General features: G+C 46.9%; 3 protein-coding genes and 1 pseudogene across 3 annotated transcripts; 3 read left to right on the top strand and 1 right to left on the bottom strand.

The window, feature by feature from the left end:
- Positions 1-29,100: 29,100 nt before the first annotated feature.
- On the bottom strand, positions 29,101-30,601 carry LOC109741253 (probable carboxylesterase 18). Its single transcript, XM_020300330.4, has one exon. The coding sequence runs from the start codon at positions 30,316-30,318 to the stop codon at positions 29,293-29,295; it is 1,026 nt and encodes a 341-aa protein (XP_020155919.1). The 5' UTR covers positions 30,319-30,601; the 3' UTR covers positions 29,101-29,292.
- Positions 30,602-75,897: 45,296 nt separating this feature from the next.
- LOC109741252 (uncharacterized) lies at positions 75,898-96,360 on the top strand. Its single transcript, XM_020300328.4, has 12 exons — positions 75,898-76,223; positions 84,015-84,119; positions 85,283-85,369; positions 86,053-86,106; positions 86,224-86,366; positions 86,486-86,612; positions 86,699-86,836; positions 93,196-93,267; positions 93,340-93,413; positions 93,512-93,653; positions 94,102-94,180; positions 95,842-96,360. Exons 1-12 carry the CDS (start codon positions 75,987-75,989, stop codon positions 95,937-95,939), a joined length of 1,356 nt encoding a protein of 451 aa, XP_020155917.1. The 5' UTR covers positions 75,898-75,986; the 3' UTR covers positions 95,940-96,360.
- Positions 96,361-117,040: 20,680 nt separating this feature from the next.
- On the top strand, positions 117,041-120,357 carry LOC109741249 (chaperone protein ClpB1-like; annotated as a pseudogene).
- Positions 120,358-121,023: 666 nt separating this feature from the next.
- Positions 121,024-127,053, top strand: LOC109741254 (serine carboxypeptidase-like 19). The gene is made up of 13 exons (XM_020300331.4): positions 121,024-121,357; positions 121,444-121,589; positions 121,765-121,964; positions 122,973-123,075; positions 123,160-123,197; positions 123,447-123,551; positions 123,672-123,755; positions 123,946-124,098; positions 124,767-124,838; positions 124,935-125,056; positions 125,336-125,449; positions 125,578-125,623; positions 126,808-127,053. The coding sequence occupies exons 1-13, from the start codon at positions 121,185-121,187 to the stop codon at positions 126,889-126,891; spliced, it is 1,440 nt and encodes a 479-aa protein (XP_020155920.1). The 5' UTR covers positions 121,024-121,184; the 3' UTR covers positions 126,892-127,053.
- The last annotated feature ends 17,126 nt before the right edge of the window (positions 127,054-144,179 follow it).

The raw sequence follows: 144,179 nt of genomic DNA, 5'->3' as shown, positions 1-144,179 counted from the left end.
CGTTATTGTGTCCCACATAGCATCATCACCGATAATGACTCCAACTTCAGAGCCGACGAGGTGAAAAATTGGTGCGCCAATCTGGGCATTAAGCTCGATTAGGCCTCCGTCTATCACCCACAAACAAATGGCCAAGTCGAACGGGCCAATGGTCTTATTATGAGCGGAATCAAACCCAGGCTAGTGCGATCTTTGAAGGAATCAGACAAGCACTGGGTTGAGGAGCTCGACTCCGTACTCTGGGGGCTGCGGACCATGCCCAATCGTACTACCAGATACACACCTTTCTTTATGGTGTACGACGCAGAAGCGGTACTACCCTGCGACATTATTCATGACTCACCTCGATTGCGCATGTACGAAGAGAGAGAGGCCGAGGTCGATCGGCAGGACATCCTAGACGCCCTGGAGGAGGAGCGCGACGTTGCAAAAGCCCGTTCGGCATTTTATCAACAACAGGCCCGCAGATATCAAAGCAGGGAAGTACGGGCCAAGACTTACAACGTTGGTGAACTCGTTCTACGCTTGCCGGAGAAGAAAAAGGACAAACTCAAGCCCAAATGGGAGGGTCCCTTCATCATCGACGAAGTTCTCACCGGAGGAGCGTACCGCTTGCGTGATGCGTCAGACAATCGCCTAGAGTCGAACCCCTGGAACGCGGCCAGACTCCGAAGATTCTATGCCTAGCGCCGAACTCTTGTGTTCGTCTCCTTCCCCTTTGTTGTTTCCTTCGTTTGTTCTCTCTTTTCGCCTTTTCTCTTTAGCTTTAAAGCTTTCGTGCGGTTAGACCGCGCACCCCTGATGCACATCTTCACACATGCACGTCCATCATACCTGGGGGCTTCTTGAACAGAAGCTTGCTATTATTATTTTTTGAGCATCAAGCTCATCACATATGTGTTTTCCTATATGCCCCTTTTCTTCGCTATTATATGCATCGATATGACTTAAGTTTTGGCCAAGCTGGGTTGCCTGGCTCCTGCTCTTATGCCCTACGTTCCCGTTAGTTTGGTTAGGGCATAAAGGGAGCACCTCTGCGATTGTTACTGCCGGGTCATCCGGATGTGTACCTCAGACTGGGTGAAGCCGAAAGCTAGCGTTCTTAAGGGAATATTCGGTCGGTGGATTAAAGATGTTTTTTGCATTTACTACATTGTGAACCCCCAGAAGTTAAAACATACTGCGATTTTTCAATCACAACTCGGACATGCGCATTAACGCATGCACACCCTGGGAAAGGAACCCTTAACGGAACTATTCTCTCTTGAAGATGTTTCTTACAATCTTAATGTAATATAACATAACTAGCCGGATACAACTTGTCTGTTCAAGAAACTATGACCCATACGCCTGGTTTCCAAGCATACACCGGTCTATTTTGCCGCACTGGTATTCGGAAACACTCTGCACCTTCGAGTCCAGAGGTCGAAGCGAAAAGGTCTGCCATGACAATCGTTTTACAATTCAGCTAGAAGGAAAATACATAGTCACTTGGACTCAAACATTTCCTCCTCTATACCGTCCAGCAGGCTATCTAACTTACAATCCTGCTGGGAATACTTGGCGGCTAATTTTACTTGGTCATATACCAAACTAACAGGAACTTCTTTCCCATCTGACCAAAGAGGTTCGACCCGAGCCATATGATTCGGATCAAGCTTGGTGTATCGTGTTTTCACCATGGCCCAGGCCTCTCGCGCACCTTCCCGGCAGGCCGATATCTTCCACAATCAAAAGCGCCGCCGCGCTCCCTTGAATAGCTCTAGGAGCTCCTCCATCTTTCCTGGAGGAGAGGCAGATGGCCACAAGGCCTTGGCAACGCTTCGCATCGCCTGCCGAGCTTGCTCATGCATGCGCGACAGCTCTTGTAGCAGATCGCCCGAGAATCTGGACATCTCCTCCTCAGAACGACCGGTCAGGATACCTGCAGACATAACTCTGTCAGTCCCTGTTATGTCCGAATTACTATAAGGTATAGTTCGGTCACATACTGAATATGCCGCCTCGCAGCCTTTTGTTCTCCTTTACGGAGTTGGCCAACTAGGCCCGCACATCTTTTAGTTCTTCGCCCAGCTGGGTGTTTGAGTCTTGGAGTTTGTTTTTCTCCTGTCTGACTCGGGCCAGCACCCGCTCGCCTGCAGCGTGTAGTCTTTTCGACTCTTTCTCTTCCAGTTGATCTGACGATCCTGTTATGCGATAAACCGCAGTGTTAACACAGCTGCTATACACTTACTATTTCTCGATGGAGGGAAATATTACCCGCAGACGCCTTCTTGGATTTTTCCAGTTCGGCGCTAACTGCAGTTAACTGTGTCTGGCACTTGTCTAGCTCTTGGGCTAGCAGGTCGTTCTTCTCAGCAAGAACCTGATCATACATTGATCCTCAAATCAGTTGTACCAACTAATTTAAGTCTCGGGGGCTACTGGCATATGATTATCATATCCGGACACAATAAATTTACCTGCGCATCTTTTAAATGCTGCTTTGTGGCTCTGCTAAGCCCATCTCGAGCAGCTCGGATGTAGGCATCAGCCGAGCTGAAGGCATTAAAAGCCTCTTCCGAGAAGCGGGGGTCTCGCAAAATGGCCTTCCAGCACCGGTGATTCATGACACTCTCCACTTCCGAGTTGGTGACGGACATATCTTCCGTGCCCTCAGCGGAAGGACAGTCCGGCGTCACTCCCATATCGGCCCCGGCTCCTCCGCTGGGGCCGGATCCCGGCTATCGGGAGTATAACGGGCCGGATCCCCGGACACAGTCCGGCGAACTCTTTTCCTGATACAGGACAGACATGAAAGTCACAGTTGGATGAAACTATTAAACAAAAACATACTTGCGAACCCGTACCTCTTTGATGAGGGCCCGATCGTGTCTTCATTTGCCTTCCTCTTCGAAGGCTTGCCCGGTACGGGAGCTGCTCTCTGCGGAATCGCTCTTGGAGTAGCATGGCGCGTCGAGCGCCTCCCCTTTGAAGCACGAGACAGTGCGGTGGGTGAGGTAGAACAGGGGAACCTTTTCGGGTGAGATGTCTCCTGGTTACTTACGTGGGAGACAGGAAGAAGACCAGGGTAGTCGGCGGTGATGGCCACCTCTGTGCCGTCATAGCTCGCCTGGTAAAACATCCCGTCCTCAAGCACCACGAATATGTCTGGATCCTCTTCGAATCCAGGGTCAAGGTCCTGGTTATGGCCCTCGGGCTGCGGGGCGGGGTTGTGAAGCCCTTCGGAAATCTTGCGCCAGTGCTATTATAAACGGACGAGTTAATGTTCGTTATAAGTGGTTCAGGGAGTGGAATGAGTAGAGTAGAGGAGTTGGGGCTTACCCGGCTCGGAGGACTATACATGGAATATCCATCTCTGCGCTTGATATGCAAGGAATCCTCTTCGTCCCCTTTGAACAGTTCGGCCAATATTCTGGCCAAAGCGGCGGGGGTGTCCGGACCCTTCGTGCCGCGGCAAGAGGCGTCGTCCTCACCATTATAATGCCACATGGGAAGCCCTCTGTACTGGAGTGACTGAACCCCCCGAACTATGGAGGTCGCCATCACTTCTACTATTGATAATCCGCACTGAGCGAGCATTCTTATCTTGCTCATAAGCTGATGAACATCCGCACTATCTTCCTCCTCGAGGCTCCGAGGGCGCCAGCTATGGCGTTTATTCAAAGGAACGCTTGTGAACTCGGGGAGACCCCTCCGAACTGGGTCCGGGAGTGTGACGTCCTCAATATAGAACCATTCGGAAGGCCACTCTTCGGATGCCTTCTTCGGGGTGCCGGATAGGTATCCGGTCTCGGCGATGCGCCATATTTCGGCTTCGCCCACTTCAAATATTGATCCCTCATGGTTGCGCGGGACGAGACAGAATAACTTCCTCCACAATTTAAAATGGGCCTCGCAACCCAAGAATAGCTCGCAAAGGGCGATGTAACCCGGGATATGCAGGATGGAGGCCGGAGTGAAGTTGTGCAGTTGGAGGCCATAGTACTCCAGGAGCCCTCTGAGGAACGGATGAATTGGAAGCCCGACGCCTCTTAACAGATAGGGGACGAAACACACTCGTTCTCCCTTGGATGGATTGGGAAAATTCTCCACCTGGGCCTCGCTGTTGAAGGAGGTCAACCCTGCCCGAACAGGGACCAAATCCGTAGGAGGAAGGAATCCTTGCATTTGTAACTTCTCCTGCTGACTATGGGGAACAGAGCACCTCTCCCACTCTCCTTTTTCTGGGCCGCAGGAATGGGAGGAGGAGCTGGGAGCGCTAGCCATGTTGGGGTGGTCTCTCCTAGCAAATCTCTGAGAATTTTTTCCGCGTGGTGCCAAATGAATCTGAGATCCAATCTCTCTAAATAGACATTCTTCCTCGCCCAGCCGGTGTGTTATTTGTAAAAATACACTGACCTCTCGCATTCGATCGACACGTGGAGGCTGGAGTTGTTTATACACAGAAGCCGAGGGGTATGACCTTAAATGCGAGGCCGAATACACCACTTTGAAGTCATCGGAGGAGGAACCCGCCTTGCAATGCCGAAGATAATCTGCGCGCCGGACACCTCGTCATTGAAGTCTGGTTCGGGGGCTACTGAGGGAGTCCTGGATTAAGGGGTCCTCGGACGTCCGGCCTGTTAGTCGTGGGCCGGACTGATGGGCCGTGAAGATACAAAGACCGAAGACTCTACCCGTGTCCGGATGGGACTCTCCTTGGCGTGGAAGGCAAGCTTGACGATCAAATATGTAGATTCCTTTCTCTGTAACCGACCTTGTGTAACCCTAGATCCTCCCGGTGTCTATATAAACCGGAGGACTTAGTCCGGAGGAGATATACTCATTACCATAGTCATACAGGTTAGACTTCTAGGGTTTAGCCATTACGATCTCGTGGTAGATCAACTCTTGTAATACTCATATTCATCAAGATCAATCAAGCAGGAAGTAGGGTATTACCTCCATAGAGAGGGCCCGAACCTGGGTAAACATTGTGTCCCCCGTCTCCTGTTACCATCATCCTTAGACGCATAGTTCAGGACCCCCTACCCGAGATCTGCCAGTTTTAACACCAACATTGGTGCTTTCATTGAGAGTTCCACTGTGACGTCGAAGACAAGATCGATGGCTCGCCTTGTTCTCAAGGACAATATCACCTCCGGAGGAGCACTGGCCCCAGGCCAAACCCTCCGGCTGGGCGGCTTTACCATGACCGCCCGTTCGGCCGTTGAGCCGACGGTGACCTCGGACACTCCAAGCAGATGGATCCAGCGGAGCTCTCGTATTTAAATGAACTCCTCGACCACATCGCCGCCCTGGGGGTCGCTACAGACTACGATCGAATTGGGCTTAAACCCGATCAGAGAGAAATCAAATCTCCGCCGATCACCCACCAGATAGCGGTAGTCGAGGAGCGAGATGACAACTCTTCCTCCATACTAAGGACGGACTATGTCCGGATCTCCGATCTCAAAGAACCGGACACCCACCTGCGAGGAGATGCATCCTGCCCTCCGAACGTAGAATCGGACGGCGGGCCCAAGAAATCAGTGGATATCCCGGAGCCCGATCTGTTAAATTCGGACGACCTTCAGATTCCGGATCCAAAATTGGGTCAGGGTTCAGATTTAAAACCACCCACCCACCCAAATACAAGCACTCTCATGAGCATACAACATCAGTCTCAGGAAACAGTCCATCACTTCTGGGCCAGATTCGTTCCTGTCAAAAGCAAGATTGAAGATTGACGCGACGAAGAAGCAATCTCAGCGTTCCGAAACAATTGCATGGACGAAGGAATCCTCAACGCCATCAACCGCCCTCGCATATTACAATTTGCTGACCTGGCAACTATCGTACAGAAGTACAGCACAATGGAAAGCGCCTGGAAAACTTAGGCAGCCGTTGGGAACCATCGGTCCACACTCAACCCCTCGTTCAGGCGAAAAGGGTGCACCCTCGTGGCACGCCCGACCCAATAGTAAAGAAATACAAATCCACTACGGGGCGCGGAGCCGTTCTGGAAGGATGGCTCGATGGGCCATGCAAAATACACGCAACACCGGATAACATACCAACCCACAGCCTTAGAGCATGTTGGATACTCCGGCAAGTGGCCAAGAGCGGCAAAGATATCCTCACCAAGAATACACCAGAACAACACCCCCTAGAAGACGACGACCTCAAAGTACTGACGGTCTTCAAGACATTCGCTTCAAACAATAGGTGCAAAAGGGCACTCCGCGAACTCGCCGAAGTCTGCCAAATCGCAGGAATAAACCCTTGGAACGACACGGCTATAACTTTTAATGCCAGCGACGAACCAAAATACAGGACAGTCCGAGCACCAGCCGCCTTGGTCCTCAGTCCAATCGTGGACGGCTTTCGGACTGAACCTCATTTATGAGGACACACTCCATAAAATGGAAATAGACAGGAGCCGCATTGAGCAAAGCAGCACGACCTTCCGAGGAATCATTCCTAGTCGGGAGGCACGGTGTGCGGGAAAAATCACACTTGACGTGGTATTCGGTACGCCAGAGAATTATCGGTCCGAAGAGATAACCTTCCAAGTGGCCCCTTTCAACAACGGATATCACGCCCTCTTGGGGCGAGATGCATTTACACGCTTCCAAGCTATACCTCATTACAGATACATGAAGCTTAAGATGCCCGGGCCCAACAGCACAATCACTCTCACCAGTGATCCGGACATAGCACTCCGCGCCGAGAATAAAACCGCATCCCTCGCCCTTGAGGCATTATCTGAAGCCCTCGCGGCCGAAGAGTTAACCACACTGCGCTCCACGATGGACAGAGACGATGTGATCCTAGACAAACGACCCAAATCCACATCCTTCAAGCCGACAGAGGAAATAGTCAAATTCCAGGTCCATCCAACAGACCCCAACAAGATAGCATCTATCGGGGCACAACTCGATCCAACGGTCGATGCCGCGCTACGAGAGATCCTGCGTGAAAACTGGGACATATTCGCCTGGCACCCTTCTTACATGCCAGGAATCCCACGCAGGCTAGCCGAACACAGCCTCAATATCTTAAAGGGAAATAAACCGGTCAAACAAACACCGCGGCATTTTTCCGAACCCAAACGACAAGCTATGGGAGAAGAGCTAGCCAAGTTACTCGAAGCCGGATTCATCAGAGAAATAAAACATCCGGACTAGCTAGCAAACCTGGTGATGGTACCAAAGAAGGATAAATCCTGGCGCCTATGTGTCGATTTCAAAGACCTCAACAAGGCTTGCCCCAAGGATCCCTTCCCCTCCCCCGGATCGATCAGATCATCGACGCTACCGCAGGACACGACTCGCTGTGTTTTCTCGACGCCTACTCCGGATACCATCAGATTAATATGAAGGAGTCCGATCAAGCCGCAACGGCATTCATTACCCCATATGGGCCTTTCTGCTTCAACACTATGCCTTTCGGGCTAAAAAATGCTGGCGCCACTTACCAACGCATGATTCAAACATGCCTGGAAAAGCAGATCGGCAAGACAGTAGAAGCATATGTAGACGACGTCATCATTAAGACCAGGCACGTCGAGTCGCTAATAGACAATTTACGTCTCACATTCAACAACCTCCGTGCATACGACATTAAGCTCAATCCAGAAAAGTGTGTTTTCGGCGTCCCCGCCGGAAAACTACTGGGCTTCATTGTTTCCAGCAGAGGAATCGAAGCAAATCCAGCCAAAATCCGAGCTTTGTCGCAATTGGCTACACCAACAGACCTTAAACAGGTCCAAAAACTGGCCGGATGTGTGGCAGCGTTAAGCCGCTTTATCTCCAGATTGGGAGAAAAGGCATTGCCACTGTACCGCCTACTCTGGCGCACCGATCACTTCGAGTGGACGGATGCGGCAACGGCTGGATTGGAAGAAATAAAAGCCCTCCTAGCGAGCAACCCAATCTTGGCCGTGCCAAACGTCGGCGAACCCATGCTATTATACATATCGGCCACACACCAGGTGGTGAGCGCCGTGCTTGTTGTTGAGCGAGAGCAGGTCGGACACAAGTTCCCGCTTCAGAAGCCAGTATATTACGTATCCACTGTTCTCACACCATGCAAATCCCGGTACCCACATTATCAAAAGATAGCATACGCGGTGTTTATGGCATCTCGGAAGCTGCGACATTATTTTCGAGAGTGTTCGATCACGGTGGGTTCCGAAGTACCACTCAATGATATAATAAACAACCGCGATGCTACGGGCCAGATTGCCAAATGGGCCATTGAGCTCCTTCCATTAGACATAACATACAAACCACGTCAAGCCATTAAATCCCAAGTATTGGCGGACTTCATCGCCGAATGGACAAAGGCCGAACTCCCTAAGGAGTGCGGCACATATTCCAACTGGGTCATGTACATCGATGGCTCCAAAATGCTGGCAGGATTAGGAGCGGGTGTCGTTTTAACGTCCCCCACTGGAGATGTAGTCCAGTACGTACTACAAATATTATATCCAGACTCCAACAACGCAGTCGAATATGAGGCCTTATTGCATGGTCTTCGGATGGCCGTCTCCATGGGCATACAACGCCTAGAAGTGCGCGGGGACTCAAACCTCGCAATATCTCAAATAAATGGAGATTTTGACGCCAAAGATCCAAAAATGGCGGCTTATCGCAATGTCGTCCTGAAAATGTCGGCTCGGTTCGAGGGGCTCGAGTTTCATCACGTGGCTCGAGAAAGTAATCAAGCGGTGGACGTCCTCGCTCGCATCGGCGCCAAGCGCGACCCCGTACCACCTAACATCTTTCTGGAAAGGCTTTTTAGGCCATCTGTGGTGTGGCAGGGGAAAGCGGCGACGCTAGTCCGAATCCGAACACAATCCCAGATTCCGAACACACCGATATCATCGGGGGCTCACCCACCGAAATAACACCGTCGGCCCATCTCATTATGGCAGTCATTGCCCCATGGACCGAACCCTTATTGGCCTACCTTAATAGGAAAGAACTCCCTGAGAATCAGAATGAGGCCCGCCGCATTGTCAGGAGTTCGAAGGCCTACAAGGTTCACGATGGAGAGCTCTACAAGAAAAGCGCTACCGGAGTCCTTCAAAGATGTATCTCCGAGGAAGAGGGGCGGCAGCTCTTGGCAGAAATTCATGCCGGCCTCGGCGGTCACCACGTCGCTGCTCGGGCCCTTGTTAGCAAGGCCTTCCATACAGGTTTTTATTGGCCGACGGCCCGAGCAGACGCACAGGACCTTGTCCAACGTTGCGTCGGATGCCAGCTTTTCGCCAACCACAGCCATATGCCACCCACCACTCTGCAAACAGTCCCCATCACCTGGCCTTTCGCGGTCTGGGGGCTTGATATGGTCGGACCCCTTAAAGGAGGAAGCCATAAGAAAAAATATCTGCTGGTCATGGTGGATAAATTCACTAAATGGATAGAGGTCAAACCAGTTAAAACAGCCGAGGCCGGACCTGTGATAGACTTCATATCCGGCGTCGTACACCGTTATGGTGTCCCACATAGCATCATCACCGATAACGGCTCCAACTTCACAGCCGACGAGGTGAAAAATTGGTGCGCCAATCTGGGCATTAAGCTCGATTACGCCTCCGTCTATCACCCACAAACAAATGGCCAAGTCGAACGGGCCAATGGTCTTATTATGAGCGGAATCAAACCCAGGCTGGTGCGATCTTTGAAGGAATCAGACAAGCACTGGGTTGAGGAGCTCGACTCCGTACTCTGGGGGCTGCGGACCATGCCCAATCGTACTACCGGATACACACCTTTCTTTATGGTGTACGACGCAGAAGCGATACTACCCTGCGACATTATTCATGACTCACCTCGAGTGCGCATGTACGAAGAGAGAGAGGCCGAGCTCGATCGGCAGGACATCCTAGATGCCCTGGAGGAGGAGCGCGACGTTACAAAAGCCCGTTTGGCATTTTATCAACAACAGGTGAAAGATCGTGGATGTCGCCTAGAGGGGGGTGAATAGGCGCTTTAAAATAATTATGGTTGAGGCTTGAACAAATGCGGAATAAACCTAGCGGTTAATTTGTCAAGCACAAAACCTACAACAACTAGGCTCACCTATGTGCACCAACAACTTATGCTAAGCAAGAAAAACTACTTAGGTGATAGCAAGATATATGACAAGAAACAATATGGCTATCACAAAGTAAAGTGCATAAGTAAAGGGCTCGGGTAAGAGATAACCGAGCCACGCGGAGACGACGATGTATCCCGAAGTTCACACCCTTGCGGATGCTAATCTCCGTTTGGAGCGGTCTATAGGCACAATGCTCCCCAAGAAGCCACTAGGGCCACCGTAATCTCCTCACGCCCTCGCACAATGCAAGATGCCGTGATTCCACTAAGGGGCCCTTGAGGGCGGTCACCGAACCCGTACAAATGGCAACCCTTGGGGGCAGTCACCGAACCCGTACACTTTGGCAACCCTTGGGGGCAGTCACCAGAACCCGTCAAATTGCTCTGGGCGATCTCCACAACCTAATTGGAGACCCCGACGCTTGCCCGGAGCTTTACACCACAATGATTGAGCTCCGAACACCACCAACCGTCTAGGGCGCCCAAGCACCCAAGAGGAACAAGCTCAAGGGTACCAAGCACCCAAGAGTAATAAGCTTCTCAACTAACTTCCACGTATCATCGTGGAGAACTCAAACCGATGCACCAAATGCAATGGCAAGGGCACACGGAGTGCCCAAGTCCTTCTCTCTCAAATCCCACCGAAGCAAATAATGCTAGGGAGGAAAATGAGAGGAAGAACAAGAAGGAGAACACCAAGAACTCCAAGATCTAGATCCAAGGGGTTCCCGTCACATAGAGGAGAAAGTGATTGGTGGAAATGTGGATCTAGATCTCCTCTCTCTTTTCCCTCAAAAACTAGCAAGAATCCATGGAGGGATTGAGAGTTAGCAAGCTCGAAGAAGGTCAACAATGGGGGAAGAACACGAGCTCAAAGGATAAGGTTCATTGGGGAAGAAGACCCCCTTTTATAGGAGGGGGAAAATCCAACCGTTATGCTCACAGCCCGCACCGAGCGGTACTACCGCTCCTACGAGCAGTACTACCGCTCCTACGAGCGGTACTACCGCTAGGGCGGCAGAAGCCCAATGAAACAACACTGCAAACGGGCAACAGGGCGGTACTACTGCAGGAGCGGTACTACCGCCTGCCCTTGCGGAACTACCGCGCGACCACGGAAGTAAAAATAACTGCCGCGCCTACAATCGCTGGAGCAAGCTACGAGAAAAAGGCGGCACGGTACTACCGCTCACAGGGAGCGGTACTACCGCGCAAGGGCGGATGTAAAAAATTACATCCGCGCCTACTACCACACGCAATCAGCGAGAGCATGCGAGGCAGCGGTACTACCGCTCACCAGGAGCGGTACTACCGCGTAGGACGCGGAAGTAAAAAATTACTTCCGTGCGCGCTAGCGTTCTGGGCTAGAGGCAGCGGTACTACCGCTCACAGGAGCGGTACTACCGCTCCCTTGAGCAGTACTACCGCACGCCATAGAGGCTTTAGCACTTGGATGCCTTCAAAACGCAGCTAAAGACAACAGATGGATCCAATAAAACCAGAACTGCCATAACTTCTGCAAATGAGCTCCGAATTGAGCAAACTCAAGCTTGTTGGATACAATACAACGAGTGGCATCAAAACAGCGAGGAGTGAAACCTCCAACAGAGAAGAACCGACATAACCTCCAACATCGAAAACATCATAGAAGATGCAAGTGAACTCCGTTTTCGATGAACTCGAGCTTGTCAACAAGATGACCAAAAGCTCCAAAACTCACAAAGAGAAGCAAAGAAGAACCAAGAAAGATGATGCAAGGATGCAATGGTTTGAGCTCTCTACGAATGATACGATCAAGCTACTCATCGAGAGCCCCCCTTGAAAGTACGGCAATCGATCCTATAACCCGGTCTCCCAACTACCATCATGAGACCGGTAAAATAGAAAACCTATCAAGGGCAAACCTTTTCCTTGCACATGGTCCACTTGAGCTAGATGAAGACGATCTTGACTCCCTCAAGTTGGACCACCTTTCTTGATTGCGTTGGCTCGATGAAGACTAGTTGATTGCTCCCCCATACTCCACTATGGGTGAGCCACTCTTCCGCACATCTTCACAAGTCCATTGTCACCACAATGGACGACAAGCTTCAAGCATTTGATCTCTTCGTGATGCTTCCTTGAACTTGCACACCGCAACCTAACCCCACAAAGAACTCTCACGAAGATCATGGGTTAGTACACAAAGCGTAATTGACAATGCTTACCATACCATGGGATCGCTTGATCCCTCTCGGTACATCTTCTACGCTTTGTGTGTTGATCAACTTGATTCACTCTTTTACTTAGTCTTGATCAACCTCTCACAAGACCAATCTTTAGGTAATTCCTTGAATAGCACCTTGGTCATCACAAACTCTCCTTGAAACCAACAAATGTACTCCAAGAAAAGCCTATGGACAAAACCTTCAAATATAACTCAAGGCAACCATTAGTCCATAGAGATTGTCATCAATTACGAAAACCAAACATGGGGGCACCGCATGTTCTTTCAACAGGCCCAGAGATATCAAAGCAGGGAAGTACGGGCCAAGACTTACAACGTTGGCGAACTCGTTCTACGCTTGCCGGAGAAGAAAAAGGACAAACTCAAGCCCAAATGGGAGGATCCCTTCATCATCGACGAAGTTCTCACCGGAGGAGCGTACCGCTTGCGTGATGCGTCAGACAATCGCCTAGAGCCGAACCCCTGGAACGCGGCCAGACTCTGAAGATTCTATGCTTAGCGCCGAACTCTTGTGTTCGTCTCCTTCCCCTTTGTTGTTTCCTTCATTTGTTCTCTCTTTTCGCCTTTTCTCTTTAGCTTTAAAGCTTTCGTGCGGTTAGACTACGCACCCCTGATGCACATCTTCACACATGCACGTCCATCATACCTGGGGGCTTCTTGAACAGAAGCTTGCTATTATTATTTTCCGAGCATTAAGCTCATCACATATGCGTTTTCCCATATGCCCCTTTTCTTCGCCATTATATGCATCGATATGACTTTAGTTTTGGCCAAGCTGGGTTGCCTGGCTCATGTGCTTATGCCCTACGTTCCCATTAGTTCGGCTAGGGCATAAAGGGAGCACCTCTGCGATTGTTACTGCCGGGTCATCCGGATGTGTACCTCAGACTGGGTGAAGCCAAAAGCTAGCGTTCTTAAGGGAATATTCGGTCGGTGGATTAAAGATGTTTTTTGCATTTACTACATTGTGAACCCCCAGAAGTTAAAACATACTGCGATTTTTCAATCACAGTTCGGACATGCGCATTAACGCATGCACACCCTGGGAAAGGAACCCTTAACGGAACTATTCTCTCTTGAAGATGTTTCTTACAATCTTAATGTAATATAACATAACTAGCCGGATACAACTTGTTTGTTCAAGCAACTATGACCCCTACGCCTGGTTTCCAAGCATACACCGGTCTATTTGGCCGCACTGGTATTCGGAAACACTTTGCATCTTCGAGTCCAGAGGTCGAAGCAAAAAGGTCTGCCATGACAATCGTTTTACAATTCAGCTAGAAGGAAAATACATAGTCACTTGGACTCAAATATTTCCTCCTCTATACCGTCCAGCAGACTGTCTAACTTACAATCCTGCTGGGAATACCTGGCGGCTAATTTTACTTGGTCATATACCAAACTAACGGGAACTTCTTTCCCATCTGACCCTAGAGGTCCGACCCGAGCCATATGATTCGAATCAAGCTTGGTGTACCGTGTTTTCACCATGGCCCAGGCCTCTCGCGCACCTTCCCGGCAGGCCGATATATTCCACAATCGAAAGCGCCACCGCGCTCCCTTGAATAGCTCTAGGAGCTCCTCCATCTTTCCTGGAGGAGAGGCAGATGGACACAAGGCCTTGGCAACGCTTCGCATCGCCTGCCGAGCTTTCTCATGCATGTGCGACAGCTCTTGTAGCAGATCGCCCGAGAATCCGGACATCTCCTCCTCGGGACGACCGGTCAGCATACCTGCAGACATAACTCTGCGAGTCCCTGTTATGTCTGAATTACTATAAGGTATAGTTCGGTCACATACTGCATATGCCGCCTCGCAGCCTTTTGTTCTCCTTTATGGAGTCGGCCAACTAGGCCCGCACATCTTTCAGTTCTTCGCCCAGCTGGGTGTTTGAGTCTTGGAGTTTGTTTTTCTCCTGTCTGACTCGGGCCAGCACCCGCTCGCCTGCAGCGTGTAGTCTTTTCGACTCTTTCTCTTCCACTTGATCTGACAATCATGTTATGCGATAAACCGCAGTGTTAACACAACTGCTATACACTTACTATTTCTCGATGGAGGGAAATATTACCCGCAGACGCCTTCTTGGATTTTTCCAGTTCGGCGGTAACTGCAGTTAACTATGTCCGGCACTTGTCTAGCTCTTGGGCTAGCAGGTCATTCTTCTCAGCAAGAACCTGATCATACAGCGATCCTCAAATCAGTTGTACCAACTACTTTAAGTCTCGGGGGCTACTGGCATATGATTATCATATTCGGACACAATAAATTTACATGCGCATCTTTTAAATGCTGCTTTGTGGCTCTGCTAAGCCCATCTCAAGCAGCTCGAATGTAGGCATCAGCCGAGCTGAAGGCATTAAAAGCCTCTTCTGAGAAGCGGGGGTCTCGCAAAATGGCCCTCGGGCGCCGGTGATTCATGGCGCTCTCCACTTCCGAGTTGGTGACGGACATATCTTCCAAGCCCTCAGTGGAAGGACAGTCCGGCGTCACTCCCATATCGGCCCCCGGCTCCTCCGCTGGGGCCGGATCCCGGCTGTCGGGAGTATAACAGGCCTAAGGATGGCAATGGGTAGGGTATGGGCAGGGTAGAGCAATACCATACCCATACCCGTATAGCCGGTGGGTACAAAATTCTACCCGTACCCGTACCCATGGGTATGAAACTTTACCCATACCCATACCCGACGAGTACCCGTACCCATTGAGTACCCAGCGGGTAGAACAAATAGTACATGAGTTGTTCACATTTTTACGCTCATTGGTAGCACATTTGACAAAAAACAATTATCTCAACTCAATAACTGATAGATGAGTACAACATACTCATAAGTCAATAGGAGTAGACAAGCCACATGACAAATTAATGATTAATTGATGACAACTTAACATTAGTTTACAAGCGGGCAGGGTATGGGTATACCTGCGGGTACAAGGTTATACCCGTACCCTACCCATGACTTAACGGGCAGGGTATGGGTATTACCCATGGGTATAAAATTGTGCCCATACCCTGCCCACGCGGGTACGGTACCCGCGGGTACCCGTACACGTGGGTAAAACTGCCATCCTTAAACAGGCCGGATCCCAGGACACAGTCCGGCGAACTCTTTTCCGGATACAGGACAGACATGAAAGTCACAGTTGGAAGAGACTATTAAACAAAAACATACTTGCGAACTCGTACCTCTTTGATGAGGGCCCGACCGTGTCTTCGTTTGCCTTCCTCTTCGAATGCTTGCCCAGTACGGGAGCCGCTCTCTGCGGAATCGCTCTTGGAGTAGCATGGCGCGTCGAGCGCCTCCCCTTTGAAGCACGAGACAGTGCGGTGGGTGAGGTAGAATGGGGGAACCTTTTCGGGTGAGATGTCTCCTGGTTACTTACGTGGGAGGCAGGAAGAAGACCAGGGTAGTCGGCGGTGATGACCACCTCTGTGCCGTCATAGCTCGCCTGGTAAAACACCCCGTCCTCAAGCACCACGAATATGTCTGGATCCTCTTCGAATCCAGGGTCAAGGTCCCGGATATGGCCCTCGGGCTGCGGGGCGGGTTGTGAAGCCCTTCGGAAATCTTGCGCCAGTGTTGTTATAAATGGACGAGTTAATGTTCGTTATAAGTGGTTCAGGGAGTGGAATGAGTAGAGCAGAGGAGTTTGGGGTTACCTAGCTAGGAGGACTATACATGGAATATCCATCTCTGCGCTTGATATGCAAGAACTCCTCTTCCTCCCCTTTGAACAGTTCGGCCAATATTTTGGCCAAAGCGGCGAGGGTGTCCGGACCCTTCGTGCCGCAGCAAGAGGCGTCGTCCTCACCATTATAGTGCCACATGGGAAGCCCTCTGTACTGAAGTGGCTGAACCCCCCGAACTATGGAGGTCACCATCACTTCTACTATTGATAATCCGGACTGAGCGAGCGTTCTTATCTTGCTCATAAGCTGATGAACATCGGCACTATCTTCTTCCTCGAGGCTCCGAGGGCGCCAGCTGTGGCGTTTCTTCAAAGGAACGCTTGTGAACTCGGGGAGATCCCTCCGGACTGGGTCCGGGAGTGCGACATCCTCAATATAGAACCATTCGGAAGGCCACTCTTCGGATGCCTTCTTCGGGGTGCCGGATAGGTATCCGGTCTCGGCGATGCGCCATATTTCGTCTCCGCCCACTTCAAATATGGATCCCTCGTGGTTGCGCGGTGATGGGTCGTCGCTACCTCTTGAGCACTGCGTTGGTTTTCCCTTGAAGAGGAAAGGGTGATGCAGTAAAGTAGCTTAAGTATTTCCCTCAGTTTTTTAGAACCAAGGTATCAATCCAGTAGGAGACCACGCTCAAGTCCCTCGCGCCTACACAAACAAATAAAAACCTCGCAACCAACGCAATAAAGGGGTTGTCAATCCCTTCACGGTCACTTACGAAAGTGAGATCTGATAGATACGATAAGATAATATTTTTGGTATTTTTATGATAAAGATTAAAAGTAAAGATTGCAAAATAAACGGTGCCATAAATAGCTTGTTGTCGGGAGATTAATATGATGGAAAATAGACCCGGGGGCCATAGGTTTCACTAGTGGCTTCTCTCAAGAGCATAAGTATTACGGTGGGTGAACAAATTACTGTTGAGAAATTGATAGAATTGAGCATAGTTATGAGAATATCTAGGTATGATCATGTATATAGGCATCACATCCGCGACAAGTAGACCGACTCCTGCCTGCATCTACTACTATTACTCCACACATCGACCGCTATCCAGCATGCATCTAGAGTATTAAGTTCAAAAGAATAGAGTAACGCTTTAAGTAAGATGACATGATGTAGAGGGATAAACTCATGCAATATGATATAAACCCCATCTTGTTATCCTTGATGGCAACAATACAATACATGCCTTGCTGCCCCTACTGTCACTGGGAAAGGACACCGCAAGATTGAACCCAAAGCTAAGCACTTCTCCCATTGCAAGAAAGATCAATCTAGTAGGCCAAACCAAACTGATAATTCGAAGCGACTTGCAAAGATAACCAATCATACATAAAAGAATTCAGAGGAGATTCAAATATTGTTCATAGATAAACTTGATCATAAACCCACAATTCACCGGTCTCAACAAACACACCACAAAAGAAGATTACATCGAATAGATCTCCACGAGAATCATGGAGAACTTTGTATTGAGATCCAAAAAGAGAGAAGAAGCCATCTAGCTAATAACTATGGACCCGAAGGTCTGAGGTAAACTACTCACACATCATCGGAGAGGCTATGGTGTTGATGTAGAAGCCCTCCGTGATCAATGCCCCCTCCGGCAGGACGCCGGAAAAGGCCCCAAGATGGGATCTCATGGGTACAGAAGGTTGCGGTGGTGGAATTAGGTTTTCGTGGATGCTTCTGTTGGTTTGGGGGTACATAGGTATATATAGGAGGAAGAAGTACGTCGGTGGAGCAACGTGGGCCCCACGAGGGTGGAGGGCGCGCTCAGGGGGTAGGCGCGCCCCCTACCTCGTGCCTTCCTGGTAGCTTTCTTGACGTAGGGTCCAAGTCCTCTGGATAACGTTCGTTCCAAAAATCACGTTCCTGAAGGTTTCATTCCGTTTGGACTCCGTTTGATATTCTTTTTCTGCGAAACACTGAAATAGGCAAAAAAAACAGCAATTGGGTTGGGCCTTCGGTTAATAGGTTAGTCCCAAAAATAATATAAAGTGTATAACAAAGCCCAATAATCATCCAAAACAGAATATAATATAGCATGAAGCAATCAAAAATTATAGATACGTTGGAGACGTATCAAGCATCCCCAAGCTTAATTCCTGCTCGTCCTCGAGTAGGTAAATGATAAAAACTGAATTTTTGATGCGGAATGCTACTTGGCATAACTTTTTATGTAACCCTCTTAATTGTGGTATGAATATTCAGATCCGAAAGATTCAAGATAAAAGTTTAATGTTGACATAAAAGCAATAATACTTCAAGCATACTAACTAAGCAATTATGTCTTCTCAAAATAACATGACCAAAGAAAGTTCATCCCTACAAAATCATATAGTTTAGTCATGCTCCATTTTCGTCACACAAGAATGCTCTCATCATGCACAACCCCGATGACAAGCCAAGCAATTGTTTCATACTTTAGTAATCTCAAACTTTTTCAACCTTCACGCAATACATGAGCGTGAGCCATGGATATAGCACTATGGGTGGAATAGAATATAATGATGGGGGTTATGTGGAGAAGACAAAAAAGGAGAAAGTCTCACATCAACGCGACTAATCAACGGGCTATGGAGATGCCCATCGATTGATGTTAATGCAAGGAGTATGGATTGCCATGCAACGGATGCACTAGAGCTATAAATGCATGAAAGCTCAACAAAAGAAACTAAGTGGGTGTGCATCCAACTTGCTTGCTCACGAAGACCTAGGGCATTTGAGGAAGCCCATTGTTGGAATATACAAGCCAAGTTCTATAATGAAAAATTCCCACTAGTATATGAAAGTGACGAAACAACAGACTCTCTATCATGAAAATCATGGTGCTACTTTGAAGCACAAGTGCGGAAAAAAGGATAGTAGCATTGTCCCTTTTTTTGGCCTTCTTTTTTTCTCTTTTTTTATTTGGCCTTTCTCTTTTTTTTGGGACAATGCTCTATGAATGATGATCATCACACTTCTATTTATTTACAACTCAATGATTACAACTCGATACTAGAACAAAGTATGACTCTATATGAATGCCTCCGGCGGTATACCGAGATAACAATGAATCAAGAGTGACATGTATGAAAAATTATGAACGGTGGCTTTGCCACAAATACGATGTCAACTACATGATCATGCAAAGCAATATGACAATGATGAACGTGTCATGATAAACGGAACGGTGGAAAGTTGCATGGCAATATATCTCGGAATGGCTATGGAAATGCCATAATAGGTAGGTATGGTGGCTGTTTTGAGGAAGATATAAGGAGGTTTATGTGTGAAAGAGCGTATCATATCACGGGGTTTGGATGCACCGACAAAGTTTGCACCAACTCTCAATGTGAGAAAGGGCAATGCACGGTGCCGAAGAGGCTAGCAATGATGGAAGGGTAAGAGTGCGTATAATCCATGGACTCAACATTAGTCATAAAGAACTCACATACTTATTGCAGAAATCTACAAGTCATCAAAAACCAAACACTACGCGCATGCTCCTAGGGGGATAGATTGGTAGGAAAAGACCATCGCTCGTCCCCGACCGCCACTCATAAGGAAGACAATCAAAGAACACCTCATGTTTCAAATTTGTTACATAACGTTTACCATACGTGCATGCTACGGGACTTGCAAACTTTAACACAAGTATTTCTCAATTTCACAACTACTCAACTAGCACAACTTTAATATCACTACCTCCATATCTCAAAACAATCATCAATCATCAAACTTCTCTTATTATTCAGCACACTCATAAGAAAGTTTTTACTAGTCTTGAATACTTAGCATATTAGGATTAATTTCCCACTTAAGAAAATTACCATGCTGTTTAAGACTCTCAAAATAATATAAGTGAAGCATGAGAGAATAATAGTTTCTATAAAAACAAAACCACCGCCGTGCTCTAAAAGATATAAGTGAAGCACTAGAGCAAAAACTATATAGCTCAAAAGATATAAGTGAAGCGCATAGAGTATTCTAATAAATTCCGAATCATGTGTGTTTCTCTCAAAAGGTGTGTACAGAAAAGATGATTGTGGTAAACTAAAAAGCAAAGACTCAAATCATACAAGACGCTCCAAGCAAAACACTTATCATGTGGTGAATAAAAATATAGCTCCAAGTAAAGTTACCGATGGAAGTAGACGAAAGAGGGGATGCCTTCCGGGGCATCCCCAAGCTTTGGCTTTTTGGTGTCCTTAGATTATCTTGGGGTGCCATGGGCATCCCCAAGCTTAGGCTCTTGCCACTCCTTGTTCCATAATCCATCAAATCTTTTACTCAAAACTTGAAAACTTCACAACACAAAACTTAACAGAAAATCTCGTGAGCTCCGTTAGCGAAAGAAAAGAAAACACCACTTCAAGGTACTGTAGTGAACTCATTATTTATTTATATTGGTTTTAAACCTACTGTATTCCCACTTCTCTATGGTTTATAAACTATTTTACTAGCCATAGATTCATCAAAATAAGCAAACAACACACGAAAAACAGAATCGTCAAAAACAGAACAGTCTGTAGTAATCTGTAACTAATGAAAACTTCTGGAACTCAAAAAATTCTGCCAAAATAGGACGACCTAGACAATTTGTTTATTGATCAGCAGAAATTGGAATCAATATTTTATCACGTTCTGGTGATTTTTTTTAAAAAAAATCGTGAACAGAAAGTTTCTGGAATTTTCAGCAAGATCAAATAACTATCATCCAAGAAGATCCTATAGATTTAACTTAGCACAAACAACATAAAAACAAATCTAACCAGAGGCTAGATCAAAGATTTATTCCTAAACAGAAGCAAAAACTAAAAAACTAAAAAATAAAATTGGGTTGCCTCCCAACAAGCGCTATCGTTTAACGCCCCTAGCTAGGCATAAAAACAAGGATAGATCTAGGTATTGCCATCTTTGGTAGGAAATCCTTCAATAAGACACCTATCACCCTTATTTTTAGGAACATAAACAAGCTTGGCAATTTTAGTTGGAGGACTCGGTGTATTCTTTACGGAAGAAAAGGCGGTCCCCAAGTTGGTAATGATACCCTCAAGTTTATCGATTCTAGTGGAATCCTGATTTATTCTTTCATCAACTATGGGTTCCTTCTCCTTAATATTTTTTAAAGTGACTCCTACTTTAGATCCATATTTAGCAACTTTATTTTCAAATGACTTGCGATGCCTGTTCCCACAAGAAATCTCGAAGCCACCCATTAATCGTAATGGAACTCTGTGCAAAGTTTCCCCTTGTAATATGAGTTATTTATCTAAAGATAAAGAAGGTATAAATAAAAAAGAAACGAAATAAAAAGAGAAAAAAAGCATTAAGGAGGGTGGAGTCAGGCTAGATCTATACTATAATATCCTTAATATCTATAAGTGGAGTCCTCTTTTATGCAGGTTTCCACTTTAAGCAATGATTTTAGAATCCGATTCAATAGAAAATGAGAAAATATTTATCATCAAGAACAAGAGAAAGAACTAATATCCTGTTTTGGGATTTCGATTGAAATCCCCCTTATGGGTGTTTTAATTTCAAGTCTTTGCATTACATGCTCCAAAGTTAACATAGTTCCATTAACCAAAAGGGGTGGTGAGCCAAACAAATCTATCATAGCATTATAAGAATCAGAAGTATGGCTACCCAAGAAATTCCCTCCGGTAATGGTATCAAGAATATATCTATACCAAGGAGTAGCGCCTACATAAAAATTGCGGAGGAGAACGGAAGTAGATTGCTTCCTGGTAGATCTATTTTGAGCATTGCAAATTCTATACCAAGCGTCTTTTAGATTTTCTCCCTCCCTTTGTTTAAAATTAAGAACTTCATTCTCGGGAGACAACGGAGAAGATAGAGGACTAGCCATAATGACAAGCAAGCGAAGAAGAGGCGAACGGGAAAAGCGAGGGCGAATAAAACGGTAAGGGTGAAGTGGGGGAGAGGAAAACGAGAGGCAAATGGCAAATAATGTAATGCGGGAGATAAGAGTTTGTGATGGGTACTTGGTATGTTGACTTTTGCGTAGACTCCCCGGCAACGGCACCAGAAATCCTTCTTGCTACCTCTTGAGCACTGCGTTGGTTTTCCCTTGAAGAGGAAAGGGTGATGCAGTAAAGTAGCTTAAGTATTTCCCTCAGTTTTTTAGAACCAAGGTATCAATCCAGTAGGAGACCACGCTCAAGTCCCTCGCACCTACACAAACAAATAAAAACCTCGCAACCAACACAATAAAGGGGTTGTCAATCCCTTCATGGTCACTTACGAAAGTGAGATCTGATAGATACGATAAGATAATATTTTTGGTATTTTTATGATAAAGATTAAAAGTGAAGATTGCAAAATAAACGATGCCAGAAATAGCTTGTTGTCGGGAGATTAATATGATGGAAAATAGACCCGGGGGCCATAGGTTTCACTAGTGGCTACTCTCAAGAGCATAAGTATTACGGTGGGTGAACAAATTACTGTTGAGCAATTGATAGAATTGAGCATAGTTATGAGAATATCTAGGTATGATCATGTATGTAGGCATCACGTTCGCGACAAGTAGACCGACTCCTGCCTGCATCTACTACTATTACTCCACACATCGACCGCTATCCAGCATGCATCTAGAGTATTAAATTCAAAGGAACAGAGTAACGCTTTAAGTAAGATGACACGATGTAGAGGGATAAAATCATGCAATATGATATAAACCCCATCTTGTTATCCTCGATGGCAACAATACAATACGTGCCTTGCTGCCCCTACTGTCACTGGGAAAGGACACCGCAAGATTGAACTCAAAGCTAAGCACTTCTCCCATTGCAAGAAAGATCAATCTAGTAGGCTAAACCAAACTGATAATTCGAAGAGACTTGCAAAGATAACCAATCATACATAAAAGAATTCAGAGGAGATTCAAATATTGTTCATAGATAAACTTAATCATAAACCCACAATTCATCGGTCTCAACAAACACACCGCAAAAGAAGATTACATCGAATAGATCTCCACGAGAATCGTGGAGAACTTTGTATTGAGATCCAAAAAGAGAGAAGAAGCCATCTAGCTAATAACTATGGACCCGAAGGTCTGAGGTAAACTACTCACACATCATCGGAGAGGCTATGGTGTTGATGTAGAAGCCCTCCGTGATCAATGCCCCCTCCGGCAGGACGCCGGAAAAGGCCCCAAGATGGGATCTCACGGGTACAGAAGGTTGCGTCGGTGGAATTAGGTTTTCGTGGATGCTTCTGTTGGTTTGGGGGTACGTAGGTATATATAGGAGGAAGAAGTACGTCGGTGGAGCAACGTGGGCCCCACGAGGGTGGAGGGCACGCCCAGTGGGGTAGGCGCGCCCCCCTACCTCGTGCCTTCCTGGTAGCTTTCTTGACATAGGGTCCAAGTCCTCTGGATCACATTCGTTCCGAAAATCACGTTCCCAAAGGTTTATTCCGTTTGGACTCCGTTTGATATTCTTTTTTTGCGAAACACTGAAATAGGCAAAAAAAATAACAATTTGGGCTGGGCCTCCGGTTAATAGGTTAGTCCCAAGAATAATATAAAAGTGTATAACAAAGCCCAATAATCATCCAAAACAGAATATAATATAGCATGAAGCAATCAAAAATTATAGATACGTTGGAGACGTATCAGCCGTGAAGATACAAAGAACGAAGACTCTACCCGTGTCCGGATGGGACTCTCCTTGGCGTGGAAGGCAAGCTTGACGATCAAATATGTAGATTCCTTTCTCTGTAACCGACCTTGTGTAACCCTAGATCCTCCCGGTGTCTATATAAACTGGAGGAATTAGTCCGGAGGAGATATACTCATTACCATAGTCATACAGGTTAGACTTCTAGGGTTTAGCCATTACGATCTCGTGGTAGATCAACTCTTGTAATACTCATATTCATCAAGATCAATCAAACAGGAAGTAGGGTATTACCTCCATAGAGAGGGCCCGAACCTGGGTAAACATTGTGTCCCCCGTCTCCTGTTACCATCATCCTTAGACGCACAGTTCGGGACCCCCTACCCGAGATCCGCCGGTTTTGACACCGACACCCTTGTCTGACTTTTTTCCCTTGGGATTCCTTCCGTCGCGGCGGTGAGCCCGCCCGGAGCGCGTCCTCCGGAGGCCTCTGGTTTGACCGCGACCCCAGAGCTCCCGAGCCGGGCACCGACGCGCGAGGTGGTGCCGGCTCACGAGTCAGGGCCGCTGCTGGAGGACCGCAGGCCTGCACTCCCAGCGTTCTTCTTCCAAAGCGACCGTTGGGGCACGGAGGCTGTGCCGAGGGCTCCTTCACTGGTTCTCGCCAAAGGCTGGGCGACCTGTGCGACGGCTCCATCTTCAAGCGGCGGGACTGGACCGCACCATGCCCCGCCCGAACCCCGGGGAGCTGTTGAAGGGCCCCCGGCCACAAGCCCCCTGCCGGAGACAGGCGAGTCGCCTCGCAGCCCTCCGACAAACCAGGGCGCGGAGGAAGGGCGCGGCCGAGCATTGGAACTCGCACGCGGGCGCAGTGTCGTCCGCCACGACCTCCTCCAGGAAGCGACGAGCGCGCTGGGCCGCCTCGGGCAGAGCTTGCCGATGTCGACACGTGCCTCGAGGCAGAGGGCCTCCGCCTGGCGCGTGAATTACACCGTATGAAAGTCACCATCGACCTCGGGCGCTTTCTGCGTGACCGCACCCGCGCGCAGGCCGAGGAGTCCCTTGCCGCTTCTCGGGAGGCCTGTGCCCGCGCCCTGGAGGCCCGGGCCGCGGATCTTCGTCGCGAGGCGACCGACGAGCGCGAGAGGGAGCTTCGAGCTTCGAACGCCGCCCTTGAGCGGCACAACCCGGCGCGCAGAGCCGCCCTTGCGGTGCCGCCAGGCGGGACCCCCTCAGACGAGGCAGGAGTCCGGGCGCGCGAGGAAGCGCTGGCGCTCGAGGCATTGGAGCACTGCCTGGAACGCGAGCGACTGGAGGTGATGGAGCGCCAAGTAGCCATAGCTGAGGATGCCCTCGCCTCTCGGGAGTGGAGGTCGACCAGAAACTGGCGGGGATCTGCAAGACCCTTGTAGAGGAATACTGTCGAAAGCTGGGGCTCCAGGAGACTCGCTTCAAGCAGCGTAAAGTCGAGCTGTGGGGCAAGGCCGATGCCCTCAAGGTGAAGCTGGACGTGGCAGAGCGGCGTGAGAAGGCCGCCGAGGAGGCCCGGGCCTCTGCTGAGGCCGAGCTGTCTTCACTTCATCAGCAAGTCGCGGGTGTCACGTCCGTCGTGGAGAGAGCCTCGGACGAGGCGGGCCATCGTCGGATGTTGTAGCATGAGCACTCCTGGCTAACCAGGCCCTAGACACCATTTGCGAGGAGAGCATCGCCCGCCCGTACGAAGCTGATGATGCCGGCTACCTCCGCTTCTTCACCCAGGTCGTGACCTGACTTGAAGGCAAGGCCACGAGGCCGCGCCAGCTCGTCGAAGAGAAGAGTCGGGACCTTCTTGGGCACGCGTTCTCGCGTGTCTTTAGCTACCTTCTTAGCCTTGATTCCGACTTCGAATTCGCCGCCGCGATAGCCCCCGTGCCCGGAGTAACTCAGGGCGACCTGGTGAGCTAGGTGGACGACCATGTGGACGACCTGATCAAGGAATTCTCCCTTGCTGACGACGTGGCTGCGCTCGCGGCCGAAGAGGGTGAAGCTGATGGCGATGACGATGACAGCGACGCCGGCGGTAGCGCGTCCCGCTAGGCTTGTATTTTCCTATTTTCCTGCCAAAATTTCGGGTATGCCCTGCGGGGCGTGAAAGCATTTTTTGGAAGCCCCCTTGTAATGTATGAAACAATGATATGCCCTCTAGATTATCGAAAGCGTGCTGTCGTGGGCCGGAGGGCTCCTGGCTAGAGTAGTTGGCGTGGCTTATCTTTGTGTTTGTGGCTTTGGGCGGGTTCTTGTATCGCAGAGGCGTTCTTCTCCCGAGACGAGTCCTCGAGGACCCCCAATCTGCGAAATCTCAGGAGGGGCCCTCGAGGGCTTAAGGCCTCCTGGTGTGCCTTCGCCTGGCGTCGAGCTTCGAGGGAGTGTGGGGTGGTGCCCGGAACTGAGTGCCGCTGAGGCCCAAAGCCAGATGCTCGGCATGGTGCGTGCTTGCTGGCTTGCCCGAGAGCGCCGCACGAGGAGCCAAATGCCAAAGCTTTGGAAAGGTGTGCGCACAGGCGGACCTACGACGGCTATGTCCTTGAACCCGAGGGGGCCCTGAGGCTACTTAGGCTAGCTCACATGCGCACGCCACACCCAGCCCCCGCTCGCGGGCGCTTGGGGGGAGAGCAGCAGGCAGAAGCCGTGCCTCCCAAACACAAATCGGAGAACAAGGAAACACCGCGAATCAAAAAAATCCCCCCTTCTTTTTTCTTTTAAATAAGTGCACGAAACTCCGAATTTCATTCCAAAGGCAGCAAATCAGATTACCAAAGAGAGCAAAAAAGACGGCCGCTTCCGGCGTCTACACTAGTCTTCACACCAGCGCGGAGCTTCAGAGCCACTCTGTAGGTCCTTGATATTGGCGACTAGGTGGGTGCTGAGTGGGCCGAAAAATCTGACCTTTCCGGGGACACCTAGATCCGATAATAAACGAAGGGCTGGCCATCTGATACCACAAGTCTCTGAATCTGATCTAACATCTCGTTTAAAACGGATTTGTTGCAATCCTCCCAAGTCTTGTGACATCAGTGCCAAGGGTAGTTCCTATGGGATCCGATCTGACATCGATCTAGGATGTTCTTGTGGAGCCAAGTCTATAGCCTGGCGCTCGAGCTATGTTGCCGGGCCTGGTCTGACATAAGGTTCCCATCCTAGCCCTGGGCCTGATCTGACATTGGCATTTGAATGGGGCATGACTTATTGTTCCTTGATCTGGTTTGACACCCAGCTCAAGAAGTTTAGTTCCCCATGGAAATCCGTGATGTACTCCAAGTTGCCAAATCGCATGATCTAGCCGAGTGCAAGGTTCTCCATTTGGCCCACATGGCCGGTCGAGTCAAGGAAAAGTATAATCCTGCCAAAAATGAAGATCTGGCCCAACACAAAGGTCATGTCGAAACCGATCTGCTCACTTATGTTGATGCCCATGGGATGCTGGCGACTATCAGCGGGGACCTGCAAGGGCCACCAATGTCATAGTCGATTTCGGTAAAACTCGGGTAGGGGGTCCCGAGCTGATAGTCTTGACATGATGGTAATAGTAGACGCGAGGTTTTACCAAGGTTCAGGCTCGCTCGAAGAGATAATACCAACCATCCTGCTTTGTTTGTATTGACTGTGGATGGAGTACATGGTGCAGGTGTTTCTACCACGAGATTATCTGTGATCTTCTACGTGACCTACCCCCTGGTTTGTATAGGAAACGAGGGGTCTAGGGTTACAGATATGTCGGCTACGCATATGGTAAATCCTGGTGTAGCCGACATCTAAGTCTTGGAGTATGCGCCAAGTCTTCGGGAACCTTCCTTTTACACATCGTGGTTCTTCTGGATGTGGCCCACCAATGAACCGCCATGGGGTCCTTGGACCGGCCCACCTGGCCGGGATACGACGTGGTGAGTACCCTTTAGTCCAAGACACCATCAACGAACATGTAGTTCGCTGGCACCACAACAACTTTGAAGAAGATGGTACTTGCAGAACACCCCACAAGGTTGCGCGTGTACGCTGATTTCCATCTCATCGTGGTGTTCGGCATCACCGTAGCCATGAAGAAGCATCCGGTCAACGGCAAAGGCTGGTATATGTTGCATGTGGCAAGTTTGTACCCATATAGGTACGAACACACCGTGTACCATGCAGACCGCGTCTTCGCGGTAACAAACGACGGGGATTGCTTCATCTGGGATACGTCATACGGTATGCTAGACAACAAATAAAATTCAGTTCACATATGCATTTGTATGACAACACAATTGTAGGGTATGACAAGACCTATGTTTTGCAGGAATGAGCCATCCCCCTATCAGAATCGAACCGCCAGAACTTGGCGTTCGACCCGGTATTATATGGAACTTTATAACTGACAGTAAGCACTTGGGACATACTATCTTATTAGTCCTTATCCACGGTCCCCTCGTCGGACATGGTGTTAGCAGACTACCTCAATAACCCTGACGATGCACCCCGTATTCCTTTACATTCGAACCATGAAAACTTATAATGCATTCAACCTCACCTTCACCATGTAAGTGGCCATATGTGTTCAGGTTTGCCATGCGAGGTATACCAGACAAACGACAGTGCGATAGACCTCTATGATGCTATCTGGCTACCAACAAATAATCTTGGAGACCACTATGAAAGATGCCACCTTCTGTCCATGACGTTGAAAGCATGTCGTTCATGAAGCATGGGTGCGTATTCTCTATGCATCGCCAGATAGAAACCTGGGATGGCCCTTGCCTGATTTATGTTGCTTCAGTTTGGATGGTTCTCCTCAGTGCGCCGTGATACTAAAAAGTTGTCAAGATTCTTCCATTTGCCCACCACTTTGTACCTTGCCATCTATGAGGAACACCTTGGAGTGGAACAATGAGGTCCACGATATCATGTAAGAGTGAAAGTGAAAGTGGAGTTGTCAGCCTAAAGTTATATTCTTGTTGCCTTCTTGCCTAGTTATTCGCGCCTACTTATAAGGCGTATGTTTCTCTATCCTGAGAGCATTCGATTAACCTTTCACGCCCAATCACTAGGCGGCTAACCTTTCACGTCCAATCACTAGGCGTCGTACATGTCCTATGCTTGGAGCTCAACGTATCGTGGACACTCCGGCTAATAGTGACAAACGAACGGGTAAAGTACGTGATTAAATCGCCTTATGATCAAGCCTCTATCCTCCAAGTGAAAATTCACCGACTCAGTATCCGCGGTTTAACTGTAAATAACACGTCGTAGTAATAGGCTTATACCTGTGCAGAACAAACATTGAACAATCTGAGGTCGGCCGCGGTCAAAAGCGACTCCTTTTATGGTGCCTTTCACGTGCAAGTTATGCGTCTGGCGGTACACGACCCGAGGAAGGACAAGGCGACGAAATAAGTTTTTTTTTGGGGGGGGGGGGGGGGGGGGGGGGGGTCTGTGTGCGAAATAAGATTCTCGAGGGTCATTTAGTAAGAATAACACTTCTTACACGTCGTCATCCGTACTTCCCTACTACAGTAGTTCACTACGAGTACTCTCGTCCAGATACGTCATGCCAGCACACCCAATCCTCTTCTCCTAATTCCGACCACACACGCAAACACTGACACTGAAGATACTGGCGCGAGCTGCTCACTTGCTGCCGTCGCTCCCGGCGACGAACTCCTTGATCCTCAGCATGAGGTCCTTGGACTCGGCGAACTCCGGGAAGACATAAAAGGCGTGGATGGCTTCGGGGTACTCCAGCACCCGCACCTCCTTTCCCTTGGAGGTCAGCATCTCGCAGTACCGCCGCTGCCAATCCTGGAGCGGGTCGTACCCGCCGACAACCACCACCGCCGGCGGGAACGCCGGGGAGTCGATGCCGGCCGCGGCCGCAGGGGACGCCGCGTGCGCGGCCTCGTGCGTCCGGTCGGCACCGGGCGGGAGGAAGGCGCGCCACATCCAGTCGCAGCGGGAGATGGACACGATGGGCGCGCCCTCCAGCTGGAGCTCGGAGGGGGTCCGCTCCTCGCCGCCGAAGAAGGGCTGGATGGCGATGAGGCCGGAGATCCGGACGTTGGCGAAGGACGGGGAGGACATGGCGTAGCGGCGGGCGACGTGGTGGGCGATGTTGGCGCCTGCGCTGTCCCCGGCGACGAAGCAGCGGGAGACGTCGAGGGGCGCGACGTCGGCGGGGTGCTTGTTGGGGTCGTCGAGGAAGCGGAGCGCGGAGAACCCGTCGTCGTACGCCGCCGGGAACCGGTGCTCCGGAGAGCGGCGGTAGTCGACCGACAGCACGGCCGCGCCGCAGTACCTGGCGATGCGGCGGCACGCGGCATCGTAGGCGAGGGAGGCCGCGGAGAGGTAGGCGAACCCGCCGCCGTGGAAGAACAGGACAACCGGGAGCGGGCCGGGCAGGCCCACGGGGTGGAAGAGGCGGGCCCGGAGCGGGATCGCGGCGTCGACGTCGATGTCGCGGGAGGAGACGCCGTTGCGCGGGGCGGCGGAGGGCGGGACGCCGGGGTCGAGGTAGGTGAGCAGGCGGCGGTTGATTGTGCCGTCAGCGCGGCAGGTGGCGTCGGTGAGGTAACCGGCGGCGAAGATTGACAGGCGCGTCCGCCACGACATGGGCGGTGCCAGCCTCCTCGCCTTGGCCGGAGCCTTCAAATCCGCCATGGCTGCGTTCGCGTGCGTTGTTTCGAGTTGGACCGAGAGGGGGCGGCGAGATGCCGATGCGTGAGCTCTGGTGGTATTTATGGTGGTTGGTTATTAGAGAGAATTTTAGTCACCAACCAGTCGGAGCATGCGTAAGAGGGTCGGCCTGTCAATGGACCGGGGTTTCAGCTTCCAGCGGAGTAATTTATGATGACCATGTTCCTTTGTCGAGGTACCCGTGGTTCGCCGGCGACGTTGGCAACCGCTGCGATGCGATCTGCCGGAGCCTTTAACTTCGCCGGCGGGTTTGGCAGTGGCTTAACCTCTTTCTAATTGGATGGCAGGCAGCTTAGCCAGCCGCAATTGCGTGCTTCACCATTAATCACGTTCTTGCTGTGAGACGAAAGAAGAACAGTTTTGCTACTCGTACTATAGTAGTAGTACTATCGTAGTGGCAGTAATGGAGTCGTGGCCTCATGGGATTGGGCGAAGAACGGTGCAACAGAGTCCTGCACCGAGAAGTTATGGTCTTCAACAACTCGTGCCGGGTACTGCCTCTCGAACGCACACGAATGTGGTGTCCTGCCTTGGGCGGCTGCCCCGCTGCAAGGGAAACGATAATGGTGCGCGATACGGTTACTGACATCGGTCCAACTCACGCGCTGTCTCCATTTAAACTATAGCCTACTTTTTTAATTAGAGGACGGGGCTTCGATCCGTTGATTAAGCAGCTGGGTTTTTCTATAAAAAAAATGCCAACGAGGGTTAACCCACATGGCCAAACCTTCTGTTCATTAAGGAAATTCTCACCATCTTCGGAGTGGCATCCGGGCTTAAAGTGAATTTTACCAAATCTGCGGCAATCATGATACGTGCGGAGGACGAGGATGAGAAGCTTGTTAAGTCGGCGCTACCTTGGAAGATTATCTCTTTCCCGTGCAAATATCTAGGGCTCCAGCTAAGCATAAGACAGCTCAAAAGATCCGAGTGGCAGCCGGTGGTGGATGCGGCCTTGCACATCCTGCCCGGATGGCAAAGGGGCTTGGTGACTAGACCGGGAAGGCTTATCCTTGTCAACCAAGTCATGAGAGCGCGGGCCACTCATCATCTCATGATTGCGGAGGCGCCTAAATGGGCTCTAGAAAGAGTGGACGAAGGATGTAGGGCCTTCTTCTGGGCCGGGACGGACGAAGTGCATGGCGGCAAATGCGTGGTATCTTGGGCAAGAGTATGTAGGCCAAAGCACATGGGAGGATTGGGCGTCATTGACCTCTTTAAGCATGGCATTGCCCTAAGATTAAGATGGGAATGGCTTCGACGTACGGATGCATCCAGGCCTTGGCAGGGTCTCAACTTAACTGCAGACAAAATGGTAGATCAAACTTTCGGGAGCCTGGTTAAATGGAAGGTGGGAGCGGGAGACAAAATTCTGTTTTGGAAAGATCGGTGGCTCCACGGCGCAACCATCACGGATATTGCCCCTCTGGTCGCGGCGACTGTCCGTACCCAAGTGGTCAACAAGAGGTTGGTGCGTGATGCTATGTTCATGCATGCATGGATGAACGATGTGGTGGGTAACTTATGCACGGAGGGCCTAACCCAGTTCATCGGGCTTTGGGAGATCATTTCGGAGGTGCAACTTGACGCTCAAACTGAGGATAGCCCCATTTGGGCGTGGAATGTGGCCGGAGTATATTCTGCATCTTTAGCCTATAAGATGCTTTGTGAGGGAGGAGTTCGTTTCCATTCCTTCGGTGCCATCTGGAAATGCTGGGCACCTCTTGCGTGTAAGATCTTCATGTGGCTGGTAGTGCAATATCGATTATGGACGTCGGATAGAAGGACTAGACATGGGTTACAAGACCAAACATCTCAATGCTACCTATGTGACCAGGAGGAAGACACGGTCGACCATATTTTGCAGCAGTGTGTGTTCTCGCGGCAAGTGTGGTCTAGTTGCATTGCTAGGATGGGATTGAGGATGGAGCTTTGCCCAGCGAACGACTCTAGGTTGGTGCAATGGTGGTCAGATGCCAGAAAGCGAATACACAAGCAAACTCGGAAAGGATTCGACATGTTCGCAATGCTTATCTGCTGGACATTATGGAAGCAGAGGAACGCGAGAGTGTTCGGATCGGGCCACATCAGGAACGTGTGGGCTACGGTGGACACGATCTTCGATGACTTGAGGACTTGGGCCACGGCAGGAGCGTTTGGAGCACAACATGTACCTGCGTAGTAGAGTAGCGTGAGGAGTGGAGTGGAGGCTTGGTTAGGGTCGGCTTGTGGCTCTTAGCCAGCGCTTTGTAACCTCTTATACATATTTTTCTCTCTTCTATAAAGCTAAGGTACGCCTTTGGCGTACCCTCGAAAAAAAGACAGATCAGGAGTTATGTATTATGGGCAACCAGAATATGTTTGAAATGATTGCCATATCAACCTGGTACTTATGGTGGGACGCACATAAACTGGTTCACAACAAGACAACTCAAAACACATAACAGATTTCCATGAGATACGTGCTCTTATGGCCAATGTTGTTACCACTTCCTCGTCAAAGGATTTCGTGAAAAGAAGAGGATGGTCTTGCCCCCCGTGGGTTTGTTAAGTTAAGTTGATGCTTCTTTTGACCATGACTTACTCAGGGATACGATGGAGGTTGTCTAAAGAGACAACAAAGGTAGATTCATCGTTGGGGAAAATGGTAAGATTGACTGGTGCGTGGATGTACTGATGGTTGAAGCTCTGGCCCTAGAATTCGGTCTATAGGTGGTGCAAAGGATAGGATGCAACTGCATTATTATTAATTCGGATAATACGGAGGTGATCGACACCATGAAGGAAGGAGGACGATTGTCGGTGGCAGCGGCGGCAATTTTTATGATTATTTTTTTAGCTTGTGATTTTCCTATTTATAGATTTAAGCACTCTGGTAAAGAAGCAAAAAAAGTTGCTCATGAACTTGCCAAATTGGCTAGATTTTCGTTCATTGATGAACGGTTTGAGGAGCCAAATAGTGAAACTATACCAATTCTCGTAAACGATGTAATGGTTACTTCTAATGAATAAAGCTCGGGTTTCTTTCAAAATAAAACTATAGCCTACTTTTTTTGGAGAGCATGTTTTTATAAAAGGCAGAGAATAATTTACAAGAAGTGCCATGAATCCAACAAATAAGGTTGCTAGCTACCATCCGCACACCCACCCTCAAATACATGCTACTCATAAAGATTTGAAAACACATAGGTCCGGTCGATCTCCAAGTTTGTGTCTCATCGACAATGAGGTTAACAAATTGGGGGATGCTACGTTGCTATGCCACATTCCCGAACACCCTCGCATTTCTTTGCTTCCACGAGCTCCAAGTAATGAGAATGAGTAGCGAATCAAAACTCTTTCTGATTGTCTTCGACACATCTTTGCATGATCTTACCCACCACTCCTCCAGGCTGTCCTCTATGGAAGGGATGGCGATATGCACAAAGCAAAGTGAAACATGTGTGTCATCACTACTAGGGAAAAGCCTAGCAGTAGCGCGGGTTTTTGGCCTATCAGTAGTGCGGGGTGCCGCGCTACTGATACGGCGCTACAGCTAAAGGTTATCAGTAGCGCGGGCTAACACACGCTACTGTTATACCTACTTAGTAGCAGGGCGTTTTGTAGAGAGCGCTGTTGGTAGTTTCTAGCAGCGCGCCTTTGTGCCCACGCTACTACTATTATTGCGTATTCTATTTCCTTTTTCTTTTTATGTCGTATTCATACATCATTATATAAGTTTGCATACAGTAGCAATTTAGAGATTGTTTTTACATCATAATCATCATATCATCATCATCATCATCTCATTAACAACTTATCATCATAATACATCATTGTCATATAACAACTCCTCATGATCATCATTGTCATATAACAACTCCTCATTGTTATATAACAACTCCTCATGATCATCATCATCAACTCTAGCTAATGTTGGAAATATGCCCTAGAGGCAATAATAAATAGGTTATTATTATATTTCCTTGTTCATGATAATCGTTTATTATCCATGCTAGAATTGTATTGATAGGAAACTCAGATACATGTGTGGATACATAGACAACACCATGTCCCTAGTAAGCCTCTAGTTGACTAGCTCGTTGATCAATAGATGGTTACGGTTTCCTGACCATGGACATTGGATGTCGTTGATAACGGGATCACATCATTAGGAGAATGATGTGATGGACAAGACCCAATCCTAAGCCTAGCACAAGATCGTGTAGTTCGTTTGCTCAGAGCTTTTCTAATGTCAAGTATCACTTCCTTAGACCATGAGATTGTGCAACTCCCGGATACCGTAGGAATGCTTTGGGTGCACCAAACGTCACAACGTAACTGGGTGACTATAAAGGTGCACTACAGGTATCTCCGAAAGTGTCTGTTGGGTTGGCACGAATCGAGACTGGGATTTGTCACTCCGTGTAAACGGAGAGGTATCTCTGGGCCCACTCGGTAGGACATCATCATAATGTGCACAATGTGACCAAGGAGTTGATCACGGGATGATGTGAGTTACGGAACGAGTAAAGAGACTTGCCGGTAACGAGATTGAACAAGGTATCGGGATACCGATGATCGAATCTCGGGCAAGTAACATACCGATAGACAAAGGGAATTGCATACGGGATTGATTGAATCCCCGACATCGTTGTTCATCCGATGAGATCATCGTGGAACATGTGGGAGCCAACATGGGTATCCAGATCCCGCTGTTGGTTATTGACCGGAGAACGTCTCGGTCATGTCTGCATGGTTCCCGAACCCGTAGGGTCTACACGCTTAAGGTTCGATGACGCTAGGGTTATAGGGAAAGTATGTACGTGGTTACCGAATGTTGTTCGGAGTCCCGGATGAGATCCCGGACGTCACGAGGAGTTCCGGAATGGTCCGGAGGTAAAGATTTATATATGGGAAGTCCTGTTTTGGTCACCGGAAAAGTTTCGGGTGAAATCGGTAATGTACCGGGACCACCGGGAGGGTCCCGGGGGTCCACCAAATGGGGCCACCAGCCCCAGAAGGCTGCGTGGGCCAAGTGTGGGAGGGGACCAGCCCCAGGTGGGCTGGTGTGCCCCCCACCAAGGCCCAAGGCGCATGGGAGAGTGGGAGGGGCAAACCCTAGGTCCAGATGGGCCTTAGGGCCCATCTAGTGGGGCGCCCCCCCCTCTCCTCCCCTTGGCCGCCCCCCCTTGATGGGATCTAGGGCTGGCCGCCTCCTCTTGGGGGTGGAAACCCTAAGGGGGGCGCAGCCCCCTCCCCCCCTATATATAGTTGAGGTTTGGGCTGCCATACAGACACGAGAAAGTCTCCTTTTGGCGCAGCCCTTCCCCTCTCCCTCCTCCTCCTCTCCCGCGGTGCTTGGTGAAGCCCTGCGGGATTGCCACGCTCCTCCACCACCACCACGCCGTCGTGCTGCTGCTGGATGGAGTCTTCCCCAACCTCTCCCTCTCTCCTTGCTGGATCAAGGCGTGGGAGACGTCACCGGGCTGCACGTGTGTTGAACGCGGAGGCACCGTTCTTTCGGTGCTTAGATCGGAATCAACCGCGATCTGAATCGCTACGAGTATGACTCCCTCATCCGCGTTCTTGCAAGGCTTCCGCATCGCGATCTAAAAGGGTATGTAGATGCACTCCCCTTCCCCTCGTTGCTAGATTACTCCATAGATTGATCTTGGTGATGCGTAGAAAATTTTGAATTTCTGCTACGTTCCCCAACAGTGGCATCATGAGCTAGGTCTATGCGTATTTTCTATGCACGAGTAGAACACAAAGTAGTTGTGGGCGTCGATGTTGTCAATTCTTCTTGCCGCTACTAGTCTTATCTTGTTTCGGCGGCATTGTGGGATGAAGCGGCCCGGACCGACCTTACACGTACACTTACGTGAGACAGGTTCCACCGACTGACATGCACTAGTTGCATAAGGTGGCTAGCGGGTGTCTGTCTCTCCCACTTTAGTCGGAACGGATTCGATGAAAAGGGTCCTTATGAAGGGTAAATAGAGATTGGCATATCACGTTGTGGTTTTACGTAGGTAAGAAACGTTCTTGCTAGAAACCTATACAAGCCACGTAAAAACTTGCAACAACAATTAGAGGACGTCTAACTTGTTTTTGCAGCATGTGCTATGTGATGTGATATGGCCAGAAGATATGATGAATGATATATGTGATGTATGAGATTGATCATATTCTTGTAATAGGAATCACGACTTGCATGTCGATGAGTATAACAACCGGCAGGAGCCATAGGAGTTGTCTTGATTTATTGTATGACCTGCGTGTCAATGAAAACGCCATGTAATTACTTTACTTTATTGCTAAACGTTAGCCATAGTAGTAGAAGTAATAGTTGGCGAGACAACTTCATGAAGACACGATGATGGAGATCATGATGATGGAGATCATGGTGTCATGCCGGTGACGAAGGTGATCATGCCGCGCCTCGAAGATGGAGATCAAAAGGCGCAAGATGATATTGGCCATATCACGTCACTTTATGATTTGCATGTGATGTTTATCATGTTTACATCTTATTTGCTTAGTACGACGGTAGCATAAATAAGATGATCCCTCACTAAAATTTCAAGAGACGTGTTCCCCCTAACTGTGCACCGTTGCGAAGGTTCGTTGTTTCGAAGCACCACGTGATGATCGGGTGTGATAGATTCTAACGTTCGAATACAATGGGTGTTGACGAGCCTAGCATGTACAGACATGGCCTCGGAACACATGCAAAACACTTAGGTTGACTTGACGAGCCTAGCATGTACAGACATGGCCTCGGAACACAAGAGATCCAAAGATCGAACATGAGTCGTATAGTAGATACGATCAACATGGAGATGTTCACCGATGATGACTAGTCCGTCTCACGTGATGATCGGAAACGGCCTAGTTTGACTTGGATCATGTATCACTTAGATGACTAGAGGGATGTCTATCTGAGTGGGAGTTCATAATCAGATGAACTTCATTATCATGAACATAGTCAAAAGATCTTTACAAATTATGTCATACGCTTTAGTTCTACTGTTTTAGATATGTTCCTAGAGAAAATTAGTTGAAAGTTGGTAGTAGCAATTATGCGGACTGGGTCCGTAAACTGAGGATTGTCCTCATTGCTGCACAGAAGGCTTATGTCCTTAATGCACCGCTCGGTGTGCTGAACCTCAGCGTCGTCTGTAGATGTTGCGAAACATCTGACATACACGTTTTGATGACTACGTGATAGTTCAGTGTGTAATGCTAACGGTTTAGAATTGTGGCACCAAAGACGTTTTTTGAAACGTCGCAGAACATGTGAGATGTTCCCAAGACTGAAATTGGGATTTCGGACTGGTGCCCACATCAAGTGGTATGAGACCTCTGATAAGTTTCTTAAGCCTGCAAACTAAGGGAGAAAAGCTCAATCGTTGAGCATGTGCTCAGATTGTCTGAGTACTACAATCACTTGAATCGAGTGGGAGTTAATCTCCCAGATGAGATAGTGATGGTTCTCCATAGTCACTGCCACCAAGCTAGTAGAGCTTCGTGATGAACTATAACATATCAGGGATAGTTATGATGATCCTTGAGCTATTCGCGATGTTTGACACCGCGAAAGTAGAAATCAAGAAGGAGCATCAATTGTTGATGGTTAGTAAAACCACTAGTTTCTAGAAGGGCAAGGGCAAAAGGGATACTTCATGAAACAGCAAATCATTTGCTGCTCTAGTGAATAAACCCAAGGTTGAACCCAAACCCGAGACTAAGTGCTTCTGTAATGAGGGGAACGGTCACTGAAGCAGTACTACCCTAGATACTTGGTAGATGAGAAGGCAGGCAAGGTCGACAGAAGTATATTGGATATACGTTATATGAATGTGTACTTTACTAGTACTCCCAGCAGCACCAGGGTATTAGATACCGGTTCGGTTGCTAAGTGTTAGTAACTCGAAATAAAAGCTGCGGAATAAACGGAGACTAGCTAAAGGTGAGATGACGATATGTGTTGGAAGTGTTTCCAAGGTTGATGTGATCAAGCATCGCATGCTCCCTCTACTATCGAGATTTGGTGTTTGCGTTGAGCATGATTGGATTATGTTTATCGCAATACGGTTATTCATTTAAGGAGAATAATGGTTACTCTGTTTATTTGAATAATACCTTCAATGGTCTTGCACCTAAAATGAATCTCGATCGTAGTGATACACATGTTCATGCCAAAAGATATAAAATAGTAATGATAGTTCCACATACTCGTGGCACTGCTATTTGAGTCATATTGGGATAAAACGCATGAAGAAGCTCCATGTAGATGGATCTTTGGACTCACTCGTTTTTGAAAAGATTGAGACATGCGAACCATGTCTATTGGTATATATGCATGAAGAAACTCCATGCAGATGGATTGTTTAGACTCACTTGATTTCGAATCACTTGAGACATGCAAATTGTACCACATGGGCAAGATGACTGAAAGTCCTCGTTTTCAGTAAGATGGAACAAGAGAGCAACTTGTTGGAAGTAATACATTTTGATGTATGCAGTCCAATGAGTGCTGAGGCATGCAGTGGATATCATTATGATCTTACTTCACAGATGATTTGAGTAGATGCTAAGTGTATTTACTTGATGAAACACAAGTCTGAATTATTGAAAGGTTCAAGTAATTTCAGAGTGAAGTTGAAGATCGTCGTGACAAGAGGATAAAATGTCTGTGATATGATCATAGAGATGAGTATCTGAGTTACGAGTTTGGCACACAATTAAGACATTGTGGAAAGTGTTTCACAATTAATACCGCCTGGAACACCATAGTGTGATGGTGTGTCCGAACATCATAGCTGCACCCTATTGGATATGGTGCATACCATGATGTTTCTTATCGAATTTCCACTATCATTTATGGGTTAGGCATTAGAGACAACCACATTCACTTTAAAAGGGGCACCACGCAATTCCGTTGAGACGACACCGTTTAGAGAAACCTAAGTTGTCGTTTCTTAAAAGTTGGGGCTGCGATGCTTATGTGAAAAAGTTTCAGGCTGATAAGCTCGAACCCAAAGCGGATAAATGCATCTTCATAGAATACCCAAAAACAGTTGGGTATACCTCCTATTTCAGATCTGGAAGCAAAGGTAATTGCTTCTAGAAACAGTTCCTTTCTCGAGGAAAAGTTTCTCTCGAAAGAATTGAGTGGGAGGATGGTGGAGACTTGATAAGGTTATTGAATCGTCACTTCAACTAGTGTGTAGCAGGGCACAGGAAGTTGTTCCTATGGCACCTACACTAATTGAAGTGGAAGCTTATGATAGTGATCATGAAACTTCGGATCAAGTCACTACCAAACCTCGTAGGATGACGAGGATGCGTAATACTTCAGAGTAGTGCGTGATCCTGTCTTGGAAGTCATGTTGTTGGACAACGATGAACCTATGAGCTATGGAGAAGCGATGGTGGGCCCATATTCCGACAAATGGTTAGAAGCCATGAAATCCGAGATAAATGGATCTTTAAGAAGAAGACGGACATGGACGGTAATGTTACCGTCTATGAAGCTCGACTTGTGGAAAAGAGTATTTTCACAAGTTCAAGGAGTTGACTACTATGAGATTTTCTCATCCGTAGCGATGCTTAAGTCCGTCGGAATCATGTTGGCATTAGCTGCATTTATGAAATCTGGCAGATGGATGTCAAAACAAGTTTCCTTGCCAGTTTTCGTAAGGAAAGGTTGTATGTGATACAATCAGAAAGGTTTTGTCGATCCTAAGGATGCTAAAAGGTATGCTAGCTCCAGCGATCCTTCTAAGGACTGGAGTAAGCATCTTGGAGTTGGAATGTACGCTTTGATGAGATGATCAAAGATTTTGGATTTATACAAAGTTTATTAGAAACTTGTATTTACAATAAAGTGAGTGGGAGCGCTACAACATTTCTAATAAGTATATGTGAATGACATATTGTTGATCCGAAATGATGTAAAATTTCTGGAAAGCATAAAGGGTTGTTTGAAAGGAGTTTTTCAAAGGAAGACCTGGATAAAGCTGCTTACACATTGGGCATCAAGATCTATAGAGATAGATCAAGACGCCTGATGATACTTTCAAAGAACGCACACCTTGACATGATTTTGAAAGAGTTCAAATAGATCAGCAAAGAAGGAGTTCTTGGCTGTGTTACAAGGTGTGAGTATTGAGTAAGACTCAAGACCTGACCACAGCAGAAGAAAGAGAAAGGACGAAGGTCGTCCCCTATGCTTCAGACGTAGGCTCTACAGTATGCTATGCTGTGTACCGCACATGAAGTGTGCCTTGCCATGAGTTGGTCAAGGGGTACAATAGTGATCCGGGAATGGATCACATGACAGCGGTCGAACTTATCCTTAGTATCTAGTGGACTAAGGAATTTTCTCGATTATGGAGGTGAAAAGGAGTTCGTCGTAAAGGGTTACGTCGATGCGAACTTTGACACTAATCCGGATGGCTCTGAGTAGTAAACCGGATTCGTATAGTAGAACAATTATTTGAAATGGCTCCAAATAGCGCGTGGTAGCATCCACAAGATGACATAGATATTCATAAAGCACACACGGATCTGAAAGGTTCAGACCCGTTGACTAATAACCTCTCTCACAAGCATAACATGATCAAACCAGAACTCATTGAGTGTTAATCACATACAGATGTGAACTAGATTGTTGACTCTAGTAAACTCTTGGGTGTTTGGTCACATGGTGATGTGACCTGTCAGTGTTAATCACATGGTGATGTGAACTAGATTATTGACTCTAGTGCAAGTGGGAGACTGTTGGAAATATGCCCTAGAGGCAATAATAAATAGGTTATTATTATATTTCCTTGTTCATGATAATCGTTTATTATCCATGCTAGAATTGTATTTATAGGAAACTCAGATACATGTGTGGATACATAGACAACACCATGTCCCTAGTAAGCCTCTAGTTGACTAGCTCGTTGATCAATAGATGGTTACGGTTTCCTGACCATGGACATTGGATGTCGTTGATAACGGGATCACATCATTAGGAGAATGATGTGATGGACAAGACCCAATCCTAAGCCTAGCACAAGATCGTGTAGTTCGTTTGCTCAGAGCTTTTCTAATGTCAAGTATCACTTCCTTAGACCATGAGATTGTGCAACTCCCGGATACCGTAGGAATGCTTTGGGTGCACCAAACGTCACAACGTAACTGGGTGACTATAAAGGTGCACTACAGGTATCTCCGAAAGTGTCTGTTGGGTTGGCACGAATCGAGACTGGGATTTGTCACTCCGTGTAAACGGAGAGGTATCTCTGGGCCCACTCGGTAGGACATCATCATAATGTGCACAATGTGACCAAGGAGTTGATCACGGGATGATGTGAGTTACGGAACGAGTAAAGAGACTTGCCGGTAACGAGATTGAACAAGGTATCGGGATACCGACGATCGAATCTCGGGCAAGTAACATACCGATAGACAAAGGGAATTGCATACGGGATTGATTGAATCCCCGACATCGTGGTTCATCCGATGAGATCATCGTGGAACATGTGGGAGCCAACATGGGTATCCAGATCCCGCTGTTGGTTATTGACCGGAGAACGTCTCGGTCATGTCTGCATGGTTCCCGAACCCGTAGGGTCTACACGCTTAAGGTTCGATGACGCTAGGGTTATAGGGAAAGTATGTACGTGGTTACCGAATGTTGTTCGGAGTCCCGGATGAGATCCCGGACGTCACGAGGAGTTCCGGAATGGTCCGGAGGTAAAGATTTATATATGGGAAGTCCTGTTTTGGTCTTCGGAAAAGTTTCGGGTGAAATCGGTAATGTACCGGGACCACCGGGAGGGTCCCGGGGGTCCACCAAATGGGGCCACCAGCCCCAGAAGGCTGCGTGGGCCAAGTGTGGGAGGGGACCAGCCCCAGGTGGGCTGGTGCGCCCCCCACCAAGGCCCAAGGCGCATGGGAGAGTGGGAGGGGCAAACCCTAGGTCCAGATGGGCCTTAGGGCCCATCTAGTGGGGCGCCCCCCCTCTCCTCCCCTTGGCCGCCCCCCCTTGATGGGATCTAGGGCTGGCCGCCTCCTCTTGGGGGTGGAAACCCTAAGGGGGGCGCAGCCCCCTCCCCCCCTATATATAGTTGAGGTTTGGGCTGCCATACAGACACGAGAAAGTCTCCTTTTGGCGCAGCCCTTCCCCTCTCCCTCCTCCTCCTCTCCCGCGGTGCTTGGTGAAGCCCTGCGGGATTGCCACGCTCCTCCACCACCACCACGCCGTCGTGCTGCTGCTGGATGGAGTCTTCCCCAACCTCTCCCTCTCTCCTTGCTGGATCAAGGCGTGGGAGACGTCACCGGGCTGCACGTGTGTTGAACGCGGAGGCACCGTTCTTTCGGTGCTTAGATCGGAATCAACCGCGATCTGAATCGCTACGAGTACGACTCCCTCATCCGCGTTCTTGCAACGCTTCCGCATCGCGATCTACAAGGGTATGTAGATGCACTCCCCTTCCCCTCGTTGCTAGATTACTCCATAGATTGATCTTGGTGATGCGTAGAAAATTTTGAATTTCTGCTACGTTCCCCAACAGCTAACACATTGTAGCACATAATAACAGATTGTACCTAAGACCTACTCCTCTTTTATAGGACCTACTACCTTCTCTTAGGTAAAATAACATAAAACAAAATGGGCCCCGACTCTTCATTATGGAGAATGGGGATTATCCTGTCTTCAATTCTTGCGCTTCGCACAATGTTGCTTCCAAGTAGCTCCCTGCAATTGACCATACATTTTTTTCCAATCTTTGATTGTCATGTGTTCATCGATTTTAGAAATCCGGTATGAACACAGTGATTCGTCGGATGACATGGCCGTAAGTTCAAAACATCAAGGCGACCATTCGGAAACATCAGATGAGGCACACAATCCTTCGGGATTTTCTGTTGAAAAACATAGTAATAACTTCGTAGTTAGCAATGTAGTTGAGTTTTAAAAGAATTTATGCAGAAGATGCATGGATGTCGTAATAGTAAAAAAATCTTACCATGACATCTCCATGGATGTCACCGTAGTTCAACACGTGCACTATTGGCACGTATTGACCATAATGTGGAGGCGTTTGATAATAGATATTGTAATTCTCAAGATCAGTAATAAATGAGATCAGATGATTTTTCTCCTAATAAGTTAATTCTGAGCCATCGGTGTAGTAGGTTCTGACTACCATCTTCCGCACATTCTTTGAAGAATGAAAATAAGCTATCAATGGAAATAAGTTCTCAACTATTTTTAAATAAACAATATAAATTACTTAATAACTATGTTTGAGAAACTCACATAGCGGTAGAATTGGAAGCGTATCAACAAGGACCCAAATGTCCATATTGTCTTGGGCGATGTCAGGATCGCCAAGATCCATGGTGACAAGCATACCCTCATGAAAATCATACATCTTGCAAAGTGCTTCCCAATTAGGGAAACCAAAATGGGTAACGCTCTAAGAATTGTATAGATTTACATCAAGATCCATACAATGATGGGTCCTTAGGTGAATTATCTTTGTTTCCATACTTTCATGATCTTCAAAATCCATCCTCTCCAAGACATAGCGTCTTGCATGGCATGGGATAAGCTAGTCGAAATGTAAAAGACGAAAATTACGCGTTGAAGTAGCAGAAGTCGTGCTTAATTACGAAAAAAACACTTGTCGTGGTTGCGTACCGTTTCAACATCGAAGGTCTCCTGGAGCTTAATGCTCAAGCGCCAACCTTCGTCCAGGTGAGGCCTGTCGCATAGACCCCGGTCGTCGCCGCACCAATCGCACTCCTCCGGGAGACTTTCGTCGTCCGACGACGACATTTCCTAGGTTCATAATTCAAAGATTAAACTTGTACAATTAAATATATGGACTACAAAAACTAAATTAGATCATTATTATTCATCACAGGTTGACTATTGGTCTGTCGAATCTTTTCTTGAAAACTCTCAACTCACGTGGTGTATACATTCGACCGTTGGTGATGGTCGCTCCTCCTGTTGTCCCCGAGTGCATTACACCAAAATATCTAGCACACGGGAACGAAAGAGAAGCGACCCCCACGACAACAGTCGGGATTTTTCGTCCTCTCATATATGGTGGAGACTCTCCCTCACTGATTCCTCTGTGACATTTGCGACCGTCGGTGATGGTCGTTACTCCTCCTTCCCGTAGTGCATAACAAAGGTCTAGCAGAAGGAGAAGAAGGAGAAATGACCCCCACAACAACAGTCGTGATTCTTCATCCTCTCTCATATATGGTGGACACACTCCCTCACTGATTCCTCTCTGACATTTGCGACCGTCGGTGATGGTCATTCCTCCCTTCCTCCCCGTGCATTACCAAAAGGTCTATCACGAGAAAGAAGAGGAGGAACGACCCCCACGACAACAGTCGACATTCTTCTTCTCTCATGTATGGTGGAGTCTCGACAGACTTAAAGTCAACCCGAAATGTCATTCAATTATCTCCAATTTGAGCATTCAATTATCTCCAATTTTAGTATTCAAATTAGCATGCATTCAATAAGCAAAACTAAATCATCTCTTGCATCCGTACATCATCGAACATTATCACTAATACATCTCGAATAGTATCATACATATAACATCACTAATACAGCTAGAACCCTAGCGAACGACGGGTATCGGCGCGGGCGGTGGACACCCAAAGAGAAGGAACCATCACAGGATCATAGCTCCAGTGAGATCCCTGAAGAACCTGCTAGGTATTGGAGAACCTGCCCTCCAACGCAACCATGAGCGACGGACGTGCTCGTCCTCCTCTCTGACACGGTAACGTACCACCTCTGCGGTGGACGAAAGCCTCTGCACTGTCACTGATGTCTACTACACAACCTTCTTCTTGTAGACATTGTTGGGCCTCCAAGTGCAGAGGTTTGTAGGACAGTAGCAAATTTCCCTCAAGTGGATGACCTAAGGTTTATCAATCCGTGGGAGGTGTAGGTTGAAGATGGTCTCTCTCAAACAACCCTGCAACCAAATAACAAAGAGTCTCTTGTGTCCCCAACACACCCAATACAATGGTAAATTGTATAGGTGCACTAGTTCGGCGAAGATATGGTGATACAAGCGCAATATGGATGGTAGATATAGGTTTTTGTAATCAAAAAATATAAAAACAGCAAGGTAGCAAGTGATAAAAGTGAGCGTAAACGGTATTGCAATGCTAGGAAACAAGGCCTAGGGTTCATACTTTCACTAGTGCAAGTTCTCTCAACAATAATAACATAATTGGATCATATAACTATCCCTCAACATGCAACAAAGAGTCACTCCAAAGTCACTAATAGCGGAAAACAAACGAAGAGATTATTATAGGGTACGAAACCACCTCAAAGTTATCCTTTCTGATCGATCTATTCAAGAGTCCGTAGTAAAATAGCACGAAGCTATTCTTTCCGTTCGATCTATCATAGAGTTCGTACTAGATTAACACCTTAAGACACAAATCAACCAAAACCCTAATGTCACCTAGATACTCCAATGTCACCTCAAGTATCCGTGGGTATGATTATACGATATGCATCACACAATCTCAGATTCATCTAGTCAACCAACACAAATAACTTCAAAGAGTGCCCCAAAGTTTCTACCGGAGAGTCAAGACGAAAACGTGTGCCAACCCCTATGCATAAGTTCACAAGGTCACTGAACCCGCAAGTTGATCACCAAAATATACATCAAGTAGATCACGTGAATATCCCATTGTCACCACAGATAAGCACATGCAAGACATACATCAAGTGTTCTCAAATCCTTAAAGACTCAATCTGATAAGATAACTTCAATGGAAAAACTCAATCCATTACAAGAGAGTAGAGGGGGAGAAACATCATAATATCCAACTATAATAGCAAAGCTCGCGATACATCAAGATCGTGCCAAATCAAGAACACGAGAGAGAGAGAGATCAAACACATAGCTACTGGTACATACCCTCAGCCCCGAGGGTGAACTACTCCCTCCTCGTCATGGAGAGCGCCGGGATGATGAAGATGGCCACCGGTGAGGGATCCCCCCCTCCGGCAGGGTGCCGGAATAGGGTCCCGATTGGTTTTTGGTGGCTACAGAGGCTTGCGGCGGCGGAACTCCCGATCTACGTTATTTTCTGGAGGTTTCTGTATTTATAGGAATTTTTGGCGTAGGTCTCACGTCAGGGGAGGTCTCCAAGTCGTCCACGAGATAGGGCGGCGTGCCCAGGGGGTAGGGCGTGCCCCCACCCTCGTGGACGGCCCGGGACTCTTCTGGCCCAACTCTTTCACTCCGGGGGCTTCTTTTGGTCCATAAAAAATCATCAAAAATTGGCACGTCAATTGGACTCCGTTTGGTATTCCTTTTCTGTAAAACTCAAAAACAAGGAAAAAACAGAAACTGGCACTGGGCTCTAGGTTAATAGGTTAGTCCGAAAAAAATCATATAAAATAGCATATAAATGCATATAAAACATCCTAGATGGATAATATAATAGCATGGAACAATAAAAAATTATAGATACGTTGGAGACGTATCAGAAACTGGCCCACGCGACCGCCACCAAAGAAGGTCTGGGTCGATGACGGGCTGCCTCCTCACGAAGCTGTGATACGTCCGTTTTGCATCATGCTTTTATATCGATATTTATTGCATTATGGGCTGTTATTACACATTATGTCACAATACTTATGCCTATTCTCTCTTATTTTACAAGGTTTACACGAAGAGGGAGAATGCCGACAGCTGGAATTCTGGGCTAGAAAAGGAGCAAATATTAGAGACCTATTCTGCACAACTCCAAAAATCCTGAAACTCCACGAAAGTCAGTTTTGGAATATATTAAAAATATTGGGCGAAGAAAGCACCAGAGGTGGGCCACACCCTATCCACCCCCTGGGCGCGCCCCCTGCCTCGTGGGCCCCCTGGCAGGCCTCCGGTGCCCATCTTTTGCTATATGAAGTCTTTCGCCCTGGAAAAAATCAGAAGGAAGCTTTCGGGACGAAGCGCCGCCGTCTCGAGGCGGAACCTGGCGAAACCAATCTAGGGCTCCGGCGGAGCTGTTCTGCCGGGGAAACATCCCTCCGGGAGGGGGAAATCATCACCATCGTCATCACCATCGATCCTCTCATCGGGAGGGGGTCAATCTCCATCAACATCTTCACCAGCACCATCTCCTCTCAAACCCTAGTTCATCTCTTGTATCCAATCTTTGTCCCAAAACCTCAGATTGGTACCTGTGGGTTGCTAGTAGTGTTGATTACTCCTTGTAGTTGATGCTAGTTGGTTTATTTGGTGGAAGCTCATATGTTCAGATCCTTTATGCATATTAATACCCCTCTCGATTATGAACATGAATATGATTTGTGAGTAGTTACGTTTGTTCCTGAGGACATGGGAGAAGTCTTGCTATAAGTAGTCATGTGAATTTGGTATTCGTTTGATATTTTGATGAGATGTATGTTGTCTTTCCTCTAGTGGTGTTATGTGAACGTCGACTACATGACACTTCACCATTATTTGGGCCTAGGGGAAGGCATTGGGAAGTAATAAGTAGATGATGGGTTGCTAGAGTGACAGAAGCTTAAACCCTAGTTTATGCGTTGCTTCGTAAGGGGCTGATTTGGATCCATATGTTTCATGCTATGGTTAGGTTTACCTTAATACTTCTTTTGTAGTTACGGATGCTTGCAATAGGGGTTAATCATAAGTGGGATGCTTGTCCAAGGAAGGGCAGTACCCAAGCACCGGTCCACCCACATATCAAATTATCAAAGTAACGAACGCGAATCATATGAGCGTGATGAAAACTAGCTTGACGATAATTCCCATGTGTCCTCGGGAGCATTTTCCATTATATAAGAGTTTGTCCCGGCTTGTCCTTTGATACAAAAGGATTGGGCCACCTTGCTACACCTTGTGTACTTTTATTACTTGTTACCCGTTACAAATTACCTTATCACAAAACTATCTGTTACCGATAATTTCAGTGCTTGCAGAGAATACTTTACTGAAAACCGCTTGTCATTTCCTTCTGCTCCTCGTTGGGTTCGACACTCTTACTTATCAAAAGGAGTACGATAGATCCCCTATACTTGTGGATCATCAAGTTGCGCGCCCCGGGAGGTAGCACCTCCCAGTACCAGCCCGGCGGAGCCCAGTCCCGGACATGGCCCCTCTGATCAAGCAGGCCTCCTCCGCCGAGTCGACGACGAGGATGCGGGATAGGCATCGTCGACATCGAGAACAAATGCTTAATTATGAAAACAAAATTCATAAACACTTTGCGATATATCGAGCAATGACATAGAAAAGTGCCCTATGTTTTGCCGGACTATCATGGAATTCCCGTTCCGGCAAATCACAAGCACTCGATATGATCTACATTGTAGCACAAGTCATGCTAAAATTCATGAAAAAAATTCGGCATGACCTTTGCTAAAAACAGGACATATCGAGCACCTGAAATATGCCGGAATGAAAACGAATCAATATTCCAGCAAAAAATAGGCCACTCGGAGGTACATTGCAATCAACAACACCAAGACATCCTCTATATTCAGAATGCATCATCATTGACATTAATGACATGGCGACTAGCACTAACATTTTCATCATCGACATTTACAACACGTTATCATCTATATCAACAACATGGGGATTTGGCTATTCTCACCCAGAGGTCTTAGGGGGTCGGCGATGGGGACGACTGCGGGGATGAGGCAGACAAATACTTGATTTCTGCATAAACAAAATGTATGACATGTTCATTCTAGTAAATGAGTAAATAGTTTCAGTATCACTAGAAACTATCAACTATGTCTAAAAATAATATACTAAAACCCTAGTAATAATTCAGTTAAGTAGAAACTATCAACTAAACCCTAGAAACTATCCTAAATCAAAGTGGTATGTATGACTAGAGGCTTATATCAACTAAAAACTATCAACTATGTCTACATTTTTACTAATCAGTTAATCATATCAACTAAAAACTATCAACTATCATATCTCTCTCTCTCTCCGTGTCTCTCTCTAAATGTTGCATATCAACTAGCCTACTAAATCGACTAAATCAAAATGTTCTAAATCAACTAGCCTACTAAATCGACTAAATCAAAATGTTCTAAATCAACTAGCCTACTAAATTAACTAGCCCACTAAATCAACTAAATCATATCAACTAAATCAAAATGTTGCATATGAAGTAGCCTACTAAATCAAAATGTAGCAGGGAGGAGGGGTTGTGGATGGAGGAGGGAGGAGGGAGAAGGAGGGGCGACTGGAGGAGGGAGGAGGGAGGAAGGAGGACGGAGGAGGAAGGCGGATGATAACCCACAAGTATAGGGGATGATTTGTAGCCTTTTTCGATAAATAAGAGTGTCTAACCCAATGAGGAGCTAAAGGTAGAACAAAGATTCCCTCAAGTTCTATCGACCACCGATACAACTCTACGCACACTTGATGTTCGCTTTACCAAAAACAAGTATGAAACTAGAAGTACTTTGTAGGTGTGATAGGATAGGCTTGCAAGATAATAAAGAGCACGCAAATAAAATCTAGGGGTTGTTTAGATAAAGACACAACTAAGTTAGTTTTAGTAGAGAGCTTTCGTCAACAAGAAAGTCATTTGTCCCTAGGCAATCGATAACAAGTACCGGTAATCATTCTTGTAATTTTATATGAGGGAGAGGCATGAGCTAACATACTTCTCTACTTGGATCATATGCACTTATGATTGGGCCCCTAGCAAGCATCCGCAACTACTAAAGATCATTAAGGGCGTGAAACCCAACCATAGCATTAAGTATCAAGTCCTCTTTACTCTCATACATCATACCCCACTTACTCGGGTTTAAGCTTCTGTCACTCTCGCAACCCACCATAAGCGAACCATGAACATGTTGCAACACCCTACAGTGGGGGGCCCTCATGTTTGCGCGAGAACGGAGGGCACCGTAGGACAGCACCATAAATAAAATATACAATCATACCAACCAAGATCACGATTAACCCACAGGACAAAACGGATCTACTCAAACATCATAGGATAACCATAGATCATTGGGAAATAATATATGGAGTTGAGCACCATGTTTAAGTAGAGATTGTTGGGGATCGTTGCAGAAATTTAAAATTTTCTACGCATCACCAAGATCCATCTATGGAGTTTACTAGCAACGAGAGGGAAGGAGTGCATCTACATACCCTTGTAGATCGCGAGCGGAAGCGTTCAAGTGAACGGGGTTGATGGAGTCGTACTCGTCGTGATCCAAATCACCGATGACCGAGCGCCGAACGGGCGGCACCTCCGCGTTCAACACACGTACGGAGCAGCGACGTTTCCTCCTTCTTGATCCAGCAAGGGGGAAGGAGAGGTTGATGGAGATCCAGCAGCACGACGGCGTGGTGGTGGAAGTAGCGGGATTCCGACAGGGCTTCGCCAAGCGCTACGGGAGGAGGGAGATGTGTCACGGGAGGGAGAGGGAGGCGCCAGGGGCCGTGGTGCGGCTACCCTCCCTCCCCCTCCTATATATAGGCCTCCTGGGGGGCGCCGGCCCTAGGAGATCTGATCTCCAAGGGGGGCGGCGACCAAGGGGGTGGCTTCCCCCCCCCCCCAAGCCAAGTGGGGGGCGCCCCCACCCCTAGGGTTTCCAACCCTAGGCGCAGGGGAGGCCCAAGGGGGGCGCACCAGCCCACCAGGGGCTGGTTCCCCTCCCACTTCAGCCCATGGGGCCCTCCGGGATAGGTGGCCCCACCCGGTGGACCCCCGGGACCCTTCCGGTGGTCCCGGTACAATACCGGTGACCCCCGAAACTCTCCCGGTGGCCGAAACTGGACTTCCTATATACAATTCTTTACCTCCGGACCATTCCGGAACTCCTCGTGACGTCCGGGATCTCATCCGGGACTCTGAACAACTTTCGGGTTACCGCATACTAATATCTCTACAACCCTAGCGTCACCGAACCTTAAGTGTGTAGACCCTACGGGTTCGGGAGACATGCAGACATGACCGAGACGACTCTCCGGTCAATAACCAACAGTGGGATCTGGATACCCATGTTGGCTCCCACATGTTCCACGATGATCTCATCGGATGAACCACGATGTCGAGGATTCAATGAATCCCGTATACAATTCCCTTTGTCAATCGGTACGTTACTTGCCCGAGATTCGATCGTCGGTATCCCAATACCTTGTTCTATCTCGTCACCGGCAAGTCACTTTACTCGTACCGTAATGCATGATCCCGTGATCAAACACTTGGTCACATTGAGATCATTATGATGATGCATTACCGAGTGGGCCCAGAGATACCTCTCCGTCATACGGAGTGACAAATCCCAGTCTCGATCCGTGTCAACCCAACAGACACTTTCAGAGATACCTGTAGTGTACCTTTATAGTGACCCAGTTACGTTGTGACGTTTGGTACACCCAAAGCACTCCTACGGCATCCGGGAGTTACACGATCTCATGGTCTAAGGAAATGATACTTGACATTGGAAAAGCTCTAGCAAACGAACTACACGATCTTTGTGCTATGCTTAGGATTGGGTCTTGTCCATCACATCATTCTCCTAATGATGTGATCCCGTTATCAATGACATCCAATGTCCATAGTCAGGAAACCATGACTATCTGTTGATCAACGAGCTAGTCAACTAGAGGCTCACTAGGGACATGTTGTGGTCTATGTATTCACACATGTATTACGATTTCCGGATAACACAATTATAGCATGAACAGTAGACAATTATCATGAACAAGGAAATATAATAATAACCATTTTATTATTGCCTCTAGGGCATATTTCCAACAGAGATTACCACGAGGAGAAGGGGTGTTACACCGCTGCATAGAGGGGGGAGAGAGTTGGTGTTGACGGTAGCAAGATTGTTGATGTAGATCGCCGTCCCGATCATTGCCCCGGTGGCACTCCGACGCCACCGGAAGCGAGGGAGAGAGAGCCCCCCTCCTTCTTCTTCTTCCTTGGCCTCCCCCCTAGATGGGAGGAGAGTTCCCCCTCTGGTCCTTGGTCTCCATGGCGGCGGAGGGGCGGGAGCCCCTCCGAGATTGGATCTCCCTCTCTGTTCTCTTTTGTTTCGCGTTCCCCAGATCTGGTCGAAAACCGTTTCTTATATTCCCGGAGATCCGTAACTCCGATTGCGCTGAGATTTTAACACGATTTTTTCCGGATATAAGCTTCCTTGCACCCGAAGTAGAGCTCCAACCGACGTACGAGGTAAGCACAACCCACCACCATGCGCCAGGGGCCTCTGGCGCGCCCTGGTGTCTTGTGGGCTGTGTGGACCTCCGTTCGTGGTGATTCCAACTCCCAAAAATCACATATATTCCAAAATAATTCTCCGTGAAATTTTATGCATAAGGACTTCGTTTGATATGGATTTTCCGCGATACAAAAAACATGCAAAAAACAGGAACTCGCACTGGGCACTGGATCAATAGGTTAGTCCAATAAATCATATAAAAAGGTGCTAAAAATATGTGAAAGTTGAATAATATTGGCATGAAACAACCAAAAAATATAGATACGACGGAGACGTATCAACATCCCCAAGCTTAATTCCTGCTCGTCCTCGACCAGGTAAATGATGAAAATATAATTTTTGATGTGGAATGCTACCTAGCATAAACTTGATCATATATCTAATCATGGCATGAATATTAGGACATAAGTGATTCAAAGCAATAGTCTATAATTTGACATAAAGACATCAATACTCAAGCATCCCAACAAACAATCATGTCCTTCAAAATATCAACGCTAGAGAAAGCTATCCCTACAAAATCATATAGTCTTGTCATGCTCTATCTTCTTAACACAAAGTATTTATCATGCACAACCCCGATGACAAGCCGAGCAATTGGTTCATACTTTTTAACGCGCTTCAGCTTTTTCAACCCGTAATACATGAGCGCAAGCCATGGATATAGCACTACGGGTGGAATAGAGTATGATGATAGGGGTAAATATAAAGAAGACAAAAAAGTAAGAAAGTCTCACACCGACGCGGCTAACCAACGAGCTATGGAGATGCCCATCAATTGATATCAACGTGAGGAGTAGGGATTGCCATGCAACGAATGCACTAAGAGCTATAAGTGTATGAAAGCTCAATATGAAAACTAAGTGGGTGTGCATCTAATCCTATAATGAAAAATTCCCACTAGTATATGAAAGTGACAACATAGGAGACTCTCAATATGAAAAACATGGTGCTACTTTGAAGCACAAGTGTGGTAAAGGATACTAACAATGCCCCTTCTCTCTTTGTTTTTTTTTCTTTTTTTTCTTTTTCTCTCATTGTCCGGAGTCTCATCCCGACTTGTGGGGGAATCATAGTCTCCATCATCCTTTCCTCACTGGGGCACTGCTCTAAAAATGAATAATGATGATCGTCACACTTCTATTTACTTATAACTCAAAAGAAATAAAAATTACAACTCGATACCTATGACAAAATATGACTCTATATGAATGCCTCTAGCAATGTACCAGGATGTGCAATGATCTAGCGTAACATGTATGAAAAATGATGAACGGTGGCTGAGCCACAACTACTATGTCAGCTATATGATCATGTAAAGCAATATGACAATGAATGCTCAAGTCATCAAACAAAAGCGGTGGAAGTTGCATGGCGATATATCTTGGAATGGCCATGGAAAAGCCATAATAGGTAGGTGTGGTGGTTGTTTTGAGGAAGATATAATAAGGCTTATGTGTGATAGAGCGTATCATATCACGGGGTTTGGATGCACCTGCGAAGTTTGCACCGACTCTCGAGGTGAGAAAGGGCAATGCACGGTACCGTAGAGGCTAGCAAATTGCGAAAAGGTAAGAGTGCGTATAATCCATGGACTCACATTAGTCATAAATAACACATATACTTATTGCAAAAGTTTATTAGCCCTCGAAGCAAAGTACTACTATGCATGCCCCTAGGGGGATAGATTGGTAGGACCATCGCTCGTCCCCGACCTCCACTCATAAGGAAGGCAATCAATTATAAATCATGCCCCAACTTCATAGCATAACGAGAGACTATACGTGCATGCTTCGGGAATCACAAACCTTAACACCAATATTCTTACTAACCACAACCGTTTACTATTACCTCCCACATATTCCAGCTCTATATCGCAAAACTATTGCAAGGAATCAAACATATCATATTCAGTGATCCATAAGTTTTATGTAGGATTTTTATGGCTAACCATGCAATTGACCAATTCCTTTTGACTCTCTAAATAGATATAAGTGAAGCATGAGAGTTTAATTCTTTCTACAAAAGACCATACTCTAATAAATATAAGTGAAGCAAGAGAGCATTCTACAAACAATGGTTTTCTATGTGAAGAGAAACAGGCAATCCAAACTTCATATGATATAAGTGAAGCACATGAAGCATTCTACAAGGCCATACTCAAAAGATATAAGTGAAGTGCAATGAGCATTCTACAAATAAACCATGGACTATCTCATACCAGCATGGTGCATAAAAGAAAAATCAAAACTAAATGCAAAAGACGCTCCAAGATTTGCACATATCACGCGAATGAAACGAAACCGAAAACATATCGATACTTGTTGAAGAAAGATGGGATGCCTTCCGGGGCATCCCCAAGCTTAGACGCTCGAGTCTCCTTGAATATTTACTTGGGGTGCCTTGGGCATCCCCAATCTTGAGCTCTTGCCTCTCCTCCTTCTCCTCACATCGAGACGTCCTCGATCTTCGAACACTTCATCCACACAAAACTTAACCGAACTTTTAGTGGCCGGGTTAGTGAATATGGCAATGAAATTCCATCATGTACTGCTGTAACATTATTGTATAATTATAAACAAACATTACCCACTGTATGCTATCACAATTCTATGGCCCCAAGTCAAGGAGGCTTCAACAAGGATTCAAACATACGCAAATAATGAAGCTATAACAGCAATCTGTGAAAACAGGACAGTCTGTAAAGATTCGAACATCCACCATACTTCTGTAACTCTAAAACTTCTGAAAAAATAGGAAAAATAAAAATTTTGTATAGAAAGACAGTGCAAAAAGTTTCAGAACCGTTTGACGTTCCAGCAAAAAATGTAAAATCACGCACTACAACCAAAGTTTCTGTTTTGCACCGCACAAACCAACAAGCAATTTAAACATCCTAAAGGCAAATCTTGGCACATTATTTTTATAATACAATGGAATTGTACAAGGGGATAATTATTTTTGTTGAAAATTTTCTGCAATTAAGATTCACAAAGTTTCCATGAGCATGAACAAAGTTCAAGGACGTCCCCCACTTTCACAATGCTCGTCTCTCTCACTTTCGCTTTTCTTTTTGTGAAGTTTTAAGGTTCCCCCCTATATTTTTTTGTTTTAAAACTATATAAAAGCACTCAACAGAAATAAATGACTCTCTAAAACTTCCGAGTTGTCTCCCTGGCAGCGCTTTCTTTAAAGCCATTAAGCTAGGCATAAAGTGCTCAAGTAATGGATCCACCCGGATCCCAAGGTATATCAAAGCCAATTTGAATCAACAATGATTTAGAATTTAGTAGTGAGCACAAAGCAACATATATCAAGCAATGACAAAGTCTAACTCTCTTCCTATGCATCGGCATGTCATACAAGAACAATTCATGCACATCAAGTAAAGGCCAATACATAGCATAAGCAGTTTCTTGCAATTTTATCGTGTTGGAAACATAGAGAGGTGGAGATATAGTTCCCCTCTCATAATAATTTCAAGTAGGAGCAGCAAGCACATGCATATTGTATTCATGAAAATCATCATGTGCAACGGTAAAAGGCAACCCATCAATATAATCCTTAACAAGAGCAAACTTCTCCGATATAGTGTAGTTGGGAGAATTCAAAAAGATAATAGGATTATCATGTGTGGGTGCAATAGCAACAATGTCATTCTTAACATAAGGAACTATAGCAAGTTCATCTCCATAAGCATAATTTAAATTGGCATCATGGCCACAAGCATAACAATCATCAAGTTCATCAAAAAGGGATATTTCAAATGAATCAACAAGATCATAGCAATTATCATAGCATTCATCCTTCGGTAAGAATGAAGGGGCATTAAATAATGTATGAGTTGAAGAGTTACTCTCATTAGAAGGTGGGAACGAGTAGCTAATCCGCTCTTCCTTCGTTTGTTCTTCGCTCTCCTCATCATCTTTTTCATCCAATGAGCTCACAGTTTCATCAATTTCTTCTTCCATAGACTCCTGCAAAATATTAGTCTCTTCTCGGACAGCGGAGATTTTCTCAATAAATTCATCAATATTGGAATTATATTTATAATTATCATAGCAATATTTAAGGATGGAAAATTTTTCAGGTCTATAAACATCATCATCAAAAGCTTCATACTTTAAAATAAAGATTCAATTTCATAAGCACCCTTAAAAGCAACAAATTCTTCTATTCGTTCCACATCATAGTAATCATATATACCATTAACATAAGAAGCTAAGGTTTCATTATCATTAAATTTGCATGAAAAGGGAAGGTGTGGAGCATTCATCCTAGAGCAACAAGTAAAATCATATCTCAAGCATAAATCCCAAGCATACCAATGCAACATATAAATTTGATCCCATAAAAGTTTCCCTTTTTTGTGTCAAGCGATAATCCCTAAAGTATTCACATTGATCCAACGTTACTCCCATTATCATGTTGAATGGGGTTTTCTCAAGATTATCAAAGTAGTGCATAATATTTTTCACATAACAAGCATCGAGGGTTTTAGGAGGTTCCCTATCTCCATGAGTACCAATTAACACTAATTGTTTTGGTGTTTCGTGTTCCATATCCATAACTAAAGATAGAGAACAACTTAGAACAGAAGATAAAAAATACTTAGTGATAAAGCAAACAAGCACACATGAGAATATTCACCCCACGCTATTGCTCCCCGGCAACGGCGCCAGAAAAAGGTCTTGATAACCCACAAGCATAGGGGATCGTTTGTAGCCTTTTTCGATAAATAAGAGTGTCGAACCCAACGAAGAGCTAAAGGTAGAACAAATATTCCCTCAAGTTCTATCGACCACCGATACAACTCTACGCACACTTGACGTTCGCTTTACCGGAAACAAGTATGAAACTAGAAGTACTTTGTAGGTGTGATAGGATAGGCTTGCAAGATAATAAAGAGCACGTAAATAAAATCTAGGGGTTGTTTAGATAAAGACATAACTAAGTTAGTTTTAGTAGAGAGCTTTCGTCAACAAGAAAGTCATTTGTCCCTAGGCAATCGATAACAAGTACCGGTAATCATTCTTGTAATTTTATATGAGGGAGAGGCATGAGCTAACATACTTCTCTACTTGGATCATATGCACTTATGATTGGACCCCTAGCAAGCATCCACAACTACTAAAGATCATTAAGGTTGTGAAACCCAACCATAGCATTAAGTATCAAGTCCTCTTTACTCCCATACATCATACCCCACTTACTCGGGTTTAAGCTTCTGTTACTCTCGCAACCCACCATAAGCGAACCATTAACATATTGCAACACCCTATAGTGGGGACCCCTCACATTTGCGCGAGAACGGAGGGCACCGTAGGACAGCACCATAAATAAAATATACAATCATACCAACCAAGATCACGATTAACCCACAGGACAAAACGGATCTACTCAAACATCATAGGATAACCATAGATCATTGGGAAATAATATATGGAGTTGAGCACCATGTTTAAGTAGAGATTACAGCGGGGAGAAGGGGTGTTACACCACTGCATCGAGGGGGAGAGAGTTGGTGTTGACGGTAGCAAGATTGTTGATGTAGATCGCCGTCCCGATCGTTGCCCCAGTGGCACTCCGACGCCACCGGAAGCAAGGGGGAGAGAGCCCCCCTCCTTATTCTTCTTCCTTGGCCTCCCCCTAGATGGGAGGAGAGTTCCCCCTCTGGTCCTTGGTCTCCGTGGCGGCGGAGGGGCGAGATCCCCTTCTAGATTTGATCTCCCTCTCTGTTCTCTTATGTTTTGCGTTCCCCAGATCTGGCCGAAAACCGTTTCTTATATTCCCGCAGATCCGTAACTCCGATTGCGCTGAGATATTAACATGATTTTTTCTGGATATAAGCTTCCTTGCGCCCGAAGTAGAGCTCCAACCGACGTACGAGGTGAGAACAACCCACCACCACGCGCCAGGGGCCTCTGGCGCCCTGGTGTCTTGTGGGCTGTGTGGGCCTCCGTTCGCGGTGATTCCAACTCCCCAAAATAATTATTCATGAAATTTTATTGCATTTGGACTTCGTTTGATATGGATTTTCCGCGATACAAAAAATGCAAAAAAACAGGAACTGGCAATAGGCACTGGATCAATAGGTTATTCCAATAAATCATATAAGAAGGTGCTAAAAATATGTGAAAGTTGTATAATATTGGCATGAAAGAATCAAAAATTATAGATACGACGGAGACGTATCAGCGGAGTGAGGAGGGGCCGGCCAGCGGCGAATGGAGTAGTGGAGGGAGGACGGAGGAGGAGGGGCGGGCAGGAGGGGCGGGGAGGAGGGAGGAGGGGGAGGATTACCGAGTCCAGGGAGGAGGGGGAGGTGACGGCGGCGCAGAGGGAGGAGGGATAGGCGAGGGCGGCCGGCGCGGGCGAGGGCGGCCGGCGGGGGAGGAACGGCGTGGGGGGATTGAGGGAGGAGAGTGAGTGAGTGTGAGTGGAGAGAGGAGAGTGAGGGGCGGCCAGTTGGGAAAGATAGGATGGCTTAGCAGTAGCGCGCTTTAGGGAAACGCGCTGCTGCTAAAGGCCCTAGCAGTAGCGCCTTTCGGACAAGAAGCACTAATGCTACACCCTTCACAGTAGCGCCTTCCGATAAAACACGCTACCGCTAAGCCTAAGCATGTAAAAATAAACATCAAAAATACATTGATCATCAATGATCTTTTTGTGTACAATCTGAATTGTCAATATGAGTGTTCTCCGGTTTAGAAACCGGAGAAGACTCATATTGCGGCCACAAATTCTACACATAGAGTTCAATGAAGACCAAGTGGTTGTGATAGTTTGAGAAGTAACATATTTAAGGTGGTAAAAACTCTGTTCGCGGAGCGAGGTGGGACTAAATTTAGGTGCAAAGAGTGGAGTAAACTTAGCAGCAGTGAGCTTTGTCAAAAGACGCTACTGCTAAGATCAATAGCAGTAACGCGGTTTGGAATAAAGCGTTATTGCTATAACTAGCTTGGCTGCGAGGTCGTGGCAATTATAGCAGTAGCGCGGCTCAGTACAGGCGCGCTACTGCTAATTATATTGCAGCAACGCGTTTTGTCGACACGCGCTACTGCTAGATAGCGGCAGCGCTTTATTTTAAAGCGCGCTGCTGGTAAGATTCTGTGTATAAGGTTTTCCTTAGTAGTGCATTCCTGTCTAGCATAAACACACTGCATCAGGAGATGGTCAAGAGTATCCTCTTCCTTGCAGCAAGTGAAGCACAGGGTAGTGGTGTCTTGTAGTGCATGTCGAAATCGTCTGTCAGAGGTTCAAAGCTACTGCCAATGAAAGTAGAAAGATCCCCGCCCAAAGCTAGTGCCTCCCTTCACGCATAAACTTCCTGGATTGTAGGGTATGTTACTCCCTCAAACACCACAACTGCAGCTCCCAAGTAAACACCATGATCATCTCGGCAGAACAACACCCACCGCCCCCTTGTTCATTGGCTTTGCTACTGCTCAATCCGTGGTCAGTTTTATAACTCCCTAGGGTGGCGGGATCCACCCGCCAGAGCGTTGCACTATATGACTCCCGACAACCGCACTCTGTGCACACACATTGATCTCGTTCAAATAACGTTGAATAAAGAGTTGTGTGGAAAGACTGTTTGGAACTCCTGTTCATGTATTGCTTTTGGTGAGCCCACCAAATCTCCCAAAGGGCGACGAGGACTAGAATGACCTTCTCCTTCTCCATCGTGTTACAGATGCCAATGAGCCAAAACTAGGCATCCATAGTTTCATCGTTCACCAGAGGTGCAGCAACATCATCATCTTTCAAAGCCCACACGCTTCTAGCCATGTTGCACTCAATCACTGCATGCCTCCACGAGTACGTGGCCGAGTTGCATATTGGGCACACAACCAAGGTATGCATGTGCCGAAGGACTCTTTCTTCACTAGTTGGGGGACAAGATCGAGCCAAACGCCATGCAAAGACCCGTAGCTTCGCAGGCACCTTGATTCTCTAATGTTTTTCTAGTTAGCTTGTTGTTGTTATCTTAATTGGATGTCTTTGAGGCACCTAACAACCAACCAAGCCTTCTACTCTTGGTGTCAACCAACATCATGTATGCAAACTGAATTGTGAATGCCCCGGTCTACTCATAGTTCCATGCCCATAAATCACTTTTGTGGTGAATAGCTGACTGGTATCGGGCAGAATACCTCCACGTTGTAAGTGCATCAAGTGCCCCCTTAGTGGTTTTAGAGTATTGAAGATAAATAGGTTAAGGGACTAATGTGTTTGTGAGTACACATAGGTTTTATAGTCCCTGAAGATTTTGTTTAACCGAAGAAAGATGACCCCTAAAAATGTATTTCTTTAAGTGAAGAATTCGGTGCGACCTTTGAAGAAATTGGTGTGAAGACTTGACGGCTTGAAGACTTTTGCTTTCCAAGTTTATTTCTTCTCATTCGAGTCATAGGAAAAACCGTACTGTTAAAGGGGGTCTAGCTGATACATATATCATATTTCCAATGTGATGCTCAAACCTATACATACTCTTGCCGCTTTGAGTGAAGCCTTTGGAAACCTCCGGTACAGCTGACAAATTTGCTAGCGGCAGTGGCACAATTCATCTGGTCGCTGATGAATTAGTCAGATTGAGGAGTTAGGATTTCACCAGTGTGATCTGCCTATCATGAGGAAATTGAGGGCCCCAACTAAATTGAGAGTCCAATTTTCGGACCGTTACTGCGCCGCATGCCAGCTATCGAGTGGACCCTTAGCCTGGCAACGGTCATGTCCGAAGGGGCATTTGACATTTCATGTCGGGTTGCCCCTGGCTATAAATAGCCGCCGCCTACAACCACTTGTTGGTTGGCTGCTCTAGAGAGAACTTAACACTTGTCATTTGAGAGCAAACCTTCCTCTGATGACTTTGAGATAAACCTAAGTGAGAAAAAACCCAACCACAGCCAACACTGAAGAGTTTGATCTGTGTGATCCGACGCCTATTTCCTTTGAAGACTGTTATCCTTCCAAACGGTTAGGCATCATGTTTTGAGCACCCAAGAGTAATTGTGGCGTGACGGTGAACAAGTCTGTGAAGGTTTTGGAGGTCTACCTTGAAGGCTACGGGGCTCTCATTCCCATCTACTCCCTAGACCTACACTCTCAATAGCAACTTATCTACTTCATTGTAATCCCTCGCAAGGGGTACATCTACCATGAATAACAATACAAAGCAGGACTTAGGGTATTACTCCTCACCAGAGGCCCGAACCTGGGTAAAACCCCCCACGTGACATCTGATCTGGTACTTCCGGCCACATTAGCAACCCTACCGATGGTACTGGCCGTATTATGCAACATCAAGGGTTAAAAACTTGGACAGGGGAGCCAGACACCATTGGCATATGCATTCGTGAGGGTTATTAGCCTTGTCTTTATAGAACTTGTTAAAGTACCAATCCAAAATTACCTTCGTTCTAATGTTACAAATATGCTAACGGACGCATGTATGCCTTTTTTAGTACGCCCGTAGGCATACTCTACTTGTATTTATAAGAGTGTGACGCCCCCGATTTGACCGTACACTAATCATGCACGCAAATGTGTACGATCAAGATCAGGGACTCACGGGAAGATATCACAACACAACTCTACAACATAAATAAGTCATACAAGCATCATAATACAAGCCAGGGGCCTCGAGGGCTCGAATACAAGTGCTCGATCATAGACGAGTCAGCGGAAGCAACAATATCTGAGTACAGACATAAGTTAAACAAGTTTGCCTTAAGAAGGCTAGCACAAACTGGGATACAGATCGAAAGAGGCGCAGGCCTCCTGCCTGGGATCCTCCTAAGTTACTCCTGGTCATCGTCAGCGGCCTGGACGTAGTAGTAGGCACCTCCAGTGTAGTAGGAGTCGTCGTCGACGGTGGCGTCTGGCTCCTGGGCTCCGGCATCTCGTTGCGACAACCAAGTAGAAGGGAAAGGGGGAAAAGAGGGAGAAAAGCAACCGTGAGTACTCATCCAAAGTACTCGCAAGCAAGGAGCTACACTACATATGCATGGGTATATGTGTAAAGGGCCATATCGGTGGACTGAACTGCAGAATGCCAGAATAAGGGGGGGATAGCTAATCCTGTCGAAGACTACGCTTCTGGCCACCTCCATCTTGCAGCATGTAGAAGAGAGTAGATGGTAAGTTCACCAAGTAGCATCGCATAACATAATCCTACCCGGCGATCCCCTCCTCGTCGCCCTGTTAGAGAGCGATCACCGGGTTGTATCTGGCACTTGGAAGGGTGTGTTTTATTAAGTATCCGGTTCTAGTTGTCATAAGGTCAAGGTACAACTCCAGGTCGTCCTTTTACCGAGGGACACGGCTATTCGAATAGATAAACTTCCCTGCAGGGGTGCACCACATAACCCAACACGCTCGATCCCATTTGGCCGGACACACTTTCCTGGGTCATGCCCGGCCTCGGAAGATCAACACGTCGCAGCCCCACCTAGGCTCAACAGAGAGGTCAGCACGCCGGTCTAAATCCTATGCGCGCAGGGGTCTGGGCCCATCGCTCATTGCACACCTGCACGTTGCGAGGGCGGCCGGAAGCAGACCTAGCCTAGCAGGCGTTCCAGTCCAATCCGGCGCGTGCCGCTCCATCGCTGACGTCAAAAAGAGCTTCGGCTGATACCACGACGCCGAGTGCCCATAACTGTTCCCGCGTAGTTGGTTAGTGCGTATAGACCAAATGGCCAGACTCAAATCAAATACCAAGATCTCGTTAAGCGTGTTAAGTATCCGCGAACGCCGACCAGGGCCAGGCCCACCTCTCTCCTAGGTGGTCTCAACCTGCCCTGTCGCTCCGCCACAAAGTAACAGTCGGGGGCCGTCAGGAACCGAGGCCCACCTCTACCGGGATGGAGCCACCTGTCCTTTCAGCCCCCTCATCAGAATCACTTGCGGGTACTCAACGAGCCGACCCGACTTTAGTCACCACATGTGTCATGTATATAAAGTATATAGTATATACCCGTGATCACTTCCCTAGTGATCACGGCCTAGTAGTATAGCATGGCAGACGGACAAGAGTGTAGGGCCACTGATGGAACACTAGCATCCTATACTAAGCAGTAGGATAGCAGGTAAGGGTAACAACTGTAGCAACAATGACAGGCTATGCAGCAGAATAGGATTAATCGAAAGCAGTAACATGCTACACTACTCTAATGCAAGCAGTATAGAGAAGAATAGGCGATATCTGGTGATCAAGGTGTTGGGAATCGTAGCATAATTTAAAATTTTCCTACGCTCACCAAGATGCATCTATGGAGTGTACTAGCAACGAAGGGAAGGGAGTGCATCTACATACCCTTGTAGATCGCGAGCGGAAGCGTTCCAATGAACGTGGATGACGGAGTCGTACTCGCCGTGATCCAAATCACCGATGACCGAGTGCCGAACGGACGGCACCTCCGCGTTCAACACACGTACGGTGCAGCGACGTCTCCTCCTTCTTGATCCAGCAAGGGGGAAGGAGAGGTTGATGGAGATCCAGCAGCACGACGGCGTGGTGGTGGATGTAGCGGGTCTCCGGCAGGGCTTCGCCGAGCTTCTGCGAGAGAGAGAGAGAGGTGTTGCAGGGGAGGAGGGAGGCGCACAAGCCTGTAGGTTGCTGCCCTCCGTCCCCCCCTTTATATAGGCCCCTGGGGGGTGCGCCAGCCCTGGGAGATGGGATCTCCAAGGGGGGGGGCGGCGGCCAAGGGGGGAAGGGGTTGCCTTGCCCCCCAAGGCAAGGGGGAAGCTCCCCCCTAGGGTTCCCAACCCTAGGCGCATGGGGGGAGGCCCAAGGGGGGCGCCCCAGCCCACTAAGGGCTGGTTCCCTTCCACTTTCAGCCCACGGGGCCCTCCGGGATGGGTGGCCCCACCCGGTGGACCCCCGGGACCCTTCCGGTGGTCCCGGTACAATACCGGTAACCCCCGAAACTTTCCCGGTGGCCGAAACTTGACTTCCTATACATAATTCTTCACCTCCGGACCATTCCGGAACCTCTCGTGACGTCCGGGATCTCATCCGGGACTCCGAACAACTTTCGGGTTTCCGCATACATATATCTCTACAACCCTAGCGTCACCGGACCTTAAGTGTGTAGACCCTACGGGTTCGGGAGACATGCAGACATGACCGAGATGCCTCTCCGGTCAATAACCAACAGCGGGATATGGATACCCATGTTGGCTCCCACATGTTCCACGATGATCTCATCGGATGAACCACGGTGTCGAGGATTCAATCAATCCGTATGCAATTCCCTTTGTCAATCGGTATGTTACTTGCCCGAGATTCGATCGTCGGTATCCCAATACCTTGTTCAATCTCGTTACCGGCAAGTCTCTTTACTCGTACCGCAATGCATGATCCCGTGACTAACGCCTTAGTCACATTGAGCTCATTATGATGATGCATTACCGAGTGGGCCCAGAGATACCTCTCCGTCACACGGAGTGACAAATCCCAGTCTCAATCCGTGCCAACCCAACAGACACTTTCGGAGATACCTGTAGTGCACCTTTATAGTCACCCAGTTACGTTGTGACATTTGGCACACCCAAAGCACTCCTACGGTATCCGGGAGTTGCACGATCTCATGGTCTAAGGAAAAGATACTTGACATTGGAAAAGCTCTAGCAAACGAAACTACACGATCTTTTATGCTATGCTTAGGATTGGGTTTTGTCCATCACATCATTCTCCTAATGATGTGATCCCGTTATCAATGACATCCAATGTCCATAGTCAGGAAACCATGACTATCTGTTGATCAACGAGCTAGTCAACTAGAGGCTTACTAGGGACACGTTGTGGTCTATGTATTCACACATGTATTACGATTTTCGGACAATACAATTATAGCATGAATAATAGACAATTACCATGAACAAAGAAATATAATAATAACCATTTATTATTGCCTCTAGGGCATATTTCCAACAGTCTCCCACTTGCACTAGAGTCAATAATCTAGTTACATTGTGATGAATCGAACACCCATTGCGTCTTGGTGTTGATCATGTTTTGCTCTAGGGAGAGGTTTAGTCAACGGATCTGCTACATTCAGGTCCGTGTGTACTTTACAAATATCTATGTCTCCATTTTGAACACTTTCACGAATGGAGTTGAAGCGACGCTTGATATGCCTGGTCTTCCTGTGAAACCTGGGCTCCTTCGCAAGGGCAATAGCTCCAGTGTTGTCACAGAAGAGAGTCATCGGGCCCGACGCATTGGGAATCACCCCTAGGTCGGTAATGAACTCCTTCATCCAGACTGCTTCCTGTGCTGCCTCCGAGGCTGCCATGTACTCCGCTTCACATGTAGATCCCGCCACGACGCTTTGCTTGCAACTGCACCAGCTTACTGCTCCTCCATTCAAAATATACACGTATCCAGTCTGTGACTTCGAGTCATCCAGATCTGTGTCGAAGCTAGCGTCGACGTAACCCTTTACGACGAGCTCTTCGTCACCTCCATAAACGAGAAACATATCCTTAGTCCTTTTCAGGTACTTCAGGATATTCATGACCGCTGTCCAGTGTTCCTTGCCGGGATTACTTTGGTACCTTCCTACCAAACTTACGGCAAGGTTTACATCAGGTCTGGTACATAGCATGGCATACATAATAGACCCTATGGCCGAGGCATAGGGGATGACACTCATCTCTTCTATATCTTCTGCCGTGGTCGGGCATTGAGCCGTGCTCAATTGCACACCTTGCAATACAGGCAAGAACCCCTTCTTGGACTGATCCATACTGAACTTCTTCAATATCTTGTCAAGGTATGTACTCTGTGAAAGACCAATGAGGTGTCTTGATCTATCTCTATAGATCTTGATGCCTAATATATAAGCAGCTTCTCCAAGGTCCTTCATTGAAAAACACTTATTCAAATAGGACTTTATACTTTCCAAGAATTCTATATCATTTCCCATCAATAGTATGTCATCCACATATAATATGAGAAATGCTACGGAGCTCCCACTCACTTTCTTGTAAACACAGGCTTCTCCATAAGTCTGTGTAAACCCAAACGCTTTGATCATCTCATCAAAGCGAATGTTCCAACTCCGAGATGCTTGCACCAGCCCATAGATTGAGCGCTGGAGCTTGCACACTTTGTTAGCATTCTTAGGATCGACAAAACCTTCCGGCTGCATCATATACAACTCTTCCTTAAGGAAGCCGTTAAGGAATGCCGTTTTGACGTCCATCTGCCATATCTCATAATCATAGTATGCGGCATTTGCTAACATGATTCGGACGGACTTCAGCTTCGCTACGGGTGAGAAAGTCTCATCGTAGTCAACCCCTTGAACTTGTCGATAACCCTTAGCGACAAGTCGAGCTTTGTAGATGGTCACATTACCATCCGCGTCCGTCTTCTTCTTAAAGATCCATTTGTTTTCTATGGCTCGCCGCTCATCGGGCAAGTCAGTCAAAGTCCATACTTTGTTTTCATACATGGATTCTATCTCGGATTTCATGGCTTCTAGCCATTTGTCGGAATCCGGGCCCGCCATCGCTTCTTCATAGTTCGAAGGTTCACCGTTGTCTAACAACATGATTTCCAGGACAGGGTTGCCGTACCACTCTGGTGCGGAACATGTCCTTGTGGACCTACGAAGTTCAGTGACTTGATCTGTAGCTTCATGATCATCATCATTAACTTCCTCCCCAGTCGGTGTAGGCACCACAGGAACATCTTCCCGCGCTGCGCTACTTTCCGGTTTGGAAGGGGTGACTATCACCTCATCAAGTTCCACTTTCCTCCCACTCAATTCTTTCGAGAGAAACTCCTTCTCTAGAAAGGACCCGTTCTTGGCAACGAAGATCTTGCCTTCGGATCTGAGGTAGAAGGTATACCCAATAGTTTCCTTAGGGTATCCTATGAAGACGCATTTTTCCGACTTGGGTTCGAGCTTTTCAGGTTGAAGTTTCTTGACATAAGCATCGCATCCCCAAACTTTTAGAAACAACAGCTTAGGTTTCTTCCCAAACCATAATTCATACGGTGTCGTCTCAACGGATTTCGACGGAGCCCTATTTAAAGTGAATGCGGCAGTCTCTAAAGCATAACCCCAAAATGAGAGCGGTAAATCGGTAAGAGACATCATAGATCGCACCATATCCAATAGAGTGCGATTACGACGTTCGGACACACCATTTCTCTGAGGTGTTCCAGGCGGCGTGAGTTGTGAAACTATTCCACATTTCCTTAAGTGTGCACCAAACTCGTGACTTAAATATTCTCCACCACGATCTGATCGTAAGAATTTTATTTTCCTGTCACGTTGATTCTCAACTTCACTCTGAAATTCCTTGAACTTTTCAAAGGTTTCAGACTTGTGTTTCATTAGGTAGACATACCCATATCTACTTAAATCATCAGTGAGAGTGAGAACATAACGATATCCTCCGCGAGCCTCAACACTCATTGGACCGCACACATCGGTATGTATGATTTCCAATAAGTTGGTTGCTCGCTCCATTGTTCCGGAGAACGGAGTCTTGGTCATCTTACCCATGAGGCATGGTTCGCACGTGTCAAATGATTCGTAATCAAGAGACTCCAAAAGTCCATCTGCATGGAGCTTCTTCATGCGCTTGACACCAATGTGACCAAGGCGGCAGTGCCACAAGTATGTGGGACTATCGTTATCAACTTTACATCTTTTGGTATTCACACTATGAACATGTGTAACATCACGTTCGAGATTCATCAAAAATAAACCATTGACCAGCGGGGCATGACCATAAAACATATCTATCAAATAAATAGAACAACCATTGTTCTCGGATTTAAATGAGTAGCCATCTCGAATTAAACGAGATCCAGACACAATGTTCATGCTCAAAGCTGGCACTAAATAACAATTATTGAGGTTTAAAACTAATCCCGTGGGTAGATGCAGAGGTAGCGTGCCGACGGCGATCACATCGACCTTGGAACCATTCCCGACGCGCATCGTCACCTCGTCCTTCGCCAGTCTCCGTTTATTCCGTAGTTCCTGTTTTGAGTTACAAATATGAGCAACCGCACCGGTATCAAATACCCAGGAGCTACTACGAGTACTGGTAAGGTACACATCAATTACTTGTATATCACATATACCTTGGGTGTTGCCGGCCTTCTTCTTGTCCGCTAAATATTTGGGGCAGTTCCGCTTCCAGTGACCACTTCCCTTGCAATAAAAGCACTCAGTCCCGGGCTTGGGTCCATTCTTTGACTTCTTCCCAGTAACTGGTTTACCGGGCGCGGCAACTCCCTTGCCGTCCTTCTTGAAGTTCTTCTTACCCTTGCCCTTCTTGAACTTGGTGGTTTTATTCACCATCAACACTTGATGTTCTTTTCTGATCTCCCCTTCCGCTGATTTCAGCATTGAATATACCTCGGGAATGGTCTTTTCCATCCCCTGCATATTGTAGTTCATCACAAAGCTCTTGTAGCTTGGTGGAAGCGACTGGAGGATTCTGTCAATGACCGCGTCATCCGGGAGATTAACTCCCAGCTGAGACAAGCGGTTGTGCAACCCAGACATTCTGAGTATGTGCTCACTAACAGAACTGTTCTCCTCCATTTTACAGCTGAAGAACTTGTCGGAGACTTCATATCTCTCGACCCGGGCATGAGCTTGAAAAACCAGTTTCAGCTCCTCGAACATCTCATATGCTCCATGTTTCTCAAAACGCTTTTGGAGACCCGGTTCTAAGCTGTAAAGCATGCCGCACTGAACGAGGGAGTAATCATCAGCACGTGATTGCCAAGCGTTCATAACGTCTTGGTTCTGTGGGATTGGTGCATCACCTAGCGGTGCTTCTAAGACATAATCTTTCTTGGCTACTATGAGGATGAGCCTCAGGTTCCGGACCCAGTCCGTATAGTTGCTGCCATCATTTTTCAGCTTGGTTTTCTCTAGGAACGCGTTGAAATTGAGGACAACGTTGGCCATTTGATCTACAATACATAGTGTAAAGATTTTAGACTAAGTTCATGATAATTGAGTTCATCTAATCAAAATATTTAATGAACTCCCACTCAGATAGACATCCCTCTAGTCATCTAAGTGAAACATGATCCGAGTTTAACTAGGCCGTGTCCGATCATCACGTGAGACGGACTAGTCAAGATCGGTGAACATCTCCATGTTGATCGTATCTTCTATACGACTCATGCTCGACCTTTCGGTCCTCCGTGTTCCGAGGCCATGTCTGTACATGCTAGGCTCGTCAAGTCAACCTAAGTGTATTGCGTGTGTTCCGAGGCCATGTCTGTACATGCTAGGCTCGTCAACACTCGTTGTATTCGAACGTTAGAATCTATCATACCCGATCATCACGTGGTGCTTCGAAACAACGAATCTTCGCAACGGTGCACAGTTAGGGTGAACACTTTCTTGAAATTATTATAAGGGATCATCTTACTTACTACCGTCGTTCTAAGCAAATAAGATGCAAAAACATGATAAACATCACATGCAATCAAATAGTGACATGATATGGCCAATATCATCATGCTCCTTTGATCTCCATCTTCGGGGCACCATGATCATCTTTGTCACCGGCATGACACCATGATCTCCATCATCATGATCTCCATCATTGTGTCTTCATGAAGTCGTCACGCCAACGATTACTTCTACTTCTATGGCTAACCCGTTTAGCAACAAAGTAAAGTAATTTACATGGCGTTATTCAATGACACGCAGGTCATGCAAAATAATAAAGACAACTCCTATGGCTCCTGCCGGTTGTCATACTCATCGACATGCAAGTCGTGATTCCTATTACAAGAATATGATCAATCTCATACATCACATCTTCTGGCCATATCACATCACATAGCACTTGCTGCAAAAACAAGTTAGACGTCCTCTAATTGTTGTTGCAAGTTTTTACGTGGTTTGTAGGTTTCTAGCAAGAACGTTTCTTACCTACGTATGACCACAACGTGATTTGCCAATTTCTATTTACCCTTCATAAGGACCCTTTTCATCGAATCCGTTCCGACTAAAGTAGGAGAGACAGACACCCGCTAGCCACCTTATGCAACTAGTGCATGTCAATCGGTGGAACCTGTCTCACGTAAGCGTACGTGTAAGGTCGGTCCGGGCCGCTTCATCCTACAATGCCGCCGAAACAAGAAACGACTAGTAGCGGCAAGAAGAATTGGCAAACTCAACGCCCACAACTGCTTTGTGTTCTACTCGTGCATAGTAACTACGCATAGCCCTGGCTCATGATGCCACTGTTGGGAATCGTAGCATAATTTAAAATTTTCCTACGCTCACCAAGATGCATCTATGGAGTGTACTAGCAACGAAGGGAAGGGAGTCCATCTACATACCCTTGTAGATCGCGAGCGGAAGCGTTCCAATGAACGTGGATGACGGAGTCGTACTCGCCGTGATCCAAATCACCGATGACCGAGTGCCGAACGGACGACACCTCCGCGTTCAACACACGTACGGTGCAGCGACGTCTCCTCCTTCTTGATCCAGCAAGGGGGAAGGAGAGGTTGATGGAGATCCAGCAGCACGACGGCGTGGTGGTGGATGTAGCGGGTCTCCGGCAGGGCTTCGCCGAGCTTCTGCGAGAGAGAGAGAGAGGTGTTGCAGGGGAGGAGGGAGGCGCACAAGGCTGTAGGTTGCTGCCCTCCCTCCCCCCTTTATATAGGCCCCTGGGGGGTACGCCAGCCCTGGGAGATGGGATCTCCAAGGGGGGGCGGCGGCCAAGGGGGGAAGGGGTTGCCTTGCCCCCCAAGGCAAGGGGGGAGCTCCCCCCCTAGGGTTCCCAACCCTAGGCGCATGGGGGGAGGCCCAAGGGGGCGCCCCAGCCCACTAAGGGCTGGTTCCCTTCCACTTTCAGCCCACGGGGCCCTCCGGGATAGGTGGCCCCACCTGGTGGACCCCCGGGACCCTTCCGGTGGTCCCGGTACAATACCGGTAACCCCCGAAACTTTCCCGGTGGCCGAAACTTGACTTCCTATACATAATTCTTCACCTCCGGACCATTCCGGAACCTCTCGTGATGTCTGGGATCTCATCCGAGACTCCGAACAACTTTCGGGTTTCCGCATACATATATCTCTACAACCCTAGCGTCACCGGACCTTAAGTGTGTAGACCCTACGGGTTCGGGAGACATGCAGACATGACCGAGACGCCTCTCCGGTCAATAACCAACAGCGGGATCTGGATACCCATGTTGGCTCCCACATGTTCCACGATGATCTCATCGGATGAACCACGGTGTCGAGGATTCAATCAATCCGTATGCAATTCCCTTTGTCAATCGGTATGTTACTTGCCCGAGATTTGATCGTCGGTATCCCAATACCTTGTTCAATCTCGTTACCGGCAAGTCTCTTTACTCGTACCGCAATGCATGATCCCGTGACTAACGCCTTAGTCACATTGAGCTCATTATGATGATGCATTACCGAGTGGGCCCAGAGATACCTCTCCGTCACACGGAGTGACAAATCCCAGTCTCAATCCGTGCCAACCCAACAGACACTTTCGGAGATACCCGTAGTGCACCTTTATAGTCACCCAGTTACGTTGTGACGTTTGGCACACCCAAAGCACTCCTACGGTATCCGGGAGTTGCACGATCTCATGGTCTAAGGAAAAGATACTTGACATTGGAAAAGCTCTCGCAAACGAAACTACACGATCTTTTATGCTATGCTTAGGATTGGGTCTTGTCCATCACATCATTCTCCTAATGATGTGATCACGTTATCAATGACATCCAATGTCCATAGTCAGGAAACCATGACTATCTGTTGATCAACGAGCTAGTCAACTAGAGGCTTACTAGGGACACGTTGTGGTCTATGTATTCACACATGTATTACGATTTCCGGACAATACAATTATAGCATGAATAATAGAAAATTACCATGAACAAAGAAATATAATAGTAACCATTTATTATTGCCTCTAGGGCATATTTCCAACACAAGGGGGGGGGCTTGCCTGGTTGCTCTGGCAAGAAGGAGGGGTCGTCAACACCGTAGTCGTACTGGGTAGCAGCGGCGTCGGTCTCGGTGTCTAACGAGAGAAGAGGGGGAGGAAACAATAAATATAATGCAAACATAAGCATGACGATGGAAGACATGACAATGCGTGGTGCTAGGTGTGCCCTAACGCGGTAGGAGGTGGTAACGGCGAAGGGGGAAACATCCGGGAAAGTATTCCCGGTGTTTCGTGTTTTCGGACAGATGAACCGGAGGGGGAAAGTTGCGTGTTTGCTATGCTAGGGATGTGCGGCGGACGAACAGGCTGCGTATCCGGATTCGTCTCGTCGTTCTGAGCAACTTTCATGTACAAAGTTTTTTCATCCGAGCTACGGATTATTTTATATTAATTTTCAAAGTTTTATTCATTTTCTGAATTTAAATTAAATCGAAAATAAAAGGGAAATTACTACGGGTACACAGAAGTGTACCCACATATGTGCTACTAAGACAGACATGTGGGGCCAGGGGCCAAGTCAGCCCAGTCAACTGTTGACTAGTTGACTGGTCAACAAAGTCAAAGGGGCCAAGGCGGTCCCACCTGTCACTGACTGGGAGTCCCCAGTCAGCAGAGTTGACTAGTCAATTGGGTCCAGCGGGACCCAGTAGTCAGTGACTCAGCTTAAAACTAACAGTTTATTTCCTTTAATTAAATGGTTCTAATTAAACAGCGGGTCCCACTGTCATACAAAGGGGAGGTAATTAAGCGCGTGATTAACCTAATCTAATGGTGCCACGTCAGCGTAACCACCAGCGCTAATCCGGCGGCTCCGGCAATCGCCGGCAGGCCGACTCCGGCCACGGGAGCTCGCGTGGATGGTGGCGTTCGAACGAGCGCTCCCGGGCGAGTCAAACAGTGGCCGTGGGGGAGCCAGTGGTGGGTTGTGGCGGCGGCGTCAGTGAGCGGGGCGGCGATGGAGCTCGGGCCTGCGGCGGGCATGGGGCGGTGGGCGCCAGCCGGGGTGAGCGAGGCCGTGACTGGGGGAGGGGCGGCCGCGCGCAGGTAAGCGGGCGCACGGGGTCTTGCGGGTGAGTGCGCACGGCGTCGGGACAGGAGAAAAGGAAATCGGGGTGCGGGAGCTCGACGAGGGGGGGGGGTTCCTCACAGGGGAGCTGCAGGGGGAAGGCAGTGGGCTCGGGGAGGTGGCGGCAGTGTCGCCGGCGATGGGGACGGCGGAGGACGGCGCCGTTCGGGGGAGATGCCGGCGTCGGGGTCGACCCGGCGACGGAGCTCGTCGGTGGGGATGAGGAGGCAGCGACGACGACGATGGGGAGTGGCGCCGTGGTTCCGGCGACGGGATCCGGACAGCACCGACTGGCAGCGGCGGTGAGCGGCCTCGTTCCCGATCTGGATCGGGGAGGAAGGCAGAGGAGGGGAGAGGTGGATCGAGGGAGTGGGGAAGTGGGGCGATCGGTTAGGGTTAGGGGGAGTGAGGAAGGCCTATGTAGGCCAGAGGCGTGGGCCGGCCCAGTTGGGCCCCGGCCCAGTTGGGCCATGGCCCAGTTGGGCCAAGGGGTCCAGTGGGGGAGGGGGAAGTCTTTGTCTCCTTTTTATTTTTTTTGTTAGTTTTCATTTATTCTTCTTTTGTGTTTCCTTTTTGTTAGCAAATAGTTCTACAAAAATATAACCCATACTCCTAAATTAGCATAATAACATATGCCACTACCTCAACAAGCTTGGTGACCAAATGAACTAGTTTAATATTTGCTTAGTATTTAAAAGCATTTAAATAATTATTTTGTCACTGTTTTATCTACTATTGTGTATTTAAATATGGGTCCTCCACCATAATTGCTTATGATTTATTTGGTTCACTCCGAACATTTTAGTTTTGACATTTGAAAACTTTTATTGTTTGCTTAATTTTGAATTTGAATTCGAACCGGTTTCGAACTAACGCGGGATTATCAACAGTAACCGAGGTGACATGGCATCATTAGCAGGGAATTACTGCAGTCTAATTATCCGGGCGTCACAAAGAGTTAGAAAACAATACAGACGTATGACTTGGTACACGTACAAATACAAAGACACAAGGAGGATACAAGTCATATAGCTGGCTCCGCCATACTTCGCGGAAGACCCCATACAAAGGAAATTTGCATAGACGTCCTTAGCCTCCTCTGCTTCCAACGCCACTCCGACGCGTCAATGATGACAACCACCACAGTCAGAGGCCGAAAACACACACCGGGGCAGCAAACCTGGAGATGAAGGAACCCCTTGCTCTGCGGCGTTACTAAACCGCAGTAGCCGTCGGCCGGGGATAGCGACCCAAAGTCTTCCATCGACCGGGGATAGCGACCACATCGTCAGCGCTCCCCGAGCTCCTCCACCACTAGGCTTGGGGACGATGCCATTTCCGTCTCGCAGTGGACGACCAGTCCCTTCCACCACAAGCCAGATCCAATGCCAGCCTACAACTCCATCCATCCCAAGCAGGTCGCCTTCAACACCATGATCTCCTACATCTTCGAACGAACCCCACTGCAAAAGACACCATCCCCTCACACGCCCCCGATGCCTTGCAGAAGCACGCCACTAGAGCAAGGGGGGGGGGGGGGGGGGGGGACGGGGGACCAGACACCCACAAGCTCCCCGCCAGAGACAACATGTCCGATGAAACGCGGGCGGAGCTGTGGTGATTTTATCCTCACGCGGTGTCGTTGGTGGCGTCTCAATGACACCACCAGGAACCTACCTACACGCACGTGCTTCCACGGGGCTCCCCCCACCTCCTGAGGCCGTGGCGTTCATCAGAGGCGAGGAGGAGTGACGAGGTCACTGGCGGAAGGACTGGGGAATGAGGACTCCCCTGATTCGCTCCTCGCGTTCTGTGGACGGTTCGAGAGAAGACGAGGGGAACGAGGGCGAGAACCCCACTGCAAAATATGTTGTTGTGTTACTAGTAATTTTTTTATAAATCTAGCATTAAAATGGGTCGGACCATACTATCTAGTAAGGAACGAGGCCTATCATTAGACCATTGGCCATATCCCTCAACAAAGCAGAGTGGCCATCGGGTACCAGTCCGGGCCAGACCGGGCCGGCCCATTCCCATGCTAGTCTTACATAAATTGACCCAACTCTACTAAGCTCCACATGAATCCTCAATTTTTTTTACTAAGCTCCACAGGTTTAGCAAATACAGTATGTGCCAAAATTGACTTAAACCATGAGAAGTTCACATATATCAATCAAAAGGTACAAACGCGTCCAAATTATTCGTGAAAGCCAGCGTCCATCGCCAGTTCGCCACCATTAAACCCATTCACCCCTTTCCTAAGCCCTCCCCGCTCCCACCCGACCGCTCGACCATGTCCACCAGGAAGGACGCCGGCCCCTCGCCGGCGGCGGCGCCCGCCACCGCGCCTGCCCTAACGCCTTCCCCATTCATGCCCATGTGTCAGATGCGGCGGGATGAGTGCGCAGACCTCCTCAAGCTGATCTCCGGCGTCTCGCGCCCTCTCGAGGACGTCGTGGCGGATTTCCTCGCCCGCGTCCCGCCCGAGCGCCGCCTCCGCTTCGGTTCCGCCATCAAGTTTCTCCTCGAGGCAAGCCGTTGCAGCCCTCGCCCTGAACCCGCCCATCCCCTTCATCTGCATACTCCCTCCGTATACGTAGTTTAATCGCCGTTTTGCTTGGCCGGTTGTCCCCGGGCTGTGGAGTGTCAGGCGCATAGGTTTCTAGGGTTTTTTTTGGGGCAGGTCGGTATTCTTGTTGATGGAGGTTTGGAACTGGGATTGGGGGGCGGGGGGGGGGGGGGGGGGGGGGGGGTAAACTCTGCAGCGACGGGTACGGCTTTTGTGTGAGTAAACCTGCTTGTCTATTTTGATTGGTTATTTCAAAGTTCAGTTAGATTCTAAGGCGACTATGTGGTAGTTGTTTTTGGAAATTCATGTCAGTCTGCGAAATTCTGTAGCTCTGGCTGCTCTGTCTGGGTTTTAATGGATTGAAGGATCGGGGTGAAGATTAAGATTCTGTATTCCAGTTCCCTTTTGAAAATTAAATCCCTGATTGTATTAGGGCAGAGTGCAGTGGATACACCAGTTCTTGCGACACTGTCAACACAAAGGAGAAAAACAAAACACAACTCTGCAACTGTGGACACGAGGCTGAACCACGAAGCTTAGGAACTGTATACATGCTCCTTTTGTTGCTTCAACCATGTAGGCATCCTGTGGTCACTGAAGATGTGTGAAGGATTGAGCCATTCTGTTCTTACTCGATGGGAGGCATAGCTCCGAAGTGCGAGCTACCATGCACCCTTCGCTTTTGACTTAAACCTTCGGTAAGTGGTGTTGCAACACAGCCTTTGGACGAACAGCGAATATGAAGGCTTCATAGTGGTCTGGACTCACCGGCCCTTGAGATTGAAGGTCGATATGGTTAGGAAGATGTCATAGAATACCGTATGCTGGCACTGAACCAAAAAGCCCTCAATTGGGGTTCTTGGGGAGCTCTGGAGAAAAAAGATGGAAAATGAAAGAGTTCAAGAGAAGAATCGAGATGTAGACATTCCTGAACTCGTAGATCTGAATTCTTCTTCCCCTTTTACTGAAATCATCTGACAACATCATGAGCAAGTAGGGAAGATAGCAGACAAGATAGTGGAACTAGGATTGATTATTAGAGTTTACGTTGGCTACATCTTTTTCCATTTGACACATCAAACTGCTTGACTGAATGCCTATTTGGTACTTCTGGTTTTAGATTTTGAGTGAGATGTTAGTATATTGGTGGCCTGGTGAAGTGTTTTTAGTGTTTGTCACGCGAACCACCATGAGGAGTAACGTAAGTTGTTCGTGTTTCCTGTGTAGTGTGTGTGCTGTGTTATTTGGCTTTTGTCACTTTACTGCGTAACTCATTTGCCAATTTGCTTCTCCTGTTAATGAAAAGACGTGCTAACACTTATTTCCAAGTTTTTTTAAAAACCTGTGAAATCATTATGGTATAGGGTTTTTATGAACTTAGCAAGGTTCCACTGGCAATTATCAGTGAATAATATATTAGTATGGTTAAAAGAGGCACGTTGTTACCATTTTCAGCTCATAGCAATTAGTTTTCCTTTTCATTTGCTTGTTGTTTCTTGGTTCTGGGTGTTGGATTATTTCAGGATCACAGTTCACATCTTTGATGGTTGGTTCAGGAGAAAATATTATGTTGTTTTCAGTGTCGAAAGGACTCAAATTATCATCTTTTTCTTCTTCTCGTCTGCTACTGATGCCTTTTGTTTTGCACTTTCAGTGGTGGTGCTTGAATTTTGACTGAATTTGTTTGTCAGAATGATTGATAGTTGGTTTTCATCTCTCACTAGGTTTTCTTCTGAATTTCTAATAATAACAGCCCTGCTGACAAGGCTGATTGTGATTATTAGGATTTTAGGTCAGCTTTCTTATGGATGGTACTGAATGAAGGATTAAACTTGTACTATTTACTAATTATCTGTCCTGATAACAGAAGTGCATTCGTCTTATTAGCTAAGTAATTAAGATACATATCTGAATCATTGCTTTTTGTATTATTGTCTTTGGTAGAATTAGTAGGGTTTAGGTCGTCTTGCCTAAGTTGGAATTGCCAAATGGCTGATAAGTATGTGGATTTGCTTCCCTTTTTTCCATCATTTTTGCTTGGAATTATACCTTTGATTTGATGTGTTATATACTTGACTAGGATCTAGCAGTCCCTTTGTATAAGTTGATACTGAAATGTAGTGCTTGGCTGCTTGAATTCACTTATACGGAGTATAAACTTAGCAAATCGTGTTCTTGAAAGGTTTCTAGGACCTTTGTGGCACCTGTTAGGAATAAGCAACTTGTATTCCCATGAGGCCATAGGCCGATATATATACATGTACAGGTGTGGAACATATGCAGGAAACCCCTTATACAACGGGATAAATACAAAGGGGTACATGACCTATATTATAACTCTAACACCCCCCCTCAAACTCATGGTGGAGGAACAACACTGAGTTTGGAGAGATAAAAGCCATGTTGCGCTCTAGTCTGGGCCTTCGTCAGGAAATCCGCCAACTGTAACTCGGAAGGCACATACTGAAGAGCAATAACCTGATCCTGCACAGCGGCGCGCACATAGAAAGCATCAACACCAATATGCTTGGTGAGCTCATGCTTCACAGGATCGCGCGCAATGCTAATAGCACCGGTACTGTCAGATAAGAGCATAGTCGGTGTAGTGACAGAAACACCAAAATCCTGAAGTAACCAGCGTAACCAAGTCACCTCTGCCGTCAAAAGAGCCATAGCTCGCAACTCAGCCTCAGCACTCGAACGGGAAACTGCAATCTGTTTCTTCGTCTTCCAGGCAATGAGAGAACCGCCAAGAAAAACACAGTAAGCAGAAAGTGAACGGCGATCAGAAGGATCACTAGCCCACGTAGCATCCGCATAGGCCTGAAGCTGTAAAGAACTGGAGCTAGGAAAGAAGAGACGGTGAGAGATCGTGCCCCGAAGATATCGGAGAACACGAAGGAGATGACTATAATGAACCGATGTGGGAGCAGAGACAAACTGACTCAGAATATGAACCGGATAAGAGATGTCCGGACGAGTGACAACTAGATAGACAAGACTGCCAACGAGATGGCGATAACGCGTCGGGTCAGGGAGAGGATCACCATCAGTAGCACGGAGGTGAACATTGAGCTCCATAGGAGTCTCAACAGTGCGCTCGTCAGAAAGAGCAGCACGAGCAAGAAGATCCTGGATATACTTTTCCTGGGATATAAAAAAGCCATCAGAGGTAGAAGAGACTTCAATCCCAAGAAAGTAGCGAAGAGGTCCAAGATCAGACATAAGAAACTGCTCACTAAGACGGGCCTTTACAAAGGCAATATACTCGGGGTCATCCCCAGTGATGACCATATCATCAACATAGAGAAGAAGAAGAGTCCGGCCACGAGGAGAAAGGTGAATAAACAATGCGGGATCATGAGCACTTGCTGAAAAACCAGCAGTAGTGACCACAGAAGCAAAACGCTCAAACCAGGCGCGAGGGGCTTGCTTAAGGCCATAGAGAGAGCGACGAAGACGACACACCATGCCATCAGGAACAGAATACCCAGGGGGTGGCTGCATGTACACCTCCTCACGCAGCTCACCATTAAGAAAGGCATTCTTAACATCAAGCTGAGATATAGACTAGTGGCGTGCAGAGGCAACAGCAAGAAGTGTACGAATAGTGGTCATATGGGCCATAGGAGCAAAAGTCTCGTCATAATCACGACCATGCTCCTGCTGAAAACCACGAGCCACGAGACGAGCTTTGTGACGCTCAAGAGAACCATCGGAGCGAGTCTTAACCTTGTAGACCCACTTACAAGTGATGGGACGGACTCCGGGAGGAAGAGAAACAAGATCCCAGGTACCAGTGCGTTCAAGAGCAGCAATCTCCTCTGCCATCGCAAACTGCCATTCAGGATGAACAACAGCCTGACGGTAAGAAGTCGGCTCAAGAACAGCAGCACCAGCGGTGGGAAATCCAAAGCGATCAATAGGCGGACGAGGACGAGAACGCAAGCCATAAGTAGGCTGAGAGGAAGAGGACGACTCATCCAAGGAAGCATCCACAGGTCGTGAACGACGAGTGTAATGCTGAGGAAGAGATGGAACAAGAGGAGGAATCGCCAAGGTAGAATCAGGGGGTGGCGACGAAGAAGTCACCGGAGATGAAGGTGTAGAATCCGGTGACATGCTAGGTGAGGAGACTAGGGAAGATGGTGGCGGCGAATCGACGAGGGGTGGAGAAGCAGAGGGAGTGGAACGAATAGGCACAGGCGCGACGGGAGTGATAGGGGAGTCAGGAAAAGTGAGGAAAGAGATATCCTCCACTAAAAAAAACGAGGAAGGTGGGCGTGGGTAAAAAGGACGAGACTCATCAAAAGTCACGTCTCGAGAGATACGCATCCGACGACCGACAGAATCCCAACAACGATAGCCCTTATGCTCATCACTGTAGCCTAAGAAGACACACTCAACAGACTGAGCGGTCAGTTTGGTGCGTTCGCGAGGGGCAAGAAGAACATAGCAAACACAACCAAACAAGCGAAGCATCGAATAATCGGGAGAACGATCAAACAGACGCTCAAAAGGAACACCACCCTGCAAAGCAGCAGATGGCTGAAGGTTGATGAGATAGACGGAAGTGGAGATAGCCTCGGCCCAAAAATGAGGCGGAAGAGAGGCGGCGATCATCATAGCACGAGCCGTCTCAAGAAGGTGACGATGCTTGCGCTCAGACACGCCATTCTGAGCATGAGCACCAGGACAAGAGAACTGGGCAAGAGTACCCTGCTCAGCAAGGACACCACGCAACATCTTAGAGATATACTCACCAGCGGAGTCAGCACGAAAAACACGAATGGGTGAAGAGAACTGAGTATGAACCATGGCAGCAAAACGCTTATAAATAGACAACACCTCACTACGTGAAGTCATGAAATAAAGCCATGTGTAACGAGAAAAATCATCGATGAAAATAATATAGTATTTATGACCACCTTTCGAAGAACAAATAGCTTTTGTTTCCACAAGGCAGATCCCATTCCTCGAATGCAAAGGACAAGAAAGACGGATTCTGGCTGGAAGGAAGGGTTCTCGCGAAAGGAGCCGGACCCCATACATCAGAATGGACTAAATCAAAAGGACGCTTAGACACTGACTCACTATGGGAATATGGTAACTGAATCTGCTTGCCAAGACGACAACCCTGACACTCTAAAGAGACATCTCCTGAGACAGACCCTAGAAGACCTCGACGAACTAAAGACGATAACCGAGAACCACACAGATGACCAAGTCGATGATGCCACTGCTTGAAGGAACCAGTAACAGAGGCGACAGCAGCGGAGGGACTGGCGATGGTGGTGGCAGCGGAAGGAACATGAAGCCAGTCCAACTCCCAAAGACCTTGAGAATCACGGCGGCGAGGGCCAGCCCCAACCAGAGTGTGCGTGCGACGATCCTGGACAGAACAAGAGTCAACATCAAGGATGACACGACAACCAGAATCAGTAAGTTGACCGGCAGAAAACAGATTCATGGTAAGTCGAGGAACATGAGCAACATCAGGAACAGAATAAGGAGTGGAAAGATGGCCTCTACTAGCAACAGAAAGTGGAGTACCATCAGCAGTGAAGACATGAACAGGAGAATCCAGCGAGCGAAGAGAGGACAAAGCGGAAGAATGAGAAGACATATGAAAAGAAGCTCCAGAGTCCAAAACCCATGGGAATGTACCTGACTGTGTAGAGGGTGGGTGCTCAGTGCGGGAAGCGTCAGTCACAGAACCAGCAGTACCCGTCGAGGAAGAACCTGAAGCCGCGAGCAGACGCTTAAGTCTCAGAATATCCTGCTCAGTCAAAGCAATGGCTGAAGCTGGCGAGGGAGATGACGAAGTCCCTGAGGAGGAGGATCGCGCCTTGCGCAGGTGTTTCCGCCTAGTGTAGCACTGGGACTCAATATGACCATCATTGTTGCAGTAGTCACAATGTGAACGGGGGCGACCTGAGCCTCCAGAAGGAGTGGGCAAGAGCGGCGGAGCACTCGAGCGAGAATGGGGCGGTGCAGCAGGTGGAGTGGAAGAAACCCGAGTAGCGAGCACAGAGGGAACCGCCAGCAAACCAGCACCACGTAGGCGAGTCTCCTCAGCACGAATCTCTGAAAGCGCCTCCATGAGAGAAATACGGCCACGAGCAAGCAACTGAGCACGCCGGGGCTCAAACTCCTTACGGAGCCGAGACAGGAACTCGTAGACGCGATGAAACTCTAAATCGGCCTGGACAGCCTGGCAGCAGGGGCAAGTACGACAACCAGCACTGCGGAGAGAATCAAGCTGGCGCCAGATAGCAGAACTCTGTGCATAAAAGTCATCAACAGTAGTCACCCTGCTGAAGAGCATGCTCCTGACGAACCACAGAAAGGTATAAGGCATCACCAGAGGGCTCATAGCGCTGACGAAGACAGGTCCACATCTGGAAGACAGTAGGAAGACCCAGAAACTCAGAAGCAAACTGAGGCAGAACACTAGCAGTGAGAACAGCTGCAGCACGAGCATCATCATCAAGCCACTGGGTGTAAACAGACAAAGCACCATGATACGTCTGAAGAGCCTCCTCATAAGCCAAAGCCCTCTCATCATAGGCACGATCAGCAGCCTCATCAGCAATCTTAGCCGCATCCTTGGCGGCCTGATTAGCATCCGTAGGAAGAACCAGTGGAGTCGGCGGAGTAGGGGCCACTGGAGGAACCGGACGTGGCGGACAGCAGACCTCGCCAGAAAGAACACCCCAGAGACGAATGCCACGCATGTGAATGTGCATGAAGCCAGCGAACTCGGTGTAGTTAGTACCATCGAAGATCACCGGACAGCGAGGGACAGCGACATAGCCCGATGCAGTAGACATTTTTTTTTATCAGAGATCAGATCTGGGCAGAGAAATCAATTCGGCGGCGGCTGACGTCGAGCGGGAGGGAGCTTCGGCGGCGTCAACAGCTGCGGGAGCGGGAGGGAGCTTCGGCGGCGTCAGCAGCTGCGGGAGCGGGAGGGAGCTTCGACGGCGGCTGACGGGCTTCGAGCGGGGGTAGCCGGTCTCCAAGAGCCTCAGCCCCGCGACTCCCGCTGTCCAGGCGCTCGTGGAGACGCCCCACAGGGACGAAGGCAAGTCCGGCGGAGAGGGCAGCGGCGCGGGGGTCTCCTGCTGCTCCGGGGAAGGAGGCTGGGCGCAGCACCTGAACCGCGCGGCTCTCTTGACGCGCGGGGAGGAGGAGGTGGCGGTGGAGACGGCGTGCGGGAGACCACGAGCAGGCGGGAGCGGCGGCCGTCACGACGGGATCGAGCACGAGTTGCGGCGTGCGAAAAGAAACCCTAGAGCTCTAATACCATGTTAGGAATAAGCAACTTGTATTCCCATGAGGCCATAGGCCGATATATATACATGTACAGGTGTGGAACATATGCAGGAAACCCCTTATACAACGGGATAAATACAAAGGGGTACATGACCTATATTATAACTCTAACAGCACCTAAATGACAGCGACTTGTTTACATGAAAATATTGAATTTTGTCCCAACTTTTGCATTGTTGCAATTGTGTTTGGAAAATGGTATGTATGCAGATGTGAGAGGTTTACAGAGCAAGTGCATTTCATATCTAGGTCTCTATTCCTGCAAGCATTTCATAAAATTTTGCACTCAATGACCTTCTGTTAATCATACTAACAATATTTCATTTGCTGTTCTCCTCTTTCTGGAATTTGTTCTATTAGTATAGGGAAATTGAAAATCAGGATTTTATTTATGCCACTTTGTTCCTTTTCCAGGACAAGGTGATGTTTCAACCAGCTGAGCGTTTAATTGCACTCGCAATTCTTCATCAAGGGTATTCCTCACAGCTGACAAATCCGTTTGTTCCATTCTTAATAAATGTAAGTTGTAAACTTTCTGTCTATACATTGTGCTTTTCGTTGAGGAATAAAGCCATACATCTGCATTAACGTGTGCATGAAGTTCGAATTGGTGTTGTTTATCCTTTTCTTTTTTTATTGAGACAAAGTTGACGGGAAGTGATTTCCATGTGCACTGTTTTAATTATTGTGAAATTATCATGAATAGCTCCACTTCGTTCCACTTCACAATCGACCTAGCGCAGATTTCTTTCGAACTGTTTTAATGGGTTTGTGCTAGTAGTTGAACTGCTGATACACTGATGTTGCATTCATCATTAGTCATGGCACTGCAACATTGAATAGTCATTTAATCATTATACTAATGAATTAAAGATTAAACTCCAGAACATGCTGCAAAAATTCACCAAGAGCAAGTACCATGCTGGAGTTCATTGGAACCCTAAAAGAAGCATCTTAAGATTTAATTGAATTGGGGCCCAACTAGGCTATGATCTGTGCCTTTTATTCTGAACTATTGTTTCGCCTTGCTTATGTGCTTGTCATTCTCTTAGTATCAGTAGAGTTGGAACATGAAAATTGCTGTTTAGTATGTTGATTAGTTACCATCTGCACCACAAATTCATCATCAATCATGGTAGATTATTACTTTTAGAGATACCCACTATTTCTCCTATTTGAAGTCTGAAGGAGGTTTTATGTACGGAAGTACATGGCATATGGCAAAGATATCAGCTCCCAGTTATGGGATAGAAGATTCCCGTTCCTTGTTTAGGTAGTTTATCATTTAAATTAGCAAAGTACCATCTAGCTTGGGCCTTAAGCCAATAGGTGATAAGATGTATGAATTGTTACTTAGATTGGAATCTTAGGCCTCTTTATAAAGAGGACCTTCTGTGGGGGAGTTAATCAAGCAAGAAAATAGAAGAATACTTCTTCAATCTTGACCCTGGGACGAGGTTCCCTTCCCTGCCTCTCCCGGAAATCTTAGTTCAGAAAAGAAGTCATCATGAATCATGATATTATAGCATAACAGTTAGAGCTACCCAGTACTCACTATTTCTCTAATTTGAAGTCTAGTATAGTCCTATACTCTTTTAGTCAACTCTACAATCCAGTTATGTCAGAATAGCATTGATCCTTCCTAGAGTTCCGATTCTGACCATCTAATTTTGCTTTTACAGGTTGCCTGTGATGAAATTTCTGAGAGACCAGAACGTGTTTTTCTCCAGCTTTTGCTAACTTCAGCTAATGGGGACAACAACAAGGAGGTATTCTCATGATGTATGTTTTCTGGTTTAATTACTCCCTCCGTTCCTAAATATATGACGTTTTGGTAGTTCAAATTAAATTACCAGAATGTCATATAATTAGGAATGGAGGGAGTGCATGATTGCTGAGATATAGGAAAGAAATATTGGAATAGTGCAGAGGAACTTGACAATATGCATGTACTTTTCCCAATGTATAATATGTTGACATCAGTGTACACATGTACAAATTCACAAAATGTGTATAAAAGTATTTGGAGGTAGCTAGTATGAGATAAAAAATATTGATATCCCAATTAGGAGGTGCCAAGTTAATAGCCTAGTTCAGCTAAAAAAAAGTCAATAGCCTAGTTGTTTGCTAAATGGATTTAATATGTGTTTGAATGCGAGAGACTATATTTAATAGACTGCTGTGCTTTTGTCTGGCCTTTGGTAAATGTGCTGCCAGTGTCACAAGTGCAAGTTTCTAAGACTGGAGATGCCAGATACTTGCTGAACGGTAATTTGGTGACTATCAGAACTCAGAAGTGGTAAACTGGCAATGCAGTGTAGACAGAATCATTTTGTGCTCTCATGGACTGATAGTCATTTTGTTCGGATTGTAGTTTTTTTTACCTTGTTGGGATCCAAATTGTGGGTCCACCATTACCAACTTATGATGAATTTTGTTATCCTATGTTCAGATCTTGAAACAGTCTGCAGAAGATTACTTGAAGGAGCCTTCTTATGCATCTCAGGTAGATGATTGTACTGTCATATAATTATCCTGAAACTGAGTGAACACAGTTGATAGGAAAAATACACCCAGTATACATGTAGAATTTTTTTGTTCAGAAGAGAATTCTCCTTTATAGGTGTTGCTGCCAAGAGACCAGCTTGAAAGCCAATACTCCTGCAATGATGTTCAGCTGCAGACATACACTAGTTGCGCAGCTGCTACGGTTAGAAGTGCTATTCCTGACCCAGATGTTTCCCAAAGCTGTGGTGATTCATCAGGGTATGTAGACTCAACTACTCTCTGCGTGCAATGATTGTTGAAGGGCATTCATAGCGTATAGTTCATTTCCCCTTCTATTTGTCTGATTATGAATTAAGTTTTCCCCTCATTATGTCTAGATTATCACCGACCAAACTAAATAGAGATAATGTGGTGACAAATTTACTTCAACAAACACCACTGAGAGGATTGTCTCCTCCATGGATTAGGCCCTCTCCCCCCAGACTTGAAATACTTGAAGGGGAGGTAAGATTGTTGGTTAAGAGATGTAAATTGTTTATTCATATTACCTCTATTTCTAAACATAGATGTAATTCTCGATGAAATTACAGTTGCAGTGGTTGAACCTGGACAACAACCATGAGCTACTATGGGATGGTAGCATGTGTGCTGACACTAGCCGAGGAGCTTCAATCCGTGATTTGGTCGGAAGAGCCTGTAAAGGACCACTTGCACCTGCCCAACAAGAGGTTTTCTTCTACCTCTATTTTCAATGCATATGTTTTTTAGGGATGGCCTAGGTTACACATACATGTGGTATACTATGGGTATGCTTGTACTGCTGGACGACAGTTCCAAAATATGCGAGCATGTTTTTGTATTGAAGGACTAAAGTATATATTAGAGATGACTTGCTCTTGAGTAGTTCCCTGTCATTTCCTTGCTGTGATATTTGCATTTCTTCTAGTAACACTACCGGTTCTTTCCAATAATGATCCCAAAGAGGTTCAGTGGGATCATGAATTTGCAGAGAGGAGGTTGCAACAGAATCTCCTCCTTCCACGCTTTCACTTGTACTTGCAGCTGCCGTTATCCACTAGCAGGATCCAAGCATAGTCTAAATCAGGAACCATATTAATTCGTGACACTGGTATCACATTTCACAACAATATCACTCTGTAACTCTGGTCCCAGCAATATGGGGAAATCAGGAAAAAGTCGCAATGGACTTGGGGTGCTACTGTGGATTACCCTTCCCTGCTCCTTGGGTTCTTGCACTCCTAATGCTGGGCTGTGTTTGAAACACTTAACATCCTTCTATTTTGCTAAATATTGTAGTCGAAATGATCCCTGAGCTATTCTGTTTTGGTTCAATAGAGCCAAATTTCGTTACTTTTGTTAATGACATTGTCATGTGGCAATCAAGTCTTGCACACGATGTCTCCACCAATTGAACCCGAACCTGTTGGCGCAGGAACCTTCCGCCAGAACCACCGGCTGCCCCTCTTTACGGTTGCCTCTCACAACACACACAAAGAAAAGAGACACAAGTGGTTTTGGTGGCTGGCTGCCTCACACAGCTAACCCTTTTCTTCTCTGTTTCACTTGGCTCAAAACAAACATGAGTACAATCTTAAGTAGTACACGCACACACACAGCCCAGCGGCCACACCAGCCACTAACCCATGCACGCACACACTACCTAACCTCTTAACTACATGCACGCCCACGTACATCACTTGTGTAGCTTCTTCTCAGCAGCCACACGACCCGGCTAAGCGGGCTAACAAACTAACTCACTGATTCTCTCAGCCCGAACTACCTTGTCCAGCCGGTCAGGCTCTAACCTCTCACGTGCTTGCCGCATCACACGGCTGTGCCGCCTCACGCAGCATTGGAGCCTCACGCCACCATCGGCATCTCACCGTCCTTGCCGTATCGCACGGCATCTTGGCATCTACCCTTCTCCGCACGCCTCCGCTGAAGATTCGCCTGACTAGCTACTCCCTAAACTGTGGTACATGCATAACGAAGAAACTAAATATGCAGACACAAAATGTCAAGATTAGTGCTAACATTCACACCCCCCCCCCCCCTAATCTTGATATCACAATCTTTGATGCGGATCACCCGTTGTCACTTTATGACGCCATCGCAGCACTGCAGCCACTTGCCATGGACAACGTTCTCGCAGCGCCGGTCACCATACTGTCTTGCCGCATGCAGCGCTCACCTCTTGATGTGGACGACACCTTCACAGCGCCGATCATCACTTTGTCTTGCTGCAATATCGCACTACAGCATTTGTTGGCTTCACACCAATTCTCCAGTCTCCATGATGATGATGGCATCACACCACCGCCGTCGGCATCACACCTCTCTATGAGATGATGGTGTCGCACCACCATCGTCACCTCTCAACGGCATCACACCGTCGTCTTCTTTTGGCAGCTTCACACCGCCATCCCCACCTAACGGCATCGCACTGCAACCGGCTGCCAGCGGTATCGCGCTACCGCCAGCCTCCTTGTGCCGCCGGCCTCCATTTCGCATGGAGTCCGTCGCGCCGCCACCGCCGCTGCCTTGGATCGACATGGCTCTGATGCCAATTATTGGCGCGGCTGGCCTCCATTTTGCATGGAGTCCGTCGCGCCGCCACCGCCGCCGCCTTGGATCGACATGGCTCTGATACCAATTATTGGCGCGGAACCTTTCGCTGGAACCACCGGCTACCCCTCTTCACGGTTGCCTCTCACAACACACACAAAGAAAAGAGACAAGTGGTTTTGGTGACCGGCTGCCTCACACAGCCAGCCCTTTTTCTTCTCTATTTCACTTGGCTCAAAACAACCATGAGTACAAGTTCTTAACTAGTACACGCACGCACACAGCCCAGCGGCCACACCAGCCACTAACCCATGCACGCACACACTATCTAACCACTAACTACATGCACTACAGGCACACCCACATACACCACTCGTGTAGCTTCTTCTCAACAGCCACACGACCCGGCTAAGCAGGCTAACAAACTAACTCACTGATTCTCTCAGCTCTAACTACCTCGTCTAGCCGGTCAGGCTCCAACCTCTCATGCGCTTGCCGCATCACACAGCTGTACCACTTCACGCCGCCATCGGCATCTCGCCGTGCTCGCTGCATCGCACGGCGGCTTGGCATCTCGCCTTCCGCATGCCTCCGCTGAAGATTCGCTGGACTAGCAACTCCCTAACCTATGCTACATGCATAACGAAGACAAACTAAATATGTAGGCACAAAATATCAAGATTAGTGCTAACAGAACCCGCTTGGGTTGGACATTGTAATTTTGTATTTTTTATGCAAATGATCCGTAGATTCCCGCATTTTAGCATGTGCAGCCATCTGGTTGGAGAGGCACCTTGTGAGCAGAGCCAATGCCTAAAAGTGGATAAGGCCCACAAATATCAAGTGACCTATGCTCTATACATACTCCCTTCTCCCTCCTGCCTCTTCTTTCTTAAGTGAAGCCACTGCCTACTGTTATGCTGTCCCTAACAAGAATGGACAAATTTGCCTAAGGCATGGTAGGCAAGCGCCATTTTGATCTAGTGTGAAGCAGGAATACACCCTGCAATTGTGGTTCTGAGATGGCTATTGAGCTGATTCATGTAGTGAGCTGAGAAAGTAGTCGGTGAGACAAGATAACTGGCAACAATAGTGATATCTTTTCCGTAAAAAAATACAAGGTATGCGTAGATGATTGCTGAGCCTTAGTTTGTATGTCTGAGTTTGCAATTTTACAAGATGAACGTTTTGAAATTGTTTTGAGTAAAGGGTGGCTGATATACAATAGGCAAAACAGATACAGTAAATTTCAGCAAGTCTAAATATTAATTTTGTATTATTCAGTTTTATGATTTGGAAAGTTGTTCTTGATCCCATGAGATTTAGAGCCACAGCAACATAAACCACTGACGCTCAAGGGGTTATGCTGTCACAACTCTAAACCTCAATGGACAAAGTATATATTTTCTTATGATTTCTGTGCATTTCAGTTGTATTTTCTACATATGTAAATTTATTGATAGTTCAGGGTCTGTTTTATTTGAAATAATTACTAGAGGTTAACCAAGTCATAACTGACACAAATGAAAGAAGGGGTCTAAAACAGAACAGCTATGCAAGAAGTTTGAAGAGATTTAGAAAAGAATGGAATATAATAATTATAAAAAAGGACCCCACTCTGACCATTCAACCTTTCATGAGAGCGATGCAATTATGTGCAGAAGTTACACTAAAATGCTACATGTTCACACCCGATATTTCAAGCAGCAAGTTGTACAATAGTAGCAACAATCAGCAATGTTTTCTTATAGTGATATCACTAGTACTGATATTTGTTAGAACATGCTCGGCTTTATTAGAGAAGTTGAAGGCAATCACACTCTAAATTAATAGCGCTTATAATGATTATGCATCTGTGTTAGTGTTGGTCTGTGGCCACTTCAACGTGGTTGTGTTGCAAATGTTATCATCATCTTGTAGGGTCCTGCTATTACATCCTCGTTGCTTATCCTTCATGTTCAATATACGGAATATCCTACTCCTTAAAGCTTTATTTTTCTTGTCTAATGCTAATATTTAGAATATATGTCATACCAGAAATGTGTAGTCCCACCTGTTACGGATAAGCTCTTCGGCAAGACCTACAGCAGGCGCAAGTGGAGAGGTGGTAAAAAGGCGGGAGAACCATAGGGTTGTGGCTAGCAACGATTTTGAAAAATCAGAATTGTTGTCACCAGAAATTTTTAGTAATTTGATACCAAGTTTTAATACTCGATTATATTAGCATAATGGTAGGACTCCCCTACTAAGGAGACTTGTATGTTGTCAACAATTACAAGTGTACCAACGCACACGGAATTAAAAGTTTACCAAAATTGATATCTTTCTCTCCATTAGTTGACTGACATGACCAATTAGCTGAAAAAGGACCATCCTTGGTTGAGGTCTGTTATGGCTTATGGTGAGTGGATTGGAGGTGAAGAACATGATCAGCAAGCTCAACTCATGATGAATGCATGCAACGAGACAGTGATGTCTTTAGTATTGGGTTCATGTTGATCTCCCTCACCATCAAGCTCCAGCTAAGAGACCCTAATCGCACAACAGTGGTTTATGCCGAACAATTTGAGGTGATACTCCACCAACTTCACAAGTCAACTGTTTGAAGAGCCACGTGGGTGCCATGATTCTGTGTATGCCAGGCTAGCATCATGACTGTCAATGTGTCCATTCATGTTGGCGAGTGCACGGTGACATGATCAAGCTTGGCGGTTGTTCCTGAAAACTCGGAACCCTCATTGCTTGGCCTGACGGGAGGGGCAACAATTAGCTCTGACACCAAATTGATGGGCTTATGGCTGATGTGTGAAGCAATTCGAGGATGAACAAGATAATAGGTTTTCCATGAGATTGCTAGAAACATTGCTTGCCCTCCTATACACATTGTGAACTGTTTCCAGTCCCGACAGGGCTCCAAGGCAAATGCGAGGGAGGGGCTTCTTTGGTATTTCTTGCCTAACATTCATTGATGATGCCATCCCTTTATATAGAAGGGTTTCAACTAAAGACCAAATGCATCTTATTTCCTAATCTGTCTCTAATTCTTAAAACCTATAGAACGCAAACTCATGCTTGCCAGTTTCAGTGCCTATATAGCGTTGCTACTGTAGTGCAACTGCCCCTTATGTTGGGAAGCCCACCCCCCCTAAATGTGTCCATAAGTTTGAATGTCTCTCCACTCGTGCTGCATGGGCAACTTGTAGAGTTTACCCTTGATCTCAATGCACCAAACTTTATCCCGGTTTATACCTCGGTAGTTCGACCTTGCACTACCCTGAACTCTAAGGCCTTGTTCGGTTGTGTGCCAAACCGAGTGGATTGAAGGGGTTTGAGGGGGATTTAAACCTCTTATAAGTCAAAATACAAACTAATCCTTGCCAATCCCCTCCAATCCTCTTGGGGAGAGGATTAACCGAACAAGCCCTAAAAGGGATGGGATTAAGGACTGCACATAAGAGCTAACCATGGAAGTTAATGAGTGGCTTGGTGACCTCAATGGCGCCATGTCTCTTTAGTATAGTGGACCCTCGGATCAACTACCATCAATTTCAGATGTATCCAGAAGAAGTGCACAAGATGGCTGTCCGTACCCTTGTGTATACTTTGAATGCTTTGTCATGCCAAGGGGCCGAGAACAGGGTGTCACCCTGTTGGCTAAGCATGCAAGGAGCATGCTAGCCCACCAGCGTTCGAGCCCTGAGTGCGCTGGTGCTTAGAGATTTTCTTCTACAAAAATATACCTCCAAGGGCTAGGCCTCGTTTTTTTTCATGTCGAGGCGCTAGCCAACTATTGGTCTATGGCCAGCATTCAAGTCACAAAGATTATCTACTTTTGTATGTCTGTTATGTCAAATGCTTTCTTAAGTTGGAAGGATCATGCATATTTTAAGTTGGAAATATTTGACTGCTTTCTTAAGTTGGATAGGTTATATATATTTGAAGTACCAGGTTCACTTCGATCATCAAATGCTTCGTTATATTGGGAAAATAATGTTAAATATGAATTGCTTAACTTTAGGTTTACAACCACGTAGAACGTTGTTTACTCAATCTTGCATCGGAAGATCCAAACACAATAGCTACTGTAATGACATCCCAATTTTGCAGTCAATAATGAAAATGGCTTATTTCAGTTCGTTCCTCCAGTTTTGTTCTCCTAAAATAAGGAAAATGGAAGGAAAAAAGCGACTTCATTGCGAAAAGGAATAAATGAAAACTGCTAAACAGGAAAGTCAGTGTTATAACCACGAAATGAATGTGTCGTATCTTTGGAAACACGAAATGCAAAAATGGTTATAGCCGACTAGCATCTACATTTACATGCATAGGTTGCATTAGCCAAATAAGTGTTTACCTTTTTTATAGAATGAAGTGTCTTACCTAGGCATGCATGACTACATGTGTCAATGGTTGTTTTATAGTGACCACAGCCCCTACTCTGCTAAATATACTGGCCACTTTGATCATTTTACATGCCTAATGGATTCATATCTTGTTGCAGCAAGTTGTTTTAGATTTAGCCAGGGACTGGAAGCTAGTTTATCATTGCGGAATGACACCAGAGAAGCTTCCCGTATGTACTCTTGACATCATGTTGAAACCTTTCCATGCTTCATGTTAAGGGTTACTAATGTCCTTGTTTCAGGACCTTGTTGAACATAATCCACTCATTGCTGTTGATGTTCTTTCAAAGCTGATCAATTGTCCTGACATGGATTCGTATGTACAAAAATGTTTCATTTTGTTAATTCTGTATTTTTTCAATTTATGTGTTTATCTGATCATAACAGTTTACACACATGCTTTATACTTGACAGTTATTTCAATGTTCTTGTGCACATGGAAATGAGCCTGCATTCAATGGAAGTTGTAAACAGGCTTACTACAGCAGTAGATCTACCACCAGGATTCATTCATGACTACATCTCAAATTGTATTCGGTCATGCCAAAATATCAAGGTTTGTTCTTACTTCTGTATGTCATTTATCTTCCAGGAAGGTTTTATAGTAAATACGATTGATAACAATAGTTGGTTGATGCAAGTTTACGATAAAAATGTATATAGTTTCAATCATTGTTCCCGAAAGTGACAATGGTGGTTTGGCCATTTTATTCCTCAGCTTGTAAATGCTTGTTGGTTGATCCCTAGGTGGTAATTCTCTTACGGTTGACAGACATCAGTAATTTCTTCATTATGTTTACCTGCGTAGAGTTGTTTGTGTTCTATATTATATCTGTGTAACGTTTCTATGCATTTATTATAACATGTTAGGGCTGTAAGCTTATTCTTAACTACATATTCACAAGATTTTCATTCTCGCAATGTTCTATTATTTCATATTCTGCAATGCATGTCACTGTCTTTATTAACACTGACAAGAAATTATTTGATAACATTGCTTGCAGGATAAGTACATGCAAAACAGACTTGTGAGACTAGTTTGTGTTTTTCTACAAAGTCTCATTCGGAACAAGATAATAAATGGTGAGTGTGTCAATGTGCAATTGACGGATTTCTCTTCTGAACCTTTTTTACAGTAATGAGTTGATCTGTTCTGTTTGTATGCGTCTACATGTCATGATCCATGAACTTCTCTGGTATAGAAGCCTTTGCATCTTGCTTGTTCTTTGCAAGCTACTTTTGTTTGATCTATCTTTAGCTATGCAATTTGTATATGATATGCTGTGATAAATACTAAGCTGATAAAGCATATAGCACTGTAAACTTCAATCCCAGATTTGTAAAATAGTGTGCATGCCATTGTAGGTTTAAATAAATACATGTGAAAATTAGCTCTATTTTGATTAATTAAACTATTGCACGTTGCAATGAACTCGACTAATTGCCTTAGTTCAGCAGGATGTCTGTTTTGTAAATATAACTTATATAGGGAGTGTTTTGTTGTACTTACCAGTTACCACTTGCCAGCAATGTAAAACGGTGGTGTTTCCCTGGGAAGTTTAATAATTTAACAGGGTTTGCACATTATATGCTGGAACTTAAATCTGTGGTGATTGCATGCCCAAAAAACTCGCTTAGCTGTTGTAAACTATGTCAGTACAATTATGGAAGCAGGGTTCAGGAACTTATTTTCCAAAAGGCTGCTGCCAGTGTCTTCCCTCCATTTTCCCTTCAAATTTGGGCCTTTTCAAGGTTGATGTTTTCATCATGTCTAAGAAAGTTTATCAAACTGGTATCATCTAGTCCTTGAGAGCATGTACAACCGGAACGAGCAAATCTGCCCCCTTATATGTCCACAGAGCCGTCCGCCCCTCATTTGTCTGCGCCCACAGCCGCCCACCTCATATCCATACCCTCAAATCCATACACAAGCATGCAACGTGGATCAACACACCTACTTTCATAGTTCATACAGGGACATAGGACATAGTTCATACAGGACATATCAAACTAGGACATAACATAAGGAAGTTCATTATACATGCCCATCGGACTACCAAAATTTAGCATGTTCTACTAATTTATAGGACTAGAGAGGAAGTTCTACCACGGCCGCCGCTGCCCTTGACCCAGCCCTTGTCCATGTCCTTGTCCACAACTCCCCGTGGTTGCGGAAGTAGCGCTTGAAGACGCAATAGGGGTCAAGGCAGATCTGCTCGGCATCGGAGATGGATGTGTCAGACACGACACCGAACATGTTCAGATCCTCCTCTTTGTCGGGAAGGCCGGGGTGGGAATAGGGACGGGATTTTGTGGGGTCAAGATGGGCCAGTCCGACGTGGCGGACATGCCCGGGTGTGTCCGGGCCGACCCATATCCGCCTGCCATGTGGGCTGGATATGAGGGGTGCCGGACATATGGGCTGGGTTTGGGGTGTCCGGTTGGGTAGCTATTTTTGGTCTGGGCTGTCTGCCCGGACATTTAGGTTGGAAGTGGGTGTCCGGTTGTAGATGCTCTGAATTGGGCTTCACGCAATGTTCTAGACAATCCTGGCCATCATTTTAAAGAAACTGGTTTCTTGAATCTTGCATATTTTCTAATTTCACACCAGTTGCATAAAATGTTATGTTAATTGGGAGATTGGTGATTTGAATCATAGAATGGGTATGGTCATCCATGCTGTACTTATTTCTTTGCTGATTAAGATCAAAATGGTTATGCTGTGAAGTATTTGTTTTGTGCAGTTGAAGATCTATTCATTGAGGTACAAGCCTTCTGCATTGCGTTTTCTCGAATAAGAGAAGCAGCTGGTTTGTTCAGGCTTCTCAAATCTCTAGAGTGAAGAAGGTTGTATGAGTTACCGGAGTTCAGCTCTATAAACAAATTTTTTCATGCTGTACATTCATAGTCTTATATTTTCGTGTCGATCTGCCAATTCAGGGTTGTACTTCATAGATCATAGCTCTTGTTGATGTATTTATTGTCATTAAGCTGTTGCCCTCACCTAAAGAAAGGTCAAAAGATATCAGAACTATTACCCAGGCTTTGATAGTTCCGCTGAATCATTTTGATGTGGACTTAAACCACATGTTCTTTAGGTGAGACAAATTAGCAATTACCTTTAGCCTGTTGAAAGATAGCTGAACAATGGGCGCCTGCTTCTCAGTTGAGGATCCCGAGTACAAGTAATTTGAGAGATTTCTTAATTTAAATTCAGATGTAAAGACTAGTTGTACTCATTTGTGCGATGCTTTGTTGGGTAACTTGGGTATCTCTTTGTGGTTCTGTTTTAGTGGCCTTCCTCTGAAAAGGTTGGGTATGTGGTGTTGCTGACTGAAATATTAGCCTACAGCGACCAACAAGGTTAAAGTCTTGCAAAGTTACATTGCGTGGAAGCCCTCGTTAGTGAAGTTTTTGTGTGGCAACCGGTCATTTCCTGGTGCATATATGTCTGAACTTTGTGTATAGAAGATGTTGTGATGATGGTGTGTGCAAGACGGGAATAGCCTGAACAAAATGAAATCAAGGAACGTTCGGAACTTTGGACGACGGTCAAGCATATATGGAATAAACTGAATAATGGGTTGAGACGGTCATGTTTGGGGTGTCTGTAAGTTATGGTGCGAGCATGGTCATTCCAAAGTTGTCATCACGGCTTGACATTGGATTTTGATCTCAGATTTTTACTTTGCAAAGCTGTTAGAGAATCGCGTTCTTTTGTTCCTGTTTGGCAAAAGGGAAATGTTTGTAGCCGGCGGACCGGCCGAAGTTTCGGCCGGTCACGCGTGGATCGTTGGATGTTTTTAGCGATCTAAGCGCCTGTTTAGCCACACACGGGGAACAAATGCGAGGCTGTTGGGGCCCGTGCATCGCCCGCGACACGCGTGGCTTCTTTTTCTTATCCCTTCGTTGCTCATCTCCTTCCTTATCCAGTCGCGTCTTCCTCCCCATCCACTCGCATCCCGGGCGCGCTCGTCGCCATAGCTGCCGGCAACTCGATGCTCCTCGTTTTGAATCATGCGCGGATCACCGGCGCCGGATTCACCCCTCTCCATGGCCGCCGACAGCCAGGGGCGCGCTCGTCGCCTTGTCCGCCGGCAACTGGACGAACGCCCTCTCCATGGTAACCATAGTCAGGGCTTCGTTAGTTCACCATGACCAAGCTGCAATCGGCCACGGCAGCGGCGAGTCTGTGCTGGAGCCGGAGGGTTGGTGGAACCAGATTTTTTATTTGCTGGATCCACTCATTATTTTTGCTACAACCCTTTTCTTTTTTGCTACCATCCTCATTTGATTTGATGAACTTTTTTCATTTTTGCTGGAAGCGGTGTCCCGATTTGCTGGAACCAGCTGGTGGATGTGCTGCAAGGTTGACACCTCGCCGGAGGAAGCTGCATCCAGTGGGGAGGAGGGCTGCATCCAACGTCGTTCAAACACCGGGAGTTGCAACCATGTACGCCGGAGCTACAACCGGTGACCAGGGGAGCTGCAAGAAGGGGGTGGCCGTTTTTGCTGATGTTTTTTTCTTTTTTACAGAACCAATTTTTTTGTTTTTGCTGGAACCGATGTATTGTTTTGCTGGAACAGATGTAATTTTTTGCTTCATCGGCTGCAGAGCTCTCAAATGTTTCATGTCGTTTTTGTTGGAACCTAAGTTTGGTTTTGCTGGAAGCGTTGTTTGATTTTGCTTCAATCAACCACTGGAATTCTGTAGGTACGATGCATGTCGATGGAGGCCAGCAGAGACGGTGACGCCTGCGGCGAGCTCGACGGCGAGGACGGAGGGGGTGGTGCACCAGATGCTGCAACCACGGGGGCGGGGAGCTTCAACCGCTGCCGACGGAGGCTCCGTGTTAGCCATGGCCAAGTTTGGCGGGGGATCCGACCACGACGGAAGCTGCGAACGAGTGAGATGGTTGGGAGGAGCAGTGACGCGCGTGCGAAGGAGGCAACCTACGGCGAGGGCAGCAACCGGTGGCGAGGGCGGTGACCGGCGTTGGGGGCGGCCAAGCCGGGTGGTGCTTCGAGTCGGGGGCCTCGCTCATCCATGACGGCTAGATGCGTACGCGGAGAAAGGAAGAAGAAGCTAGGGCGATTTGTTTGCTTTTTTTGGTCCGGATCCAACGATCACACGGCTTAAATCCAACGGCCTGGGCTAGACCGGCCGAAAGTTTCGGCCGGCGCGCCGGCGCCTAGCGCTGGCCTTGGCAAAAGCGGCTTGTGTTCCGTAACAAGTGTCGAGGGACTCGCCATGTGCTCGTCATCCTTTTACCAGTCGCCATGGCTAACCGGCCCACTCGCCCGTTGGCCAACTCAAGACCTCCGCGAGTTCCGGCGACAGGAACGAGTTGGAGAGAAGGAACACAAGCCGTCGTGATTTGCATCGCACACGCCGCGGTTACCTCCGTTCATCTCGCTCAGGTCACATGGGAGGCAGAGGGTCAAGCACCGGAGCAAACCTGTCGTCCATTGTGCCAACATGCCCTTGTGAGGGCTGTGCCGTTCGCCGTCATGTGGGCGGCAGGCAGGCAGCGCCCATTCCGCCCTGCCCCAATCCCATCCCCCCGCCCGCCCCCTCCCCTCCCCGTGATACTGTGCACTGCACAGGGACAGATTCCTGGAGTAAAACACGCCGTGACGACAGACGAGTAAACATTGTGTGCCATTTTCTCCATCATTTGGAGCAACGCATTGCCCTACTCAAAAGCTCCTTTTCAATAACGTAATAATGCTCGCGCCTTCGTTTTAGTTTAGGGTTCTCTCCAACATCGTCACACATGACACATGGCCAAGTTGCCTGGAGATAATCTTGGGACACAGCGTGACTGGTTTGCATGTTTTTCGGCATCAAATACAACCTGGCCATCTTTCTTCTTCTCTTCCCCAAAACTAAATTCGGCAGAGCAAAATGCCCTGTGTTCCCTGCAATGCAAAAGGCCAAAGCGCGCATTAGCCGCCCACTAATGGAGGCTTATCGCATCGCCTCCTCATTGTTGGCGTGCTTAGTGCGCCTAACTGTATTTAAGATCCAGTTCAATGCATCGTGCGCAAGTTGCTACTACTACTATAAGATTAGGCTACTTTCGCTCCCAGGAGAAAAGCCACAAGGATCTTTTTTTTTTGCCAGAAAAAGCCACAGGGATCGTTATCACTTCAATCACAGCTTTGTTACCAATTATCAACGCCCTCTATTATCTAGCATGCTGAGCGTGCAGCTGGGTTGGGTTCATGGTTATCCTTGCTAGCTGCAAGTGGCTATCTTTGTAGTTGAGGCAAAGTGCACCGAGGTTCGGTTTGGCTGAAGATAACATGCCGTCGCACAATTTCTAAATGAGAAATCTTTTCTCCCCCCCGAAGAGAACATACATACGTCGATAATTGGCCAGTTTGACAAGTTGACCACCGATCGCGCATCGTCTTATTTTGGCCACAAGTAGCCTACAAAAGTGAACGTAATGGGATTAATTATTTTAGTTCGTCCATAACTTTGGCAACGAACTTTGTGTTCGATAGTGACCAACAGAGACGCTTAGTCGAGGGCGACGCTTTGTGTTGCTTCCAAAAGGCGATGCAACACCAACCGCTCCTACGTACAGCCTTGCTTAAATTTTTATTCGATCCTGGATCGTTACCGTATGTACGGCACAGCATCAATTAGATCGGCATCAACGAGATCTTAACATTCGTCTTGTAACGCTTATTGAAACCCCGAAATCCCCAGTGCGTACCACATGGCCAAAATGCGGCTGCGATGGCCAGGAGGTTAATTCCCACTCTTTTCATTCTATGAACTGGTTATATATTTTTTCGATCAAAAACAGTCTATCAAAGTTTAAATTCTAGACGTTTCTGCTTTTCGGCGATGTTCGTTCTGTAGGCAGTCGAACCTTTAATGAGAGATCAGGGGGGCATACGCCACGATCGGTACCACGCACGAGGCAGCCGGCCATACGCCACGAGTTTACGCGCCGGCCATGCTCCGTGCAGGCATGTGCCCAGCACAACAGTAGCGCAAATCGCCGGTGGATTTCATCGATCTGCTCCCCTGAAACGTTCCACTCACTGAGCGTCGGCACGCGATGGTGCGGTTGGATACTCTCCGTTCTACTCCCCGGCTGGTGGAGTAGCTTGTAGTTTTGTTCCCCGGTGGTCGGCTGCTGCCGCTACAACTGCTGCTGCCTGTTGGTGGGTAATCAAATTCAGTCAAACATTGCCAGGACATTTTTGGCTCGTTAGATTCGTCCGGTGACCTCCCAATTTGTGTCAGTTCTTCGGTCTAGATTGGATTGAAACTAACTGCAGGACAGGATCCGTAAGAATATAGCACGTGGTGTGTGCTCCCAATGCTGCAGGTGCTTTTACTTCCTGGGTAATGGTGAAAATGATCGTTGAATATATTTTTTTCTTTTTTCCTGACATGTTAATGTACTCTTCCATAGCTAGATGATACACCATCTGTAAAAAAATATAAGAGCGTTTAGATTACTAAAGTAATGATCTAAATGCTCTATATATGTTTACGTATGGAGTACCTCACATGTTATTGCGTGAACGTTTTGCAATATACTTTAAGGAGAATTGGTTGCATGGAAAATAAATATTTGAGGTAATAATATGAGAACATTTTTGGCTCGTTAAATTCGGTTGATTCGTCGGGTGATCTCCCAGTTTGTGTCTTCAGTCTTTTTTTTAAAGGATGATAGACCCCCGGCCTCTGCATCTGGATGATGCATGCGGCCATCTTATTAATTATTCACAGAGGTCATAAAAAGTATTACATCAGTCAGCCTGAAGCCACCATCTAGGCAACATCTGTTGCTACTCCTATCCCATTGATGAAGGTGTGCCGAATATCCGGGCCTAATACCAAACGGACATCGCACCAAACCCTAACATCTAAAGTCGGATGCCCAGCCCAGCCACACACCGGGACTGGGTCCCATACCGGACCGGTGCACTCTCAGAGGCTGCCGCCACCATCTTGTTGGGAATCGTAGCAGAAATCAAAAAAAATTCTACGCATCACCAAGATCCATCTATGGAGTTTACTAGCAACGAGAAGGAAGGAGTGCATCTACATACCCTTGTAGATCACGAGCGGAAGCGTTCAAGTGAACGGGGTTGATGGAGTCATACTCGTCGTGATCCAAATCACCGATGACCAAGCGCCGAACGGACGGCACCTCCGCGTTCAACACACGTACGGAGCAGCGACGTCTCCTCCTTCTTGATCCAGCAAGGGGGAAGGAGAGGTTGATGGAGATCCAGCAGCACGACGGCATGGTGGTGGAAGTAGCGGGGATCCCGGCAGGGCTTCGCCAAGCGCAAACGGGAGGGAGAGGTGTCACGGGAGGGAGAGGGAGGTGCCAGGGGCTAGGGTACTGCTGCCCTCCCTCCCCCCACTATATATAGGGGTCCTGGGGGGGGGGGGCGCCGGCCCCCTGGAGATCCCATCTAAGGGGGGGGGGGGGCGGCGGCCAAGGGGGGTGGCTTGCCCCCCAAGCCAAGTGGGGCACCCCCACCCCTAGGGTTTCCAACCCTAGGCGCAGGGGGAGGCCCAAGGGGGGCGCCCCAGCCCACTAGGGGCTGGTTCCCTTCCCACTTCAGCCCATGGGGCCCTCCGGGATAGGTGGCCCCACCCGGTGGACCCCCGGGACCCTTCCGGTGGTCCCGGTACAATACCGGTAACCCCCGAAACTTTCCCGGTGGCCGAAACGGGACTTCCTATATATAATTCTTCACCTCCGGACCATTCCGAAACTCCTCGTGATGTCCGGGATCTCATCCGGGACTCCGAACAACTTTCGGGTTTCCGCATACTAATATCTCTACAACCCTAGCGTCACCGAACCTTAAGTGTGTAGACCCTACGGGTTCGGGAGACATGCAGACATGACCGAGACGCCTCTCCAGTCAATAACCAACAGTGGGATCTGGATACCCATGTTGGCTCCCACATGTTCCATGATGATCTCATCGGATGAACCACGATGTCGAGGATTCAATCAATCCCGTATACAATTCCCTTTGTCAATCGGTATGTTACTTGCCCGAGATTCGATCGTCGGTATCCCAATACCTTGTTCAATCTCGTTACCGGCAAGTCTCTTTACTCGTACCGTAATGCATGATCTCGTGGCTAACTCCTTAGTCACATTGAGCTCATTATGATGATGCATTACCGAGTGGGCCCAGAGATACCTCTCCGTCATACGGAGTGACAAATCCCAGTCTCGATCCGTGTCAACCCAACAGACACTTTCAGAGATACCTGTAGTGTACCTTTATAGTCACCCAGTTACGTTGTGACGTTTGGTACACCCAAAGCACTCCTACGGCATCCGGGAGTTACACGATCTCATGGTCTAAGGAAAAGATACTTGACATTGGAAAAGCTCTAGCAAACGAACTACACGATCTTTGCGCTATGCTTAGGATTGGGTCTTGTCCATCACATCATTCTCCTAATGATGTGATCCCGTTATCAATGACATCCAATGTCCATAGTCAGGAAACCATGACTATCAGTTGATCAACGAGCTAGTCAACTAGAGGCTCACTAGGGACATGTTGTGGTCTATGTATTCACACATGTATTACGATTTCCGTATAACACAATTATAGCATGAACAATAGACAATTATCATGAACAAGGAAATATAATAATAACCATTTTATTATTGCCTCTAGGGCATATTTCCAACACATCTTTCACCGGTCCATCTCCAGTGCAGAAACTGACCCATCAACCTTGCCCGGCCTGCCGTCGACGCCACCACGACGCCAGACAACTCCACCATCCTGCACGTATCCGTTCACACGCGCTCGTCGCCGAACCTCCGCAGCAACATGCCACTGGGATCCGCCGTCGGTCTTCTGGTGGATGAGACACAGCTCTTCCGCTTGTCCTGTCCAACTAGCACTTGCTCCAAAACGATGCCCTCAGGAGGGACAACAGCATCGAAGGTACCGTCATCGTCCGATCCGGTAGATCCAGATCTCGGGTTTCCCCCGGAGCATCACGAGTGGGGTGCCACGACCTGCAACAACGATGCCTCGAGAAGGGAACGACGTCATAGACGCCGCCATCGTCCGCCATGACCGAAGTCGGCGCGATTTTCATCGGAAGTCGCGTCCCCCCAACCTCACAGCTGGTTGGAACCGAACGGAGCCTCGCCGTGGAGACGAGGGCCACCGTCGGCACACCAGCAGAGAGCCTCCAGCCGCCCCTCACCGGTCCTCCTCGCGCTACCGGCCGGCCAAGGCCGTACCGAGACGTTTATGGACAAGACACCAGATCCGCAGCTATTGGAGCCACCCATGCGCCCGCGGCCGCCACACCGCCGGCCATGTAGGTTCCCATCGCCGCCGCGCAGGAGGGTCACTGCCTTGACTGCCGCCCCGGGCCTTCCCATGTGAGACGCTGCCTCCGCCTTACAAGATCTGCCGCGGCGACCACCCGCCCTGAATCTGCGGTGCATGGCCCGCCGCCACCGCAGCCCTTGCTGGCAGCAACGACGGCTGGGGATGGAGGAGCGTGGAGGGGTTGGCCGTGCAGGATCGGGGGTCTCTGGCGCCGCCCGAGGGAAGGCGACGCGAGGGGGAGGGAAGGGGAGCCTAATAAAAATGGGAGAGATTTTCACTTCCCGGCCTTTGCACCAACTAGGGATGCATACAACTATTTTAGTATGAGTACCAAGATAAACGTGGTCCTCATAAATTTTTAAATGAATATCAAGCTATATTGGTTTCACCACACAACAAGCTTAATCCTTGATAAATGGGGGAAACCACTGTGCATTATCTGTCAATTCTATGAATTAAACTCGGATCGTTAGGCTGTACAACCGCCCAATCACAAGGCTCTCTTTGCAATTGTTTCTTCAGTCTAGCTTGGGTTGAAACTCACTGCATGATCCGTAGGAATATAGCACGTGGTGTGTGCTCCCAATGCTGCGGGTGCTTTACTTCCTGGGTAACAGTGAAGATGATTATTGAATATTTTGGTGTTTTCAGTGACATGTTACTGTACTCTTCTGTATACTAGATGCTAGCTCGCGCATTGTTGCGTGAACGTTTTACAATGTATTTTAGTGAGAATTGGTTTATGCATATTTAAAGTAATAAATATAAACTAAAACTAAAACTACGTACGATTTATTGTGTTTGATTTAGGACAAACCTAAAACTTTAAGTATTTTTGAACGGATGGAGTATTTCATTACTCTGTTTTCAACTACTCCCTCCGTCTAGGTGTGTAAGTTATCTTATGAAAACCAAATAATTCCAAAACACTTAGGCGCAGTGCATTAACTTCTACCTCATTTCTTGTTTCTTGACATATCAACCAATAAAAGATGTGAGTGTGCATGCTTTTAATAACCTGAGACTACCAAATACGACATGCAGTGGTTAGTTCATTGCATGCAATGCTATTAATTAGCAAATAAACATTAAGTTCTCTCGTTTTTCCCTCCTCCTTGGTCACAGTGCACAACCTAAGATCACTTATTCACCTAGACGGAGGGAGTACTTTTTTTTTCTTTTTTCTAATGAAGGAACTGGTGAAGACTCCAAGGGTACACATAATTCACATATATTATTGTCTTACGGATAGCATAAGCACTTGACACTTGACAGCAGCCACTTGGGTTACTGGTCAAATGAGTTCCAATCAGATGACGTGCTACTCCAGTTGTTACATAGAGTTTGGACAATCCATTCTTCCATGCCGTTCCAATTGGCTTCCACCGGAGATTGATGGACACAACGAAAACGTCATCTCTATTTAAATTGGTGTAAATCAAACTGACATACGTGTTCTCTTCATTCCCCACTCACAAGTGTTTTGTTCCACGCTAACAAATGCATCATACATTAACAATTTCGGCACGTCCTAACAAACACCCTACCATTTACACTTAGACAGGTAGGCGAGATCTACAACAGAGGTGGTTGAGGTTTGTAGTATGCACTTGCATTTGTGTTGGGAGACCAAGGAGAGCATTCAAGGATCTAATGGTCTCCATGTCCTGCCATCACTGTTTTATTCTACCCTTGTCAAGCACATGATGTGTGTTTGTAAAGTCTGTGCACTGGTCAAGCAAAAGTTTCTTGTCTGCTGCGTTGATGGTACCTGATTCTGGTCAGTGTTGGATTAGGAATGGCGAGGAGAATATCGTTAAGCTAATCACGCTGGTATTAGGTTCTGATTGCACCGATTAGCGTAGCGCTTGTCTAAAAGTTTACTTATGGGTCATGTGTCCTCACTTATGCTATGTTCGTATGGAGGGAACATTTATGCTATTTTTCATGTCTTGACCCACTATTTTTTCACAAAAATACTACGAACGGACACTGTACATCCAGTTTCCCCTTTGAACCGTTGAGCAAGTAATTAAAGAGAAGTGGTATTGCTTTAACACGGCCACAAGTCTCTAACACATAACCTATATCTTGTGGAATTGCAGGTCCATACATCAAAGATTTCTCAAATCACATCTTCTTCCGGTGTCCGGTGGCCCAATTCTTTTGGAGTTGCATCCGGGAGGTGGTTGGTGGCAACTGGTGCCATGACAACCTCCCGGACTTGTTTGGGGAGGTACTTAGGCTCCCCAGCGCTAGCCGCCCATCCATGTGGGTGGTGTTGGGTACCTTAGCTTGGACCCTCTGGTGTAACCGTAATAAGCTAGTCATTGAACGCGTGATTCCTTGGCGTGTGACTGATGCTATCTACAAATTGTGTGGCCTTCTATAGCTTTGGAGACCGCTTAGCAAGCGCAGAGACCGGGACGCCATCGACATCATCATAGCGGGTCTTCGATCTTCGGCATCGGCCTTCGCCCCTCCTCTACCACCCCCTCCGCCACCTCCCGAGCCGGATTAGCTTCTTTTTTAGCTTTAGCTTTGTTTGGGGCTTGTCTTGCTGTGCCCCCAGCATGACTTTGACTTGATTACTCTATGTACTGTGATGTTAGATGCTTGGTTCGTTGCTTTATTTATAAAGCGGGGGGAAACCCTTTTTCGTATAAAGATTTCTCAAATCTTAACCGTTTAAAATAAGCGGGTAGCTATCCCAAAAAACATCAACAACTCAAAAAAAAAGGTTTCTCAAATCTTACTCATACTAAAAAAGTAAGGTGCTCTCTGAAAAATGTTTATGTAGTGTTTTTTGTTTGCATGCGACCATATCCGAACAACCTTCTCGAGTGCCGATGGTCGCCGACACCCCCTATGCACTTTTCCCCCCTGTTTTCCCCTTCATTTACATAGGTTTTCACCAAGTCTAGTGGTGGTTGTTTTGAGATGCTTCATCTGTCCCGAATTGATTGATGTTCTAGTTTTGTCCTAAGTCAAATCTCTTTAATTTTGACAAAGTCCGTATACAAATATTATCATTTACAACACCAAATTAGCTTAATTAGACTCATCATAAAATCAAATATATTTTCGTACTGTGTATATTTGCAGGGATGATATTGTATATATTAACACATTTTTCTATACATTTAGTTAAAATGGAGACATTTTTGACTTAGAATAAAACTAAATTTTAAATTGAATGGAGAATGTGAGCTCGTATTGGTCGGCGTCCGTGCCGGCTAGAACGATGAAGGTCTAAGCTCAGGCCCTTTTCTGACATCATGTTGTTTCTACGCACGTTTGATCAGTCAATATCCGGAGCCAATTCAAAGGTCACTGAAAAAAAGGTTATTTCCTGCAAGACCTTACTTGATGAAATATCAAAACATCTCGACTCCATTGTGAAAAAATAAAGGTCATTTCTAATATTACAGACAATTGACATGTATTTTTTCTTTAACAACCTAGAAGCCTTTAGGCCCTCCTTGGCCTCTTCTCATTTAGGAAAGAAGAGGAGGATCATGCATTGCATTAAGTATCGAAGTCTCTTCTCCGGGAAGAAAAAAGTACGAAGTCTCCCGAATCAGAACACTTGTCTGCCTCGCACATATAGAATTCACAGAGATAATAACCGGGACCATCGATGTGGTTGTGGCTAACAATTGGTGCACACTATTTTGTACAAAAAACTGCAGAGTATTTCTGCCTAACAGCTGTGTCCTGGCTACGATCCTATCCACACAGAGGGCAAAGAGACCCATAAGAAACACTCATATGCATAAATTAACACCCCCATGCATATGATCAACCAGATTATAAAAATAGTATGGCCGGGACACATCACCGTCGTTGATTAATACATATGGTTTGGGCCTGATCATGGAGTCCTGGATGGTGTAGTGTAGGCATGAATGATTGGCTTGCATGCTCACCGATCCTGGCCGTGCATCCGTGGTGGTCTCCAATTGCAACAGCATGGCCACTTTCTGCAAGGCACAGCCTGTACCGGGTGCACACCTCGGCATGCATGCCTTCCACATATCGCATACACAACGTGCCTCTCATCGCATCTCTCGCCAATTATTTGTTGCACAGGTAGAGTAGGGGCAGGGTAGGAGTGTGGCATCAAGATTCTAAGCTCGGATCCCAAGCATCGATCAGTGTCCAAATTGGTAGGGGTACAACTACTCCCTCCGTTCGGAATTACTCATCCAAAAAAATGAATGGATCTAGATGTATTTTAGTTGTAGATATATCCATTTTTGTGACAAGTAATTCCGAACGGAGGGAGTATTTCATAAAATCATTTGATGTGGTATTTGCTTGAATAGAGGATAACACGTGCTTTGCCTCACTGTTCTTCGGTTTGGAATTAATTCTATTTTTCTCCCAAAGGTTATTATGCCAATTCACATTTCGTGCATTCGGCGGAAGCGGTCAAGCAAACGGGGACCCCCGTAGGCGCTATTGGGTTGGCCATGTAGGTCGGTCCTTCCGGTTTGTGGGAAGGTTCCGTTCGGTTTTTCTCTTTTCTTTTTTCCTCTACCATTTTTTTTCATGTTTTATTTTCCTTCTCATTTGTACATTTATTTTATTTTTCCAATTCAATAATATTTTTTAATTCATGGATGAATTTCCAAAGTCAGGAACATAATTTAAATTCTCGAACATTTTTCCAAATTAATAAATGTTTTGCTTCAAAATTGTGAATATTTTTGAAAATCCATGAAGGCTTTTTCATATTCGTGAACATTTTTAAAATTTACATAAAATAAGTAAATACATGAATATTTTTAATAATTCATAAACATTTTTAAAAATTGTGATCAATTATAAAAGGTGTGAACACCTTCCAGAATTCATGAATATTTTTTCATATTCATGACATCTTTAAATGTACAAACATATTTTAAAATCCGATGATTTTTTTAAAGTTGAACAATTATTAAACTCGTGAGCATTTAAAAAAAATATGAATACTTTTTCCATATCCATGAAGAATTTTTAATTTTACGAACATAGTTTAAATTTACAAATGGTTTTGAGACTCTTCAAGTGCCGAGTGGTGAGTTGCAGGGCGAAAAATCTGAGCCTAATCTTTGTTGGATGTATCTGACAATGGTGACAAAATACATGTTGTTTCCCTTGTTGAATTGCTCAGAGATTGTTGTGAACCTAAAGGGCCTTTGTATATCTAAAGCCGAGTAGCATCCTTTCTATTGTGCCTTTGGACTGGCTATACATAAATCGTCTGAATTTTTTTTTGGTAGGTCGATCTTCTCGGTCATTAGATTAAGATCTAGCGACCGCCCTTCTTTCTTCTTTCTCCCACCTTCTTCCTCCTCCAACCGTTCCTCCCCCAATAAATCGACTTGTCGAAATTGCAAATTCAGTAAACTTACATATAGCTATTGTGCCTTTCTAAACATGCGAAGAGAAAAATGCAGATCAACGAAAGGGAAGAGAAATGGTGGTAACTTATGGGGATTTCACCTCTTTCTTCTTTATGAAAAGTCAATGCTCCTGCTGGTTCCTCGAAAATAATCTGATTTTTTACCATGGTACTCCGTAAGAAACACATTGCTTGGCCAAAAAGCCACAATGGATATTTTTTTCCAAAATTCTACATATAATCTCTTTTTTTTCGGGAGAAAACTCTACATATAATTAGCCCATAATGTAAGGCTGTACACGACATGTTAGGATGGAAAGCGTAAGCACGGAGCAAATTTGTGTGTTCACGCAGCATAAGGCACTCTCTAGATCCCAAATTTCCAATCATTCAGCACACATCTACACTTTTGAGTACAGCACAAAGGCAGAGGCAGTGCCATACCAAGAAGAAATGAGAAAAATAATACTAAAATGAAGTCACTGTGGCAGATGCAGGGGTATATAAAGCACCGCTCCGCCACTACACCAACACATCAACATCTCGAGCTCCCTTTCCGCTCGCCACCATCTCGCCTCTAAGAAACGAAAACAACAGGTGATCACAGTATGAAGAAGCCATCGACGCTTCTCCGATCGCTCTCTACACGCCTCTCTGCGCGGCTCGCGCCGTCGCCGGCGGTGGCCCCATGGCCGCCGGTGCGCTCCGCCTACGACCGCTGGCTGGCCGCCGAGCTCGACGAGCTCCGCGCCGACCCGATCGCCCCGTGCACCAGCGCCGCCTGGCTCGGCCGCGCCATCGGTCTCGCCGCCGCCGCGCAGAGACGGCTCGTCGCGTCGGCGACGCCGGCCCCGCCAGCCGGCATTGACCGCAAGACGATCGACGAGTGCGTGGAGGACACGGCGGAGCTGCTTGACGCGTGCGCCGGGCTCAGGAACCGCCTCGACCTGATCAGGAGCTACGCCTCGTCCATGCGCATCGCGCTGCACTGGCTCGAAGGCCGCGGCGGAGGGGCGACAGCGCGGCGCCGCGCGGCCGCGGCGTTCGCCGAGTGCGAGGCCGTGGAGCGGCGGTGCGGGGCGGAGCTCGCCAAGTGCGGGTCCAACCTGCGCAAGCTCGGCGAGAGGGCGCTTCACGCCAGGCACCCTTCCGGCGGCAGAGCGCAGTGCGAGGAGTCCCTGGCCGGCGCGCGCGCGACGGCGCTCCTTGCCGTGGGAGCCCTCGGCGTTGCGCTGGCGTTCCGGTCGCGCCGTGCCGTTCCCGGCATCGCGCACGCCGGCGGCGGCAAGGGCGGAGCGGTGCCCTGGGAGTGCGCGCTCCAGGAGGTGCAGAAGCACGTCAAGGACGAGTACGAGCGCCGCAGGAAGGAGGGTGTGCCGTGCATGGCCGAGCTCGACGCCGCGGCCGCCGACGGCCGGACGGTGAAAAGCGCGCTGACCACGGGCGGCCGGCACCTGTCGGAGACCGCGGTTGCGGCGGCGAAGAGGAGGTGCGACGAGCTGGAGGACAAGGTGTCTGTGCTCGAGGAAACCATCGGCGAGCTGCATAGGGAGCTCATAAGCGTTAGGATGGTGCTCTTGGAGTGGTCACAGAGTGCAAGAGGACATGAGGTTCTCAGGTTGTGAAGGATTAGATTATTAATCTCGATATGGATTTTGAAACGATCATAGAAATCCGTGTACATATGGATGTTGAATTTTTGAGAGATATTATTAATCTCAGTTCTGTGTCCAAACTCTTGACTGATTGAAATCATAAGTCGTGGAAACCTTCTACCACTTGAAAGGATGGCCATATTGGATATGTATTTCAACCTTGGTTCAAAGTCGTGACACTTATTTTGAATCAGAGGGAGTAGAATTTAGGGCCTTTTTTATTCGTAGAATATCAAAATGTGGCAATAGAAAAATACAATATTGCAATGTCACACTCACCAAATCCTATTGGATTTTTGTTTGTTTGATTGCATCAAAGGAAAAAGCAAAGAATTCCTTCCAAGAGATTTGAGTGGGTGATAAATTTCCTATGAAACGCAAGTACAAAGGAATCTCTAGGGAAAAAAAATCCTATATGTTTCAATCTGACGAATCCGTGACAACCATACAAAAATTACAAGGATTCTAACCGCCCAAAGTTCCTATGGAAGTCTTTGAGTGAAGTGCATTGTAGGTCCTCGAACTATTTCAGGGGTGTCCCGAACTATGAAAAGTGTCATCCAAACCCTCAAAGTGGAATATGTGTGTCATCCATGTCCTCAAACTATTTTAGAGGTGCCACGTATGTATACACTTAGTGTATCTCAAGGACCTTCAAGGACCTGGATGCCATTTTTCATAGTTCGAGGACCTACGTGACACCTCTGGAATAGTTCAAGGACCTATAGTGCACTTCACTCAAAATATTTTGAGTCAAAGGAGCCCTTGAGTTTTACTTTTTATTTTTTTGTAATAACCGCATTTGATTTGATTTTTTGACAAAGTAGGTACACGCATTGTATTGTTTTAGAATTTTATTTGCCATTAAAAATGATAATTATAACTCCCTAGTACATCAGCGACTTGGTTGCCCTCACCCTTTCAGGTGGAATAAATTGAATTGGGTTTTATGAAAAATGTAAAAAGTCACAGGTAAAATCAATTGAATTGAATTTAGGGCCTTTTTGATTCATAGAATTCTAAAAACACGGGAATAGTAAAAATAATAATGCAAATTGCAATGTCACGCTCATTTAAACCCTATTTGATATTTGTTTATTTGATTGCATCACAGGGTAAACAAAAGATTCATTCCAAGAGATCTGAGTGAATGATAAATTTCCTATGAAATGCAATACAAATGAGTCTTTAGGAAAAATCGTATATATTTCAATCTTACGAATCAATTAAAAACATACAAAAATAATAAGGATTCTAACCGTCCAAATTTCCTATGAAAGTCTTTTAAGTCAAAAGCCCTTGAGTTACTCGCAAAAGAAGGAGCCCTTGAGTTTGCCTTTTTCTTGGTGTTGCTAATAACCACATTTGATTTGATTTGATTTTACAAAGTAGGAACATTTTTTTTTTGCGAATGTACAAAGTAGGTACTTGCACTGTATTGTTTTAGATTTTTCATTACCATTTAGAGATGATAACTATAACTCCCTAGTACTCTCTCCGTTCCAAAACAGATGACTCAACTTTGTACTAACTTTAATATAAAGTTAGTGCAAAGTCGGGTCATCTATTTTGGAACGGAGCGAATACATGTTTCCAAAAAAAACTCCCTAGTCTAGTACATGAGCGACTTGATTCCACTCACCCTTTTAGGTGGAATCAATTGAATTGGGTTTTATGAAAAAGTAAAATGTCACAGACAAAATCACAAACAAAAATTCACAAAGCATGCATCTACATTTTCACAAATCCCAAACCATATACGATTTGCCCAACAGAATTTATCAAATTCCAGTGAAATGCATGCATTTGAGTGTTGCTTTTGAGAACCAATTAATACGCTCGAAGGATAACTTGTTGTTAACTTGATCATATTACATACACAAGAATCTTCTGAATTTTCACCACAATTGGTCCATGCTTGAGGAGTGCAACAAATTATTGGTGCCAAGGTGTGCATCCGGTACAGGCCGTGCCCTACAAAAGTGGCCATGCATGCCGCTGCAAGCAATGAGAGACCACCACGGATGCACAGCCTTGATCGGTCGCGTTTCGGAGCCAATCATTCGAGCTACACACTTAACACACACCATCCATGATTAGAATGAACCATGTATAAATCATGCATCCGTGTCACCGTGATGTGTCCCAAGGATCATGCGCACTTGGATAGAATAGTGTTTGCTATGGTTCTGTTAACCTCTTGTGTGGACAGGACCTTAGCAGTAGCCAGACAGAACACACAGCTGTTTGACACAAGTTATATGTAGCTTTGCATAAACGAGCTAAGCTAGCTAGGCACAACCAGATGGTCTCTGTTTTTTATTGTGTGAATGAATTCTATATGTGGCAGGCAAAACCTGGAAACATCTGTAATTTAAAAGGCAATATATGATCATGTGCAATGAGAGGTGGGAAATCTGTGGCTTTGTTTTACTTCTGCAAGCTGGGAGTAGCTAACATGCACCACATGTCTTTATGCGCTATTTTTTTTAAAGAAACTAAGTATATATAAACGCACACGTAGATATTATAGGTATTTCCTTAACCTAACTTTACATGTTCCCTCCACTCAATGACATGCGTACGTACTGCTTACATACAAGAACAGTGCTAATTAGCGCATTCAGAACCTAATACCCCGGGTTAACTGAACAACTTAATGGCATCATTTAATCCAATGCGAATTCTGCAGAATCTAGTATCCTCAAGCCAAGTAGCCCGGAAGACCAACAAAATTCTTCATTTTCAATAGAAAAATAAGCGGTGATCCACGTCTTGGTTGCAGCCATTACATCTCTCAACACCTATCATGTGCACAACACGGGATAATTAATCACACTTGCGGCAAGATGGAGACCACTAGAATTATGGCTGCTCCTTGGTCTCCTAATGCAGATGCAAAAAAGCCCCCAACAACCTTTTTATAGATCTCATTTAGTTCCTAATACGGGATTGTACATTGAACTGGAATCATTAACTTTAGGTGATGCATGTCTGTTTATATGATACCAACACTAAGCGAGTGGGAAACGAGGTGAACACGTATATCACTAGGTACAACACCACTATATTATTCCATCCGCTCGTTATTATAAGATGTTCTAACTTTTTTCGGATGTACTATATAGACATATTTTAGTATGTTTGGTCACTCATTTCAGTCCGCATGTAGTCCATATAAAATATAAAAAACATCTTATATTTGTGAACTGAGGGAGTAGCATCTTCTGAAAATTAATTGTGTTTTATCAGTTCTTTAGAGGAATTGTTCTAACTCTACATATGTACCAGCAGAGGCAATTAGTCATCTGACTGGAGTGTTGGAAAAAATTACCATGACCACAGAGGAGTAGGTGAGTGAATCCTAGGCCATATGACAGAAAATCTAAACCATTAGCAAGTCGTACAACAGTATGCCATGCGTAATCAGCCGGGCGGAGCTAGATGAACAGCCAACAGTTTTGTAGCGACAACAGCCGACCACCGGGGAATAACGTCAAAAGCAGACTAATCAAAATGGAGGGTATCCAACCGCACTATGAGAGGAACGTTTTGGGGCAGTGGAAATCTGATCAGAGATCCTTTTGCTGCTCTGCTGCTAGGCACATGAACGGAGTCTAGTCTTTTGGGTACGACCAACCGTCCTTTGGTGCCGTGCTCTTTGGGGAGAAGGCGGAAAGTAAGATCGGGTTGGAACAAAGTAGCTGCTCAAAGCTGAGTCCAGCGATTCGGTGCCCAGGCTCATCTGCACCTGCCCAGAAAACAATTCACAAAAAATACTAAAAAAAATTATTTTTTTTCTCATAGTAGACAATTTGTTCCGCAACAAATTTTAGCTTATTTCGACATCTGAGCCGCTCTCAGCAAAAAAGACAAATCAGGTCAAAACAGTACATGAACAGTAAACTGTTTTACAGACCTCGAATTTGTCTTTTTGCCGAGAGTTGCTCATTTGTCCAAATGACTTGAAAATTGAGGCGGACCTCATGCATCAAATTTTCTACCATGAGAAAAAAATTGGAATTTCTTGAATTTTCCTAGTATTTGTTTTGATTTTTTTATTCAACACGGGTGCAGATGAGCCCGGGCTCAGAAAAGAATTTTCCCTCAAAGCTAGTGGTTTTTCTATACAAGGAGGATTATATCTAACTACTACTAAATCTTAAATTACACAAAAAAAAATTCTATTGACAAAACCCTGAAAGTAAAAACAAATAAAACATTAAAGAAAATTATCATAATTCACCATAATAACAAGCTTGTGTTGTTTCGCAAAAAAAAAAGTTTATGTTGTTTAGTGACAAGCTAATTCGGTGCATAAAAAAATCAGTGCATGATCTGGAATGAAACATGAGATTTATGTCGTGTATGCAATGTTGAGCATCAATAACTCTAGTCTTCGAGATGATCAAATACAATGCTAAGAAAAATAGATACAAATCCAATCAAACGAGGGCATTTGTTGGCCAAAGTAGGTGGTAGCCAAACATTTTTCAGTAGTAGTTGAACAAAAATATTATGACCAGCTGTTAACAATTATGTTCACAAATGAATGGTTGTTATGGAATAAAAATAAAAATATGTTTCTAGCTATAAGAACAATTTTTTAACGTATAATGAACATTTCTGAAATCCATAATAATTAAAAAACAACTGTTTTAGTGAATATTTGATTTGTTGGATACGGCACCTTCATAATCCAGAGGGAGCGCAACTTTTTTTTTTGTGTGTATGTAAGTAAATGAAGGGGAGAAAAGAGGAACAGGAAACAAATATAGGAAAAGAAAGCGGTGCCCAATGAAAAAAAATAGCAACAGACAACAAGAAGAAAACACATGAAAAAAAAAGAAATAATACAAAAAGGATCAATGATAGAAAATTAAAAAATAAACTGCCGCGCCAAATCATATGTATCTCGAACATCACGAGCTTGTTGTGATATTCGATCAGAAACACTAAAACACCAGCCCATATAACCCCCATCATAATAGGGGATTTTCTGCTTACTGTTTGTAGTAATGTTGCATATAGGCAAAAGCAACTTTATTACTAGCAGGGAGCAAAAGAAATTCCACACTTTTATAATAAATGTAAACACAGAAAAATGGTAGAAAAAAGCCATGTATAAAAATAAATAATAATAATATCATATAAGAAAAGCAAATAAATAAATAAGGAATACAATAGAAACAAGAAAAAGAACGAACGAAAAAGAAGAAAAAATGACTATAGCTACTAGATACCACGACTACTTTTTTGTAACTTTTTAAAATACTTTCTGGAAATACGATTGTTTTAAATATGTGTTGTTATTTCAATTTCTGAATATTATGAAAAAAAAGAAATTTTTTAAAATTACAGGAATATATTTCTGGAAAAACATAAAAAAAAAGGTAGTGAAAACAATAGAAGAAAGAACGAAACAACACCCCCCCCCCCCACCCCCCGCGCCAACCTTTCCAAAATCACAATGTACGCAGCTAATTGGGTAGACCCACATCCGCTCACTTCATACTTGTGCATTTGGTCGACAAACTGTTGCAATGAGCGTTATATAGGAAAAGCCTGCAAAATTCCCACATAACACATAGGGGCGTGCGCACATGGCCCAACCAATTTGTAGTAGGTATTTTTGTTGTTTCACCGGTTGGGCTTCTACAGGTTTTAATTTCTTGCTACCTTTTCACTTCTTGTTTTTTTTTTCATTTATAACAAGAGGTATATTTATAATACAGAATGAATTTCAAGTACATGAATTATGTGGAGGAGAGGAAGGAAGTTGAAAATGTGGGTACAGGGTGGGGGCTAATTGTCGGTGTCGAAGAAGGACAAGGCTTAGATGGGTCATCGTGGACGACAACATACTAGTAGAGAGAACGACTCGAACAGGCCGGTGCCAAGAGGCGCCCGCGGAATCACTAGCGTCCGCGGGTGGCAAGGGCCAGCGGTTAGGCCAACTCAGGCATGAGGAGGAAGACGATGGTCGAGGGAAGAAGACATGTGTGGGTAGGAAGAGGACCCGACTAACTCATAAGTAGCGACTGTGTTTGAATGGAGGCTTCTAAGGCAATGATCTTAGCTCGAGGACAAAATTCATGGATTTGAAAAAAAATGTTCATGATTTTTTTATAATAAAATTGAAACTAAAAAAGAAGAAAAACGAAAAACGAAAAGAAAAGGAAAACCGAAAAACTCAGTGGGCCATTCATTTGCTACGCCCATTGAGTCTCCTGGGCCATTCATTGTAGCTCGTCTGCAGCTGCTTATCGGGCCGGCCATCTGGAGCTGCGTGCATCTCTGCCATGTGGCGCGCAAATTCAGTGGTGCAAAAATTTGAAGCCCGCGCGCAAACACAGTGTCATTGCAAGGCAAGAAACCCGGTGATTGTCACAGACATTAATCCGATCCTAATTTGCTACGCGCCTTGCAGGTTTGGAAACCTAATAAAAGGTGATCGGTGGTGGGAAAAAAAATTATATGAGGGGATCTGCCGGCGGCGGCAACAAGGCCGGTGGCGCCAAAGCCTTGATCCAAATGGACTGGACGGCGACGTTCGAGGGGTCTCCATCGTCGACCATCGCCGGCGGCCATGGTTCGGCGAAGAAGGACCCCAAGACGCCGACCTCTGGCGATCCGTCGAGCGCGCAGCCATCGAAGAGCGCCGCCCCGGCCCCGTCCCCGGCCGAGGGCAATTCGTCGACCAAGCCCCCGCGGCCGGCCAAGGGTAGCTCCCGGCAGCCCGCCCGTGGAGGCGGGCGTGCGAAAAAGGAGGCGCCGGCCGCATCGCCCGCGGCGAGGTGTCCGGGGTCCTGGCCGGCGCGCGCGTCGTGGAGATCAACGTCGCCGCGATGGTCTCCGGCACGAGGGCCCTTGGCACGTTCGAGGAGCGGTTCACCGGCCTGATCGCCGAGGTGGAGGCCGCGGCGGCCGGGAAGGTCGTCTTGTTCATAGACGAGATACACACGCTGCTCGGCGCCGGCCGCTTTTCTGGCTGCATGGACGCGTCCAACATGCTGAAGCCGGCGCTGGCTAGGGGCCGCGTCCGGTGCCTCGGCGCCACGACGCACGCCGAGTACCACCACTACTTTCTCCAGGACAAGGCGCTGGAGCGGCGGTTCCAGAAGGTGCACGTCTCGGAGCCCAGCGAGGAGGGAGCCGTGGCCATCCTCCGGCGGCTCAAGCCGGCGTACGAGGAGCACCACGGCATGGAGATCCAGGACGAGGCGCTCGTCGCCGCCGCCAAAGCTTTCGGGCCGCTATATCCCAGGTAACTGACTGTCCAAGCAAATAAAAAATAATTGCATGCGCAAACTTCGTCCCAAATGCAACGCTTGATTTCTGTTCTGTCTCAGCACGACATTTCCCGGACAAGGCGATCGATCTTGTTGATGAGGCGTGCGCGACGGCGAGGCTGGTGATGGATCGCCGGAAGAAGCAAGCCACAGGCAACGGCGACAAGCCCTTGGCGCCCAAGGACGAAAACGTCGGACCGGACCACATAGCTCAGGTAAGATATATAAAGTGCCCACCGATCCGATTGAAATTTGCACTCCGGTGTCATCAGACCATCTGAAATTCTGAAATACTACGGGAGTAGATCGTGAGCAAATGGACAGGAATCCCGGTGACGAGTCTGGGGACGGACGAGAGGAAGCGGCTACTGGAGCTGCCGAAGCGGCTGCACCGGCGTGTGATCGAGCAGGACGAGGCGGTGAACGTGGTTGCCGAGGCCGTGGTGTGCTCGCGATCGGGCCTCGGGGAGCCAAACCAGCCGTCAGGATCGTTCCTCTTCCTCGGCCCCACCGGCGTCGGCAAGACGGAGCTCGCCAAGGCCCTCGCCGAGCAGCTCTTCGGCAATGAGAAGCTGCTCGTCCGCATCGACATGTCCGAGTACATGAGCAGCAGCTCCGTCACTCGCCTCATCGGCGCATCTCCTGGGTACGTACGTACCTATTATATATACACAGCTTCTTTAATTTGGTACACACTACACGCTATCTATCTACGGTCACATATGGATGGATGATGACGTCTGCGTTTGTTTGTAGGTCGTATGGGTACGAGAAGGGCGGGCAGCTGACGGAGCTGGTGCGGCAGCGACCCTACAGCGTGGTCCTCCTGGACGAGGTGGAGAAGGCCGACGCCTCCGTGCTCAACGTCTTCCTCCAGATCCTCGACGACGGGCGCGTCACCGACGGGCACGGCCGCACCGTCGACTTCACCAACACCATCATCATCATGACCTCCAACCTCGGTGCGCACCACCTCCTCGCCCGCGCAGCCAGCAAGGACACGGAAGCCACCCGCAAGCGCGTGATCGCCGACGTGCAGAGGCACTTCCGCCCCGAGCTCATCAACCGGCTGAGCGAGATGGTGATCTTCCGCCCGCTCTCCGGCAAGCAGCTGCGGAGGGTAGCGAATATGCAGAGTCAATTGCAAGAAACCACTACATTTGTGGCTAGGTTTGCAGAAAACCACCAACTCGTTAATCTGTTGCAAAAAACACCGCAAAATCACTTAAGTCGTTGCAAAAAGCACTGATCGGGTGATTTAGCCCGTTTGATCGCTTTCTGACAAGTGGGGCCTGGCTGTCAAGAGCTGACTTGGCAAAACATTGCCAAACACACCCCCTAGATCTTTTAAAAAGTGCAATCAGCCCCCTCGGTGTGGACGACCTCAGCGCACTGGCCCTGCTGTCCGGTAGGCACGGCGGCGCCCTCGTCGGCGTCGGACGGGTACGGCCGTGGTAGAGGGGGAGGAGGCGGCCGGGGTGTGCGCATTTTCGACGCGTTGGCCTGCCAGTGCTGCAGCGATGTGGAGCACGCGTCGGGAGCCGAAGCGGAGGAGCGGCAGTCTCCTCTGATGTGGTCGACGAAGAGAGTGGAGGGGAAGGAGGCGACGAGCTCCACCTGCTCGACAAGCCGTTCCCGTCGCCCTCCTCCATGGAAGAGGATGAGCTCGAGCCTGAGGCCGCTCTGGCGCTGCCACGGCAGAAGCGCTCGCGGCGGCGTCTGCGCCATCGAGGGGAGGGCAGCGGGTGGGCTTCCGACGGCGGCGACGGGAGCCAGTGGGGGCGGCGCGGCGACGGGAGCCGGTGGCGGCGCCGGAGGCTTCCGACGGCGGCGACGGGAGCCAGTGGGGGCGGTGCGGCGACGGGAGCCGGTGGCGGCGACGGAGGCTTCCGACGGCGGCGACGGGAGCCAGTGGGGGCGGCGCGGCGACGGGAGCCGGTGGCGGCGCCGGAGGCTTCCGACGGCGGCGACGGGAGCCAGTGGGGGCGGCGCGGCGACGGGAGCCGGTGGCGGCGCCGGAGCCGGTGGGAGCAGATGGAGCAACGCACGGGGATTGGGAGGAGGGGTTTGATTGCTTTTCATTTTTAGATACAGGGTGTGTATGATATTTGGTTGCCAAGTCAGCACCTTATAACTCGGTCCTATCTGTCAGAAAGTGATTAAATGAGCCAAATCACCCGATCAGTGCTTTTTGCAACGACTTAAGTGATTTTGCGGTGTTTTTTGCAACGGATTCAGTTGGTGGTTTTCTGCAAACCTAGCCACAAATGTGGTGGTTTCTTGCAATTGACTGGAATATGCAGCTCAAAGGCATCACCGCGCGCGCGCCTCGCCGAGAAGGGCGTCGGCCTCGACGTCACGGACGCGGCCCTCGACGTGATCCTCTCGCGGTCCAGCGACCAGGTGCAGATGTACGGCGCGAGGCCGGTCAAACGCTGCCTGCAGAAGAACGTCGTGACCAGGATATCCAAGACGGTGGCGTGTGACCAGGATATCAAACGCTGCCTGCAGAAGAACGTCGTCCTCTTCCACCAAGAAGAGGAAGAGGCCCCCGGCTAAGCATCTGGTCGTGATTGATGATGACGACGAAGACGAGTGAAGTGTTTTCCCACGTTTCGGCCAGAACAGAACTGTTTCATTTTCTGGAGTTGAGCCGGACCTGTGTTTTTGGGTCAACTCTGTGTTGCATTTCTTATCTATGCACATTTTTCTTATCTAGTATTTCCTCCGTAAGTAAACTAATATAAGAGCGCTCAGATAACTAAAATAGTGATCTAAACGCTTTTATATTAGTTTACAGAGGGAGTAGTATATATGAACTTTAAAAGGCTACAGAATCGACCAAAAAAATTGCTGGATAATTTTTTCAGTTACAGTCAACCTGGGTTGGGCTGTGGTCTATCTTTTGTTCACAACAAATTTGATGCGGTTGCATTTCACTCCACTCATCGTGAATGGACCCATGCTGCCCTGCTCCACGGCGGAACAAGCCAGGCGTCGCCGCTTTGAGGGTTGTATACCCGAGAAGAAGACGGCACGTGCTCTTGCCTCGTCTGTGGGCGTCGTTTCCGCGTGTCGGGCCGCGGAGGCGTGCTACGATGTGCTGTCCGTCTCCGGTACCGGAAAACACTGGAAAAGACCCACGGCGTGAGGACTTCTGTATGTCTTTCTTTTCGTTTCTCTCTGACCAAGCACGCGGTGCACAATGTCTTATCTGATCCGTGATGTGGATCTGTTCTGCTGCCAGACTTCATCAATAATAAGAAAACAAAATGTCAGCGGCTAGAGGTCAGGTGGAGCAACCGATGGAAGTAGGTAAGTACGAACAGCCATGCGAGCAAGTTTTCGTCGGGAAACCATAGAGGCGCAAGTGCCTCGGCCCCTCAATGGTGATGGTGATGGTGATGGCCCTCCTCCCCCTGCGGCAGCTCATCTTCCTCCTCTGCTTCTTCTCCGCTCTGCCACGCCGCTGCCGCTTCCTCCCCGCCGAGGCGGCTCCGACGCTGGTCGCCAGCCTTCCAGGCTTCGATGGCCCCCTCCCCTTCCGGCTTGAAACTGGGTACGTATTCCTCGGTCAGACACGCACGTTCTTGGACACTCCTGCACTGCAAGTGCACTCGTTTACAAGCTCTTTGTCCATGCCAGGTACGTGACCGTGGACGAGCAGAACGGCTCGGAGCTGTTCTACTACTTCATCGAGTCGGAGGGCGACCCGCGGCGTGACCCGGTCATCGTCTGGATCACCGGCGGCGACCGCTGCAGCGTCCTCAGCGCGCTGCTCTTCGAGATAGGTCGGTTGGATTCCTTCCTTGTACGACGGCACTGGCCGACTTTACTGCTTCGGTCGGTTGCAGGCGAATGCATGGGCTTCTAGTCATCTATTCTAGCTGCCTGATTGCCTGAACCTGGGTTTTCTTCTATTGGAGTGAATATTGATTGATTGAGTAAAGTCAACTTCATTTGTAGGCCCGTTGAAATTAATCGGAGAGCCCTACAATGGCACCATACCGCGGCTGCGGTACCACCCCTACGCATGGACCAAAGTTGCCAGCGTCCTGTTCGTGGACTCGCCGGTGGGCGCCGGGTTCTCCTTCTCCCTGGACCCCAGAGGCTATGATGTTGGAGAAATCTCTTCTTCTCTACAGCTCAAGAAGTTTCTCACCAAGGTATGCAAAGGAAAAAAAGTCCACTTCCCTTCCTGGCTTCAGTTACACATAGTAGTGCTAAACTCCCATCCTGGCTTCAGTTACACAAAAGCTTCCCTGACGGAGATATCCCCAAATTTGCTCGCCTAATCGCCTTGCTCATGGCCACCGGCCGTGTCTAGAACATGGTTCACCACGTGGCGGCACTTTTTTTTAGAGTACGCCTAGGTGTATCATATTTTTACAGAAGATAGAAATTTAGTATAAGAAACCACAGCTTGATGCGAACAACAAGTGTAGCACAACCTCCACATCCAAGCTAATCAATAAATTAGCCATCACGACAATTACAGACACAATGCAAAAGGGCCTGCCCTAAACCAATCATCTAGCCGCGTCACAACTCCATCTCGCGACACTCACACAGCGGTCTGTGAGGTTGACGGGGACGACGCATTTGGCAACCGGATGGAGGGATTCAGAAGCTAGCATAGGGAATTCGTCGACGGCGGACGGTAGGGTGGAGGAAGAGGACATGGTGTCGGCGTGTGATAGGGCGAGGTCGTCACATTCGCCGGCGTCCGAGGCGAGATGCGAGGAAACAGACGACCGGAAGCGGAACATCAAAAACTGGCAGGCGACATTGTCAGTAGTGACGCTTTTGTTTTCAATTTGACATGGATGGTCTGTTTTTCTTTTTTTGCGAGAGGGATGGCCTGTTTTCTTAACCCAAAGCCAGATCCCACATGGGCAGCCAACAATTAATCCCTGCTTAATTGCACGCAAACCTGGCCACGTCAGCAACAATATTTGGTTAAGAGGTTTTATAGACCTGAACTTCTTTTCAGGGGTCAAGTGTTTCAAATCAATATATGGGGTAAAGTAAGCGCCAGAAAATAGCTATAGGGAGAAAATGACATTTTGTATGTAAATTTGTTGCTATGTGCCTGAGGGATACATACCAGAGGACAGATAACATAGATTAAATTGATTGCTTAGTTACAATTTTGTGTTTATCTTTTTAATCAGTGGTTCACCGAGCATCCTGATTACCTTCCCAATTCTTTCTACGTCGGAGGAGACTCATCCGGTGGAAAGATCGTTCCATTTCTCGCACAGAAGATCTCAGAAGGTATGTTGCACCGGTGAGTCGTTTATGGTCCTCTGGAAAGATAGATAGCTTATTCACACTTGAACACAACTATGTTGTTTTCAGATATTGAAGTTGGAGCGAAGCCGTTAATTAATCTTAAGGTGCTCTAAACTCATAACGTATCATTTCCTTTGTGTAATAATTTGGCTATCTGCAACCTCGATGTCTTGACTAGCTTTTTGACATAGTGTTGATTAAGAGGGCGGGTGTAATTGATATATTATTGACATTGTATGACATTAATATATTCCCTTTATCAGGAAAATATTCGATTCCAATGTCAGGAACAGCTTTAGCTGTCATAATCCCAACCTGACCACAGTTTGTATTGTGATAAAAAAATTGACCAGGGCTATCTGGTTGGCAACCCGGCTACTGGTGAAAACAACATCGATTATGGATCGAGGGTGCCATATCTTCATGGAATGGGCATAATTTCATATCAGTTGTATGAGGTGATTAGTTAGACATGCCTCCAACCCCTTATCACTCACCTACGGATCTGTAGTTTGCTTCCGCCCATATGAGGTTAGTTAATTATGTCTCCATGTGTGTTGCATGTGATCGATCTTTAGACGATAATGGAGCACTGCCAAGGGGAGGAATATAGCAACCCCAAGAATGCGCTCTGCGCTCAAGCTTTGGACAGGTCCAACCAAGTAAGGATATAACCACTTGAACTTTCTCCCTCTTCTTTTGTATACAGATCAAGTGAAAATTAATGATACAAATACCCTGTCTCGGGCATGCCATTCTCCAGTGTTTGACTCTGTATAATAACTTACTATATGGTTCTGTTTGACACATTAATATGTTCCTTTCAACCAACTGATTGACGTTTCACTGCAGCTGTGGAATGAAATTTCACATCCACACATTTTGTATAAGAAGTGTGTCTATGCGTCTTCCAGACCAAACGACGGGAGTACAGAAAGAAAGATCCTAAAGGAGGAAGTAGGAGTACTTAAGCATCCACCTCCTCGTCCTCCAATGGGTTGCCAAGTAAGTCCACCTGAATTAATTGTATGAAGACTTTTTTTTATTAATTGCATGAAGACCTGATTATTACCAGATATTCCATTCGCATGGATTCTTAGATCAAATGTTGCATTAAAGTTTATAAGTGACCCATCTGGTCAGTCATTTGTACATGGTGTTGGCTGGTGATAAGTATGTGGTATAATTACAGAGAATTAAACTTTGTATTTTTGGAGTACTATCGGTCATTTGTACCGAGCCACCGGTTTGGTGGTATATGATATCAAATTATTACAAGAAACTAAAGTTGTACTCCCTCTGTCTCATAATATAAGACGTTTTCTGACACTGATAGAAAACGACAGTTGTTTGTATTAGTCTGTATACGAGGTGTAAGATTATGAATATCTTTGTTGAACATTAATATTCAAAGTCCGCTGTATCCATGGCCTAGTGATGTTTACATACGGTTATGAACGTTGTCGATTGTTGTCCATTAGTAATAAGAACACACCAGATCTGTGGAAGGATTATTTAGGGGCAATTATGAAGACGCATCGGCTATGATATGTTCATATACTCACTACATTACACTTGCACAAATCTATCGGTTGTTAGCATAGGTGCAATTATTAAGATGTTGCATAATCAAAAGTTGTTTTTAAATCAGGTTCATCTTTTCCAATCTACAGACCTATGGCAATTACCTATCATATTATTGGGCTAACAACAACATCACTAGGAAAGCCCTTGGGATCAAGAAGGTAAGCTACTAATTTTTTCCTTGGGAAGAATTTTCATCTTGTTATTTACATCAAAATTTTACCTTTCTGTTTTAACTCTATACGCCATTTAATTAGGGGAGCAAGGACGAATGGATGAGGTGCCACAAACGAGATTTACCTTATTCTTTAGACATCAAGAGCACAATAAAGTACCATCGTAACATGACCTTAAAAGGTTATCGTGCACTGGTATATAGGTAAACACTATTACTGTAAAAAAGTGTATCATATCATAAAATATTTGCTTTATATTACTTGTGCCTGGCACAGTTTTTTTGAACTTCAGGCACAGTTGTGCAGACCTGTATTAGCATAAATACATAAAAAGAATAGGAGGTGCTCTTATTTCCATCTCTGATTTCTAAGTTGTCATGTTATAACCTTATTATCTATCTTTTTTGTACAGGAGATGCTCTTATTTCCATCTCCGATTTTCAAGTAGTCATGTTATAACCTCATCTATCTTTGTTGTACAGTGGAGACCATGATGCTATTATACCATTTCTCGGTACACAGTCTTGGGTGCGATCACTCAATTTCCCCATTGTGGATGAGTGGAGGGCTTGGCATCTAGATGGACAGTCCGCAGGGTGAGAATTTATATATGAGAAGTTGTATAATTAGTTCCATTTCCATGGTTGGTGTTGTATTCTTATTAATCTAGTATATAGATTTTTTTTGGATAAGTGTACTAATTTGAAATATAATGTATCTGCAGATTCACCATAGCATACACAAACAACTTGACGTTTGCTACGGTAAAGGTAACATGATATATCTCTGTCTCCAGATGGATTTAGAGCTGTCATTGGACCGTTCAAGACTTCCTTTCTTGTGATTCCATTTTGACTATCATTGAAAACATGAGAACTATACATCTAATGCACTATATAATTAAGCATGTGAATGGTAATATGGTATAGTACTCCAGTATTGCTAAATGAGCCTGTGTCCTTGGAAACTGTTTTTAGAAATAGAAAAGGAAAAACAAGAACGGAGGGAGTAAAACTTTTTCGTAAAGGATAGAAAAAGAAATGACCAATATGTGGATCTATACTTCTATAGATATCAGTTGTACTATTTTCTACTATAGATCCTTTTTTGAGAGTCCAATTTGACTACAATTGAAAACATAAGAGCTGTACATCTAGTCCGAAATTGCTAATGGAGCTTGAGCTCCATGGAGCCCAAAATTTAAAATTAAATTTTTATATTTCAAAAAGTTCTGAAAAAGTACACACTATGGATGCATATCACTTGTTTGTAAAGTACCATGGTGAAATACATAGCAAGCTACACAAAAATAACAAAATCATGTATTTCTAGCACATGTACTTTCACTATAAAAGTACATGAATTTGTTTTTTACAGCTCACATAGAAAGAGTATTTCATAATGAAAATTTACACATATAGTATACATCTATAAGTACCTTTTCAGATTTTTTTTAACTTAAAGCTGATTTTTTATTTTTTGAAAATTTCGGGCTCCATGGAGCCTGAGAGCCAAAATGCCTCACATCTTGTGCACTATTATAAGCATGTGATTAGTAGTATACTCCAGAACTGACGAGCAGTGTCACTTGGAGCCCTTTTTAGAAAAATAAAAGGCAGAGAACACATTTTAAAGTACCAAAAGTTTCTAGAACTTTTTCCACAATATATATACTCCCTCTCGTGCAGTAAAATTTCACAGATAAATATGCTTATTTGAGGGATGCAAACAGAAAAGACCAATATGTGTATCTATAATAGTTATACTGTTCACTACTACTATTATAGATTACCATTTTTTTTGCAGCCCTACAATATTCACGAAAATTTACCATGATGTAAGATCATGCCTATATGTACATGTGGGATTATTTCAGAATTTCCTAGAACTTCTAAAAATGATTTTGTTTGTTTGTTTCAACGCCCCTCTCTCGTAACACTTTTTTTTAATATAGAACGGTGGACACACTGCACCAGAGTTCGAACCAGAGAGATGCCTCGCTATGTTCGCGCGTTGGGTTTCCCATGAGCCGCTCTGATTAATGTGTCTGATTGCCACATGCCTGTAACCTGATGTTTGGATAAAAGGAATCGTGCCAGGATGTGAATTCTTCTACAGTATTTCAGTTTTTAGATATATTGCATATATGAACTACTCGTGGCAACAGCCAAACGCAAGGAAGATTGTTAGTACTATGCTAGAGCCGGTGCTTCATGCCATGGCGGCACGGGACTATGATTGACCGGAAGCCTGTTTCTAGCGGCAAGGGTAGTGAGAAATCCATCACACATTAAAATTCGTGCAGCTAGAGGCCCACTTCAGTTTGAATATCTATGTATTCACAAACCAACTTTTTTTAGGCAATCGCACGAAGCTTTTATTCAAGTCGTCCCAATGTTTATTTCTTTTTCCGACGAAAGAATGGATTTTATTTACTCAAAATGAAGCATCAAGAGGTACAGACATAATGAGCACACATCCGGCCTCTGCATAGCTAGGATGCATACAGCCAACACCGAACACATGCACACAAATAAAAAAACACGCTGGCAAATAGCAAAGTTATATAAGACCAAAGCTATGCCTAAGCATGAAAAACAAAAAAAATCGTAAAGTGATCTAATCCGCAATCATCAAACTACAGTTATGGCCGTATCCACACCAACCATCTCATGACACCACAATAACAACGAGATTCTTCAACAGCAACGCCCTCAAGAAGGGAGCGACGATCAAGCGCCACCGTCACCGCATCCAGCCATCAAAGGCTAGATTTTAGGTTTTCACCTGAAGAACCAGTCCAAGCATATCTGAACAATGCCTTCAACAAGAAAACGGCGCAAAAACGTCGCCATGGTCAGTTATAACCAACTTGGATCAAACCTAGGTTTTCATCCCAGAGCTCGTCAAAGTTAATCATGTGTTGTCGCCACCACTTTCCGCGATCCCAACAGTTACATGCGCTGGCTAGAACCAACCGCTGCTACTGCACAACCATACCCTTTGTGTCAAGCCGTCCGTAGATTGCATCAGAGGTCGACGACAACCACCGGATCTGGAGAAGGGAACTCTCAAGAAGATCTTTTTGTGGCCTCCACAATCAGCAGCCGGTCCGCCACTGCAATCCGTTGCCATCATAGCCGTCGGAGATGAAGAAGCCGGATCCGGGAAATCATACCCTTCATGCGATGGATGGATAGCCTGATTCGATTTGGACTCAAATCAAGGTAGTACTCGCCGCAACCACCATGCCGCTGCAGCCGAATCCAACGGTCGCTGATCTGAGCAAGGACTTGACATGGGCGGCCATCACCGACCCCGAACTGGGCATGAGGAGTCACTGCCCATGCCCTTTGCCTCACGGGTGATGGTTGGATCGGCGAGAAGACCAGCCCTACCGGCTCCTCGTCTGGACCCGATCAGATCTGGGTAGACGAAATCACAAGACGCGGGTGGGAGGCTCGCAGGCTGGAGGCTGCCGGGACCCTCCTGGCTAGGATTCCATGAGCTAGATTGGAGCTCCTTCGGTGCCTGACAGTTGACGGAGAACAACCAACATGCGTTGACTCACTTGGGGAGGAGAAGTAGACGACCTCGTACGCCGCGTGGTTCTTTGCCCAGCGGCTCCAACCGGCGGCGGCGAGGGGTTAGGAGGAGGCGGAGCCCTGTGGCAGCCGATCTGAATCGCCTCTCGTGTCGCCTGGGAGGGCGATGCGGGGGTGTTCTGGTACAGTCTTGTTCGGTTATAGCTCGAGAATCCCTCCGGGATGACCTAACCAAACATGGCGGCCGGGTCCCAAGGACAAAGCATGCTTCGCAAGATTGTGAGCATCAAAGTTTGAGCTCCTAAACTCATGGACTATATTACAAGAAGTAAAAGAAACTAAATGAAGTTTTATTTCCTGAATAATTGTGCCGTAGATGGTCGCACTTCCCTTCTGGATCTCCTCGACGACCCCCTTGCAGTCCGAGGCCACATGCATGCTTTGTCGATTAAGGTCATCTGCTAGGGCTAGAGCCTCTCTGATCGCCATGGCTTCAAGGGTTGAAGGATCTCCTATTCTGGTGAATACAATTGCTGACGACCCTAGAAAAACTCCTCTTTGATCTCTGCAAATTGCTCCAACAGCTGCATCTGTTGGGGAACGCAGTAATTTCAAAAGAATTTTTACGCACACGCAAGATCCATCTAGGTGATGCATAGCAACGAGCGGGAGAGTGTGTCCACGTACCCTCGTAGACCGAAAGAGGAAGCGATTTATCAACGCAGTTGATGTAGTCGTACGTCTTCACGATCCGACCGATCCTAGCACCGAACGTATGGCACCTCTGTGTTCAGCACACGTTCAGCTCGATGACGTCCCTCGTACTCTTGATCTAGTTGAGGCCGAGGGAGAGTTCCGTCAGCACGACGGCGTGGCGACGGTGATGATGAAGTTACCGGTGCAGGGCTTCGCCTAAGCACTACGACGATATGACCGAGGTGTGTAACTGTGGAGGGGGGCACCACACACGGCTAAGAGATTGTCTGTTGTGCCTTTGGGGTGTCCCCTGCCCACGTATATAAAGGAGGGAGGAGGAGGAGACCGGCCCTATAGGGGGCGCGCCAAGTGTCGGGAGTCCTACTAGGACTCCCAAGTCCTAGTAGGATTTCCCTTTTCCTTTCCGGAGTAGGAGAGAAGAAAGAGGGAAAGAGAGAGGGAGTAGGAAAGGGCAAGGGGGGGGGGCGCCGCCCCCTTTCCCCTAGTCCAATTCGGACCCATGGGGGGGCCTCCTTCCCTTTGGCCTGCCTCCTCTATTCCCGTATGGCCCAATAAGGCCCAATACTTCTCCCGGCGAATTCCCGTAACTCTCCGATACTCCGAAAAATACCCGAATCACTCGGAACCTTTCCGATGTCCAAATATAGCCTTCCAATATATCGATCTTTACCTCTCGACCATTTCGAGACTCCTCGTCATGTCCCCGATCTCATCCGGGACTCTGAACAAACTTCGGTCATAAAATCACATAACTCATCATACAAATCCTCATCGAACGTTAAGCATGCGGACCTTACGGGTTCGAGAACTATGTAGACATGACCGAGACACATCTCCGGACAATAACCCATAGTGGAACCTGGATGGTCATATTGGCTCCTACATATTCTACGAAGATCTTTATCGGTCAAACCGCATAACAACATACATTGTTCCCTTTGTCATCGGTATGTTACTTGCCCGAGATTCGATCGTCGGTATCCTCATACCTAGTTCAATCTCGTTACCGGTAAGTCTCTTTACTCGTTCCGTAATGCATCATCCCACAACTAACTCATTAGTCACAATGCTTGCAAGGCTTATAGTGATGTGCATTACCGAGAGGAACCTCCACTTGTCTATGGTGGACCGCTTCCTTCCACTCATTTGAATCATGCCGACCCGGCCCCTAAGATTGAGAAGAATGTAGAATTTGATTCTTGGGTCTATCATTTTAAGCGTCATTTAAATCATGTGAACACTAACCTTTGGAGAATCATTGAAGAAGGTTTCTATCCGCATGACCGAAGTAACTTCACTCCTAGAGAAGCCGTGGATAATAAATTCAATGAGAATGCTCTCTTCATCATCCAAGAAGCAATCCCACCCGAAGATCTTCCTCATCTCCGGCCCTACACCATGGCCAAAGATGCTTGGCACCAAGTGGTTTCCCTCTATCGGGGAAGCGCAAGCATTCAACGCTCCAACTATGAAGTGGTGCAAGATGAAGCCGATGAGTTTGCAATGAAAGAAGATGAAGAACCTCGTGAGCTTTATCGGAGAGTAACTAAACTCACGGTCTCTCTCCGAGATCATGGAAGTAAGGACACGGATGACAATTGGATCAAGCGCAAATTCCTCAAGGCAATGATGCCCTACCACAAAGCCATGTCCTCCGTCATTCGTCAAAGGCCGGACTTCCACACCTTGTCCTCAAGTGAAGTGTTGGATGAGTTTGTTGCTATGAGCATCTTGGACAAGACCGCCGACAATGCGGTTCTTCGCTCTCAAAGAGTAAAGAAGCCCAAACTTTCTCTAAAGGGCCAAGGTTAGTATGGATGAAGAGGATGAAGAGGAAGAAGATGAGAGCAACCTCGAAGATACGAAGTATGCCTATCATGAACACATGGCGCTTGCTTCAAGGCAATTTTGGAGCAAGAAGAACTCAAGGCCCAACTTCAACAAGAACAATTCAAGTGGCGCAAAGGGCAAGCAACGAGTGAGGACTTGCTTCAATTGTGGCAATGTGAGCCACTTTGTTGCGGAGTGCCCTTATGAGAAGAGGGAAGACAATGGTGGCAAGCTCATCCGAAAGGACAAGGCCAAGTCGTTCCCCAACAAGAGCAACTTCACCAAGAAGACTCCTCCCAAGGTATTGGTGGTACAAGAAGAGTACAATGAGGATGATGACGATGAGGAAGATGGTGAGTCGGTTGCCATGGCCTCCGTTGCCATTGCGACGACTCCACGGGTGTCTCTCTTTGACTCACCCAATGAGAACATCACCGCCAAGTGCCTCATGGCTAAAGCCACCAACAAGGTAACCCCCAACATCAAAAATACCATCATTAATCATCCTTCTTCGGATAGCATTGATGAACATGAGGGGACAAATGTGGAGGAGAATGAGTTTGAGACCTTTATGGGTAAACTCAAGGGTAAATCCAAGAAGCACTTTGTTGCTCTCTTGGAACAACTTGGTGAAGCCAATGACATGATCGAGGCTCACGAAGATACCATCTCTAAGATGGAGGGGCATAGTCGTGACTATGCCGATGAGATTTTGGATCTTTCCAATGCTCTTGACGAAGAGCGTGGTCTTCGTTTGGCTCTTGAGGAGTCACACAACGATGATCATGCTAAGTTAAAGAAAGATCTTGATCATGCTCTTGTTGTTTCTCGTGTGCTAAAGTCCGAGAAGGCAAAGCTTGGGGTTGATCTTGCTAGACTCAAAGAGGAGTTTGACATTCTCGACAAGGTTCACAAAGTCTTGAAGGGTGTTCATGCTAGCCTCAAGGAGTCTCATGATCAACTCCAAGTGAAGCTAACCAAGGAGAAAGCCACCTTTCCTCATATGGTGTTAATTGATAATGCAAATGCTACTAACCCTTGTTGTGAGCATGTGCATCTTGTTGAGGAGAATGCTAAGTTGAAGGAGCAACTTGAGAAAGGCCTTGTGTCATGCATACAAGGTGAGAAGAACCTCAACGACCTTTTGAGCAATCAAAAGGAAGTTGTGGCCAAGGAGGGGATTGGGTTCGCACCCAAGCCCAAGAACAAGAAGAAGAATGACAAGACCAAACGACCTCCTCCTCTCAAGAAAACTTTTGTGAAGGAGGGAGAGGGTGCTTCCAAGGATAAGAAGAAAAATGCAAAGGGTGGCGGTGTCAAGAAGGGCAATGCCATCCCTTCCAACAAAGCCGGCGACTTTAATCCTTCTTATGTGTTATGCTGTGCTAGTGATGGGCATGTTTATGCCAAATTTGTTGGTTCTCCTCATGAGTATATTGAATGGTCTATTTGGGTTCCTAAGACCCTTGTTACTAACATCAAAGGACCCATTACAAAATGGGTACCTAAAACCAAGCATTGATCTCTTGTAAGTGTTTGCTTCCGGTGGGGGATCATGGTTGCTCGATAGTGGAGCTACAAATCATATGACCGGAAGCAAGGACTTGGTGGTGGACGTGCACAAGATTCCATCTATGCCCACCAATGTCGAGTGGGGTGATGCCTCGTCTTCTAAGGTATTGGGACTCGGCAAAGTTGTCATTTCTCATGATCTCATGATCGAGAAGGTCATGCTTGTTGAGTCCCTTGCATACAATTTACTTTCCGTTCGTCAACTTGCAATCATGGGCTTTGCCACTTTCTTTGATATTGATACCATGGCCATCTTGTGGAGCAAGACTCTTAAAGTAGCCTTTGTTGGGCATGTCGAGAACGGTCTCTATTTGATTAACTTTTCGGAGCGACCCACTAAGACCGCGACATGCCTAATGGCTAAAGTTGACGTGGGATGGCTTTGGCATCGCCGTTTAGCCCATGTCAATATGAGATCTTTGCAAAGTCTTCTCAAGGGGGACCATGTCCGTGGACTAACGAATGTTAGTTTTGCTAAAGATCGTGCTTGCAGTGCTTGTATCGAAGGAAAGCTACATGAGAAGGCTCACCCTCCCACGACTATCATTTACTCGAAGAGGCCTTTGGAGCTCCTTCACTTGGATATCTTTGGGCCTCCATCCTTTGATAGTCTTGGGGGGTAGGAAGTATTGCTTGGTGATTGTGGATGACTATTCAAGATACACTTGGGTGTATTTCTTCAAGAGGAAGAGCGAGACCCAACAAACCGTCATTGACTTTGCAAATGAAGCCCAACGTCAACACAATGCAAAGATCTTGACAATAAGAAGTGACAACGGCACCGAGTTCAAGAACTACACCTTGGATGAGTTTCTTAGTGATGAGGGGATCAAGCATCAATATTCCGCACCTTACACCCCTCAACAAAACGGTGTTGCGGAGAGGAAGAACCGGACGTTGATGGATGCGGCAAGGACCATGATGGCGGAGTTCAAGTCTCCATACAACTTTTGGGCCGAAGCCATCAACACCGCGTGTCATGCATCCAATCGGCTCTACCTCCGCAAGGGCTTGAACAAGACTCCATATGAGATACTCACCGGTAACAAGCCCAACCTCAAGTACTTTCGGGTGTTCGGGTATAAGTGTTTCATTCTCAAGAAAGGTGTTCGGTTGTCTAAATTTGAGGCTAGAGCTTATGAGGGCATATTTGTTGGTTATGCTACAAACTCTCATGCTTACCGTGTCCTCAATAAATCCACGGGACTTATTGAGGAGATGTGTAACATGGAGTTTGATGAGAATAACGGCTCCCAAGTGGAGCAAAGTGGCACTTGTGATGTAGGTGATGAAATTCCTCCTCAAGCCATAAGAAGAATGGGTGTTGGTTTTATCCTACCCATTGAGGAACCCCTTGTGGCCGAAGGAGAAGGACAATGCTCCACTCAAGTGGAGCCATCACCAACCCAAGGCCCACACGCTTCCGAAGAACAAAGTGAAGGCCCTCAACCTCATGAATAAGACCAAGGGCAAGATCATGCTCAAGACGGTGCTGACACACCAAGTGATGCCCAAGGTCAAGTTCTCTCCTCCGAGCAAGTTCAAGATCAAGAACAAGCTCAAGACGGTGCTCAAGATGATCAAGTGACCGCTCCTCAACTCACCACCGAGGAGGAATTGGAGCGTCGTGCCGCCAAGATTGCATCCAAGCTCTCCACCAAGGGTCATCTCATGAAGAATGTTCTTGGAAGCATTCAAAAGGGGGGTAAGCACTCGTAGACAATTGGCAAACTATTGTGAACATCACGCGTTTGTCTCTTGTGTTGAACCCCAAAAGGTATATGAAGCACTCAAAGACCCGGATTGGCTTAATGCCATGCATGAAGAACTCAACAACTTCGAGTACAACAAGGTGTGGAGATTAGTGCCAAGGCCAACGGGGAACCACAATGTCATTGGAACCAAGTGGATATTCAAGAACAAGCAAGATGCTCATGGGACCATCATCCGTAACAAGGCACGATTGGTGGCACAAGGCTACTCCCAAGTCGAGGGTATCGACTACGGTGAAACCTTTGCTCCCGTTGCTCGCCTTGAATCTATTCGTTTGTTGATTGCTTATGCTTCTCATCACAACTTTAAGTTGCAACAAATGGATGTGAAGAGTGCTTTTCTTAATGGTCCTATTAATGAGTTGGTTTATGTCAAACAACCCCCCGGGTTTGAGGATCCCTACTTTCCCGATCATGTGTATCAACTCGATAAGGCACTCTATGGCCTTAAACAAGCCCCACGTGCGTGGTATGACCACCTTACCGAGTTGTTACAAGATCGTGGGTTTGAAGTTGGGCTAATCGACCCCACTCTTTTTACTAAGAAGGTCAAAGGGGAGTTGTTTGTGTGCCAACTATATGTTGATGACATTATCTTTGGTTCCCCTAACAAAGATTTCAATGAGGAATTTGCCGCACTCATGACCTCAAAGTTCAAGATGTCTTCCATGGGAGAGTTGAAGTTCTTTCTCGGTTTCGAAGTAAAGCAAAGAAGAGAAGGAAACTTCATCAACCAAGCCAAATACACTCAAGACATGCTCAAGAGATTCAAGCTAAGTGATGTCAAGCCGGCGTCCACTCCAATGCCCACCAAGTGCCAACTTGACATCGATCCCAATGGTAAAGCGGTGTATCAAAAGGTATATCGCTCCATGATTGGTTCCTTGCTTTACCTTTGTGCATCTAGACCGGATATCATGTTGAGTGTGGGAATTTGTGCATGGTTTCAAGCCACACCTAAGGAAAGCCACTTTGTGGCGGTCAAGCGAATCTTTCGATATTTGGCTCATACCCCAAACTTTGGCTTATGGTACCCAAGAGGAGCAAACTTCAAGCTTGTAGGGTATTCGGACTCCGATTGGGCGGGAGACAAAGTGGATAGGAAGTCCACTTCCGGAGGGTGCCAATTCCTTGGTTGCTCTTTGGTAAGTTGGTCTTCTAAAAAGCAAAGTTGTGTGTCTCTCTCGTCCACCGAAGCGGAGTATGTGGCGGCCGGCAGTTGTTGTGCACAACTCTTATGGATGAGGCAAACTTTAAAGGATTACGGCGTCTTTTGTGACAAAGTGCCTCTTTGGTGTGATAATGAAAGTGCCATCAAGATTTCTCTCAACCCCGTGCAACACTTCAAGACGAAGCATATTGAGATTTGGTATCACTTCATCCGAGATCACATTAGGCGAGGGGAGATCGAGCTCAACTACGTCAACACCCATGATAACCTTGCAGATAGTTTCACGAAGCCTCTGGATGAAGCAAGATTTCGCGAGTTAAGGCATGAGCTAAATATCATTGATTCGAGCAATGTTGCTTGAACCCTTGCACACCCCACCACACTCAACTTGTTGTCTAATCTATGTGTAGGCATGGACATAGGGGGAGTGTTGTTCTCTCAATGAACTCTCCCTCCCCCCATTATGCATAAAGTGATCAACTCTTTCACATTAGCCATTTTTGATGGTACTCGTGCTTCAAAGACGAGTTTTGGTTATGGGCCCAAGGATAATTCTTCGCGGTACCATACCAATTGACTCAAACATAGGTGGCTCCGGCCACCGCCCTCTCCTTGGAGAGTTTGTGTCTCGTTTTTGGTCTGTGTTGTCTCTTGCCTCTCTTCCTTCGTGCCGAGCTTGTGCTTATGGTGTCCAGTGTGTTAGCTCTTTGGTGTGGTCTCTCACTTGAAGGTTCCGTGCTTTGGTGTTCTCTCTTTTGGTTGAAACTGTCTTTTCTTGAGCTCACGGTACTACCGCGGCCTGCCACGGTACTACCGCAAGGGGGGGGGGCGGTACTTCCGCACCCAGCGCGACAGTAATTTTTTTACTGCCGCCTGGGGGAGCGGTACTACGGCCTCGGTGCGGTACTTCCGCCTGGGCGGTACTACCGCAATGACGTGCGGTACTAGTGCGTGAGGAGCGCACGGTACTTCCGCACCCAGCGCGACAGTAATTTTTTACTGCCGCCTGGGGGAGCGGTACTAAAGTCACGGTGCGGTACTTCCGCCCGGGGCGGTAGTACCGCGATGACGTGCGGTACTACCGTGCGGTCGAGGGCGCGTGGGGGGTTAAACACGGCCAGGGGTAGTTCTAACTCCCCCATACCCATTCGTCTCTCTCCCCACTCCGTCTCTCTCTCTCTCTCTCGCTCGCTCAAGAACGGCACCAGAGGTCCTCGCCGGATCTCCGTCTCCGGCCGCTCTCCTCGGATTCCGACCGGTGGGATCATTCCCCACCACTCCCTCTTGCCATGGAACAAGGTTTCTCCCCAATCCCTTCCTTTTTTGTTCGTCTTGTTGCTTTTAGGTTTTGGGGAGATGCAAGTTGTTCTTGAGATTTTAGGCCAAATCTATGCAAGAGTAGGACGTAGGAGAGTAGTTTTGTGTAGTGATGGTACTTGCTATAGTTGTCCCGTGATGGATTTCATCGACCGTAGTACCGCATGTTGACACGGTTGTGCTCAGATCTCCGTGGCTGTTTCAGATCTGCAACCGTGTGGTACTACCGCTCTTTAGGTGCGGTACTACCGCACGTCCGGTACTACCGCCCTGCTGGTGCGGTACTACCGCGTCTACGGTACTACCGCTCCTTGGAGCTGTACTACCGCACGTGGCGCAACACACGATACTACCGTTGTCTCAAATCCCTCTTGTGGCACTTCTCACGTGCCATGTCTACTTGTTTCACCTGCTTTGTTGTGGTCTTTGCATTGATCCTTCTCACGTGTCGTGCGTGTTTGTTTTGTGGTGTGTGTTTTAGGTGGTGGCTCAGGTGCTCCGGCTCGCCGCTCCAATCCAAGCCGTGACACGGGATCCAAGCGTATGCGCAACACAGAGGCAGCAGAGGGCTCCAATGCCCCCCAACACAGAACCAAGACCACCGCCACCAAAGAGAAGGAACCCGCCATGGGTATGGATGAGATACCGCTTGCTGAGTTCATCTCTAGGAGGAAGATCAATCCATATGGAAACCCTCGTGCCAACTTTCGAGGGAATGAGCTATTCTGGACCAAGCAGCAGAATCTCATTTATCTGGATGTCATCAAGGCCAAGCAAAACACCTATGTGGAGGTGAAGTGGATCAACATGCATCACATGCAAAAAGAGGCGCACCGGGAATACTTTGGTGAGGCTTTAGACCTAGTGGAGCAATTTGGCATTGAGCATATCATCTCATTCCACAAAGACTATGATCCTGAGATCCTTACTCAGTTCTTTGCCTCAGTGCATTTTCATCCCAATGAGGAAAGGACCATGACTTGGATGACCAATGGTCGGCAGCTACTGCTACTTGGAAGGAATTCATGACTTTGCTTGGGGTTCCGGATGAGGGGCTCGCCACACCCCAAGGTGTTCGCCCTCATGCCAATCCCGAGTTTGCCAACAAGAACAAGCTTATGCCCTTCTATGTGGAGAAGAAGCTCTCCAATGGCAAGTCATCTTGGGTACTCAACTCCTTTCTTGACATCATGCACCGGATCTTCCGCAACACTCTCTTCCCACGCATTGGGGACAAGGACAAGGTGCATGCCTATCTTGTGGATATGATGCTCCTGTGTGAAGATGCTCGCAACTCTCAGACACTACCACTTGGTGTCTCACATATCATGTGGCACGAGCTTCGGTTTGCGGTCTATAACCGCAAGGTCCCCATCCATGGACCTTATCTGTTTTAGTTGATCTCGGCTACTTGGGAGTGGGTCTACCCTCAGGATGAGTTTGAGGCCCCTGGTTGGATCCGGCATGAGCCCATCAACCTCCATATCAAGCCTGAGTGGGCCAACACTACCTCTCGTGCTGATACTGCGGCTGCCATGGACGTGGATGCAAATGAAAATGAGGAGGAGGCAACAGACGAGGACAACTCTGAGGGTTACATCCCTCCCACCTCTGAGCCTTCTTGGGCTAAGCGACTGAAGAACAAGATGAAGGTTTTGTTCTGTATGCAGGCAAAGGGGCAGTACCAGACCCATGTGGCTTCCAAGGAGACTCGCCGCCGCGACAAGCGGATTTTCAGGACCTTTGGCGAGAACATATCTAGCGGGTCAGAGGTGCACATCACCCCAGAGGCAGAATAGATGCGCAAGCAGGGTTATCGGTGGACCGAGTCTGAGGAGGAGTCCGTCCCAGCTGCAGAGTCTGACGGGGAGCGTGCAAGTGACTATTCCGCTTGAGCCACCACTATTGCTGTAGGTGTCCTCTCTGCCTTTTTGGCGTCTCGATGCCAAAGGGGGAGAGAGTGTAGGATTTGCGAGTTGTGTCGTGTTTGGGTCAGTTGAAATTCGTTTATTTCGTTTGCTTTGGTTTGCTTTGGTTTGTGCTCGTGAGACCTTCTATCATATGGTGTAAGACATATGCACTCTATCGTACCGTAGTGAGCTTATTCTATCTTGTGCTTATTACATTATGCTCCTATCTATCTTGCTTAGCTTTAGCCTTATTGCAAGATTTGCCATGTCTATAAAATATAGGGGGAGTGTTGATCCTAGTATGTGTGCCGTGCAGTCCAAAGCACTCATCGAGATAGCACACATCTAGGGGGAGCCCGTCTATATTTTAGAGACTTGGGGTTTGCCCTTGCTCTTGCGTTATACTCTCGTGCAAATCCCGTGTTGTCATCAATCCACCAAAAAGGGGGAGATTGTAAGGGCATTTTTATTCCTTAGTTGGTTTTGGTGATTGATGACAATGCTTTTGCGGACTAATCATGTGCATCGAATATTTCAGATATATTGACTAGGCACAAGATGATTTGGTTTCCCTCGAAGGCTATGGAAGACGGCGTTTCTCTTCGTTTCTTTTCGGTGGTATTGACTCGTAGGGAAGCCGTACTATTAAGAGGGGGTCCGCGTTGGAAAGGTTGGGTGGATTCATCACGTACACATCTTCCTTTGCACCTCCTTTCCTCTAGCCTTTGGAGTATCCTATGTTTTCCTTGTCTATGCAAATATTGCTCTTGCTTGCTGAACTAGGGCGTGCGGTAGTACTGCTCCTTAGAGCGGTAGTACCGCAGGACCTTACGGTAGTACCGCCCGCTGGTGCGGTAGTACCGCTTCTAGTAAGCGGTAGCACCGTGGTATCTGACTTAGTTCCGCAAGTACGCGGCAGTAAGGGGCGGATGTAATTTTTTACATCCGCGCCTCGCGCGGTAGTACCGCTGCTGGCTTACGGTACTACCGCGTCGGGTTTTTGCATCGACTCCAACTCTGCGGAAGTAGCCACGGATGTAGTTTTTTATATCCGTGCCTTCCCATCTCTGGACAGCCCCTGCCTTGCGGTAGTACTGCAAGGGGGAGTGGTAGTACCGCGCCAGCAGTACTACCGCCCTCTGCTTTAGTGCATTTTAGGCTGTTCTGGTCTTTGCTGCGTGGGCGGTAGTACCGCGGGGCCCTGCGGTAGTACCGCGTGCCCCTGCGGTACTACCGCGCCTCAGGTACGGTAGTACCGCGTTGCGCAGGCTGAGTTTGTGGATAACGGTTGGATTTGTTCTTCCACTATATAAGGGGTGTCTTCCTCCTCTAGTTGACCACCTCCTCCACCTCTAAGCTCCATTGTTGCTCCAAACTCCATTTTCGCCTGATCTCCTTCCCTAGCCAATCAAACTTGTTGATTCTCTAGGGATTGGTTGAGAAGGCCCCGATCTACACTTTCACCAAGAGAAATTTGAATCCCCCACTAATCCCTTGTGGATCTTGTTACTCTTGGGTGTTTGAGCACCCTAGACGGTTGAGGTCACCGCGGAGCCATAGTCCATTGTGGTGAAGCTTCGTGGTATCGTTCAGAGCCTCCAATTAAGTTGTGGAGATTGCCCCAACCTTGTTTGTAAAGGTTCGGTCGCCGCCTCCAAGGGCACCAATAGTGGAATCACGGCATCTCGCATTGTGTGAGGGCGTGAGGAGAATATGGTGGCCCTAGTGGCTTCTTGGGGAGCATTGTGCCTGCACACTGCTCCAACGGAGACGTACTTCCTCTCAAAAGGAAGGAACTTCGGTAACCCATCCTCGTCTTCACCGGCTCCACTCTTGGTTATCTCGTGCCTTTACTTGTGCAAGCTTATTTGTGCTTTATCTCTTGCTTGCGTCTGTGCTTATTGTTGTTGCATCATATATGTTGCTCACCTAGTTGCATATCTAGACAACCTACTTTTATGCAAAGTTTAAATTGGTAAAGAAAAGCTAAAAATTGTTAGTTGCCTATTCACCCCCCTCTAGTCAACTATATCGATCCTTTCACCATGCAGCGTGGATCATGGGTTTTAGCTCTGCATGCGTGTCCCACATAGTTTCATATCTGAAAATCTTCGCTTTCTTCCCTGTACTAGCCGGAGCCAACTGCAAAAGGATCATCGTATGGTCAGACGTGGCTGCTGTAAGATGCTGGACTCCGGCATTAGGGAATTGATCACAACAGCTAACAGATCCTAGCGCCCTGTCTAAATGAATGCGAGTGTACGTCCTGCCCGTAACCTTTCTCTTGCACGTCCATTTGTTTCCTTTGAAGCCAAGATCAATCAAACCACACACATCAACTGCATCTCTAAAACCTTGTATTTGTGACTGGCTTCTAGCTCCAATTCCGTCATGCTCATCATGTCTAAGGACCTCATTAAAATCTCCCAAACATAACCAAGGGATGTCATGCAGGGTTGACAAGTTTTTCATTGTATCCCAAGTGTGATAACGCATGTGTGTTTGCGCCTCCCATAGAAACATGAAAGTCTCCAAGGGTCACCCCCAAGATCACTCACCCTGATGTCTATGTGATACTTCGAATAACCCAAATTCTCAACTTTTATTTCATTGTTCCAAAAGATAGCCAAACCTCCACTCCTACCAGAGGAGTCAACAGCAAATGAATTATCAAAACCTAAAGTACTTGCTAGACTTTCTGCTCTAACTCTATTGATCTAAGTTTCAACAATACAAAGTACTTTAGGGGCAAACTTTGTCGCGAGTTCGCGTAGCTCTTGAACTGTCGGGGCGTTGCCAATCCCGCGACAGTTCCAGCACAAGATACTCATTGTGCCTGGCAGTCCTCTACCGGGGAGGCCGCCGATCTTGCATCATTGGGTTTAAGACCACCAGGGGCCTTCTTCAGCATGCCATTACCATTCTTCTCTGGTCCCATCACCGTCTAGACCTCTTCGGGTCCTGCTTGGGTGGAGGGCTAGGAGGAACTACCGGCGCGCCCTTGTTCTTGTCAACAGGGACCAACTCAAGGCTTGTCATGGTCGTCGGGTTTGAGTGCCAAACTATTTCCTCAGAAGAGCGCTTTCGACTAGGATCAGTCACCTCCATCTCAGACTCCTCATCCTCATATGCATCAACCTCATCCGCATCCCCTTTTCCTGAGCTCTGCTCCTTTTTGGACCTCTGTGAGTAGTTGCGTCTCCTAGTGGCCCAAGCTGTAGCTGCCGGTGCTCTCAGGTTCTTGTAAATTAAAGCTGAGGGGGGTGCACCCCGTCCCCATGTTCCTTGAACTCATGCCCCATCATGCCACATACCTGACACCAATCTGGGAGGCGCTCATATTTCACCGCAAAGATCTCACGCTCTCCCACACGGACTATGGATGTTGCTTTCTTGAGTGGTTTGCGCACATCTAGGCGCACTCTAACCCTGTAAAAATTTCCTTCAAAGTCGAAAGATGCGGGCTCGGACTCCACAAACTCTCCCAACGTAGAAGCCAGCGCCTTAAACTTCCCATGGTACGCAATTGGGAGATCGATGATGCGTGCCCAGATATCAAAAGTGAACAGCTCAATTGAAGTTGGCTTGGTGTAGCCATCATAGACAGTGATGATCACCGGGTTGCCCCTGAAGTGCTACGGGCCCCCTGGGTAACCTTCTCCCAGTCCCCCAAACAGTCGAGCTGCATGATGAAGAGGTTCTCCTCCAGAGTCTTGATCTTGACTTGTCTTGCTAGATCCCACGCTGCCCTCATCTGACGGGAGAACCAGTAGTTGCTGAAATCTTTGTCCATGTGAACCCGCACCAAGATCATCCACCTGAGATTTTCTTCCGGCAGGGCATCATCCTCCTCAAACACCACATCATCAAGATCATCCTCCTTCAGATCAAGTTCTTTCATGAGATCCTCGATCTTCCCCTTCCCTTTGCTGCCCGATGTCGAAGACCCGCCGCGCACTGCCATCCTTGCGATAGGGCAGATCGATCTACCGGTCCCCCAGATAAGAGGACTAGTTGAACGAGGAAACCCTAGAAACCCTCCACGGTCTGAATCCTAGTCAGGGCCGGGGAGTAGCACGAGCTACCCCTGGATCCATCCGAGCAAGAGGAAGCAGAGAACGATGGAGGGAAGGGAGATTTTTCTCAACGACGCCGGCGGCGACGAGAGGAACATAAACCCTAACGAGAGGGGATCAACCAGTTTCGTCGCAAGTTGCAGATGCTCTGAACCAAACTCTGGACTTCCAGCTCCGATATGTAAGACCCGATGAAGCTATGAACACCTTTTCGTATATGACTTAAGTCCAATCACGTAGTGAACGCATGCCTGCCCCCCCGCCCCCTCTCTTCCATCTCTCTGACGAAAAACAAACTCATGTACATGGCATTTTTTTGTCTAAAAAACGTACATGGCATTTTTTAGTACTGTCCCGTACATGGCATGAAGAGAACAAATATGCAAAAAGTGCCTGCAGAGGCTGAGTTCCATTGAGCTCTTATTTTCTTCCAGCAAAAATAGCTTTTCTACACCTTCAAAAATTCTGAAAAAAGTATACATGTATACATATATTGGTATTATATGTGTACAAAATTTCATGAACATATATACTCACATGTGATGTACACAAAAAAGACATACACATATTAAAATGGAATTTTCTTTGTTATATTCAGGCCAAATATTTGTATTTTTGTGTAGCATGCAAATAATCAAATTAGTCGGTAAAATTTTATAGATACTTGAAGAATATGTGTATGTATTTGTAGGAAAATATTTGAAATTTTCTGAAACTTATGTGTGTGTGTGTGTGTGTTTTAAATTTTAAAAGAGCTCCATGCAACTCGGTCTTTGCAACACCGTTCTAACAAATGTATGATGTGCTATTTGAAAATTTCAATCATTAATATCTTCTACGAACAAACATTTGATCGGATGATTCGAAGGACAATGATATCCCCAACCCATCAGAGTTGAAGTCCCAGACTTAAAACTGCTGCTCGCATTATTCCTGGATTAATTTCAGACATTCCGATGATGTGCGTCTAATGGGAGGAGACGTTCACGTCGACTATGAAGGCATATGGGGTGACTTCATCAATTTCAAGATGATGTGCCGGCCCAGTCTCTCGGAGGTGTTCATAGGGGTGAGTATGTGCGTATGTATGAGCGTCTGTATTGTGCTAAAAAATGATTCTTATCTTCTTAACTATGACTTAGTTTTGAATTTTATATATTTGAACTCCTAACATCAAGATGTTTAGAACAAGATTAATCTTGGATAGTTTACAAACATGTTTGAATTTCAATCTTTCAATCCACTTGTTCACTCATCTATTTTAGTGTGTGAAATTGATTTTTAAAATTTCAACAATCAACACATGTTCTAGTGAAATATGTTATTGAAATGAGTGACATCATTTTTTTGAAATTAGTGAAACTAGGTTTTAAAATAAGTGATTTTTTTTTGAATGAGTGAAATTGGTGCTTGAAA

The sequence above is a fragment of the Aegilops tauschii genome, chromosome 4 (assembly GCF_002575655.3).
Source record: "Aegilops tauschii subsp. strangulata cultivar AL8/78 chromosome 4, Aet v6.0, whole genome shotgun sequence".
NCBI classification, from domain to species: Eukaryota; Viridiplantae; Streptophyta; class Magnoliopsida; order Poales; family Poaceae; genus Aegilops; species Aegilops tauschii.
Note: the sequence above shows the minus strand (reverse complement) of the source record. Positions and strands in the feature narration are given on the sequence as shown.

Excerpts from the sequence above, each read along its gene's own strand:
- LOC109741254 (XM_020300331.4), top strand. The coding sequence starts at position 121,185 with ATGGTGATGGTGATGGTGATGGCCCTCCTCCCCCTGCGGCAGCTCATC. Across the intron at positions 121,590-121,764 it reads CGCGCTGCTCTTCGAGATAG|GCCCGTTGAAATTAATCGGA; the intron begins GTCGGTTGGATT and ends CTTCATTTGTAG. Across the intron at positions 125,624-126,807 it reads TGACGTTTGCTACGGTAAAG|AACGGTGGACACACTGCACC; the intron begins GTAACATGATAT and ends TTTTTAATATAG.
- LOC109741252 (XM_020300328.4), top strand. The coding sequence starts at position 75,987 with ATGTCCACCAGGAAGGACGCCGGCCCCTCGCCGGCGGCGGCGCCCGCC. Across the intron at positions 86,613-86,698 it reads TTGAAATACTTGAAGGGGAG|TTGCAGTGGTTGAACCTGGA; the intron begins GTAAGATTGTTG and ends ATGAAATTACAG. Across the intron at positions 94,181-95,841 it reads TCGGAACAAGATAATAAATG|TTGAAGATCTATTCATTGAG; the intron begins GTGAGTGTGTCA and ends TGTTTTGTGCAG.
- LOC109741253 (XM_020300330.4), bottom strand. The coding sequence starts at position 30,318 with ATGGCGGATTTGAAGGCTCCGGCCAAGGCGAGGAGGCTGGCACCGCCC.